At 40.7% G+C, this 138,020-nt stretch overlaps 4 protein-coding genes and 1 pseudogene across 13 annotated transcripts; 3 read left to right on the forward strand and 2 right to left on the reverse strand.

Annotated features, from left to right (window-relative positions):
- The first annotated feature begins 14,021 nt into the window (after positions 1-14,021).
- Positions 14,022-15,960, forward strand: LOC105048503 (transcription factor MYB20). The gene is made up of 3 exons (XM_010927819.4): positions 14,022-14,231; positions 14,836-14,965; positions 15,151-15,960. The coding sequence occupies exons 1-3, from the start codon at positions 14,099-14,101 to the stop codon at positions 15,752-15,754; spliced, it is 867 nt and encodes a 288-aa protein (XP_010926121.1). The 5' UTR covers positions 14,022-14,098; the 3' UTR covers positions 15,755-15,960.
- A 14,441-nt stretch (positions 15,961-30,401) lies between these two features.
- Positions 30,402-75,061, forward strand: LOC105048504 (probable serine/threonine protein kinase IREH1). Of its 9 annotated transcripts, none has more exons than XM_029265563.2 (18): positions 30,402-31,251; positions 41,708-41,778; positions 41,894-42,079; positions 42,255-43,328; positions 43,464-43,640; positions 45,097-45,269; positions 45,481-45,718; positions 46,048-46,140; positions 46,224-46,364; positions 46,445-46,537; positions 49,974-50,184; positions 50,290-50,375; positions 54,200-54,288; positions 56,927-56,978; positions 57,094-57,150; positions 57,244-57,417; positions 57,666-57,740; positions 74,522-75,061. In XM_029265563.2, the coding sequence occupies exons 1-18, from the start codon at positions 30,582-30,584 to the stop codon at positions 74,771-74,773; spliced, it is 3,912 nt and encodes a 1,303-aa protein (XP_029121396.1). In that variant the 5' UTR covers positions 30,402-30,581; the 3' UTR covers positions 74,774-75,061. The 9 variants fall into 9 exon arrangements, 6 of the variants coding, with proteins under 6 accessions (XP_029121396.1, XP_029121395.1, XP_029121394.1 ...); XR_002165129.3 differs by lacking the exon at positions 74,522-75,061 and adding exons at positions 58,753-58,901; positions 59,007-59,256 and having other exon boundaries at positions 30,403-31,251; positions 42,255-43,640; XM_029265562.2 differs by having other exon boundaries at positions 41,960-42,079; positions 42,255-43,640.
- Positions 75,062-78,243: 3,182 nt separating this feature from the next.
- On the reverse strand, positions 78,244-79,248 carry LOC105048505 (HMG-Y-related protein A-like; annotated as a pseudogene).
- A 2,686-nt stretch (positions 79,249-81,934) lies between these two features.
- On the reverse strand, positions 81,935-96,389 carry LOC105048506 (homocysteine S-methyltransferase 1). 2 transcript variants are annotated; one of them, XM_010927821.4, is made up of 7 exons: positions 95,992-96,376; positions 94,357-94,413; positions 93,873-94,078; positions 93,421-93,550; positions 82,912-83,115; positions 82,697-82,768; positions 81,935-82,375 (listed from the first exon to the last, which is right to left on the reverse strand). In XM_010927821.4, exons 1-7 carry the CDS (start codon positions 96,154-96,156, stop codon positions 82,232-82,234), a joined length of 978 nt encoding a protein of 325 aa, XP_010926123.1. In that variant the 5' UTR covers positions 96,157-96,376; the 3' UTR covers positions 81,935-82,231. The 2 variants fall into 2 exon arrangements, with proteins under 2 accessions (XP_010926123.1, XP_010926124.1); XM_010927822.4 differs by lacking the exon at positions 94,357-94,413 and having other exon boundaries at positions 95,992-96,389.
- A 24,181-nt stretch (positions 96,390-120,570) lies between these two features.
- On the forward strand, positions 120,571-122,513 carry LOC105048508 (3-ketoacyl-CoA synthase 6). Its single transcript, XM_010927823.4, has one exon. The coding sequence runs from the start codon at positions 120,762-120,764 to the stop codon at positions 122,253-122,255; it is 1,494 nt and encodes a 497-aa protein (XP_010926125.1). The 5' UTR covers positions 120,571-120,761; the 3' UTR covers positions 122,256-122,513.
- The last annotated feature ends 15,507 nt before the right edge of the window (positions 122,514-138,020 follow it).

The following is a 138,020-nucleotide window of genomic DNA, read 5'->3' on the forward strand; positions in this document are numbered from 1 at the left end:
AAAAAAAATCATAGTACACAAGATAATACAAGGCTACCGAATCATAAGTATAGTGCTGATGGTGTAACTCCTACTTAGCCATTGACAAAAGAAACATAGTCCAAAATCTACCAAAACTAAACCTTAAAGAATAAAATTGATATAAATTAATCGCTCAAAAATCGTCCAGAGTAGAAACAACAGAACGACTCCCGAACAAACCAGTAGGTAGAACGTCCATAGTCCAAGATCCAAACACGCTATAACGTATGCCAAGCTCATAAGAAAGAACGAAAGAAAGAACTAGTTAACATCCGGCCGGGGAACTACTAATCAAATAGTTCCTGTCACTATTTTCTGGCTTGGTTTGGAATGATTTCCATCTCCATTTCAATATTGAAGGAATGAAATGAAATAGTACATATATTTGCCTTTTTTTTTTTTTTTTGAGGAAAAGATGGGAAACCCATCAAATTCATTAAGGATATTGTTTTCTTCCGGTTTGCTGGATGATTTTTTTTTTTTTTCAGATAAATTTGGTGGTCGTTTGACCAGATCACTTTTTTTTTTTTTTTCCTCCGGTTACTACCTCACGTTTTGTTCTATGAAATGAGAGGAACGAACAATTCTTATCATCATAGAAACCCATGGAAAACAAGAATCATAATTCAAACAAGAAGGGTTATAGAAATCACTACATGCTCAAGAATCATAATTCAAACCCAAATTTTAAAAATCACGCCTTCTGAAACACAGGCCCCTAATGGAAGCTAAAAAGACAGACATTCACAGCACAAAATATAACCGATCTCAGCTAACCGAACCAACGAATAAAATAAGAGCGTGGATCCCTATGGTGCCCCATGCACCATAGGATGCGGTGCAGCCATCAAACAACGTGCGATGCATATCATGTGTTTGTTCATGGCCATCCATGCGGCGATGGACGTCATCCATGAGTACACTGCACCCTATGGTAGTGCACCGCAGGAGATTGATGCTCATAACCTAAACGTGGCTGTTGATACCGAGTCACTCAGACCAATACCAGCGAACACACAAATTGAGTTTTAGTTTTTTGAAAGTGAAGTTGAGTTTTAGTTGTTGAATAATTTCCTCCACAAATAAACCTTCTTACTCACATTTGCGTTTCTGGCTTTGTTTTGTTTTTTACCGGGTTAATATTGGTAAGAGTACATATATTTTGAATTTGGCAAAGCCTTTTGAATGTAGTTGGCTGATGTCCCCTCGCAAGACTTCAGCGTCATTAGCTTGTTTGCAGCTCCTCACACCTGCAAAATATTGTATTAGTTTCCCATTGTGTATTAGCGATAATTAATACTATAGTCATGACCCAAAATGAGAAATTTTTTGTGCACCGCGGGTAGTGCAAAAAATCCAATGTGGAGTTCAAAATTTTACGTGATTGGTCCATATAGCCATCACTTTCTAATACGTATTTAATATTTTTTATTTAAAAATTTTGTATGATAAAAATACTTTTATTTTTTGAAAAAATTATGATATCCTGTGGTATATTATGATTTCCTACACGTACAATGTCATGATATGGCTCAGAAAATTATAACATCCTATGGCATATTATGACATCTTACATTAAATTATGACTTCCTCCATGCAGAATGTCATATTATGGTTCAGAATATCATAAGATGACTCGGGATATAATAATATAGAAGGGCCATTTTTGTCCAACCATCTTTCAATACGCATTTAATGCCTGCAGCTTTATTTGTTTCGTTTGAAAATTTTGAATGACGAAAATGCTCCTATTTTTTTAAAAAAATTACGAGCATATTATGATATTCTGTGTTATATTATGACATCTTATGGACAAAAATTATGATTTTTGGATGCAAAATGTCATAATATTGACATAGAATGTCATAATTTTTCAAAAGAAAAGGAGTATTTTCATCATTCAAAATTTTAAACGAAAAAATAAAGTTATAGGCATTAAATACGTATTAAAAAATGATGGCTGCATGGATCAATGGGATAAGATGGTACATTCTATATTGGATTTTTTATACCACCTGTGGTGCACAAAGAATTTTTTAACCTACAATAGCATTCTGAAAATCACTTAGGTAGCTTTCAACTTTCACTTTACCTCATTATATGGCACATCTCACAATGCCAATTCATGAGTAAATTATTGTGTTGCTTATATTTTGCCCAAAAATATTATAAAAAAAAAAAACTACAAGGCAAGACAATGATCTCTCTCGCTTCAAAGGTGGTTTAAAGTTTAAAGCGCCCTTAGTCACGAGGAGACTCCAGTTTTATTGTAAGTGCAAAATAGGAGGCATGACTTGGTAGTGGTACATAAGCTGGTTTTGCAGCCTCTTTCTTTCCTTTTATTGAGGGGGTAAAATTAAAATTTCCTTGGACTCATCTAGAAAAAATAAATCTATCAATCAAAAAATAAAATATTCAAAAAAATAAAAATAAAAAAATTTATAATATAGTTTCTGTATGATTAGCAACGTATACGATCATCCAATCAACAGTTCTATTAGCTTCTGAAAAAATATAAGTGATCTTATATGAAAGAAGAGAAGAAGCCAATCTCCAACAATCATTTACTCGTATATAGGAAGTTATGGAACTTGATAAATCCTTTAACCATCCGATTACTATCGATAAATCTCCTTCAAGAACAATACAAGAAGCTTTCAGAAATTTTACTGTATACAAATCTTCCAATGTAGCTTATAACTCTATCATAGAATCTATTGTTTCATAAAGAATATCTTTTCTGGCTGCCATTAATGCACCAATGAAATTTCTTATAACAAAACTAGCCCCTCCAAGGTCATCTCTATTCGGAATACTTTCATCAAAATTGATCTTGAGAGAGAAAAAAACCACTCGAAAAAAAGATGCAAAATTTGGAGAGTAGGAATCACCAATTCCCCCCTCTATCAAAGGCCTATTTGAAAAGGTTGAAGGTTGAAAGTACAAATTCCTGAGCTAGTGAGGCAACTTTCATCAAAATCAATCTGGGACTGTAACGAACCCTCTAAAAGATGCAATCATTTCTAGCCACCTAGATCTGATTGAATCTATACATTCTAAAGTTTGGAAATTCAAATTTCTTGAGTCTTTGTTACCCTTGAAGTTGATTAAATCAGTACAATCCTAAATCAGGACCTACTAGTAAGTCTTGGGTCAAGAAGAACGCAAAGTCATGATCAAATGTCTACGGATTCTCTCGGAAGAAAATTAATATCCATGGAAACTTCTTTTTTTTTTTTTTTTTGAGTAAAATGTCTATGGAAGCTCAACAAGTCAAAGTAGTTCTTTCCTCCACCCGTGGGAAAGACGGCTGGAGGGTGGTGCGTGAACATTGCTTTGCCATTTTATATATTTTTTAGCAATAAGTATCTTTATTTAATATGAATGTGATTTGTAAAATTTAGAGTAGTTTCAAATATAATATCACGGGGAATTTAGATCCTTCAACCAAAAGATTGCTAAAATTAGTTTTTGAAAAAGGTTATTACTGCCCAACCAAAAAATAATGGATTTAATTATTACTGCCCATGGATTGCCCCAGTTTTATTTTAATCTATGAGAATCACATGTTATTATTTTTTATTATTTTTTTAAATAATGCTTAAATGTCATTTTTGTTATGTTTAAGTGAAAGTGGAGAAAGAAAGAATTAAATGTTGTGAAAGAGATAAAAATAATATGATCATATAAAAATGATGAAAAATATATTTAGGGGATTGTTATCCTCGAGCATTAAATTATCAAAGAAGTAGTCATGTACTTAAGCTATATGTATGATTTATTATATACCACCTTCTAAGGCTATTTACTCAGTAGCCTTGATAGTACCTAGATATAAAATGAACAAAAAATTGTTATCGTGGTTGGAGTAACAAGTGAAACAAGTATGTATGAGAAATTTTCAATATAATTAGGGATAGCAAAATCGATTCGATCCGATAGATATGTATCCTATTCAAATTCGATCAAATCCAAAAAATAGAATTTGATCGGGTTTGGATTCGAATTCGGATAAAATTCGAAAACTGTAGCACGGATATAGATAGGATATAGATAGTATTATTTTTATCCAAATTCGAATCCGAACCTACAGATATGGATAATATCCGAATTCATATCCGAACCTATATCCGAATATATATATTTATAATTTTATTTTAATTGATAATATGCATAAAATTATTTTGGTTGTTTATATATTCTATGTTGAATTGTAATTCTATTTTTATGTTTGATTTCTAAAAATCTGAACTTATAAATTATATTTTATATTAAATTAATAATTCTGTTTTGATTGATAATACTTATAAATTATATTTTATATTGTTATCTTTTTATTTTTGAAGTGATTCTTGTCCTCTCAATTTCAAATATGAGTGGTGCGTGACCAGCAGCAATGCAAACCGGCACTACAAGAAATTTAATTTTTTGCGACGAAATTTTTTCGTCGCTAAAAATCATATTTTCGTCGCTAAAAATATTTGCGATAAAATATATCGTCGCTAAAAATTTGTAGAAAAAGTCTCGTAGCAAAATACCTTAGCGACGAAACGATTTTATTTCGTCATAAAAAATAGTAAACCTAGACGACGAAGTATGCGCTGTATTAGCGACGAAAATATTTTGTCGCAAGAGCTTAAATTTTCATCGTTAAAATTGTAATAAAAAATAATTTCGTCGCTAAATATAGTGATTAAAAAAAATATTCTCTTATTTTTTGCGATGAAATTTTTCTTTCGTCGTAATTTTTTGCGACGAAAACAAAATTCATCGTAAAACTTAGCGACGAAATTCGTCGCAAACAAAATTTGTCGTAAAAATTTTATCGCAATAATTACGATGAAAAAAATATTCGTTGCTATAATTGCGACGAAATAAAAATTTCGTCGCGATAATGGTGACGAAAGAAAAATTTGGTCGCTATAATGGCGACGAAATAAAAAATTCATCGCTATAATTACGACGAAATAAAAATTTCGTCGTAAAAAAATTAAAATATTTAGTGACGAAACTATTTTTTCATCGCAAAAATAGCAACGAAATAAAAAATTTCATCGTGATGTATAATAAAAATTTTACTTTTTTGGGTTCACAAATTTTTTTTGCGACGAAATTAATATTTCGTCGCTAAAATAAATTTTGGATAAAAAATTTAATTTTTATTTTTTTTATCAAAAAAAATCTGCTCAAATACAAATTCTCTGATCAAACATATTTTAAATAAATAATATATTAACACAATAAAAATATTCTAATTCAAAATACCAATTCCAAGTAATAAAAAGTTTCATAACCATCTTTGTCATATACAAAAATATAAGTCCATACACCATTTTAAATTTAAAATAACTACAAACTAGGTATGATCTGACTCATTGGCCTCGTTTTCTTCTCCAAGCATCGATTCCTGATCCGATATGTGTCGCGATGGTGGTGCAGAGGCGGCATCATGTAACTGTAGAGGTGCTAACTCAGAAGCATCAATACCGAGCCATCCCGCCACCGTAGCTACTATCCTCTCAAGCGTCTGACTACGATTCATCCAGTAACTAATCTGATCTTGCATCATGCTCATGGATGTCCTAACTGCCTCTGGCACCGATGCATCATCAGACCGGTCGGATGACGAACTGCATGATTTTTTGGACCGCATGCTATGATCAGATCCTAGCTGCCGCCCGAGGACGGTATCCAAAATCGTATCATCTGTCATTAAACAAACCTGCTGTGATCCAGTATCACCGTCAGATCCAACCTCCCTCGTCGCCTGCTCTCTCAATTCTAACATTTTTTCCTTCACAATAAACCAAATAAAATCATAAATTTTTTTCAAACTCTTTAAAAGTATTCAAAATGTAGAGTAATGATACTTACATGACGCTGCCTCGCCTCCTCGGTCACGAACTCGCCACTTTTGTTTTGATAGAATTTAGCATGGACATCGACTCTGGATAGTCCCTGTTCAAACAAAAAAAAATATCAAAATAATATAAATATTTAATAAAAAGTTACAAAGTATGATTGCAAATGTAGTTACGTACCATCTTCTTCATTGCCTGTACAAAAGAGGTACTTCCTTGCGTGTGAATAGAATCAATCTTACTCCTATTCACCTTATTCACCTTCGATCGTCGCTACAAAATACATACAATTATAACCAATAAAGGATATAACAAAATTAAAATAACTTGAAACACTAGACATACCTGAAATATCTCACTTTCAAAATGCTCACATAACCACCGTCAATCGTCACTAGACCCAGCCTAATTTCTGTATGGCTGGGTCACAGAATCAATCTCCTTCGCCTGCAGCTCATTGTAGTATTTATGAAGCCTACATCGCCGATCTCTGTATCTATTTGCAGCCATTTTGAGAATACATGCCGTCACTTCTTCGTCGGTGCAATCCTCGAAGTCAATATTATCCTACACAGTCATCATACCAAAAAGCAAATACATGAAATTATTCATATAATAAAAAATTTATTTATATAACCAAAAATAATATGGATCATGTAATGATATGCAAGACATCCAAATTTAATTCTTACCTTGATGTGAGAGACTAAAGCATCACGGTATCGAGGAGCTACATGCTTGAAACTTTCAGCAGCCCACGGAAAATGATTCCACATATACAAACTGATCTCATTTGCGATGATACTAGCCTCTGTGCCAACCGGATAATCTCGAAATATCTGTACCTTCGACTTTTCATTGTGTGTATGCACATATTTTTCCAAAACAAGACCCCTACTAGGACCACGCACTGCACGTCGATGCTGTGTTCCTACATGTAAAAATTGGTGAAATGAACATATATCATGTATCACTAAATGCATATAACAAAAAAATATATATGGTTTATAAATTGATAGAGATGTACCTGTAAGAAGATGATGCTGCGGTGCCATGACCTCCGGCTGGGCAAGCTCTGGCTGAGCACTAGTCTGCTCTGTAGACTCGGACAACTAAGTCTCATCTAAATCCTCTGACTCATCATGCAAAATGCTAAAGTGAGGATGTATATCATCAAGCAGAGCCTGCTGCCTACCTCGTGAACGTCTACGTCCAGGACCAGTCATGATGCTGCAATGATTAAAATAATTTAAATCAGCACGTAATCAAAAAAACTCAAGTATTACATGATATAACAAAAAAAATAAATTAAATTACTTATTCATATTAATTATTGTTCTCAGATTCTGAACTCGTGTCCATATAATCATCTTCGATGGGAGTCATAGAAGACTTCGACCCTGAAGTGCTATCATCATCGTCGTTAATGAAGTCATTATTGGATCGTGCTCGTGCCCGTGCCTTTATCAACGATCCAACAATAGAAACATCCTCAGGTTCATAGTCGTCTCTTTGTAATTGTCCTATGTCAATCGTATCATCTGGTACTAATATGTTATCTGATGCTTGCATTTGATATACTTCATTTTCAATAATTACACGGACTTCATTCTCTAGATCTTCATCGTTCGGGCATGTGAAAAGTGCGGAATCAAACAAATGCCTATGCTGAGCCCTTATTGCAACTCGCCAAGGCTCTTTCATTTTGTTATCATCAATATACCACACTAGTCTCGCTTGCTTTGCAAAAATATAAGGATCACTTTCGTACCATACATGACCATTGTGGACACTGACGAGTTGAGGATCTATAATAATTGGCCTGTGTCATCCTAAGTCATACCATCGACACTTGAATAACACAATCCATCGAAGACCACTATATCTCAACTCTATAACCTCATGCAGAACATCAAAAAAATTTATTATTTCACCCTTGTGCTCGCCCTCCACGCTTATTCCACAATTCTGTGTGGTTCGATCGCGATCGTAATTTTTCATTAAGAATCGCACACCATTGACTATGCATGCTGAATATACTGATACACGTCTGTCAGATTTTCGTGCAAGTGCAGCTAAGTCATTACTGATACAGTTAGGATTGTCTATACGTAGCTGAGCTATCTACAATTAAAAGAACAATAAGCAGATTAAATTTGACAAAATAAATACTATATAAACAAACTTTTAATCATGGATGAACATTAACATAACTTATCCGTTCGTCAAACCATGATGCGAATTGATTTCTATGTCGTGCCACTGCTAATGTAGGATTACTTCTTCTGAGCTCACTTTCGTGTTCACTGAAGTGATACAGTAATACCATGTATATTTTAATTTAGAGTCAACGTACATTTATTGATATATCAACAAATAAAAATTAAATGTATATACTCACATCATGTACGCTTCTACCTCCTCACAATTGTTTAGCACATACTAATGCATGTCATCCGTTTCTTGTGGTGTCAACATTCGAAAATCTTTTTTACCATATGGTCAGGCAATATTGGAGAACACGGACAATCCATCGGTCAGAATCTCGTCAACATCGATATTCTGTTGTGGCTTTGTAAATTTGGTCTCCACTCTTCGAAGGTACATAGAGCAGAATGTCAGATATTCATTCATAACATGTGCCTCTGCTATTGAACCTTCAGGGCGTGCTTTGTTAGTGACGACACTCTTGTATTCTCACATCTTTCTATTCAATAAATTATCAATTGATATCACATATAATAAGAATACAATAATGAATAATAAATATTACAATATCATGCAATTACCTTTCAATTGGGTACATCCATCTTATATGTACTGGCCCACTCAATCTAGCCTCATGTGGAAGATGAACAGAAAGATGCACCATGATATCAAAGAAGGCGGGAGGAAATATCATCTCGAGCTTACAGAGAGTAATGATAATCTTCTTCTCCAATATATCGATCTGACTTCGTCTCAATGTCTTCGCATATAAGTCTCGAAAATAAGTTTCCAGATCAAGTAACGCATCACATGCATTATCCGGCAATAATCCGTGCAAACCAACTAGGAGCACATGTTGTAGAAGTACATGACAATCATGACTTTTCATCCCGACGATCTTCCCATCTTTCGACTTGATGCACCGTTTCAAGTTTGAGGCGTATCCATCAGAAAACCTCACTGATCTCAAATATGAAAGAAATTGATTTCTCTCTCTTCGATTCAGTATATAACATGCCAATGGCTTCACCAGCCTATCCCCTCGTCGAATCAAATGTAATTCCTTTCTAATCTGCATATCCTCTAAGTCAAGACAAGCCTTCACAGTATCCTTCGTTCTTCCTTCGATATTGAGAATGGTATAAAATACATTATCAAATATATTCTTTTCAATATGCATGACGTCAAGATTATGTCGAAGAAGAAGCATTTTCCAATATGGAAGATCAAACAACTTGCTCCTTTTTCTCCAATTTTCGATACTTGTTCGCACCCCTACTTGGCTGGCCAGACCCTTACCAAATATGACATCCTGTGGGTTGGGTAACTGATTTAAAATATTGTCCGTAGATCAGAATCTTGGCTGTGCACGTCGTTCATGCTTGCCATTGAACTTAAGACTTCTCCTCCATCTATGATCATCTGGCAAGAAATGTCGATAGTCGGTAAAACAAATCTTTTCACAAATACGGTCCGATGTAATATCATCGTTACAAGTTGGGCATGCTTTATACCCTTTTGTACACCATCTAGAAATATTGTCATATGCAGGAAAATCGTTAACTGTCCAAAGCAGTGCTGCATGCATGCGAAAGATGCCTCCTGCAATATGATCATACGTTTCGCATCCTTCTTCTCACAAATATTGTAACTCTTCGATCAACGGCTCTAAAAATATGTCTATGTCTCTTCCAGGGGCACGGGGACCCGGGATCAATAAGGCCAATAGATTAAAAGGTGATTTCATGCACTTCCATGGCGATAAATTATAAGGAAATACCATAAGAGGCCACATACTATAAGTAGTACTCAGATTACCATATGGATTAAATCTGTCTGTTGCCAATCCTAGCCTGACATTTCGTGAATCAGCTGCAAACCATGGATGTTCACGATCAAAATGTTTCCACGCATCTCCATCTGATGGATGTCTCATGACATCATCGTCGATATTATTTTCCTTCTTATGCCATCGCATGTCACAAGCAGTATGCCTCGACATGAACAATCGACGCAATCGTGGTATAATCAGAAAGTATCGCAAAATCTTGCATGGTATGTTCTTCTTCTTCTTATCCTTACCATGACTTTCTTTCCATCTGCTTGAATAACAAATCGGACATGCTTGTAGATCTTTTTTATCCTTCCAAAACAGGACACAATCATTTGGACATGCATGTATCTTTTCACAGTGTAGGCCCAAGTCATCGACTCCCAAACCGAGTCCTTTCAATAATTTTTTGGCTTCATAATGACTTGACGGAAGTAACTCTCCCTCTGGCAGTAAGTCCTTCAAAAATTTGAGCAACCAATTAAACGAGTTGTTTGACTACTTACCAAGTGTCTTCATGTATAATAACTTTATTACGGCAGACAACAGAGAGTACTTCTTACAACCAGGATAAACATCACTTTTTGCATCTCTTAATAGACGCTCGAATCTATCATTTATAGATATGTTACTGTCCTCTTCAGCTTCTTGTCTCGGAATGGAATGCTGATGTTCTGCTCTCGCTTCTACATTTACTTCAAATAATTCCGGATGAAGATCCTCTAAAATTTCTCTATCTTCTGCACCGAGTGTTTGTCTTTCACGACTGCATGATCCACCGACTGACGACGGATTTATGGGACTCCTGGACAACATGCTCGAGCTAGTCGACAAATCTTCACCATGACAAGTCCATCTCTTGTAAGTCACATCTATACCGTGTTCGTATAAATGATTCTGAATATCCGATAAGGTACACCAAAATAAATTCCTACATCGACGACATGGACAACGAGCTTTTTCATCTTCTCTAGTATGATTGGACGCCACATTCATAAAAATCGTCACACCCGTAATATACTCGGGACAGAACTTATCACGCAATGACATCCAACCATGATCCATACTTATATATTTATGATGCAAACTATACAATCAATTTTATGTAATAATAGTTGACTAACGCCTTATATCTCCTACCTATAGAGTGATGATCCTATCCCATTCAGGAACGTAAGAATTTAATATAGCAATACATGTTTTCTATACCAAAAAATTTTTGACAGCATTTCGACGTAGTTCTCCAGATACACAAGCATTAAAGTTGTGCTATGTATCCAGAGAACATGATCGAAAATACCGATAAAACTCTACGATGTAGAAGCACATGTGTTGTAATATTAAATTCATTCACGTGCCCAAACTATCCACGAGGACAATTTGAGAATAGTGTGTAAAGCATCAATATTTTTTTCATAAAAAAAATATTAGTTTATGCACGCTATCCTCGAACGAAAATTCTAAGGCTTATAAATTTGTTATGCTACAATTAATATATTATTATTATAAATATTTTTATTTTTAAAATATTTTTAAATCATGATTAAAATTAATTATATCAAATAAATAATTATATCTAACATTATATCTAATTACTAAAATAATAAATAATTACTTCTAGTCGCTAAAATTTATTGAGAAAAAAAATTAAAAAATATATAAATTAAAAAAATTGTTCTTACCTTCAACTCTTTCGTGAATAGTGATGGTGACAGTGACGGCAACCGACGATGGCGGCCCGACGGTGGCGGCGGCCCTACAAAACCAGACAAGCCAGGTAAAGGAGGGTGACAGAGAAAGTAAGGGATCGACCTTCAACTCTTTCTTAGGTAAGAGACTGAGAAAGAAAATGAGGGAGGGAGACAGGGGAGGGAGGGGTCGACCAGCGACGGCGACAGCCTTGCAGACTAAGTAGAACGCGCGGCAGGCGGTGGCGGGGGATGGGAGGCCGAAGGGACGGGCGATGCCGCGGAAGGGGGCAGCGTGGGCGAGGCGGAAGAGGGGCAAAAGAGGAGGAAGAAGATGAAGGAGAGGGCTCTAGGGTTAGGGTTTCGAGGGATTGGAGGGAACCGGAGGGAAGGAGGCAGAGAAGAGGAAGGATTCAAGGGACAGGATTTGGGAGGGGAGGAGGAGGAGGAGGTCGGAGTCGGAGAGGAAGCGGAGGGAGAGGGAAACGGTGGAGGCGAGGAGGGAGAGGACAGGCGTGAGGTCCTCTGCGGTGAAGGGCGGACTGGGAGAGGGCCTACTCTTCTTCCCGGAGGTGGAGGCGGCAGAGGAGTGACGCTTTCCACCGCCCATGGGGGAGGGAGGCCTCGACCGACGACGGTGGCGGGAAGGGAGGACTCGACCGATGGTGACACAGTGGAGACCGAGAGGGAGACGGTGCGCGGAGGAGAGGGTGGCGAGGCGGGAGGGAGACGGCGCGCTGGGGGGTGGGCTCGATCAGCGACGGGGGGCGGGCTCGAGCGGCGATGGTGGCGGGGAGGGAGGGCTCGACGGCGGTGGGGAGGGAGAAAGAGAGAGGGTGGTGGCCGGGAGGGAGAGAGAGAGGATGGTGGCGGGGAGGGAGAGAACTTACCGGGAAGGATGACCGGCGATCGGGGAGGGAGGACTGTCGCCGGAGATCGGGGAGGGAGAAAAATTTTTACGACCACGGCGGCGTGGGCAAAGGAGATCAAGAGGTTTATTTTGAATTAGGGCCCTATTTCAAAGTATTTTTTTTTAAATTAAAAAATATGTAGCGACGAAATCAATTCGTTGCTAAAAGTAAATATTTTGTCACAAAAAAATATATTTTTTGCAATAAAAATTTTTTTGTCGCAAATGATTAATTTTTTGCAATGAAAATTTAATTTCATCGTAAATATAAAAAATGATCCTAAAATCAAGTTTTTTGCAACGAAACAAATATTTCGTTGCATAAAATCAATTTTTTTGCGACGTAATTATTTTTATCGTAAAAAAAAAAAATTAGCAACGAAAAATTTTTCCATCATCAAAAAAAATAATTTTTTGCGATGAAAAAAAATTTCGTCGCTAAAGATCAATTTCTAGCAACGAAATTTAAAATTTCATCGCAAAATATTAAAATTTTTTCAACAAAATAAAATTTAGCAACAAAATAGTTTCATCGTTAAATATAAATAAAATTGATCGGAAAAGCCTTTATTTTTTGCAACGAAATATCAATTTCGTCGTAAAAATATAATTTTTTTGCGATAATTTTTTTTTGTTGCAAAAAAATATTTTTTACTACGAAAAAAATATTTCATCGCAAAAAAATTTATTTTTTGCAACGAAAAATAATATTCATCGCTAAAGATCAACTTCTAGCAACAAAAATAAAATTTTCGTTGCAAAAAATATAATTTTTTGCAACGCATTTTTTTTCGTCGCAAATACCTGATTTTTGGGGACGAAATTTAAATTTCGTTGCAAAAACTTAATTATTTGCGACGAAATAAATTTCGTTGCTAAAATTTCATTGTTAAAAATTAAATTTCTTGTACCATGGTATGCATGTACTTTTTCTTCTTCTTCTTCTTTTCTTTCTTTCTTTCTTTCTTTCTTTCTTTCTTTCTTTTTTTTTTTTTTTTTTTGTATGGATGGTATTCATGGACTTGAAAGTCAAGCAAGACGACATAAATTAACTCTAGTTATTCTTCTCTTTAAATTGGTATCTAACACAAGAATGTGCGTCACATATTCCAAGATGCTTCGATTACTCAAACAAATTTAAAGTTCCATAAATATTAAATTCATAAGTTATTGTGTGAGCTCAAGAAAAGGAATTGAAGAACACAGAGAATAAAGGAAATGGTCTCCACAGCTTTCTACCATCAAAAATCTCTCACTTCAGCTTTCAACTCATGTGGACTTTTTTGGGCCGGATCCTAATGTTATTGCAAAGCAAGCAAAGGCAAGCAGGTGAGGTGGCGCCATCAGAGGCCGACTTAATTTACACGTGTGACCCAATCCTCCCACGCCTCCCTCACCTTGTGTGAGTGAGTCTTTGTTTACAAAGCCAAGCAAGGGAGAGGGGATAGTGAGAATTCGGAAGACTTATAAAGGTAGGTGGCGGGTGAACCAGCTAGCAGGCTTAGAACTCCCTCTCTCTTTCTCTCTCTCTCTCTCTCTCTCTCTCTCTCTGGCTGTAGAGAATTGATTGAAGGAGAGAATGGGAAGGCAGCCATGTTGTGATAAGGTGGGGCTGAAGAAGGGGCCATGGACAGCTGAGGAGGACAAGAAGTTGGTCAACTTCATCCTCACCAATGGCCAATGCTGTTGGAGAGCTGTCCCAAAGCTTGCAGGTACCCATCCCCCCACCTCCTCTGATTCCCTTGGCTTCCCTTTTGTTTGATTGGATTTCCAGAAGAGCTGACTTATATTTGCAATGACATGAGGTGGCTATGTTTCTTCTTTTTGATTTCTTTGGTTTTCTTTTCTTTTGAGAGATTTTTTTTTTTTTTTTTTTGAGGTTTTGAACCATTTTTTCCATTCAAAAAAAGGTTGTAGATAATTTTTTTATCAAGCAAATTCCTTCAAATTTGTTTTTGATTTCTTGGTTACATGTCTTGAACCCTTTTTAGATGTTGGTGCTCAGAAAGGTGAATAGGTGATGGTGCTTCAAGTTCCTCTCCCTTTCCTTCCTCTCTGATACACATGAGAGAGAGCAAGTTGCTGATCGAGAAACAAGAACCTTGAATTTTGATAAGACCTGTTTTATGGATTCTCTTTCTAAAGTTTGCTTTAATTTTGCTTTTTACAATGTTGATAGTCTCTTTTGAAGATAAATATGAGTCTTGTTTCAAAAGTATACTAATTAAGTTGCTGGGGAAAAAAGAAACGTTATCCTTGTGCTCTTTCTAATGATTAATCTGAATGGAACTGGATATGTTTGGTTATATTGTGTAGGTTTATTGAGGTGTGGAAAGAGCTGCAGGCTCAGATGGACCAACTACCTGAGGCCTGATTTGAAGAGGGGCCTGCTTTCAGAGTCTGAGGAGAAGTTGGTCATTGAACTCCATTCTCGTCTTGGAAATAGGTCCTCGCTCTCCCCTCTTCCTTTCTGTTGTTCACAATAAAGTCTATTAGATCAAAAAAACTAATCTAATTCTCTTGGGCTTCCCTCAATGATTTTGATTAATAAAAAGAGGGAGTCAAGTTGGTTTTCTCATTACTTCTATCTACTAATAAGAACAAGCTTCTGGTTATCTGTTTCCCTTGCAGATGGTCTAAGATTGCATCTCACCTCCCCGGTAGAACTGACAATGAGATAAAGAATCATTGGAACACCCACATTAAGAAGAAGCTGAGGAAGATGGGAATTGACCCCATCACCCACAAGCCCATCTCTTCTACTGATGAACACCACCAAAAAGAGGAACAACAGCAAGAACAACCAGATGTTGTAGCTGATGAACATGGGAGAAGCGAGAACATGAGCCTCCTCCAATGTCTACAGGGACAAGAAGAAGAGAAGGGCGTCACCGGTTCATCTGATTTCATGGAGACTGACACATTGCTTCAAAAATCCCCTGACTTCTGTACTGATGAAGTGCCCATGATTGAACCCCATGAGATTATATTACCTTGTGCTCCTACTACATCCTTCTCTACTTCCATGCCATCGTCAGGCTATTCGTCCGGTTCATCGGTGAAAGCTGAAGAGATCCAATTTCCATGCATGGAGTGGCCAGAGACCACGTACCTCTGTGGCATGGATGACTTCAGTCAATGGGATTTGATCTCTAGCGATGGAGATGGGACACTTGGCCTTGATCCTTTAAACCAGTATCAAAGAATTGCCTGGGATCGGGAATCATGGAATTAGAACTGTTCTGATTCCGTTCTACATGGTTTTGTGATTAGTAAACGCAAAGAAAATAAAAGGAAGGAAGAAGAACAATCTCTCGTTATTCTTTTTTTTTTTTTTTTTGGTCTATGAAAGGGAGATCAAATCTCTCGTTATTCTTCGGAAGCTACTTTGTTCAATTTGAATGCCAAAATAAATAAATAGGAGGGCTGTTTTTTTTTTTTTTTCCCAATCACTTGTTCCTAGTGGAGTGCATGAACCTTCAAGTAACGGCAAAAGACAGTAGACCATAAATTTTCTATTGGTAAATTAATGTCTTCATACGTTCATCCACTTTTTTACATTGAAAGAGAGGAAATAGAGGTAGATCAAAAATCAGCATGGTGCAGAACTATGTCCAAATTTAATGTTTGGTCTTTTTGCTAGATCAACTGAAAAAAAAATTTTGCGTTCTGTTTGAGATTTGTTAAGGCTGAGTCAATCACTCATTTTCAAATTTCTGAAAGAAAAAGGCTGTTGATACTTCAGCAAACTCTAGCTAGAAAGAAATCAGATATATACCAACATTTTGGAGAAATAGATGGGAAGCTGTTAAAATGTTGTTTTTTTTTTTTTTTTTTGGATGAGAAAGTGAGGCTAAAAGGAGCCACCCAGTTTTTATTAATAAAGATAAAAAATTTTACATCCCGAAAGGTAAGGAGATGAATAATAATCAGATTATAGGAAGAGAATGTTCTGATGGCTGATCGCTTTTTTTAATTGCAAAAAATAGACCTTTTATTTTTTATGAAAACACAAAATAGACATTAAGTTATCAAGATCGGTAATAGAATGATGGAGGATTGTTTGTTTGTTAAGAAAAATATTTTTCTTTTTCCCAACAGCTCAAATCATAATAGATATAATTAAAATTATTTTGAGAAAATTTCCAAATCTACACCATATTGGAAGGACTCTATTCCTGGTTACTGTGCTTCAAGTAGGTTGTCCACATCTTTTGATAGGAATTGAAAAGGCCGTACCCCTTCTAACGATCATTTCTTACTCCTGGAGGTGCATGTTGCTTGCCCGTTTCCATTGCGAGGACTATGCCTTTAGGTAAAGGTCACTCGAATATTTCCAAGTAGTACTTGCATATTGGATCTAGCTAATAGTGCTTTGGAAAAGGAATTGGTGGTCTTCTTGTCAATAACTCCTACCGACTTGCTGATGCATATATTTCTTATATTCTCAATCTTTTAGTGCACAGTATTTCCAACGCAGTTCAGGTCTCAAATCCAAGTTGTAAATTAAGTCAAGCTTAAGCCCGAGGCTGGCCCAACCAATCCTATAAAATCCTTCATTTATCTTTAAAGAATCATACAGAAATTAGTCTAATATGCTTGCATTTTGTTTGTGAGTCCGAAATCACACATGACATTACCCATAGTAGGAATTAATATAAATATATGATAATACGTAAGGTATGGTTCTAACAACTGAAATAGACTTCTTTTCGACCTGGTTTGATGGAGAAGGGATTGAAACCAGAGGTCGGATCATAGTAATATATATTTGTTTCTTTCTGAATAAAATTAACCTGGTATTTAAATAATATCAAATATTATAATTTGGTTCAAGTGATGAATAATTTGAACCCATTTAACCTTTAGATTTTCTACATTTATACTGTTAAAAACATGTGAGTTTTGAATACTAGAATAATTAATTTCAGTTAGATTTTTGACTGTCACTTTTTTTTTTTCAGAGAAAAATGTTTTAAGCTTTTCTTCAATTTTCAATTTTTATTTAAATCTCGATTCTGAATGGTAACTGATATTGCATAATCTTTTCTGTGTGCAATTTTATGCGTCATATTTGGTTTTCCATTATTCCTTAGTAGACATTTCTCTAGATAATATTCAATATAAGTCAATGCTTGTCAAATATAACAAATTAGTATCTAAGCAAAAATATCACATAAAATGCAGTCAAGTCCTTTTGCTTAACTTTATCAAGGTCCCGTCCACATAAATTTTTTTATGCAATAATATGATAACCATTATCGTAAATGATTTTAATTGCATAACATGACGACTAAAATATTAGAATTTTTATGTTAGTTAGCATATGAAGTCATTCTTTATCACGACAATCATTGCATGATTATCTATGCTAACAACATTGATCTAAGTATTCCTCAGACAAAACTCGAAAAAAATCAAATGTTTTGAAAATTTTCATAGATTTTCCACTATCGTTAAACGTTTGACGACAAGATCTACCAATACAGATTTCTCAACTAAGATCTATCAACCCAAATAAGTGTCTCGGGCTCTACTTGACCGCCTAATGCATGACTCCAAGCTAGAAATTTCAAAGCCAGCCATTTTCTCTGACAAACTCTAGATATATGCTAACGTATCATGTCATCCGCCTGATGAAATGGTGCTGACCACTATGACCGAATCGCTTCGTCTTAATTTAAAAGAAGAAAAATGAAAAAAAAAAAAAAAAAAAAAAAGAGCTGATCCCGATCGAAATTTGGATTGTCAGTCAAACACCGGCTCAAGCATGAGAAAATTATTATGTTGATCACTTTGATGCAGTGTATCCTTCCCAAGTTGCACTTATGAGCTCTGGGGCCAGATCTAGCTAGGAGTCATTGGCCAAACCCATCTGCCTCACTAACATCCATAGAAAAAGTCCATTCCTCAATCATACCTCTATTGATCCACTTGGTAACGCATGGGTCAGGACCATGCAACCACGTCGCCTAACTACGTTCATAGTTTTTGGTCTTTAGCAAGAACATAGCACTTGTGACTACTTTTAAGCTGCTATAGTGAAGAGATGCACGAAAACTAGTGGACCGCCGCAGCTGATTTCTGACTCCCTGGTCTCCTCCTTCTGGACCTTTGACAATTGAGTACGCGGCAAAAGCCGCCCTTCTCACTCGGAACTTTGAAACGCGGTTATACCAACAAAATCTCCTGCAAAGGCCGCGACGTTTTCATTGACTTGCAGGCCACTACGCGAGTATTTTGAATGGACATCATCGAGTTTTGATTATTATAACTATACGTTTTATTTACGTTTGGAATCAGCATCGAAATAGATTGAAATAAAAATCAGAATAAATAAATTTCTATTATATTTGATTTATAATCAAAATATTTAAATATTAAAAAAATAAGGATCGAATCTTAGAAGATCAAGACATTCACATTCTTTCTTAAAATTAGAATAAAAACTAGACTTTTTCCATCCGAACGGCTAAATGAGAATTATCCATTCTCATTCTCATTTCAGATTCCAACTCCTCCTAACCAAATATATCTGGATCTATTCAAAAAGGAAGAGCACAACAACTTATTAGGCTAAGCCACTATTGATGTAGCTGACCTTGGGTTCAAATGTTTGCATGACCATGCGCATAACATTGGGCTCATATTAAGTAGGATATTCTATAGACGGTTTGAAAGTATATAGGGTGCATTTAATTTGTGACCGAATTCAAAATCAAAATTGGAATAAAAATCAAAATTTTCATATCCCCTTATTAGAGGTGCAAATGGGTCGAATCGAATCAGATCATAAGTGACCCCAATCCGATCTGTTTCTTTGATTGAGTCTGAATATTAGATTCAAACCCGGCCCAATAGAAGATCGGATCGGATTCATGATTAAATTTTTTGATCCAAATCGATTGAGTCCATATTATAAATAACAAAATCAATAAATAGAAAATCTATAAGCAAACTTATTTGCACTACTACCAAACTTAACCAGCTTCTTTTCTTAATGAATCAGTTCTTCCCTTCATTTACAGGAAATAAGTGGTTGAAAAGCTTGTTGCATTCAATTGCAAATGATATTAGTTTTAAGGAGAAGAATGTATACACAAGTTACAATCAAACATCAGAAATTATAAGAAAGAATAATAAAAAAAAATTATATAAGTAATGGTATGGGGTTTACTCACTCATCCAACCTTCTTTCCAAGAGGCTATGTGTCTTAAACTTTCAGGCAGTACAATGAAGATTGCTTTCTTATAGTTGTGACATAACATCTCAAAAAATCTAGCCTCAGGAAAATTCATCAGATCCTATGATGAGGAATTGGCCACGAATATTTAAGATATACTTATAACGGTGAGAGACCAAGTTTGCATATGTGAAAAAATTCAATAATATCAATAAAATAAATAAATATTGATAAAAATGATTGAACTTGTACATTTTTGATTAAAAATGAGTTATCATAAATAAATAAAATAAAAAGAACATAGGTTTGAACCACAAGATAAAAATATTTAAATTAAGATAAAAAAATCCATTAAACAGCTTAGAAGAAGATATCTATAAGATAAGATATAATAAAATTAATCTAAAGCTAAGTAATATACCAAATTATCTTTATCTTATTATTTTTGTATCCAGATATCAAGAATTTCAGCTTTCCAATACGATTACTTTAATAAAATAACAATAAATGTCATTGGTGCAGAAATTTGCCTTTTGATAAGGAGATTTATCGAGAATGAAAAGAACTCTGGGAGACGGAGAGAAGAGTGACTAAGGATGGAAAAAGAGCACTATTTTATTTTAAAATAGCATCTAAGAGACTGAGAGAGAAACTCGGGATGGGTTCGGATTCAGTTATTCAAGTGAGTGTTCGGATTTCGTATTGGATTCAGATCAGATTGGATTGGATTGGGTCATTTATCTCAAGATCCAAATCAATTCAAAAGTCTCGATGGATCAGATTAAATTGGATTAGATCAAAATTCAGTAAATCCAGATCAAGTCTAAAAAATGAAATGGATCCAATTTTAGAATCCAATCTGGATCTATAGGTCCTTTAAAACGATTCAGATAAGATCTACGTGGATCGGCTTGGGTTGGATCATGGGTCAATCCGATCCATTTGCATCCTTACCCTCGATGCATTTGATTTGTGATCGAAATTGAAATTGAAATCAGAAAACAATCTAAATATTAGGAGAAAGTGTATATTGGATTTTAGGAGATTCCGAAGTTTTTCATTTTTTTTTTTAACTAGGATGGAAATGAGACTGTTTTCAACCAAACGACTAGAATAAAAATCACCCATTTCTATTCTTATTTTAAAATCCAACTCCTTCTAATAAAATATACCCATAGATTCTATATGATATTAATATAGCATTTGATATGTCATCAAATAGTGTTAAAAGCCTTTTATCAATATTTAAAAAATTTGTCAATATTGATCATTGAAAAAAAATTATTGAGAAACAAGCGTAACTTTTCAGTCCTATGAAGTGAAAAATGCTAATAGAGCAGGGTATATATTATTAATCATATAGAATCTACTTTATAGATAATTATGACAGATATTTTTTTTAAATTATTAAATATTTTATTTTTTAATATCTATTAGTATATTTATTTTTTGGTTCTTCTAATTGTATTCATATTAAAAATTGTTAGAATGAACCGTTTTATTAAAAAAAAAATAAAATCGTATTAAAAACTACCTGAAATGAAATAGCCGAGTGGCTAATATATGCAGCGTTGCGCGGTGAATGCGGGTAGCAGACGCGATTGACGCAACCTTTACATATGACATCTTACATCATTATCCTGACATCTAGAAAATTTCAAAAAATCAATATTTTGAAATTACATGGAGATATTTTTTGAACGCCTGGTTCCATGTGCTCAAGGCTTTCGCCGTATAAACCGGTCATTCTTATATTTTTCATAACAGGTTTTCATTTATACAAAGAAGAGGTTTTGGAGCATTGCTTCAACTCTCATCGACATTTTATTTTTTTCATGGGTGACACGATCAATGATTTCCTACATCATGAATAGTATTTTTTTATTAAATATTTGAGAAATCTATGGTATAAAATGGACAGTAAAAATATTACAGAATTGTACTAGAAGATTTCTCTGGAGGGCTACTTTGATGGAAAAAATCATAATCAAAATATAAATTCAAATACAAATATAATATCGATGGTGAGTGTCTATGGTCAACATTCTTAATATTACAATAAATTTGACTGTTATATAATTTATCTACTAATGATACACTTAAAAAATAATAAAAAATTTATTCTTCGATATTGATATCTGTAATATTTTTTAACCATGTAATTATGATCGTCGATTTCAATTTTATCAAAATGATGATTTCTTGTATAGCATAATTTTGAAAAAATCTTAATTAAATTTATTTTTAAAATTATAATTAATTACCAAATTAGAATTTCAATGACATATTATACATGATCTTATTAAAATAATATAAAATCAGTTAGATTTAAATTAATATCAAAAAATTTAAATTTAATTTTAATTAGCATAATAATATCTATAAACAAATAATTACTTCAATTAAATAAAAGATGATTAGAGAACATAAATACAGATGATCTAAAATAACAAAATTATTTTTTGATAAAAATATCAATTTCTACATATGGCTCAACTCCAAATATTTATTAAAATTTTTAATTTTTTTAGAATAAGAAAACCCTTTTTTTCCCTCATATATTGTTTTTATTTTTTAAAAATATAATTTACAGATTTAACAAAGGGTTTTTTGTAAATAAAATCAGGTATTAGGACTCTTTTGAAATAACAAAATATATCGAGGCTTTTTTGCAAAACTATGATTTTTTTTATTTTTTATTTTCTCTTTATTTCCTCATTTCACTCGTCTCTTCTTGTTCTTTCCAGATTCTTCTTATTTTTTCCTTTTGACCTACCTAGCCCTCTTTTCTCCTCTCTCTCCCTCCCTCGATCGTCGAAATTAAGTGACACCGACCTCCCTCACCAATGCCTGCTCCCTCTCATCAGGAACATGATCTTTCTATTTTTTTCTCTTCCTTTCTTCCCTCATTTCTCTCTCTTTTTTTCCTTCATTCCTAATCCTTCTCATCTCCTCATTCTACCTTTACCCTAATCTTCTCCTCTCCCTCCCTCCTACCTTTGCCTTAACCCTCTCTCCTCCCTCCATCCCACCTTCCTCTTCTGATTCTTCTTTCCTCTTCCCCATAAAAAATCTAGCCTACCTTCTCCACCTTTCTTTTTCATCAGAATGGAGATCTTCCAAACTCGACGCCATTGACATCCGAAGCAAGCAGATCGCATTCCACAATTGCTGCAGTCATAGATAAACCGTCCTCTGTTTTTTTTTCTAAATTATCACTTTTCTTTTTTTTCTATTTTTTTTTAGATTCATCTATATCTTTTTATCCTTCTCTTCAATTTCCTCCCATTCATGTTTCACAACTGATAGGTTAAATTTTTCTTCCTTTTCTATCTGCATTCGTTCACCCTCCTCTCCTATTTCTCCTATCATTTTTAACCTTCTCCTCTTCCTTCATTCGTTTCTTTTTTTTTCCTTCCCTCGATTCTATGCTGCTAATGTGCGAGCATAGTTTTTTTTTCCTTGATTTTCTTCGTCCATCCACCCCTCGATGTTCTTCCATTTCTTCGATAATCTCCATATTTTTAATCCCAACCAAAAACCCCAACCCTAGCTCCCACCCCTTCTACCGTTGGCTTGGTAGTTTAGCCCAAAAAATCTATTAATCCAAGCCCACAACATCCTAAGTCAAGCCCAAAACTCCCTAATCCAAACTAAGCCCAAACATTCCTAGATCAACCTTAGTCCAAGCCCATCCCAGTCTAAGCCCAAGCCCAAACTTTTATAAACTAAGTAAAAGCCCAAGCCCAAACTTATGCAGATCGGGCCTTCAACCTGACCCATATCCCGATTTTAACCCATATAGTTGACTGTGAGCTCATATCCAGCCCAAGCCCACATATGTTTGGATTAAGCCCAGGATTAAAAATTTCCAAACCAAGCCAAGATCCAAGCCCACTCCTTAGCCTACCCCATACCAGGCCCTAACCTAACCATGGGCCTTAACCTATGGATTTGACCTCAGGCCCAAAAACCCCAAGCCCAAGTCCAAACTTTTGTAAGCCAAATCAAAGCCCAAGCCCAAACTTATCCAGATCGGGCCTTCAACCTGGCCCATATCCCGGCCCTAACCCATGCAGCTGACCCTGAGCCCATATCCAGCCGAAGCCCACATATGTTTGGATCAAGCCCAGGATAAAAATTTTTCAAACCAAGTCGAGGCCCAAGCCCACTCCTCAGCCTACCCCATAATAAGCCCTGACCTAACAATGGGTCATAACCTATGGATCTGACCCCAGGCCCAAAAAAAGTTTGGACCTGCCTTGCCCCACCTTCATTTTTTTTTATTTTTTCACTCGTCGGATTAACCTTTTTACATCTTTTTGCCGCACACTACTCTCTGTTCCTGATCATCCAATGCGATGATATGTGAGCCCACCTTATCCACCTTCATTCTTTCTTTGTTTCATTCAAATCCTCTTCCATAATTCGGATCTTTTTTTTTGGCATAGGAAAGCTGCTGCACCACAACAGCAACCGTACCTAGATCCTTTCATTTGAGATTTTTTTAGTTTTCATAAACATGATGGATGACCGCTAAATTCTAGTAACAATCTCTATTCGAATTCATGGGCACTGGAAGGCTGCTGCACTGCAGCAGCAACTGTGCTCCATTTTTTTTGCAGCACAATAAAGTTACTGCACCGTAGTAGCAACTATGCCCGGACCTTCTGACCGGCCCTCCATCCAAATAATATTATAAAATAAGAAGCAGAAGGCTGTTGTTACTAAAACAACCCTCCTATATAGTTGATAAGAAACTGAATTAGATTTTTCATATGATGCTAAAAATTACATAATACTGATAGGGAACAAAAAAAATATCTGATCCTACTCTGGCCTAAAACTCCCTCACTCAAATAATCCTTTCTTATTCTGCACCTAACAATAAACTAAAACATACAATGAACAAAAAAATAACAAAAAAAAAAAAAAAAAGAAAGAACCAACTCTAACTAAAAACCCCATCTTGAAACCTCAATCGAAGCAATTGAGCCAGCAACTCCCAGAGAATCTTTCTTAAACCAAATTCCTCCATACCCTCTATCATTCACAAATAAATGCTTCATCTAATCCACCCTCCCCATCATCCCCCCCTGCCATGCACAACCAGCATCCGCAGCCTCTCAGATATTGTTTTTTTTTTCTCTTCCAGCACTTAACAGCATAGTGATATATCACTATACCTCTCTCACCTAACCATTCTTTCTTTTAATTATTTCCTAAACCTACTTTAAAGAGCTAATCAACTATCAGATCAGCAGTCCTACAGCTCTCCTCTCTCCTCTCCTTTTTTTGATTTTTTTTCTTCTTTTTTTTTCATATCAGATTATTTTTTATATCCACCATGCCCTGCTCTCCTCCCCCTATTTTTAATTTTTTTTAGGTGTACGGAAATGTTGCAACTAGACATATCTGCAGCCATGCCATGTGTACATTGTCGGTCCCAATTGGACACGTTAGCTCCAACTGAATACACCAGCGGATGTGCCATGTGGCGCATGAGGAGAGCGCAAAAATACGCTTTAATGTATAGTATAGATGTCACTCCTTTTCATGTTAGCACTTATCCTCTGCTGCCCACTATGGCTTCTACATCATTCTTGCTTTTGTTTACGAGCTGTGGAAGTTTGGCAAAATGAATGATCTTCTGAATATGGTGCTCAAGTGCTCCAATCCCTTTATCTAAAACACCATTAATGTAGTATGTTAAAGTCTTTGGGAGCATTGATGATGTTATATTGTTCATAATCTGTGTAAAACAGCGCAAATATCCACCAAATACGTTAGTTTAGCAGGTCTATCTAGACCACTATATTGCATCATAATGATGCAATTACTGTGTCTCAATCTGACCTCAGATGCTGTACATGTGACCTTCGATCTGATCGTGCTCGTTGATGATTGGCCATCGGTTCACCCATAGTAGTTTTCTTGATGAGCGTTTAGATACATTGGAATACTGTACATAAATATTATAATGCAAGATCTATAAACTCAAACTCCATAGGAGTTGTGTGGTCAATTCCTTCTACGAGTCCAAACTTGAAGTTAAAGGAATGTGAAAGTTACATATCCAATTTGAATTCTGTCTTTTTTCCCCTTCTTCATCACTGAAATGGAAATTTAGAGACAATGGTGGCTCGGAGGGTCCAGTCCACATTAGCCTCTTAGCCTACACTTTTCTTACCTCATCACTCAAAACGGTAAATGGAGCCAAGCAATGATGCCAGAGACTGCCAGGAGAGAAAGACATGCATGGCAGAATTGCTCAATAACTATACATTGCCATCACATAGTCTATTATAGCCTTCATATGATCATGCTGTGTATGGTCTTTCTGGGTTGGGTTTAGTCTGAATAGGGCCTAATGGATTTGTTCATGTCTATTGGGCTGGGTCTTGATGACTTGAAGCTATGTCTGAGTCCTAAACTTCAAAAGCCTGGATGGGCTTGTGCTCTATTTGGGTTGGGTTGTAATGGGATACGGACCTGAGGTGTAGGTGAGTGTGATGAGTTGTAAAGCCGGGATTGGTACGGGTGGTAGAGTAATTCTTTGTGCATCACATGTAATGCAGCAAAATATACTATTCTATCTTGTTATACGCATTTAATGTCTGCAGTTCTGCTTCTTCATTTAAAATTTTGAATGACAAAGATATCCATCCTCTTTCGAAAAATTATGACATCCTGTAGTATATTATGATATTCTAAGGTCAAATTATGACTTGCTGCACAACAGCAAGTTATAACTTGGTCACAAGATATCATAAGAAAGAGAAGGATATTTTTATCATTTAAAAATTATATAAATTTTTAATGATAAAAATGTACTTCTCTATTTATAATTTTTGAAAGAAAATTATGACTTTCTGCTATGCGGGAGATCATAATTTGACTGTAGAATATTATAATATATCTATAGGATGTTATAATTTTTTCAAAAGAGAAGAGACATTTTCGTCATTCAAAATTTCAAACAAAAAAGTAGAACTGAGACATTAAATATGCGTTGGAAAGCAATAGCTACATGGCCCAATTAAATGGATAGTATATTTTTGTTGCGCCATGTGCGATGTATAAAGACTTACTCATGGATGGTATCAGCTTTCGATCTAATCAGTCATTTTTATTACACTCTCCAACTTTCTCCCAGCCAAGAGCCGCGCTTCATTCCAGATAGCCTCTCATACGATAGAAGCACTCTAGTGGCACTTATCATTCTTTCCTCATTTCGTGACATTTTATTTTTTGATTTTGTTGAATGAATTCGTACCAGAGTGGATGACCTTTTTGTCTAATTATAAAAAAAAAATAACAAGATTAAGATCAATGAAGGACAATAAATTCATGCTCCTTTTTTATCCCTCAAAAAAAAAAAAAAATCACATTCCTTTATATGTCAAATTCTGCTGAAGGCGCTTCTTTTTTGGGTAAACCTTCAAGGTACTTCTTTAGTTTTACGTATAGAAACATGTAATATTTATGCACCATAGGCATATAATATAATACTTTGAAACAACAAAGGAGGGGAATAAGGAATTTATATCATTATTCAAAAAAAAAAATCAAATTAATTACAATCAATTCTGATTGATAGAAGCATCATCTATCAATTTCTCACTTTGTATCAATAAAGCAGTAGTTTTGCACATTTGCCACCTAATGACTAGCGAATTGTAGTTAATTGGAAAAGCAGAGCATCCTAGCATTAAGCTTTTCAATGGGTGAGACTGCAATCACCTTAGTTGGAGTGAGGTATTTTAAGATCTTTGTCAATGTATTTTGAAACTGAGATATTATAACTTTAGCTAATACAACATAGAAATAGTTACTTATTTAAACATTGAACTTTGATGTTCTGATTATTATGCTTTATAAAAATAATAAAGATGAGGAATAGAAACTTTAGATGATATATATATATATATAGGCACTGTATCAGCATATATCTTGAAAAAATTTGCTTACATTGACCGACAAAATAAGCCTAAGATATTAGAAGAACTTCTTGCCTTATATCCATAAACTCAAAGAGAGTTTAGGAGAAGAAGATCCTTTGAATACTCCCTGATAGATGATCAAATCACAATCATCTACGAACATTTGAAACATTTAAATGTGAGAAGACATTCCATGGTCTCAATAGATCACCACCAATTATTGACCATTGTCCTCTTATCTTGAATCCATCATATGCATCCAAAGTATCTAAATCTAGATAGTTTTTTTTTTTTTTTAATTTCTATCTTATTTATATCTAATAATATCTTTGTTCACACTTGTACATGTATATCTAAAGTTATTGAAAATGAAAAGTAGAATTGGATTGAACTAGAAACTGGATTATCTTTTTTTATTTTATTTTCCATATTTTCTCTCATTGTACTCTTGAGACTAGCACTGCATTGGCATTATACAAAAAAATATATCAACCCTTTCAAAAACCATTCACCACCCTCACTCCTCTCTATCAATCACTACCCTCTTATCTTGAATCCATCATGTGCATCCAACATTTCTAAATCCAAAATAGTTTATTTTCAATTTTCATCTTATTCTTATCTAATAGTATGTTGTCTGCACATATTCACTATATAAATAATTAAGTTTCCAATCCAACCCAATTCCATGATCTCTTTCCAACCTCTCCCCCTTCTCTCCTTTTTGTTCTTCTCCTCTTCCCTACATTCTCTTTTATATTATCCTTAAGACCATCACCATCCCAGCATTATGAGAAAAAAAATATTTATCCTTTGAAATCATTCACCACCTTTTCTCCCCTCTATTAATCACCACCCTCTAATTTCAAATCCATTACGTAAACTCAAAGTAGTTCACATTCAATTTTCACCCAATTTGTATTTAATAGTATCTTAATTTTATGTGCAAATTCTTAGTATATAAATAATCAAGTTTCCAATCTAATCCAATTCTACCATCCATTTTCAACCTCCTCCCCTCTCCTCCCCTCCTCTCCTTCATATTCTTGCCCTCTTTCCTACATTCTCTCTCACCATATCCTTGGGACCACTTTATGCAAGCAGTCCTTTCTAATACCATTCACCATCCCCACTCCCTTCCATCAATCACTATTTTTTTATCGTGAATTCATCACATATAACATGTCTAGATCTAAAGTAGATTATTTTTAATTTTTATTCTATTTATTTATAATATATTGTTTATATGTGTAAATTCTCATTATACATATAATCAAGTTTTCAATCCAGCACAATTCTACCCTCCCCCCCTCCCTTCTATTCTTGCCTTTTCTATTACATTCTCTTTCCTATATACTTAGAACCATCACAATGTTGATGACCAAAAAAAAAAAAAAAAACTCTTCTAAAACCATTCGCTACCCTCACTCTCATTTATCAATCATCATACTCTCATCTTAAATCCATCATGGCTAAATCCAAAGTAGTTTATTTCCAATTTTCATCCTATTTATATCTAACAATATATTCTTTACATGTGCAAACTCTCTATATATGAATAATCAAGTTTTCAATCCAACCTAATTCCACCATCTCTTTCTAACACCTATCTCTCCTTTATTTTTTATTCTTATTTTATTTCTTATATTCTCATACACTATATCCTTGGGACCACCGCCTATTATTATTAAGAAAAAAATAAGGCCCTATTTGGTATTCATTTTTTCTGTCTTTATTTTTAAAAGTAAACATACAAAATCCAATTCAAGAAAGACATTTGGTTCCTTATTGCTATTTTTATTTTAAAAATATTTTTTATAATTTATAAAAAAATGAAAATGAGATTTAAAAAAAAACTCTTTTAAATTATGAAATTAAATTGAGTCTTAACTCTCGTAGTTTATCTTTCTCTTTGGCCTTGGACGACTACTACCTAATTGCCTCTATCCCTCACTTGCTTTATCAAAATATACCTCTTTCTTTCTTTCCTCCCGCCTCTTTTACCCCATCCACCCCTCTTCTCTCAGTCCCTCTATGGACACCATCTCTTATTTTGATCTTGCATATCCTTCATTGAATGAACATCGATAGCTGAACTAAAAGAGAATAGTAACAACCAAATATTTAGTTTATCAAAAATTTTTAAAAAATAAATATTTTTTTTATTTATTAATAAAAATAATAATAATATTAAATATAATCTAATAAAATATTAATCATTTATAGATCCATTCGCTAATTTCACTCCACTCTATCAATCACCACCTTTTGTACTGGAATCCATTGCATCTATCCCAAATGTTTAAATTTAAAATAATTTATATTTAATTTCAAATATATCTATATCTAATAATATTTTATTTATATATAATATTTTCATTATCAACAATCAAATTTTCAGTCTAACCAATTTCAGTTGTCCCTTTCCCACCCCTCTTCCTCCCTTCCCGTTCTTATTTTTTTATTTTTTTATTTTTTTTTTCTTTTTTCTTTTTTTCCCTCCCTATATTCTGTCAGTATCCTTTGGGCTACCGCTGCGTGAATGTTATTTAAAAAAAATAACAATTCTTTATAAAATCATTTACCATTCTCATCCTCCGCTATCTATCATCAGCCTCTATACATTTTAAATCCAAAGCAGTTTATTTTCAATCTCTATCTTATTTATATGATTTATATTTATTTATAAATTATATCATACCGATAAAAAGTTCTCGGTACCACCATCCCCTTTAAATGCCTTGCGCTCCTTTTCCGTTCTTGCACTTTCTAACATTCTCTCTTGCCGTATCCTCGGGACCACCGCTGCTCCAGTCCTGTCAAAAAAAAGAGGGAAAAAGATGCCTACGCTTTACACAGAGAATCCAAAACCCTCTTTAGAGCAGGCAAGAGGGAGGGATACTGGAACAGGGAAGTCAAGAAGGGTGAGAGGAGAATGGTGTTCAAAGGCCGGTTCTTCTCGTCGAAGAAGTCGAATTCCTCGAGCCCCGACGGATCCAATAGCCCGAAGACGCCGGCACTCGAGTCGCCCTCCCGATCAGAGGAGAAGAAGGTCAAAACGGACCTCGCCGTCGGCCGCTACACCCTCATCAAGGACGCCGTCAAGAACCACCAGCAAAAGAAGGACAAGAAGGGCAAGAAGCGGGAAACGAGGGGCAGGGAAACCGCCCCCGCCGCCGCGTCCTCCAAGGTCTCCCCTCCGGCCGCCGCCCTCTCCGCCCCGGCCAAGCTCCGGAAAGGGGCGGCGGCGTCGTCGCTCTCCCCCATCCTCGCCACCTCTCTCGGGCTGAACCGGATCGAGACGAGATCTGGTCCGCTGCTGCAGGAAGGGCTCCGCGGGGACCACAGGATCTCGGGCCTCGGCGGCAGCAACCTGATCTCCAGGGGCCACGTCGAGGGGGGATGCTCGACGCCGTCGTCGGCCGGGAAGGACGGCGGTGGCAGGGTGAAGAAGGACGGGAGGGCGCTCGACAAGGTTCCGGAGTCGTGCGCCGGATCTTGGGCTGATCATGGGGGGAGCCGAGCAAAGGAGTGGTTAGCGGCGAGCCTGGATGCTCAACTCGGGAGCCAGATTCGCAATGGCGAGCTTTCCAATGTTCGAATTGGTAAAATGGCTGGTTTCATGCTTTTTTTAAAAAAAATATTTTTTATGCTGAAGAAATTGTTTTCCCTTCCGGTTAGCATGTTTAATTGTTTTAGAACTGAGGACAACTGATTAAATATATAGGAAGAGATGGATGGTACTGGGATGCAATCCATTGTAAAGAGTTGCTTAAGATTCGCTTCCAATGGTTTTATTATCTCGAATACGTATTTCATTAATGCCGATGTGGTGCTAATTCTGGTGGAGCAAGGGGGATTAAATGAGTAATCATTTTTATTACATTAATGTCTGGTTTGGCTTTGTAATTCCAGCATTCAATAAGATGGAGTCATTCTCAGGTCCGTCTTAAATTATGAATCCTTGGTATTGTAAGTGAATGGTGAGCTAAATGTGAAATATAATTCATACAGATCCGACATGATAAGACATTGTAGTACGAGTCTTTAGTAGAGATATTGAAATAGTTTAGTTCACACTTTTCCTGGAAATGTTAGAAAAAAAGGAAGATTCAATCCATCGTGAGGGTATCTCTAGTTGTTGAACAATAATTATATGGGGCGGTCACCATAGAATATCGTATGGGGCGGATTTCCTATTTTGCCACATTTCTCCTAATACTAATTTTAAAGAAGAAATCTAAAAGTCAAAAGACTCCTATTAACGGAGTCATTAGTCTCGTAATTAAAAATAAAAAACGTAGTATTCTCTTTCTCATTTTCATAATATACTTTTTATCGATACATACCACATGGTCAAGTGATATACACTAAGCAATTAATCATTAAGCAAGTCTATACATACCTTCAGAAAAATCAATACACATTTTTTGGAATATGGAGTTGATCAATATACAGTACACGGTCAAATGATATACATTTAGCAAATGAGTCATCTAGCAGTTTAATATATATCTCTAAGCAAATTGATACATAATTTTTAGAATAGTATGTGATTGCCGTCATGGACGGTCAAAATTAAAAATCTAACTCAAACTATATAGATAGGATGAGTCGTGATCGTATTCTCAGAGACTTAGGGCTGAGTTGTTATTGTAAAAGGAATAAAAGAGAAGACTTGTTGTTACATAGAAAGAAAAGTAAACAGAAAATAAGCTATTCTAAAAGTTGGATACAATAAAAAAAACAAATATCTTGGAGGTTATGAGTTAATCTTGTGCTAAACATAGTTGTATTTCTTTAATGATATTAGATACTTGTAATTAGGCCTTGAACATAGCTTATCTCCGTTTGAGCACGATCCATATCCTTAAATTACGGCTCGTCCCTTCGGGCATAAATTATTTTAGGACTTTATCTCACAAGTAAAGAAGAAATAATAATAATAGATCAAAGCTAAAAAGGATCTGTCTTTCCTCGACAAGCTCCGTATCCATAGATCACGGTGCGTCTTCGAAAAGTACAAGGTATGCAACTCTTCTTTCCTCGACACGTCCCGTATCCGTAGATCACGGCGCGTCTTTAGAAAGTAAGGATTGTCCTAGTCTTAATCAAGCATGTAAGCATAAAATAAAGCTAATAAAGAACTCATGACATTTTAATAATCAAAGACATAATCTTTATTGCTACATATCATAAAAAAATACAATGATAGTTTAGAACATTAGAACCTGCTTTGCTTTATTGCAAGATCTTTTCTCCCCTTTTGAGACTGATGGATTAGCGGCTCATAGATTGCTCTTTTCTTCCTCTCCCTCCTTGCAAGGCTTTTGAAGGATTATTGGATTTCAAGATGATTCTCAAGATGGAGGTATGGAAGCCTTTTTATAAGTGTTAGGAGGGAGGAGATTTTTATGTTTTTTAGATGTGGGACTAACAAGAGAGGGTAGATACAAAATGTCTTAATCCTTCATGACTTTCTCTTTCTTTCTTTTTATTTTATTATTTTAAAATCTTAAAGCCTCTCTGTTCCCGTTCGTGTCTCAGGCCTTTGTGTTTGTGCGTTCAAACCTGCCCCGGCTCAAATCGATCCCCTACGCACCCATGTACCTCATGTCCGTCCTTCGTCCGCGTGACCACACCCAAAGACTGCACCCAGGCCCTTGGACCCGTCGCTCGAATTCAAATCGTGCTCCAGGTGCTCGTGCCCACGCACCACATGAAGACCTCGTGAACCGCATAACAAAGTGCATGGATCGCACGTTGGGTCCCGTAGACCGTGCTGTGAGCCACGCAGGTATTTTCTGTGAGCCGCGCAGATATTTTCTGTGAGCCATACACCGGGCATGGACCATGCAGATTTTTCTTCGTGCGTCGTGCTGTGAGCCGCACACATTGGTTGTTGTGTGGGCCTTATTCTTTGGGCTTTTGGGCTTGGATTGCAGTCTGTGTTGGGCTCTTTGCATTGGTAGGCATCTTTTCTACAAAAGGTAAAAAGAATCATCAATTTTTAAAGAATAAAGATGAATTAATCTACAAATTGATGCTTCTATTAATATGTTTATGGTACTTATCACACCCTCTAACTTGAATTTTGCTCGTCCTTGAGTAAAGGAAGGATTTAGTGTTAGATACCTTTTAGCTTAGAGTTTCAAGTTTTACCGAGTAATTTTTTTCAAAGAACCATTGATGTTCAGTAGAGCGAGAGTGAGGTATGTCATTAGGATATTAGTACTTAACTAATATAAAAATTAAATGAAGAATATTGAATATTTTTTGAATTTTTTTCTAAATTATCCCTACTTTTATCTCTAAATCATTAACTTTTATCTGGGCAAATGTAGTGTTTCTTCCGTCATTCATTTATTTATTTTTTTAATATTGTACTGCTATTGAGTGTCTTAACCCCTTAAGCTTTTTGTTTGATCCATGTAGCGAGTTTTCTGTCAATGACTCTCGAATCAGATGGCTTTAGGGTATTAGATATAAAATATCCTTTGGGCTTACTGGCTCGAATCAAACAGACTACGAGTTAAGACTAGCTTTACAGTAGAGTTTCTTTGTCCTTCATACTTTTTGACGTAAAACTCAATACTTGCTTAGGCAAAAAGGCCCGATTACTTAGTATGAAATACTTGAAAGTTATTTTATTTTAAAAGTGATTTTTATTTTATGAAGAAAAGTATAGTTATCTTACACAAGCCCATAGAAAGCAAACTCTTCTTGGATGCTAGTAGAAGGAATTAGAAGTGTTCACAGAAAAAATGTTTATATTCTAAACTTTACTTTTTATTGAGTTTTTTTAATATTTGATCCCTCAGTATCTCACAAACTCACTGATTTGTGCATCAATTTATTTTTTAAAAAAATACTTGGTTCAGCTCGATTTTTGAGCATAATTGGATGCCTAAACATTAAATACTAACTTATTCGAAGATTTTTTTAATTTTTTTATTATTTTCTCCTTCCCAATTTAATCGATATTTTCTTCAATGGAGTAAGAAAAATAAAGAATACAAAAAGAGACAGGAAAGAATACACCTGACTCAATGTGTTTTTGATCCAACATGCATCTTGAAACTTTGGTTCTCCTTTCAGTCTATCTGCCTGTCCTAAAAAGAAAGTAAGCAAACTAAAAAGATAAATTAAGTGCAAAAATTGGGTTGTCTTCCAACAAGCGTTAAGTTTAACGTCTTTAGCTAGACTTTTATTAAGACTACTCCTAAGAAATTGGATTGCCTTCTAACAAGCACTAAGTTTAACGTTTTCAACCGGACACTATGAGGGAGTCTCACCTATAACCAACTTGAGTACGTCTCTTAGAATTTTAAAAGGACAGGGCCAATCAAAAGGTCTTATCATCATGGAAGTAAAACATTCATAAAATGCTCTACGAAGATTAGTCCAGATCAAAATAGTGTTTTTGGCAAGCATATTGCACCAAAATCTAGAAATATTAAAGTCAAGAAGGGATGGTATTTGCTGGGCCGAGATTGGGGGTGGTTTAGAAATTACTTCAACAATAGCTTGATCTACCCCAATTTTTGTCTTGGGTATGATATGTTTCGGCATAATCTCTTCCTGATATAAAGTTTGACATTTTTTTCAAATTAATATTAAATTTATCTTCATACATCGTTTTAGTGCTGTAGATAGATTTTGGAGGCAGTCCTTGAAAGTAGTGCCCAATACAGAGAAATCAGTCATAAAAATCTTAAAATCGTTATCCCTTGTATCAGTAATATCTCATCTGACAGCTTCTTTATGTATTTTTAGAACACTTATAAGTTGGACTTCCTGGTTAGGGATCACTGGTAGAATGGTAGTGGATGCGTCAGAAAGTGATTTCAGTTCTAGAATAGTTGGTGATTCTAACAAAGGAGCTATTGGGGGACTAAGTGGTGGCTCATATTTTTGGATCCAAAATGGGGTGGTTTTGGGATAGAGCGTATTTACTTCTGTGATATACTCGTCTATATCAAAATCGTCCATCCCAAAATGAGCCAGATAGAAATTTAACGAATCATGGGGGAAAATTATGGGTGTAGCTTCTTCTATTGTGTTATTCATTTATGGTTCTTAGGAAGTCTCAATTAATTCTATCATTTCATCAATTTGTCCTCCCTTTCCGTTAAAAAGAATGGATGATTTTAGGGCACTTGGGGATGGAACCATAGGTAGATAGGATGATGATGGAATTGGTTTGTCCCACCATTTTCATTTTTTCCTTTATGTTTCTGTCTTAGTCGAATTATATGTGTTGGTCTCTTTGGTTGTGCAGGGTTGTTCAATGATCATTTTATTTTCGAGAGTCATAATCGATTGTTTAGAAAGAGTTATAGGGATATTAAAATTTTTAGTCAGGTATTGTCTCTTAGGATTACTCTCGAGCTGAGTAGACATCTCTCTTTCCTTCTCCCTACTGAATGCGATTGCTGGTTGATCGATTTGAATTTTTAGTTCAGTTAAGGATTACATAAGTGAGTGAAGGATCTGATTGTTGATTTCTATCCTATCTAATGCTTGCCGAACTTTTTTTTTAAAATGATAGACTATAGGTAGTTAGAGAAGGTTAATATTATGGGTAGGGCATATCGCAATAAGATGCATCCATGAATGTAGGTCCTTGTGTTACTAGGGTAATCACTGATTGTGATTTTTACGAAACATTTGGTTGAGCCCCCCAGTCTGGATTGTAGGCATTAAAGTATGGGTTATTTTCTGATCTATAGGCCATTTGGGTTGGATCTTGATGAACTTGCTGATACATAAACTTAAAAAATTGGTGTGTGGCTGGGCATTCTCTCGCAAAATGAGTGAGGCTCGAATATATTGCGCAAACTTGTTGGGCAGGAAGAAAAGATGAAGAGAGAGTGTTCGATAGTCAGTAGGCGATCTAATTTATGGGACAGCTCATCCACTTTACTGTAGAGATTTATATTCTTAGCACGGATCTAATTTATCGAATTGTTCTGATATGCAATCAAGGGGTCTAGATCAGAACAATCCTTTTTTGATTATTTTTTTAATGTGTTTTTGTTGGAGACGATAAGAGAAGATGAAAGAAAGAGAGGAGATTTCTAAAGATGAGAACATAAAGAGTCCTAAATCTATGAGAGAGAGAAGAATTAGTTAATGTTTGGTGTTAATTACAATCAAGTTAAACAAGAATGGACTTTTTATCCTAAGGTTAACGTAGATTTAGGCAGCTCCTAACTCTTCAAAGGTCACCTTTAGGAACTTCAAGTTCAAAATCAAGTAACCAAATTGACCAGATAAGTGTAAGATTGGTGGGAGGCTCTCTGTACTTTCGTAACGGACGTAATTAAGTAACCATCGTTCTTCAAGACTGAGTATCTGAATCACTTTTTTAGACATCAATTGGTCAGTCAAAGTCAAATCCGGTCCAACCTTTTGGTTTTCTTGTCCTATTGAGCTTGAATTCTTTAGGGCTGACGTCTAATTGATTTTAAATTAAAGGCTTAGGTCAATGCAATATGAAGGGTGATGGTTCTTGAGCTAAGAAAGGGTGATCAAATTCTCATCATATCTTGTTTAATTGGGTTAAGTGCCCTTAAATCAATTATGTAAAGATGCAACGCAAACAAACTAGATGTCCAAGAATGTTATTATGTATGTTTTATTTTTGGTTACGCTATATTAGTTAAATGTTTTGAGGTGTGTATTTTTTCTTTTATGTAAGTTTTTTTTAAAGAAGAAAAAAATAGTAAATAAAAAGTTAAGAATCAAAGGCACCTACGTAATTTAAATAAAAGAAAAGGAATCTAATCTACTTAGAAAGCAGAAAATTACTAATTATATAAAGCAGTAAATTATTCTAAGCTATAGAAAGCAGTAAATCCCTAAGAATGTAAAGCAGTGAATTACTTATGCAAAATAAGGTAACCACTTAACTATGCAAGTAAAGTAATCTAGCTAGAAAGCAGTGAAGCAATATAAGATAGAAATAAGCACTAAAATATTTTTTTTTGTTTTATATATTTTGTTGATTTTTTTTCAAAAACAACCATATCAAGATCTCCGGCAGCGGCTCCAAAATTTGATCGCTATCATGGACGGTCAAAATTAAAAACCTAACTCAAACTATATAAATAGGATGAGTCAGAATCGTATCCTTACGGATCTAGGACGGAGTTGTGATTGCAAAAGGAATATAAGAGAAGACTTATTGTTGCACAGAAAGAAAAGTAAATAAAAAATAAGCTATTCTAAAAATTAGATAAAAGAAAAAAAATAAATATCTCGGAGGTTATGAGTTAATCTTGCACTAAACAGAGTTGTATTTCTTTAATGATATTAGATACTTGTAAGTAGACTTTGGACATAGCTTATCTCTGTTTGAGCATAACCCGTATCCTTAAATCATGGCTTGTCGCTTTGGATATAAGCTATTCTAGGGCTTTATCTCATAAGTAAAGAAGAAATAATAATAATAGATCAAAGCTAGAAAGTACCTGTCTTTTCTTGGCACACTTCGTATTCGTAGATCACGGTATGTCTTTGGAAAGTACGAGGTATGCAACTCTTCTTTCCTCGGCATGCCCCGTATCCATAGATCACAGTGCGTCTTCGGAAAGTAAGGGTTGTCCTAGTCTTAATCTAGCATGTAAGTATAAAATAATGCAAATAAAGAACTCATGACACTTTAATAATCAAAGACATAATTTTTATCGCTACATATCATAAAAGAAATACAAAGAAAGTTTAGAACATTAGAACCCGCTCTGCTTCGTTGCAAGATCTCCTCTCCCCTCCTAAGATTGATGGATTAGTTGCTCATAGATTGCTTTTTTCTTCCTCTCCCTCCTTGCAAGGCTTTTGAAGGATTGTTGGATTTCAGGATGATTCTCAAGATGGAGGTATGGAGGCCTTTTTATAGGTGTTAGGAGGGAGGAGATTTTCATATTTTTTAGATGTGGGACTAACAAGAGAGGTTAGGCATGAAATATCCTAATCCTTTAGGATTTTCTCTTTTTTTTTTTATTTTTATTATTTTAAAATCTTAAAGTCTCTCTGTTCCCGTCCATGTCTCTGGCCTTTGCATTCGCGTGTTCAAACCCATCCCAGCTCAAATCGGTCTCCTGTGCGCCTATGTACCTTGTGTCCGTCCTTCGTCCGTGTGACCACACCCAGGCCCTTGGACCTGCTCGCCCGAATTCAAATCGCACTCCAGGCACTCGTGCCCGCGCACCGCGTGAAGACCTCCTCGTGAGCCGTGTAACAACGTGCGTGGACCGTGCGTTAGGTCCCATATACCGCGCAGTGAGCGGCACAGGTATTTTCTGTGAGCCATATACTGCTCATAGACCTTGCAGTTTTTTTCTCCGTGCGCCGAACTGTGAGCCGCGCGCATGGGTTGTTGTGTGAGCCTTATTCTTTGGGCTTGGATCGCAGTCTGCATTGGGCTCTTTGCATTGGTGGCATTTTTCTTACAAAAAGTAAAAAAAAGGATCAATTTTTAAAGAATAAAGATAAATTAATCTACAAATTGATACTTCTATTAATGTGTTTATGGTATTTATCATTATGTTCACCAGCACATACTACATGGTATGGTGATATATACTCATTGACTTTCTGATACATACTACAAGTTTCTTTGATACACATTTAGCAATGATTCAATACACACTTTTAGGTAAATTGATACATAATTTTTAAAATATGGAGTTCACCAATATATATCGCACAGTCAGATGATACATACTTAGCAAATTAGTCATCTAACAACCTAATGCATGTCTTCAAGAAAATTGATATATATTTTTCGAAAACATTATGTTCATTAATATATACTATATAGTATGATGATACATACTTATCAGTTTTCTGATACATACTGTAAGTTTTTTTTATACACATCTAGCGATGATCTAATACATATCTCCAGATAAATTGATACATAGTATATAGGACATTTTTTTACCAGCAGATATGTATTGGATCACTATTGAGTGTGTATCAAAAAAACTTGCAGTATATATCAGGAAGTCAATATGTATTATCATGCCATATAGCGTGTACTAGTGAACATAATATTCTGAAAATTATGTATTAATTTATTTGAAGATGCATATTGGATTGTTAGATGATTAATGTGCTAAGTGTGTATCACTTGGCTGTATACTATGCATTGGTGAATTCTATATTCTAAAATTTGTGCATCGATTTATTTGGAAGTATGTATTGACTTAATGATTGATTTATTTAGTGTGTATCATATTGCCATATAGTATGTATCAATAAAAAGTATGTGCTGAAAATGAAAAAGAAAGAGAATATCATATTTTTGTAATCACGGGATTGATAACTCCATTAGTAGAAAAAGTTTTGACTTTTAGGCTTATGTTTTAAGATTAGTGTTAAAAGAAATGTGGCAAACTGTAAAGCTCGCCTCATTTGATATTCTATGGTGCTTGCCCCATATGATTTTTGTTCCTAGTTGTATTCCTCTCAGCAGTGTTACGTGGACTTGTGTCCTCATATATGTATGTAAATGTGCCTTATTTCTATGTTGACAGAGATACATGTCAAACACTTTAGATACTTGCCACATTATTTAATTGCAAAGTTTAAAGGCTGATCTAAAGTTGACCACCTATGATGAATCTCATCCACTATAATGACATTGGAAGTAGGCTTTTCTTGTTGCAGACTTGGTCTAATAATGGAAGCATTAAAATAAAACAAAGGACTTTGCGACATGCTGCATATCTTATATCCTTGAGTGAAGTTTAGATTTCTTATGAGGAGCAAGTATTTTGATAAGAATGTCGTTACAAGACATAAAAGACTAACTTGTTATTTTTTTATTTCAATATTAAAGATAATATGTATTTACATTTCTAGTATCTTATTTTATCATTCTTGACATCAATACCTTCGTAAAGTAATTGCATGCAACAACTGACAATCTCATTTATCATGAGTGGGGCACAGAAATTGGTGCTTTTCCTACTTTGTTTACCTTAGTGACTGGGGGTCTCAGGGAAAGCATATGTGGGTTACCTTCAACATACACATCAAAATTATCTTTCCCATCACTTTTTGATTCAATAAATTATTATTTTTTGGACCGTGCAGTCACTTTTGAATGGAAATTTATTAAAGAAATCGAATTTTGAACAAAAATGATTATTTTATTTTGAAAAAGGTGCAAGTGAAAATAACAGCTATTATTTATGTTATAAAAGACTGTTCTAACAGTGAGCAATGTATTAAAATGGCCATTATTTTTTGCCCCTGTTATTATATGCATAACATAAAGGGAGGTGGGCAAAACCATTATAATGGCTGTTATAACAGTTATTAAACCATTATTTAAAACCTTGGGTTACAGAGCTTGGTATTGGTTAGGTTAGCTGTTGCTGCCCATCTATCTACTATATCTAGGTTTTTGAAAGCTTCTGAAATTCACTTGGTGGCTCGGGTGTTGTGCTTGATTATCGGAACAAAATTTTTCTCATAAATGATTTTTGGCAATATCGTCCAATAGCCCTACTAGCCCTATTTTTACCTCTTCATTTCAGTGATATAGTATATAGTATTTTGATCTACTGGCCTGTTGTTTTGAAATTTGAAGGTTGTTGATTTTTTTCCCCTTTTTTTAAGTGGGTGGGTGTGGTTGAAACTGGGTGCTACCTTTATGGCTTTGCCTATGACCTTGAAGATTTTGGAACTTCTGAAATGCAAGTGGTTGGCTGGAATGCTGAATTTTGTGGATCTGCTCCACAAATGTGCTGGTTTGCTGGGTTTAGTAAGCAGATGTGGGATATGTAGGTTTCCTTGTGGAGTGATGGTTTGCTGGCTACTTGGTCTTTTGCTGGCTTTGATGTTTGTTGATTTTCTGTGGCTACTTTGTGAATGTGTTTGGTTCCTCAGAACTGCTTGCTCACTTAATTCAATTTGACTTTTATGTGAAACTATTGGCATTTTTTTTTCTTTTTGTTTTACTAGTTCTGTTACATCAATGTGGTGACTTTAATTAGTGTTCGGATCAGTTCAATCTCATATTCTGTTGATACACATTTGTCTTCTCAGGGAAAACTAACTCATCATTGAATCATCCTGAAGATTTAAAATGTTCTGCTGCTTTCACTCCAGAAGTCAAGGTGCTACAACATTTAATTTTGGTGCTTTACATTCAATCAAATTATATTTCTTACTGCATGATACTTTGTTATTGGTATTAATGTGGAGGATTATTTCCATTGGTTGTCTCTACAGACTTCATATGATGCTTGTGAAACTTCAAAGGAGTCTGAGTCTTCCTGCTTTAAATCCATAATGCAGGCTACTAGTGCACCTAGAAAGATGTTCCCTGCTGATATAAAAAGTTTTTCACATGAGCTGAACTCAAAAGGTGTACAACCATTTCCATTTAGGAAGCCACGAAGCATGTACAATTTGAAGGTAATGACCCTGTAGATCCCATTTTTATTCTTTTGGAGATAATCTTGTTTTAGTAAAACTTAGGTTTCTTTACATTTTGAGGAACATTGTTTTGGCTGTTCGAGTCATATGTAAGCATGAAGACTTTTGGTGGAATAGGGTAAATTATTTTCTGCTTTATCTCTGTTCTGTACAGGGGGTGTTAAAAGTCATTCAGGCGAAATTTGAGAAATCAAAGGAAGAGGTGAACTCGGATCTGGCAATTTTTGCAGGAGATTTGGTAGGTGTAATGGAAAAAAGTGCAGAAAGCCATCCTGAATGGAAGGTAACTTTGGAGGATTTGTTGATACTTGCTCGGAGCTGTTGTGTCATGATGCCTGGGGAGTTTTGGCTTCACTGTGAAGGCATAGTTCAGGATTTGGATGATCGCCGTCAAGAGCTTCCTATGGGAGTTCTGAAGAATCTTCATACCCATTTGCTTTTTATCCTTACTCGATGCACAAGATTGCTTCAGTTCCATAAGGAAACTGGTCTTGCTGAGGATGAAATTGCAATGGATCTTCAAGATCCTAAAATCATCCATTCTGCTGATAAAAAGGTTGCATTAGGATCAGGATGGGATGGAAAAAACACGAAGAACTCCATTAAGGCTGCTGCTTCAAGGAAGTCTTGTAGTCAGCAGCAGCATAATTTAAAATTGAAAAGAAGCCAAGAAATAAAGCCTGACAATTTTTCTTCACGATTTGGTGCTGACATTGAAAAGGATATGGATTTGCCTACTAGCAGAGAACGGATAGCTTCAGGGAAACCTCTCCCTTCTCCTGCTGCAAAATTCTGGAAAGAAGCTAGCCTTGTTGGAGATGAAATATCCAACAGAAAAATGTATTCTCCAGAGATATTGAACACAAATCAAAGTTCAGATGTGGACTTGACCACAGTAAATCCTCCCGACTTACCCAGTTATGGTGATTCTTCTGTGCGCTTGTCAGTTCCTTCCAAACATCAACACAAAATTTCTTGGGGGTACTGGATGGATCAGCCTAATATTTCCGAAGAGGGTTCAATTATGTGTCGAATATGCGAGGAGTATGTTCCTATTTTGAATATGGAGGATCACTTAATGATTTGTGCAATCGCAGATTGGTGTGATAAAAAAGGTTTGAGTGTTGACGAACGTCTCAACAGAATTGCTGAGACTCTAGAGAAGATGATAGAGGCATACTCACAGAAGGATCCCCCCAATGTGGTTGGAAGCCCAGATGTGAAAAAGGTTTCTAATTCAAGTGTCACTGAAGAATTTGATCTCCTTTCTCCAAAACTTAGTGATTGGCCTCGGAGAGGATCAGCTGATATGCTCGATTGTTTCCAGGAGGCTGACAATGCTATTTTCTTGGATGACTTGCAGAATTTGCCATCAGTGAAATGTAAGACACGTTTTGGTCCAAAGTCTGATCAAGGAATGGCTGTACCACCAGCAGGCAGCATGGGTCCTAGATCTCCTTTGATGACACCAAGAGCCAGTCACAGAGAGATGCTTTTGGCAGGGAAAAATGCAGTTTTTGAGAGTGAAGATCTTCCACAGGTGGTTATTATCTAATTGAGCACAACTTTTTTTAAACTTCTACATTATTGTCCTTATAATCTTTCTTTTTACTCCTCCCATATGCACAAATTATTTTGGTTGGAAGGAGAATACATGATAAATAAGTCTTGAAATAGATTTGGCAGCTTTATATTTGGTTTCTGGCTTTCATATATCTATATGATTATATCTATGTATATAGGTGTCAACCTATACATTTATCCACAATACATGCATATGTGTGTCTATGCATGTATGTATAATATTATATATGCATTTGGTGCATATACTTTAGTGGAATGTGGTAAAGTTTTGCGGAACTCATGTTGGTAACTTGACTTTCTTCTGAATTTTGCAAGATTGTTGCTTAGTGAACTTTTAATGCAAATAAGCTTTATCTTTGCTTCCATGGATCTGACAAAACATTCCATGATCTAGAAAAGTTTTGAGACTTAAAAAGTTAAACTTGGCTGGTTATTGTGAAACATAGTTGGCCACTGTATTCGTGACATGCTTAATGAATGTCCCTAGGCTTAATATTGTATCTTGTTATATTAGAGCGAATCTGCATGTTGTCTTACTTGGTCTTAGTACATACACTAGTCTGTTACTTTTTGCACTGATCAATCCTTGGATATCTTAATGTTAACCAATAAGCCTTATCCAGTCTATGTGGGCTGGCATGATGGATCAGGTTGTGACCCAGTATGGTTGGAGAATTTGTTAAGACCAGCTTTTGACTTGATATCCACCATTTATGAGTTGCCAGGTTCCTGGCCAAGGCAAACTTTGCATGATAGCAGTCTGCTGTGGAAAGTAAAAATTTAGTTAATTATTAGAGGGATCTGCCATATTGGTTGTAATGCTGAAATTGAAGGCATGAATTGCATTAACAGACTGCTATTATCCATGAAGCTCTGCAGATTGTTTATTTTAATATAAGAAAATGAAAATGCTTTGAGGCCTAACCTTGATACTAAGAAAAAGCTTCAAGAGCACGTGTCATAAAGGTGTTGGTGCTCTATGCCTGGATGCCCCCGTGAAACATGCCAAACCGCTGACCCCATGAATCGTGTCAGTCCCTTCTGTAGGTGCATTAGTTATGAAGGGCTTTTTTTGATGCCAGATTTTGGCCCTGTAGCATTACTCACAAGAAAAATTCATCATGAACCAACCCTGGTTCCAAAAAGGAGGTTCTTTGCTTCGTATAATGTGGGGATCTGAGCTCTATACTGGAACTCCATTATGTATCGCACTGACCTCACGAATCGCACTGGTCATCTCTTGCCATATGACAGAGAGCTATTCTTTGGCGCCATAGATGACTCCCATGGCATATCTAAATATAGACTGCTCTTGGCATTTCTCAATGTAAACTGTTATTGCACAGTTCTAATAGAGAAGTTGCAAATTGAACATTCACTAGGAATGCTCATGGTCTCCTGACATGGCGCAGATAGCTGAACTTGCTGATATTGCTCGATGCATCGCAAATACTCCAATGGATGAAGAGCAATCCTTGTCGTATTTGGTTTTCTGTGTGGAAGATTTGCAAGAAGTCATGAACCGTTGGAAGTTTGAGGCACTTACAGTGCAGACATTTGGCACACACATAGAGAAGCTTCACCGGTAATTATATCTGCTAAGTTGTCTATCACATGCTATTTTCCTCTTTCTTTCCAGAAGCTTTAATTCATGTGAGTTGCTACTAGTCAGGGGAACTGAAGCTTGCATAATTACTTTTGTTTGTTTATGAAAGCACTTAAAGGTTATTATCTTTTCTCTTCATGTTCTCATAGTTCAGATTCTTGTTTGCTATTCATGATTTATGACCCTACAGGGAAAAGTACTTGCAGCTTTGTGATTCACTTGATACTGAAAAGGTTGATGCATCAATTGCTGTGATGGATGAGGAAGAGGATGTGGTTTGTAGCTTGCAAACAAGCCCTGTTCACCCTACCATCAAGGATCGAACATCTTTTGATGACTTTGAAATTATAAAACCTATAAGTCGTGGGGCATTTGGTCGGGTTTTCTTAGCCAAGAAAAGAACAACGGGTGATCTCTTTGCCATAAAGGTATTCTTTTTTCCTTTGAAGATTTTGCATGGTCCCTGTGTATTCTGAAAAACATTTCATTCGAATGCTACCTCAGTAAACTTATTTTTTCCCATGTTGCACTTTTCTTGTTTTCTCATGATATATTCCTGTGCCTTCTGATATACATTTATGATGCTAATGCTTTTCTTTAAAAAAGTGGCTTTCTTGAAATTATGGCTATCAGATGCAAATATCTATCAAAAGTGCATCTAAACACCATCAAATAGGGAAGAGAATTTAGAGGGAGAGAATTTAGAAACCAATCAAGTTAACTGTTCAAACTAATTAAAAAGTCTGCTTTCTCATAGGTCCTAAAAAAGGCAGATATGATTCGCAAAAATGCTGTTGAGAGTATATTGGCTGAACGTGATATTCTAATCACAGTTCAGAATCCTTTTGTGGTAAGCAGTGCAGCTTAATCAAAGTTGGCCTCCCTTTATTCAAACTTCAAGATCTTTCTCTAACTGAAATATGTTTGTGTAAGGTACGATTTTTCTATTCTTTCACATCTCGAGAGAACTTATATCTAGTGATGGAGTACTTGAATGGAGGGGACCTGTATTCATTGGTGAGAAATTTAGGCTGCTTGGATGAGGAAGTTGCCCGCATATACATTGCAGAAGTTGTAAGCTCATCTATATAAAGGTAAATGGTTTTTATTCATTTATAATGTTGATCATTTAAAATTTGGTTGTGACCCCGCAGGTCCTTGCATTGGAATACCTACATTCCCTGCACGTGGTGCATCGGGATTTAAAGCCAGACAATTTGTTGATTGCTCATGATGGTCATATTAAGGTATTGGAAATATTTTTGCATGCATTGGGAGGGATATGTGGTGGTAAATTCTTCCTATTATATAATTCTATTTCAAATTTCAGTATTTAAAACTTATATAATGTAGACAAACATGCTGTATATTCAATTATGGTAACATATTACTGTATATGTCTTTTACACTATTTTGAGTACTATGATCTACGGGACGAGATGAAAATACAGAAATAGAAAATACTAATAATTGGTTAACTCGTACTTTATTTTTTCATGTGAATCCCTCGGAAAAATCCTTGGCCGATATTTTTAATATGCTAATGTACCTAGGTATTCATAATTCTAATTTTTTTTTTGAGACATATATGGGGTTGTGCTTTCACATGGCTGTCTTATGACCCATTTCACGGAGAGGAGGAAAAGCTTCCTATGTTGAACTTTTCCTTTTTTCATCTTCATTGATTCTTCTAAAAATTGTGGAGGGTTCCTACTAATTTATGAGCTTAGTCTGAGTAAACGAGAAGATAAATCTTCTACCATTGTACCTGCTACAAGCCTTTCATGTTGCATGGATTGCCCCCCTCCAATTTAAATTTGCTTTGGGCAGGAGTATGGGACCAATTGTTAGATTGATATCATGCTTAGAACTAGTTGTAAGACTTTATCAAACTTTACCAAATTATGCCTTTATCATTTAAACTGATATCCTTGAGCTTATGGAAGATGATCTTCCTACCATAATACATGAGGAAATTGGTGCTCTTCCTTCTTGGCCTTACGCAATTGTGATGCTTAGTGCCAAGAAAATACAGGCACTGATGATCCTTACAGAACATATACGTCCCAGTCTCTTCAATCTCCTTATTTAGATGATTCTATCAATACAACAAGAATTAGGAAGCTTGAGACCTGTACAAGTTTTATGCTTTGTGCTGGTCATTTGTGAAATAAGTGCTGAGAAATTTGAGTCTCCAATTAAACTAAATGCTTTGATATGTAATAGCCAATTTCCTTTTTATTCTTATCGCAATTAGCAATTTTGTTTTTTTTTTGGAATTTATGCGCTGGATATCAGGAATTGTCTTACTTTTCCTTGACCTCCTAGGTGCACAAGATATATTTTAACACTGTTCCCACCTGAAGGTGGTCTAGAGGCACCCTTCTTACACCCACATATAATCTAACCTCATTGGAACCACTAGCTCTACTTGAACCATCATGTTGCAAGCAAATAAATTGTTGTGAGTACACATCTCTATTGTATTTTTGGCTGAGGAATTTGGGCAGGACCTGTTTAGTCTGAAATATACTGATTCCTTTCCACCCAGGTTCGCCATATTGCCCCAAAGTTTAGGGCACACTGAACTGTATCTAGGGTGAATCGGCACTGTTCTGCTCCTTGGTTTGAAAAACTAGGCGAGAGAGGGGGAGAGGGAGAAGGAGAGAATGGAAAAGAGGGAGAGAGAGAGGGGGAGTGAGTGAGAGGGAGAGGGAGGGGGAGAGAGAGGCTGAGAGAGAGGGAGGGTGACCGACAAGGGCTCCTCTATTTTTAGAGCCCTTTTTTACTTTTGCCAGCTTTGAATTGATTTGTTCTGAAGCCAACAAATTACTAAATGACCCTTGTTGGCCTCCCTCTCTTTTATCCTCCCTCCCTCTCTCTTCCCTCTCTCTCTCCCCCTCTCTTCCTTCTCTTGTCTGTCCCTCCCTTGCTCTTCCTCTATCTCCTTCTCCCTCTGTGGCTCCCCCTTTGTCGGTATGCTCCAGAACGGCACGGCACAATACCATACCACACCACCTGAAAATTTGTAGATTCAGTACAAGTCCCATTACCAGTACAGCCAACCCTTCTTCCTACAAGCGTGAATAATTTTCCACCCAAAAATATGAAGGTTCTTTGCATTCCATTAGTTGATTCAATTTTGAATTAGAAAAAAATAAGCACCTCCCCTTGTCCGTCAAAGAAGACCCAAAAAACAAAATTGAATTCACCATGACTTTCTAGCTTTAAACTGCTGTAAGATGGTGATTTTATGTTGTGATGTTGTTTGACGATCTTATGGGCCTCCAAAATGTCAGAGTGTCTGTTCTCTCCTCAAGAAACGACTTTGAAGAAGGGAAAAATAACATGGAAGTCTTATATAGCATTTCTGGCCGGTGCCAGCTTATGTTGGTTTGTAAACTGGTATAGACTAGTATGGCTGATACAGTAATTTGATAAGTAGTCCCACATTTCGTGGCTGGAACAAAAGGTGTTGGCTGCTGCAGACTGATGTGTACCAACTAGATCTACCTTTTCCCTACCTAAGCTCATACTGATTTTCACTTGAATGCTGATAGAGGATGACTAGATTTGCCTCTGCTCGACTTAAGAGCATCATAACCTTGAAAGAGATATAAGAAGACTGAGTTTTGGGAACATATTAGGAATTGGATACACTTTAGCTGATTTACTTGAACAGTTTCTGGGTTGTGTGATTCCTTGCTTTTCATCTTTTGATATCTTTAATTCTCGCTCTTGCTGACCAGTAGATGGTAGGCATATGTCTCAGCCATAAAATAACTACTATTGAATAGATCAACCAACTAGAAGGAGATTATGCAAAGAAATTGAATAGTTGGTATGTGTGTTTGTTAGATGCAGTATCTATGTCCAACCTGGGGACATCTTTCTCAAAGAGTTTGAGAGGAAAGTTCTTTTGTTATTTCTATTTTTCTTGATTGGTGATGCTCCCGTCATTTCTTTCAAAAAGAAGAAAAATCTACTATTTGTATTTTAACTGTAATCTATCAAAAATTTTGCAGATTATTTGGTCCTTTATAAACAAGCACTTGCTTTACCATTATTGTTCTTTTAACCTAAATATTCACATATAGATTCTAAATGGCACCTTTGTTGATGGCAAGGATAAGCTGTTTTGGTATGGGAATACTGGGGGACTCAACAGTTCATGGCATGATAATCAGACTTGTCGCTTCTGGCATAAATGAATGGAAAATGAAATATCAAACACCATAGGGAAAGTAGGAACTAATGAGTCGGAGAAAAAAAAAGTTGGAAGATATGGAGATTGGGCATCTAGGTTGGCGAAGGGTATCAGGAGAACTTTATTCTCAACTTTATTTCCAGTGTGAATTCTATGAGATGAAATGTTGTTCTTTCAGCCCTTCAAAAGGTTTGTATATCAAACTTGGTAATGAATATCCTTTCTTATCCATGTCAAATTGGTTGTTAGAAGACATTTAATCAGGTTTCAGTCTCCGAGTCCTCCCCCCATGCCCCCAACACTCCCTCCGCCCCACCAACACGTGCACACACAAGCATTCAGATGTCAACTCTTTAATCTGTTTCCTTATATATTCACAGATACTGCATGATTAAAACCTATGGAATATTTTGTATTTTAATTTCATTCTCTTGGGTGCCTTTGTCAAAGATCTGTTCCATTTTCCCCTTTGGCAGTTGACAGATTTTGGACTTTCGAAAGTTGGTCTTATCAACAGTACAGATGATCTGTCTGCCCCTGCTGTCAGTGGGACATCATTATATGGAGAAGATGAACAGCAGGTTTCTCTATCTGAGCACTTGAACCAGCAGGAGCGGTGGAAGAAACACTCTGCTGTCGGTACACCTGATTATTTGGCACCTGAGATCCTCTTAGGAACAGGACATGGTTGGTACAACTTATGCACTATTATCTGGTAGCTATTGAGCTTTTTCTTTTTGACCTAGTGCTGCTACCACTTGAATATACATTATCATGTATTGTTCATTTCAGGTGCAAGCGCAGATTGGTGGTCTGTTGGTGTTATTCTCTTTGAGCTCATTGTTGGAATTCCACCATTTAATGCAGAACATCCACAGGTTTTTAAAGGATTTTTTGCCTGAATGTATACAAAATTTGTATAAACTGCTATAATGATTAGATGACTTGTTAAACTTGAATATAAATGCTTAATTATTTTTAAGACTAGTCCAGTTTTCCATTATTTGGGAAAATAATTGGATACTGAAAGTTAACTGTCAAAAAGTTAATGTAAAAACCATTGTCTTAATATAACTTATATAATGACCATATGAGTAGGTTCTAGAACAAAAAAAATTAGGCTTTTGTTGAAAGAAAAACTAGATACAGGACGTCTATTGTTGGGGGGTGGATGGCTTATATTGCTTATCAGATTTGGCTGTCCAGGAGCAGCCTCGTCTTCGACAGTGAGGTGATTCCTGCTCATCGGATGCTGGAGAGAGCTGTCTATTTAGCTCAGGAGTACTACCATTTTGATACTGTCGCTTCGTCCTTTGAGATCTTCGATCTCTAAAGCTCCCTAGCTGCCCCGACAGCGACCCATAGGATTCTATCCATTTCATGAGAGCCCCCACCCTCGGAGTTTGTCAAGGTGAACTTCGATGGCGGTGTCAGGGATGATCGGAGTGGAGCTAGTTTTGTCATCCGCGATCCGAATGGGAGATTTGGCGGCTGGTGGTTCCCACCTCTTTGAGCTTTCAGTCCCGACTGCAGAGCTTTATGCCGCTTGGGCAGATGTCATCTTTGCCAGGCAGCAGCTTCACGTGGAGAGGATTTTTCAGGTAGGTGACTCTATTACTGTCATTTCATGGTCATCCACTTATCCGAGATGTCAGAGCCTTTCTTCATCAAGCTGTTGCAGTGAGAGTCCGGCATGTCTATAGAAAGGCGAACACTGCAACTGATTGGATGGCGACTTTTGTTGCTGAGCACTCCGGCGACTGGCTGTGGAGACAAGGAGAGGTCTGCCCGCATGCTCTGCGGGATTGTGTATCTTGACCTATTAGGTTGCTCTCGCACAAGACTAGTGTGACCGTCCGTTTGTCCCAAAAAAAAAAGAAGAAAAACTAGATTATAGACAATATGATATAATAGAACTTATTTTGACAACCATTAAGAGACTACATGGTCTAAAAAACTTAAATGATAACTCCATAGGACTAAAATACTTGTACAAGCGAGATTCGCAATATAGGTATTGGGTGTTGTATTGGTGCATTTCCAGTTTGATGTGGTACAGGTTAGTATTGGTATGGTATGCACTTATACTGAAGTAGTTCTCAAACAAATTTTCTCATTTTTTATCTCAGGATACCTTGGTACGTGTCAATATATCTCGTACAGGGATGTATGGGGCCTATACCAATCCGACTATGAGTTTTGTATCAGTTCCGACCTAGTATGGTATAGTACATCCCGAATCGGGCGGTGCGGGATGGTAGGGCACTTGATACTTACAAGATTAATGAACTGTAGTTATACAAGAAAATTCCTTTACTTGGAATTCATGGACTTGTAATTTAGCATTATTAAGCAGTATATATAAATAAAATATAATATAAAAATGGGGATGCATTGCTTTGGTGGAATGTTATGTCTGTTAAAAATTAAGAAATTTTATTGATATATATATATATATGATTTACGATAATTGTAAGGTCTGGCTTGTTAGCAAGTTAATGCTAAAATGTTACTGTTGACAACTTCTTGAGCCACTTAAAAAACTTTAGCACATATCAAATAGGATGACTAGGGCACTTCAGTCAATGCCTTTGTCATATGTTTTGCAAAACACACCACTAAGTTAATAAAACATTAGCAAGAAGCCAAAAGATAATTTTGGAGTCCAAAATAGGTCATGCCGGGGGCATAGTAGCTGTGCCAAAGCATAATGATCTGTATCTTTTATCAATACAGGGTGTAATGTGGTATGTAAGTTGTCATACCCTTCCTTGGTTGATGCAGATTCAGTACTCAATGTTTCGAACCTTGCTATCCTTTTTCACTTCCACCTATAAAGTTGGAGGCAGAGATGGGGCTAAGAGTCAGGAAAGCAGTCCATCTTATGGGCGAGGGTGGCTCCTTCCATTTTCCCCTTTCATTTGCAGTGGTCCCCCTTGGGGTGGCATGTGGGAGGGGGTGAGGACTTTTTTTTTTTCTAATAGAGTGGTCCTCACTTTCTTCTTTAAACTTCCATCTATAAAGGATGGAACCAAGAGGGGGAATGAGGCTTGTCATGGTGGGTAGCCTGTACTTAGAATCAAAAGTAAGAGCTTGATATGAGCTTCGACCCTCGCTTGAGCTCAGCATGCAGCTGTTACAAGCACAACTTGGACCTAGACAAAAATGGATCCATTCCAAATCTGGCCATTTATAGCTTTATTCAACATTTGATCTGTTGAAAATATATCATCGTCTCTGAAACTGTAAGCTGCTTATTCTCTTGAGTATTGTGGGCCATAATAAAATATCACTTTTCCAAACTAAATGCAAGCAACTACTTTTCTCTTTTGCACTTCTAGCACCATATTTGAGACCATACTTGTAGCTATTAGCTAAACTTATCAACACTAGAATATTCCTCAAATTTCAAATGACATTTGTTTATATAAGATTTTTCTTTTGACAATTCGTGGAAGTTATCACAGAGTAAAGATGATAACTTGCTTTATATAAGAATTTCTACTAACAGTACGATGAACCTGACATAAAATACAAATATTATGATCATGGTGAGGGGCAATGGGTTCATGTGTCAACTAACAAAATTGACTGTAAGTAATATCCTTCCACATAATAGTCTACATAGAATTAGCTTACTAGTCCTGCTTTATCTTATTGAAATCTACTGGCAGTTTTCTTGACTGCATATGCATTGGTATTCACTTTTGTTTTGTTTAATCTTCTAGAAGGAAGGGACTTTTGCGTTTCTAGTTTGTTCTTTTTAATTTGTTCTTTTGTAATAGCACTTAATAATACCTTAGTTCATGGGAAACTATCCAGGTAACATTGTAGATTGCTGTTGTCGGTAAGATGCATCAAACTTAAAGCACCAATTTTATTGAAGGCAGATCAACAATTTAACATATTTTTGCTCATGTTGATATATCAAGATATGGATGGACGTCTCAAACTAAGGTTGGGTTGACTATTTGGGCCCGTAAACTGAGTTCATACAAATCTATGGAGAAGGAAATAAAAGTTCAGTCATGTAGTCCATCAACTTTGGTGAGTGCCATCAGTTAAGGTAGCCGATAGCTTAAAAGCAAATTGATTGTTGATACCAAGACTCAAAAAATGTTATTTTGGTTTTCAGCTCTTTTGGCTTGAATTTTTTTAAGTTCTAATTGAAAAATTAAACCAGAAAAGATTTTATGAAAAAATCATGAATAATAATTAAAAATAAATTGAGTATAGATATCATTAAAGACTAGTTGTATTATGTATTTTGCAACTATTAGAAGTCATAAAAAATGAAAGAAAATCTGAAAAATTCAATGGAGTCTAGAAAAAAAGTTACAAGTTAGACAAACATATTATGCCATCATTCTAAAATTACTTTTATGGGTGAGAATAATGTTCGTGAAATACATTTGTCCATATTAAAATGACAGGCTCTCATTTTCAAAATAAAATCTATCTAATTTATGAATTTCTATAATTTTGTTATTCTCATTAAATGTAAGTAAGGTCTACAAGGTTTGGCATTGTTTACACAAATTTGAATCTTGAAAATTGCAAGAGGTTTAAAAAAGGTTTACTGTTCTAAATTTGGTAACAGCAAGTAAATTGAGTTACATTATCATTTATCCTTTTTTCTTGCTCACTAGATATATTGAAATGACAATCAGTGATTTTCTTTTTCCTTTTTTTTGGGGGGTAGATAATCTTTGACAATATTCTCAATCGTAAGATACCTTGGCCCCGAGTACCTGAAGAGATGAGTTTCGAAGCCCAAGATATAATTGACAAGTAAGAAATGTCTCTTATGATTTTGGGATGCAGTTGCTGTTGTTTATTCTTCATACATCCTTTTTTTCCTCCAAACTACAACTTTGTTTTAACTTGTGATCGAACTTCTTCATCTTTGGAGATTGATGGAGACCTTTAAAGTTGTTAACAAATTCTGAATGAGGTTACAATTTTTTTTAGCCTTGTTTTGGTAAGCTGACACATACTTGCTGTATAGGCCTATCACTCTTCTTGCTGAAAGTTTCTCTATGCATGTCTATGATATGCTGTTATGATATTTGTGTTCCATCTGTGCTTTAGGGAAAGTTTATTTTTGTGATCATTGCACAATATTTGTTTTAATGTATGTGGATGATTCCATCATATAGCTGGAAAGAACCTGAAGTTTAGTACTTCAACATCTTGGGGTTCAATCTCCCATAAACATTGTGAAACTATTATTCTCATTACTGTTTACTCAATGAATTTAGTGGGACTAAATTCAGAGTAGTTTGGAAAATTATTTATAAGTCACTTCCCCTTGGCAGTATGGTAGGGCATCTGAAAGAAATAAGTGGTATGTCTGAAACTTTGGACAGAATCATTAAGAAATTTGAATGAAATCTTGTGGCAATCTTGTCAAAAACACACATAGGCGCATGATGCAGGCAAAGCCCAGCCCAAGCATGTCCCCATGCCTCAAGTGAAGTCTATTTGCTCAGGTGCTAAAATTGCATGCCATTTTTTTGCCTTGAGAAAAGCCCAGGAATTGAGGAAAGTGTGCCTAATCATTTTTTTTTGATCTAACCCAGATTCATGCTCTTTTTTTTGACATTCAAGGTTGAAATCTAACCCAGATTCAGATCTGTTAATTTACAACAAAACCTGGGACTTGGTTTGCTTTTCATCACTTTTCCTAGAGGGCCCTATCAAACTCCATTTCTGTTCTCCACCTTATTTCTAAATATCCAAAAGTTTTTCTTTACCCAAAATACATCTTCCTTGTTTAAGTAAATTAAAATTTCAGCTGATAATCTTTGTTTTCAGTTTTATTTATCCTAAAACACCATTGAGTCCCCAAAGTCTTTTTCACTCGTCTTTCATCAACTCGTTAAGTTGGCAAAAATCCATAAGTTGTGTCAATTTGTATCATACTAGATTGAATTCTCCACAGCCATGTGAAGCAGTGGTTACTTTATGGAATTCTTACTGATATACAGTGGATAAACTTTTCCTTCTAAATTATAGAAGGGCTGATTAAATTGAATGAGGACAAGAAAAAAGTAGAGCCAATAGGGGATAAAAACTGACCAAAATCTATGGTTTAAGCTAGGGTTGTACATTTGATGTTTTTGAGTCTTCATATCGTTCTTACTCAAGTTTGAAGTAGGCAGGTATATAATTTGATTGCCTGCAGTAGCAATGATTGTGTCTCAAGAGTTATGAAGCGTGTAGATGAATATGATATATGAATACAACAAAATATAGATTGTTGATAGGACAAATATATAGAAATAGGACACAATACAGTTGGGCTATAGGAATAAACAAATGAAATTCTAGATTACTGGGTTATCAAAATAGATTAATGATGGGTTACACAATAAAATGATCCGTACTCCATACAATAGAATCAGCATTACAGCTCTAAAATTAACTGTTGATAATGCCCATCACTAAAGGGTGATCATTTATCATTAAAAGAAGAAGAAGAAGAAGAGAGAGAGAGACGAAGAAAGTTTCCTTCTCATCTTTAGAGGTATTCTGGAAGCATATTGGACATATCTGAGAAGTATCCAGAGCGTTTCTTTTTTTACTATTGAAAAATATGATAAAATCCAATATGTGTCAGATACAAGCACGGCATGGAATTTGGAAGGATATAGGGTTCCTAGTTTCTTATGAACTTTGAGGACACTAATCTTTACTCCAATTCATACTTGTGACAGCATGTTTGACAAAAAGAACCTTCTCGGGCAGTTCGTACCTCTATCTTGAGGTGACCAATAGATGGATTATCTCTCCCATGGGGAAAATGTGGGATGGCCTTCTGCATGTCAGTGTGCTGTCTGTGAAATTTCTCTTTATCTCTATTGCTTATGTAATTATCATGACTATAACAATAACCATCAAGCTTTGCCCCTGACTCTTCAAGTTCTTCATCACAAGTTTCATTAATTTTATCCTTTGTCTTCCCTCATATTTGCTGTTTTAATATTTGACAATTTGTTATGCTTTTCGGTATTATTATTCCTTTCATGCATTTTTTTTGTAAATCTACACTATTTAAGATATTGAAAGAGGGAAAAAATCTTAATTTGAGTTCAGAACATATTTGGCCAAGTTGTTCCATCAATGATGAAACAATTGATTCCGAGAGTATGGTATCCATTTTTAAGTTGTTCCACCAATAATGAAACAATTGATTCTGAGAGTATGGTATCCATATTTCTAAATGAAGGTGGATAAGATTCGCAGCCATTAGTTTAACAGGCATACTGATTTTCATATTATCACTAACAACTTGTTATCTGGAACGTTGCATGCCTCCCTGCAAAAAGTCTGTCATATTCAGCCTGTCCATTTCTGATCTTACAGAAGTATATGTTTTACCAAAAGATTTACATTGTGTTAATTTTGAAGTACTGCCAACTTCCAGATTGTTGACTGAAGATCCTCATGAAAGGTTTGGACACAAAGGAGCATCAGAGGTGAGTTTCTTTAATGAAACTAGTATTGATTGAAACAACACTTTTTTCTCCTACAGTGTTTTAAAATTTTGTGAGTCACATATTTAATTTTCCCAAAAAAAAAAAAACCTTTCAGGTGAAGCAACACATATTTTTTAAAAATATTAACTGGGACACGCTTGCGAGGCAGAAGGTGATTCTGTTAATCATGACTTGTTACCTCATAAATAATCCTGTTTCCTTTACGTCTGGTTGAATAAGTTCGCCAATGCTCCCCCTTCTGCAGGCTGCCTTTGTTCCCTCATCAGATAATGCACTTGATACTAGCTATTTCAGCAGCCGTTACTCTTGGAATCCATCAGATGAAAACATATATGAAGCCAGTGAGTTTGAGGATTCCAGTGACAACAGAAGCTTAGATGGAAGCAGTAGTTGTGTAAGCAATCATCATGATGAACAGGTATGAACTGCGAACTGATCGTGCTTACAGTTCTACTTTTTTCTTCCTGTGATTGATAAGTTTATTCAGGCATGCCTAGAGGGTTTCAAATGTGAACTTGTATACAATTGATGTGATGGTTATATTAACTTAAAAATCAATTTTCTCACAATGCATATAAATATGCATCTTCAAGCTCAATATTCTTTTGGTACATAATTTTGTTGAAAAGAATGTTAAATTTATTTCATGGCAACCATGACAAACAGGGGGGTGACTGTGGAGGTCTTGCTGAGTTCGAATCTGGTTCATCCATCTATTTATTCAGTAACTTCTCTTTCAAGGTAAGAGAACAACTAAACTACATTAATCCCTGTTTCTTTTAGAAATCTTTTTTGGTTGATTTTCTGAAATTCTAGCACCAATACTAATGTCAACCAGCGGGCATGACTGGTTGACTCCTAGGATTTCGACATAAAGAAAAGAAACCAGGAGAGACATCCTCTCTGGAAAGTGGAAATAAAGTCCAACATTGAACAATTTTTTAGATGACCTGCTGATACATTTTTTTGATAATCCTCTCTGCCTTTCATGCCCATTGTATTAAGTAGGTCAAAATGATGTCTTTCCATTGTCATAGCCCATTAAAAACGGCAAAATCTTCAGTATTTAGGCTGGTTCCGGATTATGCGCTATATGTGTGGCATTAAGATCTTTTGCCTTGGGTCCCTGCAATGGATACTTGAATATTTGGTGCTGGAGCTATCTCACTACAATCCTAAACAATTATTACTTCTGTGCAAGTAGAATAGATGGAACTGCTTGCTGTTGAAGCTATTACTGAACCACATGTTCTGATTACAAAATTTTAAAAAAGGACCAATTAATGCAGATGGTTGGTTGAATAGAACCCAGGTTCTTCAAAAACAAGCAACTGACCAATAATTTGATGGGCGAATTGAGTGACCTGCTGCAATGGATCTTTTTCTTTCTTATTAACTTGAATGCTGTGGTGTTAGAAAGGCCGACACCAGCAAATCTAGTGTTTCATTTGTTGATTTGGACTTCCAAAAGTCTGTGACTTATACAACATGATGGAATAAGGGTATCTGTTTGCTGCCTTAAAATTGAGCATTTAATTTAGTGCTTTGGAATTCCTGCTTGCATGCTTAATCTATGTTATCGTTCAGGAAAAAAGCCTGAGTTTGGTGGGATAAAAGAAATCCCGCATAGGACACACAAGTTTCCAAAGCAAAAAAAAAAAAATATTGTTAGGTGCCCTGTGATATACTTCTCATTTATGAATGGCTGGATCCTTTACTCTGTTGCTTAAATTTTCTTGTATATTGTGCCTAGAATCTGTCGCAGCTTGCATCAATTAACCATGATTTGCTCGGCAAGGGTTGGAAGGAAGATCAAGCAATAAAATCTAATTCCTGAGTTCCCTCCTGTTGTGAAGTTTTGGGCCGACGCTCATGGATATTGGTGGTCTCATTGTACAGCGTGTAAATGGAAGCAGTCGCAGCTAACGCCAATTTACTTCCTCCTTTCTCTTTTTTTTTGCTACTTTACTGTGCTAAAGCATGTTGATTCTTGATTTGCCTTTTCAGAGTTGGAAGCTTGTGGCTGGAACTCCAGGGATATGCCTTTTCCCTATAGAGGTTACCGCCCCAGTGTCTGGAGTGCCTACTATTTTAGTAGAGCCAGTTGATTTTCCTTTGTTTCCTATCGTAAATTTATCGTCAGGTGCTTTTGGCCATTGCTCCTTGGCTTTCCGATGGAGCATACATGTTTCCAGGGGATGTGGATAAGATTTCTTTTTATTCATCACTGCCCTTTGAAACTGGTTGATTTTATTTCCCCTTGTGACTCGTTAACTGTTATTTGTTTTGAATGAGAGCGACCCAGCAAAATGGCCAACGAACGCTGACCACTGGTCCTTGGCATTCAAATGAAACGTATATCGTATATTGAACAGCGTCTTCATCGGTTGATTTGTAGCTGCAAATTCAGGACAAGAATTGGTAAGAAGAATCTGGGACTTTCAAACACCGACCTCCTTATGTGTTGGGTATAAGATAACTCCAGTCGAAGTTCGTAAAAAGGTCTTCTTTTCAGAGCTCTTTCGATTTTCGATCATGTGTGGTGTCTTTCTGAACTCTTCCGACCGTTCGAGCTTCCATAATATCATCTGGACTCCTCCAATAATGAACTCCTCTATTCATTTATTGGACTGTTCCAAATGCTTTTTGAACTTCACTATCAGTAATTTTCTACAGTGATCGACTATTTTCCGAATCTCTTTCAGACTTCTTTCGGTCACGAACGACTTTACTTCGAATTTCTTTCGGACTTTATCAATGTCCAAGCTTCTCCAACAGCAGGATTTTTGCAGTAATCAGGTTCCATCCAAGTTTCTACGGTGGTCGATCGTCTTTCGGATTTCATCCGAGCTAATTTCACTCGAACTCCTATAAGAGTCGGATTTCAGTCGAATTTTTACGGTGGATGGATTTCAGATGAATTTTTACAACGGACGGGCTCCATCGATTGGATCTCTATTTTGGACTTCTATCGCAAGCGGACTTCATTCGAGCTTCTACAAAAATCAGATTTCGTCCGAACTTTTACAGTAGATGGATCACAGATGAACTTTTACGACGGATAGGCTCCACTAGATTTCTACTCCGAACTTCTTCTGGACTTCGTCAATGATCGAGCTTCTCCAGCAGCGGGACTTTTACAATAAGAAGTCTCCATTCGAGCTTCCACGATAATTGATCTTCGATCGAGCTTCTACAATAAGCAACCTCCTTTCGGACTCCTATGAGAGTTGGACTCCGTCCGAACTTCTACAGCAGAACCGTATCTCGTACTCCTCCAACGTTTGACCTTCCACAGTGTCCTCAAGACTTCTCCAGCGATCGAACCTCCACAACGCCATCCAAACTCCACTGTCGGTCGATCTTCTATCGGATTCCTCATGAAATCGGACTTCTCCAACAGAAAGTCCTCGTTCGAGCTTCTACAGCAAATGACTTCCGTCTGTAGCATCAGCGCCTAAGGCATCCGACAACAGTGGACTCGTCAGCAACTTCGGAAACATCCGAGCCTCTTAGATTGCAGGGACAGAGAGCCATTCCGCTCCATCAGACGTCCCAGTCGAGCTTCAGTCGTCAGGCCCGAACTCTCTGGCAAGTCACGACAATGGTCACTACCCCACTCCACTTTCTGTAACAGATTTCACGTAGCCCCACCACTCTCTGACAAGTCGCGACAACGGACACCACTCCACTCTCCATAACAAACTCCACGTGGCTCTGAACAGCCAACTGACGTCACTACTCTCTGTAACAAACTCCGCGTGACCACGAACGGCCCACTATCAGGCGGTTACAGACATCGCTGTCAATCAGTTACGCTCTCCGTCTATAAAAAGGAATCTCCAGATACGTTCTTTTCTAAGCTCTAAACTTTATTTTGAAACTTTGCTAAAATTTCATTTGAGTGTTCTATTTCTGTTGAGGCAGAGTACTGACTTGAGCATCGGAGGATTTTACCGGAGCACCCCCAACTCCGGTTTAGACTTCTCTTGTAGGTCCCGGTGGCGGACGCGATCCCCTCGACTCCAGCTTCTTCGACGTCGGTGGAATTCTGCACCAACAGAATTGGCGCTAGAGGAAGGATCTGTGTCTTCGCAGTACCCTTGTTCTTAAAGGAGTACTCAACGGGATTGTCTTCGGTCATCTTCTTTGACATTTTCTCCTTCTTCTCCTGCCAGATCTCCACCTGATGCCTCCCCAAAAGGCATCCATCAGGTGTTCCACGGCCTTCGCGGTCAGATCTCAGCGAGACCCGCAAGCTCCGGCTTCGTCTTCAGTTTTTCAGGCTCCTCCTCCGGCAACGGCAATCGGTATGGAGCAGTTCGACTTGCTGGTTCAGCAGGTCAGAGGCCTCACCGAAGCAGTGTAGGCCATGTAGCAGTAGCCGCAATAGCCGTAGGCATCAGCGCTGTTGGAAAGAGCATCGTTGGAGTTCCAGAATCCGACGATCGAGCGGGCCACTTGGACCAGTCGCCCTATCTTTCTCGGAAAGGAGAAACAGAAGGCGGAGAGCCCTCCGTCCGATCACGATTCTACCCCCGAAGGGTCCCTACCTCCGTTCCACCAGAAGACCCTCGAGACTCGCAGTCGAGAGGATCTCCTGGATCAAAGATTCCAGAAGGTGAACCGACGGATCGAAGAGCTCTGTCATGCTTCCACTGCTTACGGTGAGGACATCTGTACTGACCCTCCTTTCTCTCAAATGATTATGCAGGAATCAATCCCGCCAAACTTCAAGCTCCCCCAATTCGAGAGCTACGACAGGACCTCGGATCCGGTTGACCATCTGGAGGCCTTCCGGACAATGATGCTGCTCCATGGCACGTCAGACGCCATCCTGTACCGAGTTTTTCCATCCACTTTGAAGGGAGCTGCAAGAAATTGATACTCGATACTGAAGTCGGGTACTATCTTCTCTTTTGATCAGATGAGCCATCAGTTTGTTGCTCATTTCGTCAGCAGCCGATGTTCCCAGAGAGATTCGGAGTCCCTCGTTAACATCAAGCAAAAAGAGGGAGAATCCATCCAAACTTACGTTAACCGTTTTAATACCACCGCATTGGAGGTCCGAAACTTGGACTAGGCAGATGCAATGGCCGTCCTGAAGAGCGGTCTTCAAAAGAACGATCTTCTGTTCTCCTTGGAAAAGAAATATCCCAGGGACTTCGCTGATCTACTGGCTCAAACCGAAGGATATGCCCGAGTAAAGGAAGCCTTCAAGCTGAAGGACGAGGAAACCACGAAGAAGCGGCAGGCGGGTGACTCCAGCAAGCTCGTAGTTGAAAAAGGGTCGAGTGAAGCTCGGTCACGTTCTCGAACTCTCCCCGGACACAAGCGTGTCCGAACTCCCCCCTGAGCTCGTAGGCAGAGGAGCCCGGATCGCAGGGCTCGGCGGAGCTCTCCCCCAGGAAGATTCCACAGCTATGCCCCCCTCAATGTTCTAAAAGCTCAAGTACTGATGGAGGTCAGGGAGCAGCTGCCAAGGCCGGAAAGGATACGCACACATCCCGGGAAGCGCAACCCTAACAAATTCTGCCTCTATCATCATGATCACGACCACGACACGGAGGAGTGTATTCAGCTCTGAGACGAGATCGAGGAGCTCATCAGACGAGGTCGGCTCGATAGATTCATTCGACGTCCGTCTGAAGGTAGGGAAGATCGATCGATGGTCCTGCCACAATCAGAGCCGCCAAGGAGAGAGGAACAACCTGAAGATCGGCCTCCAATTGAGATCATCAACACCATCTCTGGAGGACCCCGACGGGGAGCAGACCTTCCGCGACTATGGGATTCAAAAAATCTACGAATGGAGTAGCTCCTTCAGACAATCGAAACTAAGCGTGTCAGGAACAAGAGGAGGATCTCGTCCCGATACAAACGAAGGCCCGATTATTTAGAGACCGGATGGGAGGAGGGGTCCTTGCAACGGTCCTTATACGCCCCCACAGCCATGTTAGGAACAGGAGGAGAACCTCGTCCTAACATAAGCAAAGTCGAAGGTCCGATTATTTAGAGACCGGATGGGGGAAGAGGCCCTTGCAATGGTCCTTACGTGCCCCCACAGTCATGTTAAAAACAGGAGGAGAACCTCGTCCTAACATGAACAAAGTCGAAGGTTCGATTATTTAGAGATCAGATGGGGGGAGAGGCCCTTGCAATGGCCCTTATGCGCCCCCACAGCCATGTTAGGAACAGGAGGAGAATCTCGTCCTAACATGAGCAAAGTCGAAGGTCCGATTATTTAGAGACCAGATGGGGGGAGAGGCCCTTGCAACAGTCCTTATGCGCCCCACAGTCATGTTAGGAATATGAGGAGAATCTCGTCCTAACATGAGCAAAGTCGAAGGTCCGATTATTTTTAGACCGGATGGAGGGAGAGGCTCTTGCAACGGCCCTTATGCGCCTCCACAGCCATGTTAGGAATAGGAGGAGAACCTCGTCCTAACATGAATAAAGTCGAAGGTCCGGTTATTTAGAGATCGGATGGAGGGAGAGGCCCTTGCAACGGTCCTTATGCACCCCCACAGTCATATTAGGAACAGGAGGAGAACCTCGTCCTAACATGAGCAAGGTCGAAGGTCCGATTATTTAGAGATCGGATGGGGGGAGAGGCGGCCCTTACGTGCCTCCACAGTCCTGTTAGGAACAAGAGAAAAACCTCGTCCTAACATGAGCTGAAATTGACTGTGTCAGGAACAGGAGGAGAATCTTGTCCTGACATAAACGAAGATCTGATCGTTCAAGATCGGATGAGGGAGAAAGCCTCCTCAACGGCTCCTCTACACCTCTACAACCCTGTTAAAAGCAGAGGAAAAACCTCACTCGAACACAAAAAAAGGGAGAAGAGAAAAAGGGGAAGCGAAGAGCTACGCCAGTGATAAAGGAAAAACAAACTACGTCAAAGATACAAGGAATCTCGTCTCAACGAGGAAGGAGACTCTTGTCAAAAATCCTCAGTCTCTAAAAGGGAACCCAACACTGACAGGAGAAAATAGACTTCCTCAAGGTAACGAGAAGTTCGGGCCCCCAAACTCGAGCATCGGGAGGAAGCGTCAAACTCGAGTGGCTTCGAAAAGATCTTTGGTCATGAATAAAAAGGGTAAATCAACATGACGACGATTAGGAATCTTCAAACGACGTCGACATCGAACAAGACAAAAGACGAAAGAAGCTCGGTAAACAACAACTCAAAGCAAAAATAGACAAGGTAATGAGAAAATTTTTTTTCATTTCATTAGTAAAGTGTGCATTACAAAGCCTTTGAAGGCCAAAAAAGAAAAACGACAAGAAAAGAAAAGAATACATGGAAGAACAAAAGGTAAAAGAAGCTCTAAGGAAGCTTGGCTTCTTCCGACTTCGAGCAATCGGTTCCAGTCACTGTCAGGGATTGCTTTAAGTTTTCGACTTTTTCTTCCAGTTCCTTCTTTCTTAAAAGCATCTCCCGGTACATCTGGTGGAATCGTCGGCTTTCGCCCTCCGACTCTCGACGCCTCTTCCTCAGAACCTCGGACTCCGCCTCGGCATCCCTGACCGTCTGCTGCTCGTAGGCCAGCTGAATCTTCAGCCGTTGCAGTTCAGCCTTCTCCTGCCCAAGGGCCACGGACAGTTCTTCCATGGTCCTCCTCAAGGAGCAGAGCTCGTCGGAGTCTTGTGCAGAGATGGCTTGGACTCTCTCAGACAACTGCCTCTGAAGGCGGGTAACTTCGTCGGTCGCCGTCTTGAGCTTCCTTCGGTAGTTGTCTATTTGTCCGCATCAGCCGACTCGGTAGGCATTGTAGTTCACCTCGATGTCCTGCAGCTGCTTCTGAAGGTCGGAGAATTTCTTCGACCAGTCTCGATCATGGTCGGCCTGAGTTGCGAGCCAGGACGAGCTTCCTTTCAACTGGCCGATCTTCTCCCGTGCAGTCGCCAGCTCGACTTCAAGGGAGCTGATCTTGGAAGCCTGAGTCCAAGATCGATCGCTGGCATGTTTTCGGAGTTCTTCAAGCTCCATCACGAAGTCAGCCTTCCTCCGGGTGTAGTCCATGAAATCCTTTTTGTGGAGGTCCCGAAGGCGAGGCCTCCGCAGTGACTTCCGAATGGCTCTTCCTCAGCCGGTGAAGTTCGTCATCCAGCTTCTTTGATTTCTTTGTCAAGTGACGAACTTCCCTTCTGAGGTTCCGGATCATCGATTTCAGAGGAATCTCCTGTGGTAGGGGAAGAGCTTGGGCAGGGTACTGTCGTTGGAAGACAAGAGCGCCACAACACAAATTAGTGTCAGAAAATAAAAAAGAAGAAAAAGAAGGCAGAGTAAGATAAAGGAGCTCTCTGTAAAGGAGAATTCGATTTTATTGATTAAATAATTCTTAAGTACAAGAGAATGAGAAAAAATTGCAAAAAAAAAGAAGAAAAGAATACAAAATTAGAGGTTTCGGACCTCTGGGGCAGAAGTGAGGGAGCTCGGTGCCCCCGGAAGGTCGGCCGCGGCAGCCGAGGAAGTCTCGACTGGAGGAAGACCGGCAGCAGCTTCAGAAGGCCCGGCTTCGTCATCGGACGTCTCATCCAGGAAGCCGAGGTCCAGCTCGAAAAACTTCCCGACCACCTTCTCTTGGCAAAGTTCGAAGCCCTTGATGAAGGCGGCCTGGCCGAACTCGACCTTCAGATCCCTCATCTCGGAGGAGGTTTTGAACTCCTCCACTGCTCGGACCATTGCCTCCGAGACCAGGGTCGAGATATATGCCTTCAACTCGGAGACCTCGGCCTCTGCTTTCTTTCTCTCCTCCTCCAAGATGGCCCTCAAGTCTGCCGAGGTCTGCCCCTCCTTCTGCAGCACCTCTTGGAGACTCGCAACTTTGGCAATCTTCTCCTTGAGGCGGGCGACCTCGGTCAGGCGACCTTCCTTCGCCTGGGCGGCCTCCTTCCTAGCATCGTTCATCACCTCGATGTTGGCGATGAGCTGGTGTCCAATCTGCAAGAGCGGCCAGGGAGTCAATATAAAAGTCGAGGAATAAGCAAAGTAAAGAGGCAGAAAGGAGGAGTAAAGTGACCTACCTCGAGAAAGGACCCCAGAGAGTCCCAGACCCACTGCTTAGGATCGGCGTGAACGATCCTGTGGACGACCTCGGGCAGGATGCACCCATCGACCAATCTCTTTATTAGATCCCTATTGTTGAAGGGATTCTCCCCCGGATCTTTTTCGGACCCATCGGCCCCCTCGATGGCAGCCCTGCTGCTGCGGCTCTTGCGGGCCAATGTCTTCTTTCTCCTTCTCCATTCGGCCCCTGGTGCCTCCTCGGACCGGGCCTTTGGAGCGGGAACCTCGGCCGGGGGGCTCTTTGAAGAGGCCCGGGGGACTGCGGGCTCGATATCGGAAGAAGCGTCGACGGCAATGGCCGCCTGGGCAAGCACGATCGGGCTGGTCTCTTCTGCCCTTGCCCTCTTCGCCGCCCCCGAAGATGCTGCGCCTTTTTTTTTTATGGGTTTTGAGACCTTGGGCTAGCATTCGAGCTGCGTCAGCGTCCATATCTGCAGTGAATGAGGATCGACACAGCTTAACAAAAGAACAAGAAGAAAGGAGAAGCCGCGAATGAATATATATATATATATATATATATATATATATATATATATATATATATATAACAATACCAGCAGGGTTGAGAGGGCTTAGGCCGACGTTAAACAAGAGTTGTTCCTTCAGAAGGTTGGAGAGAAGAGGAGCTGGATAAGCCTCGAGTTTATTGGAGGCTTCAAGGTCATCCTGTCCCAGGCTAGAAGCCCGACGGACGGAATCTCTCAGGGAGCCCCAGGGAGGCAACCCCAACTCCAAGGTCAGGCATCGGACGTAGAAGTACATCTCCTTCCAGTTGTGGATAGAAGAGGAGGCACCTTTCAGCAATCCCTTTCTACCGAACTGAGGGGAGAAGTACCACCAGTCTTTTGTCGAGGGATGACGCTTGAAGGTATAAAAATTTTTAAACAAAGAAAAGGTTGGCCGAACTTCAGCTAAACTACAGAGGGAAAGAAATTATATCAGAAATCTAAAGGAGTTCGGCGCTACAGAAACTAAAGAAAGTTTAAGCAGCGAAAAAGAGCAATAACAAAAGGTGGAAGCGGAAGTCGAAGCTCGGTGTGGAAAGTTTCTTGGTATAAACAGAAGCAGCTGGGAGGAGGAGCGTTAGCCCGGTCAGTCGGCCCGGGAAGCTCCAGCTCGTACTTCGAAGGAACTCCATACTGAATCCTAATCAGAGAGAGTTCCTCCAGAGTCAGAGAGCTGGGGATGGTGTTTGGTACAAAGACCGGACGAGGTTCATCTATAGAACTAAGATTTTGGGGGGCTGGAACGGACGGACTCCTAGAACTGCTGGAGGAGGAAGTGTTGGAAGATATTTTGAATCAAGTGAAAACCCTAAAAATCCCGAAAAAATTGAAAAAAATAAGAAACGGGATGCTCGTGGAAAATCGAACAGGCGGAATGTAAAGGAGGAAAAATGGAAGAAAAACAGCAAGAAAAAATATATATATATATAGGGAGGAGTTCTGGAACTAACCTAGGCTAGTCCGAAGGATGCAGAGATGGGGACGACTCGAAGAACGCCTAAGGCCGAGAAGGATGCTGGGGAAGAACGGAACTCTCAGAAAGAAGGAGGGACCGAAGAAACTTCCAGGCAAAGTGAGACCCCTGAAGGAGGGAGGCGGGTTTAAATAAGCGACGAGGTCCGACGCAGTAATGATTGCGAATCTCCTTTGGCGATCTACAACCGTCACGTGTCTCACTCACTATGGCAGGCGGCTGAAAGTGGTTGACAGCTGACAGAACTATTATTGTGCCGTACCTAGAGCAACACTCCAGCAAAAATTTCGAAAAAATCTTTTCGGATTGCCTCGATTTGAAAAGGCTCTAGCACCAATGCGTCAAACGCCAAAATATCTGGAAATAATCGAGTACGAAAATCTAGGAAGACAACTTCGGCTGTGAAAATTTTTCTGTACTTCCTTCATTCGAAACCCAAACTCGAAAGTAGGGGGACTGGTGTTGGATATAAGATAACCCCAGCCGAAGTTCGTAAAAGGCCGATCCTTCCAAGGTTCTTCCGGCTTCCGACCTTGTGTGGCATCTTTCTGAACTCCCCCGATCGTCCGAGCTTCCATAATACCATCCGGACTCCTCCAATAATGAGCTCTTCCATTCATCTACCGGACTGCCCCAAATGCTCTCTGAGCTTCACTATAAGTCGATTTTCTACAGTGATCGACTATTCTCCGAATCTCTTCCAGACTTCTTCCGACTACGAACGATTTTACTCCGAACTTCTTTCGAACTTCGTCAATGTCCGAGCTTCTCCAACAGCAGAACTTCTGCAGTAACCAGACTCCATCCAAGTTTTTACGACAGTCGACCGCCTTCCGAATTTCATCCGAGCTAATTTCATCCGAACTCCTATAAGAATCGGATCTCAGCCGAACTTCTACAGCGGATGGATTTCAGACGAATTTCTACAACGGACGGACTCCACCGGTCGGATCTCTACTCTGGACTTCTATCGCAAGCGGACTTCATCCAAGCTCCTACAAGAATCGGACTCCGTCCGAACTTCTACAGTGGATGGATCACAGACGAATTTCTACGACGGATAGGCTCCACCGGATCTCTACTCCGAACTTCTTTCGGACCTCGTCAATGACCGAGCTTCTCCAGCAGTGGGACTTCTACAATAAAGAAGTCTCCATCCGAGCTTCCACGACAACTGATCTTCGATCGAGCTTCTACAATAAGCGACCTCCTTTCGGACTCCTATGAGAGCTGGACTCTATCCGAACTTCTACAGCAGAACCGTATCTCGGACTCCTCCAACGTTCGACCTTCTACAGTGTCCTCAAGACTCCTCCAGTGATCGAACCTCCACAACGCCATCCAAACTCCACTGTCGGTCGATCCTCTGTCGGATTCCTCATGAAATCGGACTTCTCCAACAGAAAGTCTCCGTCCGAGCTTCGACAGCAGATGACTTCCGCCTGCAGCATCAGCGTCCAAGGCATCCGACAACAGTGGACTCGTCAGCAACCTCGAAAACATCCGAGCCTCTCTTAGATTGCAGAGACAGAGAGCCATTTCACTCCATCAGACGTCCCAGCCGAGCTTCAGCCGTCAGGCCCGAACTCTCTGGCAAGTCACGACAATGGCCACTACCCCACTCCACTTTCTGTAACAGATTCCACGTGGCCCCACCACTCTCTGGCAAGTCGCGACAACGGACACCATTCCACTCTCCATAACAAACTCCACGTGGCTCTGAATGGCCCACTGACGCCACTACTCTCCGTAACAAACTCTGCGTGGCCACGAACGGCCCACTACCAGGCGGTTACAGACATCGCTGTCAATTAGTTACGCTCTCCGTCTATAAAAAGGGATCTCCATATACGTTCTTCTCTAAGCTCTAAACTTTATCTCGAAATTTTGCTAAAATTTCATTTGAGTGTTCCATTTCTGTTGAGGCAGAGTACCGACTTGAGTGTCGGAGGGTCTTGTCGGAGCACCCCCAACTCTAGTTTGGATTTTTCTTGTAGATTTCAGCGGCGGACACGATCCCCTCGACTCCAACTTCTCTGATGTCGGTGGAATTCTGCACCAACATTGTAATATGTATACACAGCCATATGGATTAGCAAATCTCACAATCTGTTACTTTTAATTGATCGAGGATGTGAACGGCTAGGGAGGAATGAATCTATGGTGAAGAATCAAGTTAATAAAAAGGGGAGGGGAGGGGGTGTGGTTGGTGGTGCCTGTCGCTAGATAGTATGAGCATTACCATATGCTATGTTGTGGAGAGATCACTGCAAAGAAAGAATTTTAACCGCAGATCGATGAAGATATGTAAGGTAGGATTTACTGTGGGAGGATGGCATCTTTGGTTTCACATCGGTTGTGAATTAAGAAAAATTTTGATTTATATAGAATTGAATTTTTTTTTAATGAGATATTTTTTTAAGGATAAAATTGTGAGGTCTCGTGTCATGAATTGATCAAAGGGGAGAATACTTCATAGGGGTGAGCATAGAGAATCGATTTATTTCATCCATTTGAGCCACAAGCTCTTATCCGCAATATTGGCATCCATTGTGGGGTACGCTTTCTATTCACACACATAGTCCTTCTTGGTTGGGAGGGGGGTTTTTTCATGCCATGGACCAATCGAAGTGGATGATACCTTAGGCGGACGAGCATAGATAATCGATTAGATAATCGGTTCATCTCATTCATTCGGATCATAAGTCTTTAACCGTAATAAGACCAATGCTAGTGAGGAAGAATAATTAACTATAGTTAGGTCTGTTGCTTAGGTGCCCATGTTCCCCATACCCAGGACCAATGCTAACGAGGAAGAATTATTAACTGTAGCTAGGCCTGTTGCTTAGATGCCAATGTTCTCCGTACCCAAACCCCAGAACCACTTGAGAAGTTACATGTAAGCTTTCTTCTTCTTCTTCTTGCAATATCAATGTTCATGAATACTGTAAAATATTCTTCAATCACTATTGGATTGGATACATTAACGCTACTCGGGATAGGCTTGGAGATCAGTAGTTATGGCAGATTGCATAACTTTGATGTGATCAATTGCTACAGTAAAAAATGGCAACGGATCGGATATAGATCGCATCGATCGATATTCATATCCACCCCACTAGCAAAAAATTCATACTCATATCCGACTCGTATCCATCTCGAATCGGGTCGGATTGGGCTCCAAAAATAGATCGAATTGGATCGGATCAGATATATCTAAAATCTCTGTACAGTAAAAAAAATTGTGCAATGGAATAAAGTTTCATAAATTAAAAATTTTGTAGCCAAAGAAGAATCTTTTCGGTCAAAAATCCCCAACCCTACAAAATATCATGGTTTTATCAAGATTAAGCTCTCAAAACCTAACCAACTCACACTGCCACAATTCGGATAGAATCCCATATACTTGAGAAAAAAAATTCAATTGGAACCTCGAAAACTTCTCTAATCTCTCTCAAGTGCTCTCCTTTTCCACATATTTCTGAAAAATATAATTAAAAAAAAAGAAAAAGAAGCAAAAAGAAAAAAAAAATGACAAACTATATGGGAAAAGTACTTACCTCTCAAATTTTTCCATTTTTCCTTTGTTTTTCTTGATTTTTCCTTTGTTTTCTCTCAGTTTTTTCTTTATTTTTTCCATCCTTAAGTCTCAATTGGGTGGGAGGCTTGGAGTAGCCGAACAGGGAAAACATCCCACCAGGACTTAAGAAACCCCTTCGATTGCTCACAAGTGCTCTCCTTTTTTTTAGATCTCTGAAAAAGGAGAAAGAAATAAAAAGAAACAAAAAAAAGAAACAAAAAGAAAAAAAATGACAATCTAGTTGAGAGAAAGTTTTACCTCCCAAATTTTTCTGCTTTTTCTCTATTTTCTTTAATGTTTCCTTCATTTTCTCTTAGATTTTCCAATGTTTTTCATCCTTAAAAGTCCCAATCAAGTGGGAGGCTTGGAGTGGCCAAATTGAGAAGCTTAGGGTGAGTTTTTTCCTCAGATTTTTCTTTATTTTTTTCATCTTCAGGTATTCTAATTTGGTGAGAGGCTTGGAGTGGCCGAATATGAAAGCTTAGGGAAGGCGGAGCAGCCGAATACAGAAAGCCTAGATGGTTAGGATTTTGTGTTGGATATTTGGGTGCGTGTGTGTGTATGTGTGTGTACATATATATATATATCGGGTCGAGTTCAGGATGAGGCATACTATTATCTGTATCTGACCTATATCCGCTTCGGATCTTTTTTCTAAAACCCATACCCGCTTCGAATTTTAATCGAATCGAATAAAACTCGCCCCATTCGGATCGAATATCTGATGGGTTGGACCAAATTGCCACTCCTATGCTGCAACAATGCCTGCATGTATTTTAGCACACATCTGAGTCCCTACTTATTAATATGTTAGAGGCTGAGCTACATTCCATCCTGTGTGGGTCGGTAAACCTCGTATACCCAAGACCAATATGATGGCATGGGACCAGGTATATTTGTTATGGGAAAATTTTTGTGCACCATGGGTAGTGTAAAAAATCCGATGTGGGGTACACCATCTTGTCCAATTGGTCCATATAGCCATCGCTTTCCAACACACATTTAATGTCGGCAGTTTCACTTTTTCTTTTAAAATTTTGAATGACAAAAATATCTCTCTTTTTTAGACAAAATTATGACATTCTGCAATAAGTTATAACTTCCTGCACATAGGATATCATAATATGAGAGGGGCATTTTTATCCAACCACTTTCCAACACATTTAATGCCTGCAGTTTGATTTTTTCATTTGAAATTTTGAATGACAAAAATACCCTTCTTCTTTGAAAAAAATTATGACATCTTGTGATATATATATTATGACATCTTACGTCAAATTATGATTTTCTACATAAAATGTCATAATATGGGATGGATATTTTTGTCCAACCACTTTCCAACACGCATTTAATGACTGCAGTTCGATTTTTTCGTTTGAAATTTTGAATAACGAATATACCCCTCCTCTTTGAAAAAAATTATAACATCTTGTAGTATTTATATTATGATATTCTGCATAAAATTATGACTTCATGTACGTAGGATGTCATAATATGAGAGGAGCATTTTTGTCCAACCACTTTTCAATGCATGTAGTTCTACTTTTTCATTTGAAAAGTTTGAATGACGAAAATGCTCCTGCTTTTTGGAATAAATTATAACATTTTGTGGCATATTATGACATCATGTGTCAAATTATGACTTTCTATATACACGCAGGATGTCATAATATGGATATAAGATGTCATAAATTTTTTTTAAAGTGTAGGAGCATTTTCGTCATTCAAAATTTTAAAAAATAAAAAATAAAACTGTAGATATTAAATATACGTTAAAAAATGATGACTACATGGATCAATCAAATAAAATGATGCACGTTATGTTGAATTTTTTACACCATCCATGGTGCACAAAAAAACTCGTTTGCTGCGTAGGTGGTCTTTATTTCGTGCGAGATTTCCATGGCAAAGTTGGCATCTGAGGTGTTCCTTCGGCGGGTAATCTATAGTGTGTAATGTCGCTGGTGACTGGCCTTTTCACTTGAGCCAGGGCTGCAATGCATCCAAGCACAGCAAAAGCATTTTATCTTCTCTCTCGCGGAGACTGGGCGATGGACATCATGTTTCGTTTCTCCACCCGAGGCACGAGCTCTATCTCTGTTCCATTCAGTAGGCTACCATCCTTTTCACATGACCAGCTGTTCGAATGAGAGCAAAGGGTTCGCGACTTATGGACTGCCGAATCCCACGCGTGATTGGCCAAGGCTCTCATGACGACGGGCGAGCTTGTTTTGGCGGAATTGGAGTCGCACAAGAGAGTGAGTTTATCTGCGGGAAGTCGCTTGGGGTTGTCTTCCTATCAGATCTGTGCCGAGAGACAGAGATGTAGATCTCCCACCAAGCTGCTGGGGTTATGATACAGAGTTCAAGAAGATGGAGTATGTCCCGTTTTTGTAATCAAGAGTGGAACAGATCAGACGGTTTTCAGGCTACCTCTCGATTACTATTTAGGCAGTCCCTGATATAGTCCTTCCTAAAGAGGGTACAGTAGAATGCTAGATCTGAGGCTTCCAGATTACCCGGTGTCCAAGCCATCAACATTGCCTACCATAGTTGATTAGGAATATAGTCTTATTTTTGAGTCAAGAGAATACTTCACCAAGTTTGTCTCGGAGAAAGCTAGCTTATTCAAATAGCTGAGATTATTCACATGTCATCCACTGATTTGGTCTCAAAGACCTCAAACTTTTTGAGACTCTCCTTCCACTCATACCACAATCCGTTGAGTGTTTATCACTTGAAAACCTCCATCTTCGAGTTATTTCAAAGTTAACTTCGCTGATAGTGTGATTAGCAGCAAAAAAGCAAAATTTATCTTTCATAAAATAGACTCGAGATTGGTAGACACAGGTGGGAGCCATCGGATTGAGACTATTGTATCATGTGTGGAGCTGCAGACTATTTGGATAGATATTGGTTACACAAGAATGACCCTAGAAATTAACAATAGCGTCGTCGAAGGCAACTCAACTATATAATAAGAATTTTTTATATTTCTGTGTACATAAAAAGAAAAAAAAATTTTAACATGTATATCTTTCTAAATATTTTAATTTATATAAAAATTATTTCAAAATTGATATATATATACACACACATACATTTTCATAAAATATTTTTTTTTGACACATATATCCACATCATCTAATATCGTTAAAAATTAACGATTTAAAATTAAAATATATAAAATATTTTTATAGATAGATGTGCAAAAAAAATTATATATATATATATATATATATAATAATAATTTTATGAAGATATTTACAAAAATTTAAATATTTAATATATATATATATATATATATATATATATATATATGCAAAAATAGTCAAAGAAAGAAAGAATAGCAGCAGTGCTAACACGGCGTGGCACGTGGTTTCTCAGGGTTGTCTTCGGTGCGTTTGCATGGAAGAGACCATGGGACACCAACCGGGATGCTCTCACCGACCTCCCCCAGCAATTGGCGCGATCAACCGGTGCAGCTGGTCCGAGGCTGTCCCAGAGTCAGGATCAACAGCGGCCGTGGCCTACATGGGACGGAACACGCGGAGGGCAGGGAATGATGTTCTCTCTGCAACAAGCGGTATTCTGTTAAAGCATTCACAAGGTAAAGCTGGGGCTGGATACATCGTGTGATCGCCGTGGTCAGGTGTCAGCAGTACCAAAATGGTTGCTCTTGTACGGATGAAACTGTTCTGCCATGAAGATTTCATGAGAAAAATAACTCAGCATTCTCCCTGGCATGCCACATGAGGCATGAACCAAATACTTGGCCGCATTTGTGGTGTCATTGGGAGATGAATGAATCGCTGCACAAGCTTACATTGTAGATGCGGTATATCCAGCTTGTATCAAGTACACTCATGCTATCAATCCCAAGGATGAAATTACCATTGTTCTAACACTTGGGAAGGTTGTAAATTAGATGGAATTATAATTTGAAAGATATTACCATCATAAAGCATTCCCTGTGTCACATAAATTATGAAAAAATCATGCACAAATCTGACAAAACAGGTGATTACAGAAGATGGATAAATAGGTACAAGATAAAAAGATTCTGAATTGCAATACATATCTAACTCCATTATCTACGTTTCTACTAATTATAGATTCAAGATGTAGAACTTACTTTTGCACATAAGATGGGGATTGCAAACATATTGCTTGTAAAAAGAAGGAATAACAATGGAATGTGACAATAATTATACATTATGTCTAAATTATATATACTTACCAGCATCACAACAATCCAAACATCATTAAAGATGTCGATTATAACAAGTCTTGCACATACAATAGGAGTCAAATAATTTAAAGCTATGTCAAATAAAACTTATTGCAGCTTCACAAACTAAGCAATATAAATGTTGAAAAGATTAATGTTTGTAGGTGTTGTAATGAGTGTCTGAGCCTTTCTGCTTGTATATCAATTGTTGACGGTGTCGAGGCACGTGCCACTATTAAAATCACTTATAACCTACCAAAATTCCTAAAGTCGGACTTAAAGACAATCATTGAGAAAGAAATTGCCAAGATAACAGAGGTTACAAAAGAAAGGGAAGTAATTTGGCTCATTAAATTTCAAAAAATCTAGATTGTCAATATACAATGAACATACTAAAGACATTCCACTGAAAATTCTTTACCAAGTTAAATTTCATTACAAATTTTTTACTTCTATGCTTTACAAACACGTTATGTAAGGGATGAATCTGGCAACAAACCACTCCAAGGAGTAATTCTTAGGACTGGAATAAGTTCAGTAATATTCAAGTTCCCTTGCCTTCTCTGTATCAAATTTCCTTTCAACTCTTCTATTCCTTTTAATTTTTTCTGTTGCTTAAATCCCAGCCATAACCATCTTTATCTAAAGCCCCAAAACCTGCTCTAAGCAACCTTTATATCAACTAGCAACCAAAAGAGTTTCTTATTGCATAAATAATAGATTTGACTTTGCATATTTGATGGATTCGTGAATTATATCCATGACATCCTGCACTATCCCTAAAATATCCACCACAAATCATAAACGAAAATAACAAGTTCTTACACTAAAATAAGTGGTTTTCAATTAGCTTTAAGTTCTATAGACAGTATCGTATTATCCATCAAAAAAAGAATGGGCACCCTAGTTTTGTATGCTCCATGCAACCAGCCATCAAGCAACCAATAAGTACACATGAAAGCAAGAAAACATTTGAAGTCGATTTTTATGTTCTTTTCCAAGTCACAAACATTGAAGGTATAATGCACAATAAGGCACATAAAACATATTGCATGGATTGGGATCCACAATCCACACAAGACATCAACTTGCCAGGACTTTCTCTTTAAATTTTTCCCATTTCTCTTACTATACATTCATACTATTTTGATGTATGAGAGACCTGAGAAAGAAATCTATATATGGACTTAATAAAGAAGTTTGCTGTGCATCAATTAAACAATGCAAATAATGAAAAATAAACAAGCTAATACACTGCAATGACAATACAAAACAAGCACACCCAACTAAAATGTACCTAAAAGCAAGGAACAGAGCTATGATGCAAGGGCAACAGCTCAATGTGATGGAAGAATTCAACAATGAGCTGAAATTAGAAGTACTTGGCAACTAGACCCTGTTTGGATTCAGGTCTATAGAAGGACAGGTCAAACGTTCAAGTTACCAGGTCTGACAGAGGATTCAGGGAGCTAGTGCAAGTTTGCTGTTTTTTTCAGTCTTAACATTTTCAATGGTATAAAGATGGTCAGATGGGTAAAAAGAAGGGCTGATAAGGGCTGTTCTAGCAGCAAGTTTAGCGCTTTGAGTTGAACAGAAGGAAAAAGGGATCTATATGGTGGCAGGTTGAACCCATTGCGTAGGTCAAGTTGGCTGATCTATGCACCGATCATGTCTGCAGCTTGTTAGCTTTTCATACCAGTAAGGTAGCAAGATGGCGCTGGCAAGTGTTGTTTATGGCAACTTCAAACCTGCTGCAGTGGTTTAATGGTGGACCAATTTGGGAGGCTGTTCCGGCTAGGTATATAGCACTATAGCAGAAAATCAAGTAACAAAGCACCAAATTTCAATATAATTATAGAATCCTATTACTTGCAGCTAAAATTCTAATGACAGTCTAATAAATCCAAATGGTGGGTGATAAAGAAATAGCGATTACATTACTGACCACACATAGGTCTTCACATGAAAATTAGACATCATTCAAAATTGGGTAACACACAAAACCGCAAATCGTAGAATAAAAATTTTTTCCTAACTTTATGTGGTTAGCAAAGAATGCACATTTGAGATGTTGGGTTTCTACTTAAGCTAAAACAATGCTATAATTGCTAAAATAAAAGTATGTTAATCACATAACAATTTTTAAAGATGATGCCTCCAATAAGTTTCTTGGGAACATAAATATATAGAACACAACAAGGAATGAGTGCAAAATCTACTAAGATGACATTTAACATTCATATAAGGAATCTACCAGACATGACAGGAGCCATTTATCTTCTAGCAAAGAAAAACAAAAAGGCCACAACAATATCTAGTGGGACGAGATAATCATAACTAGTAAAAGCATGAAAGCTCCTAGACACAATAAATTAAGTGTTCAATGGGAGAATTAATTTTCTCCAAAAAAAGCAATGATCATAAGTAGATTGAACACCATTAACAGTATGTCCACACCAACTATTTTAGCATAATCTATCTGCATTATGTGCTTACCATAAGCAAGATCACTTAGCTATCTCCAACATTACGCCCTTAGAAGCATGATGAAAAGTCAAATACCACATACCTTTCCCTCTATAAAGTACGACAAGCATATCATTTTCAACAGATCCCAACTAATCCACTCATCTGATATTCGAGTAGCATATGCAGGCTGCTTCCATCTCTCACCATCTTGGCTCCAACTTCACACAAATTCAACAAATAGAGTTTCTAAGCAACTAAACCAATTTCAGCCAACATCCATGGCTTAGAAAAGTAAATATAGCATATAAAATGCAGGCATTCTTCTAAGTAACATCATGCCTCACAGTCATCACTTAAAATTAGCATCCTAACTACAACACAACACAATTCATCAGCATGGTGGCTACAATTGGAGCAAGTACTTTTCTTTAATTATGGAAAAAAAAAAGAAAATAAAAATAAAGATAGAAAACAGACTCCCTACAAGGAACGTAAAGATCAGAAAACCAATCACCGATTTTCAATCAAAACATCATCTTTGCTTAACATACATGCAAATGACAAACACAATCATCCCTTTGACGATCCTTCAAGCACAAACACTCCCACGTGTGCCGCCAATTTCCCATTTTTCTCCCAAAGGAAAACACCAAAAGCTCCCAACTTGGTACCATTTCCCCCTCGACCACCCTCTCAAGAGGCCTCATACAAACCCCACTTCGGCAAACTGGGACCTTACCTTGGGCGGCCGGCCGCGGGGCCTCTTGGGACCGTCCGCGGCGGCAGCTGCAGCGGCTCCGGGCTTCTTGGAGGGCCGACCGCGGGGGCGGGCCACCTTGACGGGAGCGCTAGGGTCTCGGGGCTTTGGAGGGCGGCCGCGGGGGCGGCGAGGGCCATCGGGGGAGAGGGAGAGCTTGGGCTTGGGGGGCGGCCGCGACCGCGCTTTGGGGGCGGCGGAGCGTCGGTGCCGGTGCGGAGGTAGCAGTTGTCGACGAAGACGAGCTCGCCGGCCTCCGTCATGCGGGTGAGGTGCGCCGCCAGCAGTGACTCGTGCGATGGCGGCAGATGCTCCCCGTGCGCCGCCTCGATGTGGTCCGATATCGCCGACTTGCTCGACCCGCTCTTCTCGTCCAGCTCCGAGATCGCCGCCAGAATCATCTGAAGCAGAGAAAAAAAGCGACAAACACATGGATGAAACATATAAACAAAGAAGGAGGTGAATTAGGGTCTGGCATTTTGATGAGGTTTTGGGCTGACCTCGGGGTAGTGGGGGAGAAGGTGGGGCTTGGGGTCTTCGTCAGAGGCCATGAGAGAGGGAGGGAGGGAGGGAGGGAGTGTGTTTAGGTGGGGAGCAAGGGAGGCGGTGGGATGGGTTTGGTTAGCGATGCGTTGAAGCGAGCAAGGGTTAATTAAGTCGAGAAGTTTAGGTGGGCTTTTAGGAAAGGATTCGGTTCGCCTCGCCGGTTCCTGCGGTCGCCGACAGATCTACTGGCGTCCCATGAGTCAACGCTTGGTCGGATTGGAAATGGACGGACGGCAGTGCAAGATAGACCTGATCGGGATCAAAGTCCGGGTCCAAGATTTTGGACTGCCAAAATTTATTTTGGATGGATCTAAGGTCAGGTCAAGTTGGGATCTAATTTGAGGTCACATGTATCATGTCCTGTTCGCATCCATGATCCATCCAGCAACAAACACTTGTCTGGAGACGAAAGATCCAAATCAATCCCATTTGATAGCTGTGATAGCTGCTGTGATATGGATCCGGACCCATTCGTGTACTGCAGGTGCACAGATCTACTTCAGACTCACGACCAGGTGGCGACTAACGCGAGCGCATGGTAGAATCCGTCGCATAGAATCAGGAATAGTAGAGTTTTTTTTTTTTTATTAAAACAAATTGGGAGTTGGAGAGGGCTGATCCGGCGCATCTATCTTCTTTGAACGTGATCATGAGGTCATAATCTCCATTGGAATGGTAGAGTTTAAGAACAATCCATTTCCACCGTTCTTCCGGATCCAAAGCCGAAACGTATCCCAATTGATTACCGTTGTCTTGACTGGAATGAGAGAAAGGGATGAAATTCCTAGAGACATCTGAAATCTGCTTTGGTGAGTGTTTAGATGATGATTGGATAAAAGTCTTATTCTCTGGAACCATAATAACGAGTATACGCAGCAGAAGTAGCGTGTTGTTCGAGAACAGTGAAATTTAAGGCCGCTAAAGTGTTTAGTGGAGGTTTACCAAAAAAAAAAAAAAAAAAAAAACGTTTTAGTGGAGGGGACCACCACTCTACCGTGGCATTTTGTGCCATCTGTCTGCGAAGACCATGGCGCCCTTTTGCGTTTGCCAGCGAGCCATCATCCGAAAACATTATGATATTGGCATCCGCCCATATGTAAACATTATAATGAAAACTAATCACAACCATTGCCTCCAAGATTTCTCCCAACTCCTACAAATCTAGAAAAGTATTCATATATATATATATATACCTTCTCTTTTATACTCACTTCTCTCGTAATAAACAAAACCGTATATATTCACTTGAATATATAAAATTTATAAAGGAGTATATTCGTCAAATATGCTCCAAGAAGTCCTGATTCATGCCATATCTTCGCAAGCGCTTCGAAACTCTCGTCTCCAAAACGCTCAGATGGCTGCCGTGAGAGAGCCGCGATATAATATTCGAATGAGTGAACAAAGAAAAATGAAAAATGAATGAAGTGGACATATTATAGATTATATCATAATCTTAGTCTTATTCTGATGGTATTGTGTAGTTCGTTGTGTTGATATCGGTCCGAGTTCCTGATGTTTTAGTACCTCTTTATTTCAGTCAAGCATGCGTTATTGCTACTTTTATTTGACAATATATGGTACTTTGTTCTCACATATTATGCATGCATTAGCAAATTAGAGTTGAAGACTGATGTTGTTTGTTGTTTTGTAAACTTATCTTGTTGATCTTCAAAAATGCTGATCATGATATTTGAGAACCACCTTAGTGAGCCTCATAGACATAAGAGCATTAATAAGTGATGGGACCAAGATTTTAAATTTTGTGATACGGAGGAGTCCTAGCTTTTTTATGGAATGAGACGCCCCTGCTATCTCATCACCCTCCAATAGTGGTCCTGATTATATGTGATATCTTCGTCTTTTTCCTTTTCTTCTTTTCGTTCTTTCTTTTCTCTTTTTCTTTCATTTTCTTTCAATATTTTTTTCTTTTCTTTTCTTTCTTTTTTTATCTATTCATCCTCTATTTTTCTTTTTTTTTTGCCTTTATTGTTCTTTCTCTTTTCTTTCTTCATTCTTTTCTTTTTATATTTTTCTTCTTCTTTCCTCTCTTTCTTTCATTTTTCTTCTTCAAACCTCCTTATGTAGATGAATTTTGAAATCCAATTCCATCTCAATCCTATTTTCTCAATGGGATGGCCGGGATCCAACCCCCCTCCTATTGGGATGTAAAACCAATGGCTGGGACTTCTCATGGCATAGAAATCCAGTAGTCATAATATGCTTGGTATCTTTGTATATCTCAAAGATGAAATGGGTAGACAAATGGACTTCTGAAGAGTATATACCAAAAACTACCTGTGCTTCACCATCAAATTTCTGAAGTTCTATTCTGCCTTATCATTAGCAGACTTGTCTCACAAAGTTGGAAACATCCTGTGCAACACATGCAAACACAAGGAGATCGAACATGTAGACCATAAAACAGGATCCATATCACCAGAAAATCGGATCCAAGAAATTTTTCAGTTAGCCAAGTTCACTAATTACGGTGGCCAATTCATCTCTCTGCAAAAGCGGCTCGACACCCAACAAAACTGGAAGTAATTCAGGCAAGCTAAAGCCCAGACCAACATCCAAATGCTGTGAAAGATTTGCCCACAATAACCGCCCTCAAATCCAAATGAAACATAAAAGCAAAAAGTCTACATGGGTCACCAAAGCAGGAAATGACAGGAAGAAGAATAAAATCATTCTTTTCAGGGACACCCAATACAAATTGGGGCAATATTCAATACAACATACCAAGTGAAATGGTATCTCTTCTTGGTAGAAACCAAGTAAAAAATGATTACGGTAGCCCATCATGATCATTTTTCTTTTTTTTTTTTTCAGGACAACGAAAAGACTGAAATAATATCTATAAAGAATACGGAATAGTGTAGAACAAATCCATTTTAGAATAATTCTCTTCCATCAATGGCACGCTAGCGTAAAAGGGACATCATGAACTACCAAACACATACAGAAAACAATGATATATGAATTGACACAATATTATCCATTGCTTAGTGAGTTAACATTCCTAGTTTTCCGGTAATGGTTACCATTCTTTGTTAGTAAGCAGTGATTAACAACAAGATCTGGAATCAAGTCAGGACTTGTTTTTCAGGACCCTCGAAATTGCTTGGATGGTGGAAGGTGTTGTCCGACAACATCCTCCTATAAGACTAGCACCTGAGTCCCGCCATCTCTTTGCAAGCACTTCAAAACTGCGATCTCCAAAACATTCAGATGGCTGTCCATAAAGACCATAAGACAAGATAAGGATTTAATGATCAAATATTAAGAAAAAAAAAACAAGAACTTTTGCTATTACAGTTGTATATGCCCTGTTCTGTACTTCTCTCTTGTGCTGCTGATCACAGTTTGACTATATTTCCCCATGATTTAATCAATTTTCTCCCCTTTTTCCCCAAAAAATGGGAGTTTAACACATTTTAACACAAGAAGATCAAACATAAACCACCAAAGCCCTCTCCACATTATTCCTAGAGATTGCTTACCACACCGTTAAGGTAAAGAGACAAAAAGACCAACAAAAGAAACTTCTACTCACCAGCCATTTCTTGGCTCTACCATCCCATACTTCACCACTATTTGGGTAAACAGCTACTGCTTTCTTTGTTAGCTGTAACACATATAATTGAAAAAAATACAAATTAAATATTATAATTAAATACATGAGTAGGAAATAAGAAAAAAATTGCAAGAAAAAGTGATAACCTCTTGGCTTAAACTATTTCTCAATTAAAAGCTTCAACGAGTTCTTACCTTCCTAAACTCAAGGATGAGGTTCTCTATGATCTGAGGTGATGCACAATTTATTCCAACAACACTGATTCTATCACTCCTATTCAATATATCAAGGCATTCTTTAAAGCTCTCTCCTGAAGAGGCATGCTCACCATCTACAGAGCTGAAGCAAATCCAAGAGGGAATTTGTATGTTTTCTTCATCAAGCAGCTCAGCTAAAGCCTGAAAATAGGTTCAATTTATGTCGGCAATCTGTCAAAGAACTGCTCAAAATATGAAAGCATTCTTTTTTGATACTTAATGTCAGAGCATCGCTGGCATGTGATATAAAGTAACCTGATTGTGCTGGTATAACACTGCAACAAGGATTTAGACAATTGAACTTTAAAATGAAGTTGCAAAAATTCAGTGGACATCTTCTAAAAGGCAATAATGTGTTAGATGTGTGTCCTAGAAGCCAATTGTTGAGTAACACATTGTTCATTCTATGATACAAATTTGTACTTTAAACTATTGATTTAATCAATAAAGGGCAAATTTTTTTTTCCATTCAAGAGTTATGTGTCCTTGAATCGTCTTTGGAATTGATGTTACGATACATATTCTCAAATATTGAGAATTAGATCTATGTATGATCGATTCCTAAATTGCTCCCAGTCATAAGATAATCATAAGGATGGTGATCGATTTAGATAGACCGACATACGGTTCGCTTCTTGCAGGATAGATAAGTCTCTAATCTACGGTGTGGAGACACTGAACGGCAAGTGCAGATAGTTATTAGATAACAACTAGTACTGAGCGTAACCATACGAAAAATCACATGAATTTCTATCTAATCGTTAGTAATCATCTCGATGCTGTAGTTGTGTGACTAGTCCTTTGATCTGCAGTGTCACAGTTGCTCATAATAAGACTGCTGTAGTTTGACTACACATAAGCATTGATTCAATTATGAGTTTTTATAGTGAATGTTGACTTCAGTTGATTGAGCTGTGGAAACAACGTGTGCATCTAGATGGGATCTATCGATCTTGATAGAGAAGAGTAGTCCTATGAGATTTGAAAAACTAAATCCACAAATTTATGGCCATAGCAGTGTGATTGATGAAAAAGAATTTTCATTTGCAATCACTAATGGATTTGAGCTAATCGGATCTAACATATGACTGATGATGAGGTTTGACGATTTATCCATTATCTACCATCTAGTTGGAACTCACGATAGAGAGACTGTATCATACATTAACTACACCTAGAAGTTCTATTTCTATTCTTCTGGATTGTCACTACATATTGCTAAATATCACTGGTGGATTATAAGAGCTCAATAGGATCATTTCGGATCAATGATTCTTATCGAGTTAGTGTGGAATTGTTCCAACCCATTGAAAAGGATTTCAGTGAAACCTATGATAGAGATCATGATATGTCTCACTATTAGATAGAATTGAACTTATGGAGTCACACATAAAGGGAGAAGATCTGGACTAGTTATAATTGAATTTATGAAGCACCAATTAATATGAATTTAGAGAAACCCTATTGGGTTCATATTAACCTTGCTAGCACTTTGGTGAATCCAATTTTTCTTGTAGTTAGTTTGCTTATATGATAAGCATTAGCCACTTTCTACACTTGATTTGAACCTAATTGAATTTGATTCAATAGCCTCCAATGATTAGATGCTTAATTTATGGCTTGGATTAAATCAAAAAATTTTTTTTTGATTTGATCAAGAATCTCTTAAGTGAATTTATGAAACTATGTGGGTTGATTTGTGAGCATTTAATTGGATCCCATATGGTGGGACTTCTAGCACTGGGTGTGGGCATGGGTGAATTACGAGTGGCGCTCTATTTATTTGATCCAAGTATATTATGACTAGGACTTCTACTATGATTAGAAGAAGTGATTCTAATTTGATTAAAATACCCATTAGATGTCTATTTAAAGGATCCTAGCCTTACCTCTCTCATTATCTCATGATCTCCCATCCTTACCGCCACCTATTACTGTGCCCACGCCTTCTCTCCTCTTTCTCTCTCTAGCCCACGCCCTCTCTCTAGGCATCTCCTTTTTGGATCTTAGAGAGAAGTGGGCGGCATCCTTTCTTTGGTGTCAAGGGTTGGCGCCAAGATTGATTAATTTCTTCCTCTTCCTCTTAAGTTTGTTGAGAGTTAGTTACAACCACTTCTTGTTTGTTGTTCTTCTTGATTAGTTGAGGAATCAAGAAAGGTTCTTGACTTCTTTAAGAATTAAAAAAAAAGGATCAAAAAGATTCATAAGTTGATCCCTATCCAGACTTGGTTCAAGCCTATTCAGGCTTTCGGTTCAAGCAAGCATGAGTCAAGAGGATCTATTCTAGGTCGGCCCTGTGGATACCCATAGAGGCAGGACACTTGTGCTGCTGATTCAGAGCCTGATCAACCCCAGATTCAGGGATTGAATCTAATTCAATCCCAATTGCAAGTTTGAGGCAAAAGAAAAAACGATTCAGGTATATGAATTGCTTTCTTCATTCATCCTAAAATCAGTTTATGTTAATTTCAACATATGAACTAGATCCATAGGTGCTTTCATATGATGAATGCATGCTTAGATTAAAAATATTTTAATCTAATTTTTTTGCTACGTTTTGGATTGAAAAAAATTTTGAAATCTACATGCACTAGTACCTGTAGAAAATTCAACAGTGGTATCAGAGCCACATATTCATATGTATGAAAGTAGCATAAAAGTTTTAAAAACTATTTTCACAATTTTGATTTTAGTTCATACATGCGATGTATGTGTTTATGTTCAGATCTGAAAAGTATTTTAGTTCTAATTTTTATTTATATATGCGATATATGAAAGTATGCGTAGGTCAAAAATTAAATTTCTGCGATCTGAATTTTTCGTGTATACGATATATGATGGTACGTTTAGATCTGAAATTAATTTCTGAAAAAATTAAAATTTTTCATATATATGATATATGATTGCATGCATGTTCTGAAAGTGTTTCGAAAACCAAAAAGTTACTTTTTGTGCAATAAATTTAGATCTAAAAATTATTTTTATGATCTAAAATTAGTGTGTGCATGAATCGTTGGGCATGGATAGTTTTACATTAGGTCATATAATTGGATTGCATCTTAGATTATGATTAAATCATATCAGATCAAAATTGATGTAGCTATTGAGTAAACTAAGTCATGTGTTGATTTGGATTAGATCAATTAAGCTTATGATTCTACAAGTGTTGTAGATTGAGTTGATTGAATCCCATATATAGAATCAAGTGAACCTAAGGACCTAATTTGGCTTCATGGTTCGAACCCGATTCACCTAAGTTGACTAATTGAAACCAATAAACTATTTGGTGTCTAAGACAAATCTCGATCGGTGGTTTTTAATTGAGAGACTACTCACCTAGATAATTAAGCCTACGGTAAGTTAATGGCATACCCTTCCGTCGATCTTACTTATCTGACCAATTGGATGATTAGGTTCATTACTTGCTAAGGCATTTTGGTTTAGCCCATGCCAGTTAGATCGATCATGTGATGACTGATTAGATGAGAACTGATCTAAATTTCCCTAATCAATATTAAGCCTTATGGTTTTCCATCGTTGTAGAAGTGCAGGCATAGTACTAGCGTTGACTGTTCTCGACTGGTTATAGTGGTTCAATTGCATTGAAAACATGCAACCACTCTACTAGCAAAGAGTTGCATCAGGGTGAAGATGGGGTTGGGCCCAATATGTGTTATCTGAGAGACTCAATGACGACTTCACATCTGCTCGTGAACGGTGGGTCTAGCTTAACTAAGAAGTGGGACAATATGTGTTATCTAAGCTCTCATGACTTAGAGACCAAATCACTACAATATGCTTAGAGAAGTATCTAGACAAAGAGTTACCTACACATCGGTGTACGTATCATCAATAACTGTAATGTGAGATACACAATATCAGTGGGACTGCAGCACCCACTAGAAATCTTGCATTGGTCGCGTCAGATTTTTGCTTTCCATCCGGAGAGTATCGAAATCTAAAAAAAATAATAGGAGTTTATTTGCATCTAAAAGTCCCTAGAGCAAATATAAATTTAAGTACAAATGTCTAATTAGAATCTCTACTCTCACAGATAAATAATGTTGATCTCTAACCCACTAGCCCGCATCCTTGAAACCAACCATCTGACTGATACAAATTTTAAGGACTGGCTTAGAAACCTCAGGATAGTTCTGACATTCGAGAAGATTGGGTATGTAGTCGACCAGGATGCCCCAGCTTTACCAGTCCGTCCTACGGTAGAGCAAAGAACTGCTTTGGACAAGTGGACGGATGAAGTACTATGTGCTGGTTTTCATGTCAAACAAGTTACAGGGTCAGTATGAGCACATGTCCACTGCCCATGCCATGATCACTTGCCTGTAAGACGGTGAGCAAAGCCAGACCGCACACTTCGAGTTGTCCAAACGGTTGTTCAATATGAAGATGCGCGACGGACAGTCAATCCATGATCATTGTATAACAATGATCAAAGACCTTGAGGAGCTTGAGAAACTCGAACTTACTATGCAGAGAGAGTTAAAGGTGGATTTGATCCTCCAATCCCTGACTAGTTCGTTTGGACAGTTTATTGTAAACTACCATATGAACAAATTGAACTGTAACTTATCCAAATTGATCAATATGCTGGTCACTGTTGAGGGTACATTGAAAAGTTCAAGGAGCTCTGTTCTTGCTGTTAAGCGAATACCTTCCAAAAAAAATCTCAAGGGAAGAAAAAGAATAAACCTATAAAGAAGCAAAAGAAGGAAAGCAAACCTAAGAAGGACACTTAGAAGAAAGCTGTGGAGAAGGGAAAGTGTTTCCACTACAACTCCGATGGCTATTAGAGGAGAAATTGTCCGTCTTACCTAAAGAGCCTGAAGATGAAAAATGATGAACAACCTTCTGAAGGTATGCTCATAATAGAATCTAATCTAACAGTTTCTTTTACTTTTAGCTGGGTATTGGACTCTGACTCTAGTGCTCATATATGTACTTCAATGTAGAGTCTAATAGGAAGTAAGAGGTTGAGGCAAAATGATATGATCCTTCGGGTCAACAATGGAGCAAAAGTTACTGTAAAAATCGTTGAAATTTATCCTCTTCGATTACCGTCAGGCTTTAGATTAGATTTAAAATATTGTTATTTTATTTCTATATCTAGTCAAAATTTGATTTCGATTTCTGTACTAGCACAGGATAGATTTATTTTTTAATTTAATAAAGACTATTATTCTATTTATTTACGAAATAAATTGATTGCATTTGATCTTTTGATTGACAGTCTTTATCACTTGCATGTTGATGCTAATGTGAATTTGAATGAGCAAGTAGTGAGTGCCGTAGGTCTAAAGAGCTCCAGAGATGAGTTTAACCATAAGTACTTCTGGCACCATAGGCTTAACCATACTGGAGAGGACAAGATAAATAGATTGGAAAAGGATGAGATCCTAGACTTAGTTAAATCTGAATCAATTTTGGCCTGTGAATCATGCCTTCGAGAAAAAATAACTTGGTTACCCTTTGTGGGACAAGGAGAAAGGGCCACTGAGTTACTAATCCTAGTACACACCGATGTGTGTAGCCCATTTGATATGCAAGTCAAGAGTGGTTATAGTTACCTCATTACCTTTACTGATGATCTGTCACAGTACAGGTATGTGTTTCTCATGAAACATAAGTCTGAAGCCTTTGAAATATTTAGAGAATTCAAGCATGAGGTAGAGAAGCAAACAGATAAATCCATCAAAGTCCTAAAATCTGATCGAGAAAGGGAATACCTAGATACTGAATTTCTAAAATATCTTAAGAAGAACAGCATAGTCTCTCAATGGACTCCTTCCGACACACTTCAACTCAACGGAATATCCGAAAGGAGAAATAGAACCCTATTGATATGGTCCGATCTATGATGAGCTTCACTGATTTATCCGTATTTCTTTGGGGACACGCCTTACTTACCGTGATGCATATTTTAAATAGAATTTCTTCTAAATCCGTTCTTACCACACCATATGAGATATGGCACGATAAAAAGCCAAGTCTGAATTACTTTAAGACTTAGAGATGTCCAACCTATGTCAAGAGACATAAAGCTGACAAGTTGGAGGATAGATCTGTTGTAGCTCGATTTATAAAATATCCTAAAAAATCTATGAGGTACTATTTTTACTTTTCACATGATCATAATGTGATTATGAGTCACAATATCACGTTTCTAGAAAAAAAATTATCCAGAACGATGGTAGTGGGAGGTTAGTTGAGCTCGACGAGAATGTCTCTGAAAAACAACAAACTATAGATCCTCAAGAACCCATCCATAATGAGCCAGTAATTAATGTTCCACCTTTACCTCGTAGATCGGATAGAATCTCCCATCCTTCTGAAAGATACATGGATATGCTGAAAGAAGATGTAGAGGAAGCATTCCTTGTGGAACATGAGGGTCATGGTGATGATCCTAGTAGTTTTGACAAGATGATGTCTAACATCGATTTTGAAAAATGGTTAGATGCAATGAAGTCAAAAATTGACTCAATGCACTCGAATCAGGTATAGACCTTAGTGCACCTGAGAGAATTGTTTCCATTGGATGTAAATGGATCTACAAAAGAAAAATAAATGTTGATATTAAGGTAGAGACCTATAAGGCAAGGCTGGTGGCAAAGGGTTATATTCAGCACGAAGATATTGACTATCATAACATCTTTTCACCTATAGCCATGCTGAAATCCATTCGCACATTGCTTTCTATTGCAGCTTACTATGATTATGAAATCTGATAGATGGATGTAAAAACTGCTTTCCTGAATGGATATCATAAGGAAGATATCTATATGGAGCAGCCTCTGGATTTCACATCCGATGATAGTGATCACCGTGTCTGCAAGTTGCAAAGTTTCATCTATGGACTAAAGCAGACTTCTTGGAGTTGAAATCTTCGTTTCGATAATGCGATCAAATCGTTTGATTTTATAAAAAATGAAGAGAAATCTTATGTTTATAAAAGGGTCAGTGGGAGCGTGCTTGTCTTTCTCGTACTGTATGTGGATGATATCCTCCTCATTGGGAATGATATTTCCATGTTGACCTCGATCAAAGCTTGGTTGTCTAAAGAATTCTGCATGAAAGATTTACGGGAAGCATCCTATATCCTTGGGATAAAAGTCTATAGAGATAGATCTAGAAGGATGCTTGACCTGTCACAAAAGCTGTACGTAGAGAAATTGTTGAAGCGGTTCCACATGAAAAACTCCAAAAAGAGTTTGCTACCCTCTAGGTATGGTATTCAACTCTCCAAGACAATGTGTCCGATTACTTTTGAGGAGATCGAGCGCATGAGTAGAATCTCTTATGCTTCGATGATAGGGAGCCTCATGTACACCATACCATGTACTCGATCTGATATTGTTCTTGCTGTGAGTGTCACATGCAGGTATCAGTCGAATCCAGATGAAGAGCACTAGATAGCTGTGAAGAACATCCTTAAGTACTTACGAAGGACTAAGGATTTGTTCTTGATCTTTGAAGGAGCGCCTGAATCATGGGTTCGATATGTTGGAAGGATTTTAAAATAATCGATCAATGGAGGCTAAGTACGCTGTAGATATATAGGATGCATTCTGGTTCTTTTTTTTTTTGTTAGTTGCAGAATTGGATGTCGTGTCATCAGATGCCATGACACTATACTATAAAGATAATGGCCCCACAGTCCTTTCTAAGGAGCCAAGATCTCACTAGAAATTCAAATACATGAATCAGTGATATACGCGACTACCTCGAATAGAAATACATAGAGATGCGAAAAGTAGATTCCGTGGATAATGTGACAGCCTTGCTGACAAAGCAGTTGAGCTAGCCTAAAATGGAAGCCCACCTTGAGAAGATGGGGCTTAGATTAATGGCCAATTGACTTTGATCCAAATGGAAGATTGTTAGATATATGTTCTAGAAGCTAATTATTAGCTGATACATTGTTCATTCAATGACACAAATTTGTACTTTAAACTATTGATTTAATCAATAAAGAACAATTTTTTTTTTATTCAAGAGTTATGTATCTTTGAATTGTCCATAGAATTGATGTTACGATATATATTCTCAAGTGTTGAGAATTAGAACTATGTATGATCAATTCTTAAATTACTTCCGATCATAAGATAGTCATAAGAACGATGATCGATTCAGATAGATCGGTGCATGGTTCGCTTCTTTCGAGATAAATGTGCCTCTAATCTACAGTGTAGAGACACTGAGGGACAAGTGCGGGTAGTTGTTAGTGAATAACTAGTACTGAGTATGACCATATGAGAGATCATATGGATTTCTATCCAATCGTCAGTGATCATCTCGATGCTGTAGTTGTGTGACTGATCTTTTGACCTACAATGTCACAGTTGCTCACAGTAAGACTGCTGTGATTTGACTACACATAAGCATTGACTCAATTATGAGTTTTGTAGTGGATGTTGGCTTCAATTGGTTGAGCTGTAGGAGCAACATGTGTATATAGATGGGATCTATCGATCTTGATAGAGGAGAGTAGTCCTATGAGATTTGAGAAGTTGAGTCTACAAGTCTATGGTCATAGCAGTGTGATTGATGAAAAAGAGTTTTCATTTGGAATCACTAATAAACTTGAACTGATCGGATCTATCATATGACTGATGATGAGGTTTGACGATTTATTCATGATCTGCCATCTAGTCGGGACTTACGATAGAGGGATTGTATCATACATTAATTACATCTAGAGGTTCTATTTTTGTTCTGCTGAGTTGTTACTACATATTGCTAGTGTCACTGGTAGATTGTGAGAGCTCAATAGAATCATTTTGAATCAATGATCCTTATCGAGTTAGAGTGGAATTATTCCGACTCACTGAAAGAAATTTCAGTGATACCTATGATAGAGATCATGATATATCTCACTATCAGACAGAATTGAACCTATAAGGTCACACATAAAGGAAGAAGACCTGAACTAGTTATAATTGAACTTATAAAGCACCAATTAATATAGATTTAGAGAAATCCTATTGGGTTCATGTTAACCTTGCTAGCACCTGAGTGAACCCAATTTCTCTTGTAGTTGGTTTGCTTATATGATAAGCATTAGCCACTTCATACACTTGATGTGAACCTAATTGAATTTGATTCAATGGTCTCCAATAGTTGAATACTTAATTTATAACTTGGATTAAATCAAGAAAGAGTTTCTTGATTTTATTCATTTTGATTTAATCAAAATTCTTGAAGTTAGTTTATGAAATCATGTGGACTGATTTGTAAGCGTTTAATTGGATCCTATATGATGGGACTTCTAGCACTGGGTGTGGGCATAGGTGAATTATGGGTGGCGTCCTATTTATTTGATTCAAGCATATTATGGCTAGGACTTCAAATATGATTAGGAGGAGGGATCCTAATTTGATTAGGATATCCATTAGATATCTATTTAAAGGATCCTAGCCTTACCTCTCTCATTATCTCATGATCTCTCATCCTTACCGCCAGTTATTACTGTGCCCATGCCTTCTCTCCTCTTTCTCTCTCTAGCCCACACCCTCTCTCTCCAGATGTCCCCTTTTTGGATCTTAGAGAGAAGTGGGCGGCATCCTTTCTTTGGTGTCAAGGGTTGGCACCAAGATTGATTGGTTTCTTCTTCTTCTTCTCAAGTTTGTTAAGAGTTGGTTACAATCACTTCTTGTTTGTTATTCTTCTTGATTAGTTGAGGAATCAAGAAAGATTCTTGACTTCTTCAAGAGTCAAGAAAGAAAGATCAAAAGGGTTCACAAGTTAATCCCTATCCAGGCTTGGTTCAAATCTATTCAGGCTTTCGGTTCAAGTAAACAGGAGTCAAGAGGATCTATTCTAGGTTGGCCCTGTGGATACCCGTAAAGGCGGGATACTTGTGCTGCTGATTCAGAGCCTGATCAACCTTAGATCTAAGGATTGAATTGGATTCAACCCCAGTTGCAGGTTTGAGGCAAAAGGAAAAGCGATTCAGATATGTGAATTGATTATAGGCTTTCTTCTTTCATCCTAAAATCAGTTTATGTTAATTTCAGCATATGAACTAGATCCATACGTGCTTTCATATGATAAATGAATGCTTAGATTAAAAGTATTTTAATCTGATTTTCTCGTTGCATTTTGAATTTAGAAAAATTTTGAAATCTACATATACTAGCACCTATAGAAAATCCAACACAATGAAGCTGAAATAACTAGAAAACTCAACAGCATTTCGTAAATCATTCACAATTTTTGAAATTCTTTTGGGATTAAAAACATTGCAACTTATATGCCTCCTAACTGAAAGCTGTAAGAAATAAAAATTTGAGGCTTCACATCTTAAATATTAATAAGGAAATCTACTCAATCTCAACCGAGATCAAACAAAAGACAACTTACTCAAATTATATCACATACTCCCTTCAATACTATGGAAGTGAAATAAAAAGAGGAAACATAGCAGACCTGTGCTTCAAGTTTATTGGGAATGGTCTCAAATGCGAGCAAATCAGGGCCAGCATCTACCAAAACCTGCAACCGCCTCCTATGAAAATCTTTCAGTTTCTCCAAGTTCACATCCGTTCCATAATGTCCACTGGTTGGATGGCCCACATACCAATTACACAAGCAAATTCTTTTTCAGACCCAGTTCATTCACTAAATGGAACAGAAGAAAACTTAACAAGGTAGATCAAAAGTAACATTTCCTTGACTATACTAAATCCCTGAACTTAGTGTCTGAAGTCCGGAATTTTTATCTAGGATGTCACACCTGCTCCTACAAGAGCATACTTCATCTCAAGACTCAAATAAGTATTGCTTATATTAATAAATTGCAGTGAGGAAATCACTTTTTATCATACAGTATAAATTCACGTGGGGCTCATAGTAAAAAGACTATATTCATAAAAAGGCACCTGTATTCTGAACCATCTGCAAGATAAGCTCCATAGCTCCCAACAGAAGCTGCCACCAAAGCACGGTTGTAGTTATGTTTAGAAGTCTTCTGCAGATGCTTCCAGAAATCATCTCTGGCTTCAACAGCCAGTTTGACACTTTTTCTGAGTAAAAATTCTCCTTCTTCAATGGACAGCCCTTTGGACAAAAATCCAGGAATAGTTGCCTATATAATCAAAAAAATATTAGTAAACGTGGAGCACCTAGCATAATATACAAAAACAAAGATTTACTATATTCGCTCCCTTTTCAAGTTGATAATTCATTTCATAAAACGGGTTAAATGAAACATCCAAGCAAGTTCTAAATAATTTTAGAAATAATTAATAAACCTAACCTTAGCAGCTCAAAGAAATTTATTCTCAAAGAGATTTATTCTGAGCATGTACGCTTCATACAAGTTATGGGATGAGAAGAATGAAAGTTAATTTCAGAATCATGGACCTGATAAGATGAAGTTACTAATATATCTGCACCTGCTTCTAGGTACCTCAAATGAACCTGCATCCAAATGACATTAGAAGCAGTAAACTGCAGGATAGGAAGAGAAATTAATAATGGAAGAACATAAACAAAAAAAGAATCAGCTATAACGATTTTATATAGAATAGAAACCATTAAGAAGCTTAGAGACACTTAGCAAAATATCATTTGCCTCCAGCATATAAATATCAATTTCACTTTCCATGACAGTGTGCCATTCAGAAGTTACATGTATCAGTAGCATGTGAATAAAATAATTTAGATACTGGGGGATGCACTTTGCCAATCTATATAGTACTCATGACAAAGCTTCTGCTGACATGTCATCATTAATTACACTTTTAATAGTCAACATGTGAGAAGACAACCTATAAACAGTGTCTTTAACTGTTTATATCTGGACATTTGCTGGCTTTTCCCCCAGTTTAGCTTATCATTATCTTTGCCACTTTCTTGACCCATCTCATGTTTTACATGTTTTTATTTTCTTTTTCATATGCTCAGTAAGGACTTACTTTTTTCTGGAGTTTAGCACTTTACCCAATCTGTCCGCTGCTTTAAATTATCAATGTAAGTCAATACAAATACAATTCGGATTTACTCAAAAATATATTAAAAAATTGGTTGATGCTATGGAGTTCAATCCTTCACAATCTGTAGTTGGGCTACTGATGATATAACAAGACATATATCTAGTTTATTTGGAGCAATCTGACCTCAAAGGTTATACTTGAATCCAATAACACTGTGTTTTCATCTACTAGAGGTTGGGCCTGTATGCAAAAGAAGCACTAATTTAATTTGGCAGCAAAGCAGATTTGCATTTATGAACAACCATACAGCATGAGTGGGCTAATGGTTTGCACACGTCAAACCTGAAGCCCCCCGCGCCCCCCCCCCCCCACCCCCCCTTGACCAGCATTTCACTGATAAGAGAGCCACCTGGGTTTCAGTCCATGTATCAGGCAAGATGATACTCTACAACCATAACAAAGAGTACAGTGAAGGTGGAAGGTTTTTTAATTTAACTAATATAATTGCCATTTTGCAATTACCAGTAGCCAACCGACCTGCAAAGTAGTAAGACCTCTCTCTGTCCTTGCACCTCATCCCACCTCCCTACTTTACCTCTCTGCTCTTCTTCATTCTCTCTCTTGTCTTAGAAAATTACCCCGATTGTGATCATTATGAAACCAATATTGTGATCAAGATCTTGTCACACGCCATCCAATAGTCGTTGAACAAGATCTCTCTCCCGTTCTGTTCCTCAGGATTTTACCTTTAACCACGCAATCCATCACGACTCTTTATTACTTTTCGTCACCTTCATTAACTTCTAATTTCACATACCCAGATTTTTTTAAAATTTGTATAACTCTTTGCTATCCAACAACACAGGTTTAATTTCCAACACTCTTTGTTCCGAGCTACATTAAAACTCCAAGCTAATGTGGCATTTGCATGCAAGTGTTAGAGAATAGCCCTTCCACACTTTGATCAATTCTACATGCTACCATGAAGACTCCTCAAATCAAATGAGAAGGAGAGGGGAAAAAAGATCATATCAATATAGGGCGAGGGGAGGAGCAGAAAGACCTGTTTGATGAGATCGGGGTTAGAGATGAGGCAAAAAGCACTCCAGAGGGGGTCATTGACGTCAGCTCCCAGGGCCTCCAGCTCGGTGGCGAGGCCGCCGTCGATAATGGCGCAGCCCCCCGCCCTCTCGATCAGCTTTTCCAGCGGCCCCGCTCTCACCCCCATGGTTTCCCTTCCAAAACCTCCAACTTTCCAACGGGTTTTAGAGAATATAAAGAGGATCGGAAGACTTTCCGGAATGGATGCTTGGACAATGGGGGAAGTGGGGAGGGTGGGTGGGAGGAGGAATGTGGACCGATTCGCGGTCGCGCGTGTACCAGGGTATGAAACGGGGGTAGGTTCTGAATGCCGGCAGTTCGGTGTGGGACTGTTGATTTAGAACAAAAATCATAATAGGACGGGCGTAAAGAAGGCCATAGGGCAGACTTTCTATTTTACCACAGCATTTTTTCTGATGCTTAACTTTAAAAAAAAAAATTAAAAAATCAGAAATTCCTGCTATTAATGCGGTGATCAATAATGTGATTAAAAAATTTAAAAAATATATATGACACTTTCTTTTTCTTTTATTTCTAAATATTTATTTTATTAATATATATTATATAATTACATAATAAATACCTATTACAGAGGTTATCCGAGTTCAGTGACAACAACACCAAATAAATAGTTATATAGTAAGTTAATAACATATATCTAGATAATTGATACATAATTTTTAAAATATAATATTTACTAAATGATATATATTTAAAATATTAATTATTTAATAATTAATATAAATATTTAATAATATATGTATAGTTTTAAAAATATCATATTTATAAATATACACTATGTTGGGTATAAAATACCCCCAGCCGAAGTTCATGATGGGAGTGACCCTCCGGGGATCCAACTGACTTTCGACCTCCGGCAATATCTCTTCAAACCTCCCGGGCGGCCGAGCCTCCGCCATAATCCCAAGTTTTGCCGACGGGCAGGACCCCGCCAACATCGACCGGATTCTTCGCGACGTCCGGACTCCTACGGGAGCCAGACCTCGCCCACGACTTCACCTGCAGACTCCGCACAGGCTCTTAAGGGAGCCGGACTCCGCCCATGACTCCCGCTGCAGGTAAACTTCGTCCGGACTCCTACGGGAGCCGGACTTCGTCCCTGACTCTAATTGCAGGTAAACTCTGTCCGGACTCCTACGGGAGCCGGATCCCACCCACGACTCTAGCTACAGGTAAACTTTGTCCGGACTCCTACGGGAGCCGGACCTAGCCCACGACTTCACCTGCAGACTCCGTCCGGACTCCTACAGGAGCCGGACCTCGTCCACGACTTCAGCTGCAGGTAAACTCCGATCGGACTCCTACGGGAGCCGGACTTTGTCCCTAACTCTAATTATAGGTAAACTTTGTCCGAACTCCTACGGGAGCCGGACCTCGCCCACGACTTCACCTGCAGACTTCGTCCGGACTCCTACGGGAGCCGGACTCCGCCCACGACTCCAGCTGTAGGTAAACTTTGTCCGGACTCCTACAGGAGCCGGACCTCGTCCATGACTTCATCTGCGGGCTCCGCTCGGGCACCTACGGGAGCCGGACTCCGCCCACGATCCCAGCTGCAAGTAAACTTCGTCCGGACTCCTACGGGAGCTGGACTTCATCCCCAACTCCAATTGCAGGTAGACTTCGCCCGAACTCCTGTGGGAGCCAGACTTCGCTCGTCTCCAGCCCCAGCTGCGGAAAAACTCCATCCGAGCTCCTGTGGGAGCCGGACTTCGTCCCCGACTTCAACTGAAAGAAGACTCCGTCCGGGCTCCTGCGAGAGCCAGACTCCAAGCTCCTCTCAGATAGGTAGCTAGCCGCCTCTCTCCGCCAGACACCCCAGCCGAACTCCGGCCGATGGACCTGGACCCCCTGGCAGGCCGCAGCAACGGCCACGATCCTGTTCCACCTCCTGCGACGGATTCCATGCGGCTCCATCACTCCCTGGCAGGCCCTAATAATGGCCACGATCCTGCTCCACTTTCTGCGACGGATACCGCGCGATTCTTCCATTCTCTGGCAAGTCGCGACAACGGACGCCGCTCCGCTCCCCGTGGCAGACTCCACGTGGCTCGTCCCGGTGATAGCCACGGGTCCACTCCACTACTCTCCGCAACAAACTCCTCCTGACTCTGGGCGGCCCACTGTTAGACGGTTACAGACATCGCCATCAGTTTGTTGCCCCCTTCGCCTATAAAAGGGGAACCCCAGATACGTTATTCTCTAAGCTCTCATTTTTTACCTAGAAACTCTGCTAAAATTTTCGTTCGAGCACTCCATTTTTGTTGAGGCAGAGAACTGACTTGAGCGTCGGAGGGTCTTGCCGGAGCAACCCCACCTCCGGTTTAGACTTATTTTGCAGGTCCCGGTGGTGACCACAACTCCAGCTTCTCCGGCGCAAGCGAATTTTTGTACCAACAGGATTGGCGCTAGAGGAAGGGTCCCCTGAACCTTCGCAGTACCCTTGTTCTTAAAGGAGCGCTCAACGGGATTACCCCCGGGCATCTTTTCCGACGCCCTCCCCTCCTTCCTCCACTTGGTCTTTGCCCGATGCCTCCCCGTAAGGCGTCCACACTGCGATCCACGACCTCCGCGGCCAGATCTCAGGCTCCGACCTCACCTCCAGTTTCCCAGCCTCCTCCTCCTCCGGCAACGGCGGTCGGCGCGGAGCAATTTGATCTGCTGGCACAGCAGGTCAGAGGCCTCACCGAAGCTGTGCAGGCCACGTAGCAGCAGCAGCAGCCGCAGACATCAGTGCACCTAGAAAGAGTGTCACCGGAACACCAGAATCCGACGGTGGGGCGGGCCACTTGGGCCAGCCACCCCATTTTTCCTGGGAAGACGAACACGAGGGTGGAGAGCCCTCAATCGGATCACGACTCCACCCCTGAAAGATCCCTGCCCCCATTCTGTCAGAGGACCCTCGAGACCCGAAGTCGAGAGGATTTCCTAGACTGGAGACTCCAGGAGATGAACCGACAGATCGAAGAACTCCGCCACGCTCCCCCCATTTATGGTGAGGATATTTGCACTGACCCTCCCTTTTCTCAAATAATCATGCAGGAACCGATCTCGCCAAACTTCAAACTCCCCCAGTTCGAAAGCTACGACGGGACTTCGAACCCGGTTGATCATCTGGAGGCCTTCCGGATGATGATGCTGCTTCATGGCGCACCCGACGCCATTCTATGCCGAGCCTTTCCATCCACCTTGAAGGGAGCAGCGAGAAACTGGTACTCGTCGCTGAAGCCGGATACCATTTTTTCCTTCGATCAGATGAGCCACCAATTTGTGGCCCATTTTGTTAGCAGCCGGCGCCTCCGGAAGGGTTCGAAGTCCCTCATTAATATCAAGCAGAGGGAGGGGGAGTCCATTCGGGCCTACATCAACCGTTTCAATGTCGCAGCGTTGGAGGTCCAAAATTTGGACCAATCGGTAGCAATGACCGCTCTGAAGGGCGGCCTCCAGAAGAATGATCTTTTGTTCTTCCTGGAGAAAAAGTACCCCAGAAATTTTGCCGATTTGTTGGCTCGGGCTGAAGGGTACTCTCGAGCGGAGGAAGCCTTCAAAATTAAGGATGAGGAGACTGCGAGAGAGCGGCAGGCGAGAGACTCGAGTAAGCCCGCAGTCGAAAAAAGACCGAGAGAAGCTCGACCGCATTCTCGATCCCCTCCTGAGCACAAGTGTGTCCACACTCCTCCCCGGGTACGTAGGCAGAGAAGTCCGGATCGCGGGGTTCGGCGGAGTTCTCCATCGAGAAGATTCCGCAACTACGCCCCCCTCAATGCCTCGAAGACCCAGGTACTGATGGAGGTCAGGGAGCAGCTCCCTAGGCCAGAGAGGATGCGCACACACCCCGGGAAGCGCAACCCTAATAAGTTCTGTCTCTACCACCGCGACCACGGCCACGACACGGAGGAATGCATCCAGCTCCGAGATGAGATCGAGGAGTTCATCCGGCGAGGTCGACTCGACAGGTTCATTCGACGCCGGCCTGAGTGTAGAGAAGATCGGCCAAGGGTCCTGCCGCAACCTGAACCGCCAAGGAGGGAGGAGCAGCCCGGAGATCGGCCTCTAATCGGGACCATCGACTCCATCACCGGAGGGCCTCAAGGAGGAGCAGACCTTTCACGACCATGGAACTCGAAAAATCTGTAAATGTACTACTCACGACTTTGCTTTGAATCAAAATTTCTTTCAACTTTGCATGTCTTTCTCTTTCGGCATGGACTTGTTACGATTGGGGGCGACCCCTTCAAACAATTAAAACAAGGTCATGTTAGGAATAGGAGGAGAACCTCGTCCTAACATGAGCAAAATGAAAGTCCGATTATTTTAAGGTCGGACCGGGGGAGAGGCCCATATAACGGCCCTTGAGTGCCCCCACAGTCATGTTAGGGACAGGAGGAGAACCTCGCCCTAACATGAGCAAAGTCAAAGGCCTGGTTTTCTTAGACCGGATGGGGGGAGAGGCCCTTCAACACCCTTACGTGCCCCCACAGCCATGTTAGGGACAGGAGGAGAACCTCGCCCTAACATGAGCAAAGTCAAAGGCCCGGTTCTTTTAGATCGGATGGGGGGAGAGGCCCTACAACGCCCTTATGCGCCCCCACGGCCACGTCAGGGACAAGAGGAGAATCTCGCCCTAACGTGAGCAAAGTCGAAGGCCCGATTCCTCTTAGACCGGATGGGGGGAGAGGCCAAACAGCACCCACATGTGCCCCCACAGTCTTGTTAGGGACAGGAGGAGAACCTCACCCTAACATGAGCAAAGTCGAAGGTCCGATTCTTTTAGACCGGATGAAGGGAGAGGCCCTCGCGATGACCCTTATGTGCCCCCACAGCCCCGTTGGGAACAGGATGGAAACCTCGTCCTGACCTGAGCTAAGATCGACTACGTCAAGAACAGAAGGAAAATCTCATCCCGACGATGACAAAAACTCAGTCGTCCAACCAAATTGGATAAAGAAAAAAGTCCCCTCAATGGCACCTCTACACTTCTGCGCGACCCCCCAAAAAGCAAGGGGGGACCCTCACTCGAAAAGAGGAGGAAAATTAAAAAGGAAAGCAACGAATTACGCCGGCAACAGCTAAAAAACAAACTACACCAAAGACCTAAGGAACCTCGTCTCAACAAAGACGGAAAGTTCCTACCAAACATCCCCGACCTCTAAGAAGGCTCTCGACACAGGTCAAGAAAACAGTGACACCTTCGAGGTAATGCGGAGTTCGGGCCACCAAGCTCGAGCCTACGGCCATGGACGATGAGAAAAGCAAATCAGCATGGCGACAACTGGGCACCTCCAAACGACGTCAACGTCGGACAAGTCAAAAGACAAAAGAAGTTCGGTGGACGATAATTTAATACAATACGTGGACGAGGTAACACAAAATCCTCTTTTCATTCTATTTGCGAAATATACACCATGAAGCCCAGAAGGCCAAAGGAAGAAAAGCAAAACGACAAAAGCAAGACAAAACAACAAAAGAGAAAATGTATGCATGGAAAGACGGAAGGCCAAAAAGAGCCCTAGGGAAGCTCTGCTCCTTCCGACCTCGAATTATCTGCTTCACCCCTTATCCAGGACTGCCTCAGATTTTTAACTTCTTCTTCTAGCTCTCTCTTTTTCAGCAGCGCATCCTGGAGCGCCCGACGGAGTCGCTGGCTTTCGTTCTCCGTCTCTCGATGCCTCTTTCTCAAGACCTCGGATTCTGCCTCCGCGTCCTTGACGGCCTGCTGCTCGCATACCAGCTGGATCTTCAATTGCTGCAGCTCAACCGTCCTCTCTCCAAGGGCGACAGAAAGCCCTTCGGTAGTTCTTCTTAGGGACTGGAGTTCATTGGAATCTCGAGAAGAAGCGAGCTGAGCCCTGTCAGCCAGCTGCCCTTGAAGACGGACGACTTCATCGGTCGCCACCCTGAGTCTCCCTTTATATTCATCCACCTGCCTGCGCCAGCCGGTCCGATGCACGTCATAGCTCACCTCGACATCCTGAAGCTGTTGCTGAAGGTCGGAGACCTTCTTCGGCCACTCCCAGTCGCCGTTGGCCCCAGCCAAGAGCCCGGACGAACTTCCCTCCAGCTGGCCGATCCTCTCCTGCGCAGCTGACAGTTCCACCCTGAGAGAACTGATCTTGGTAGCTTGAGCCCAAATTCGATCGCTGGCGCTCTTCTTGTGTTCCTCAAGCTCCTTCGCGAGTTCCGCCTTCCTCCGACTGTACTCCATGATCCCCTTCACATGGAGATTTCGAAAGCGGGTGGCCTCCGAGGTGGCTTCAGAGTAACCCTCCCTTAACCTGCGAAGCTCGCCTTCCATCTTCTTCGACCCTTTTGTCAAATGAAGAACTTCCTTCTTCAGTCGTTGGATCGTGGACTTCAGTGGAATCCTCTGAGGCAGGGGAAGTGCTACGGCAGGACACTATCATCGAGAGACAAAAGCGTCAAGGCGCGTCTCATTGCAGAAAGAAAAATAAAAAAGGAGGAAGGAAGAAAGGAGAAGCCATCCACGACGAGAAATTCGACTTTATTGAGTGAATGTTTCTTAAAGACAAAAAGAAAAGAAAAAATAGCAGTAAAAAAAAATATATACAAGGTCGGAGGTCTCAGACCTCTGCGGTAGGAGTTGGGGAGCTCGGTGTCTCTGGAAGGAGAGCTGCGGTAGCAGTAGCGGCAGGAGAGAGACCAGCCTCATCTTCAGACTCCTCGCCCAAGAAGCTAAGGTCGAGCTCGAGAAATTTTTTGGCCACCTTCTCCTGGCAGAGCTCGAACCCCTTGATAAATGCTTCCTGGCCGAATCGAACGTTTAGGTCTCTCATCTCTGTGGAGGCCTTGAACTCCTCTATCGCAAGAACCTTGGCCTCTGAGATCAGGACTGGAATCTGCTCCGCCAAATTGGCGACCTCGGCCTTCGCCTTTCTCACCACCTCCTCTGAGGTCTGCTTCTCTTCCTCCCGGGCCTACTTTTCTTTCTCCAGGGCCTCTTGGAGGGTAACTACTTTGACAGCCTTTTCTTTGAGACGAACGACTTCGGCCCGATGACGCTCCTCCGCCTGGATAACGTCCCTCCTCGCCCGGTTCGTCGCCTCGATGTTGGCAAGGAGCTGGTGCCCAATCTACAAGGGCGGCTAGGGGGTCAGAACAAGGGTCGAAAAGCCAATTAAATGAAGATTTGCTTACCTCGAGAAAGGACCCCAGGGAGTCCCAAACCCGCTGCTCAGGATCGGTGCGGTCGATCCTCTCGACGACTTCGGGCAGAATGCAGCAGTCGATCAGCCGCTTGATCAAGTACCTGTCATTAAAGGGATTCTCCGGCTCTTCTTCGAAACCAAGGGACTCTTCAACGGTGGCTCGACGGCTACTCTCCCTGCGGGCCACCGACTTCCTCCTCATCCCCCTCTCGACTCCGGGCGCCTCCGTGGAACGGACCCCCGAAACGGGAGCCCCAGTCAGCGGACTCCTTGAAGAGGCCCGGGGGGCTGTTGGTTCGACGTCCGAAGGAATGTCGATCGCGAGAGCCGCCTGGACAGGTGCGACCGAGCTCGTCTCCTCCACCCTGACCTTCTTTGCTGATCCGGAGGCCGCGGCACCTTTTCTTTTGTGGGCCTTGAGGCCCCTGGCGAGCATCCATGCTGCTTCGGCGCCCATTTCTAAAAAAAAAAAAAATCGAAAATCAGTAATGGGGTAAAAAAGGAAGAAGTGACATGCAAAAAAAAAAAGAGAGAAGAAAAGAAGAGAGAAGAGAAAGAAATAAAAAGAAGGATGGAAGAAAAGAAGAGAAAAGAAAAGATGGAGTACTCGCAGGATCCTGGGGGCTCAAGCCGATGTTGAACAAAAATTGCTCCCTCAGAAGGTTGGGAAGGGAAGGAGCGAAATAGTCAAGAAGCTTCCGGGCGGCCTGGAGGTTGTCCTCCCCCAGGCTGGGAGCCCAACGGACAGAATCCCTCAGAGAGCCCCAAAGGGGCAGGCCAGTCTCAAGGTCGAGCTGTGGATGAAGAGGTATTTCTCCTTCCAGTTGTGGATTGAAGAGGGGGCATATTTCAGCAACCCCTTCTTACCAAACTGAGGGGAGAAATACCACTAGTCCTTCGTCGAAGGGTGACGTTTGAAGGTATAAAAATGCCTAAACAAAGAGAGGGACGGCTGGACCTCGACTACGTGGCAAAGGAAAAGAAACCCTATTAGAAACCTAAAGGAATTCGGAGCAACTGAAGCCAAAGAGATATCTAACAAGCGGAAGAGGGCGACAACAAAGGGCGGAAGCGGAAGTCGGAGTCCGGCACGGAACGCCTCCTGATACAGGCAAAAATGATCGGATGGGGGAGTGCTAGCCCGGTCGGAGGGGCCAGGAAGCTCCAGGTCGTACTCCGGAGGAACTCCATACTGAACCCTTATCAGTAGGAGTTCATCCGGACTCAGGAAACAGGGAATGGCACCCGGTGCAAAAATCGGACGAAGCCCGGTCCCAGGAGTGGGTTCGTCTACAGGATGGGGCTCCTGGGGGGCTGAGGCGGAAGAACTCCCGGAACCGCCAGAGGCGGAGGTGCCGGAAGACATTTCGAATGACTTCAAACGAAGACCCTAAAGATCCTGGAGAAATCAGGCGGGACAAAGGACGAGAGGTCGCGGGAGACCAAATTAGAGGAATGCAACAGAAGAAAATGGAGGAGAAAAGGCCCCTAAATGGCAAGAAGAAAAACGAAAGTTCTGGGACTAACCTAGACCGCTCTGAAGGATGCAGAGGGGCGAGGACAGGGATGACTCGAAAGATGCCTAGGGCCAAAGAAGACACCAAGGAGGGTCAAGACTCTCGGAGAAAAGGCGGATGTCGATAGAACTTTCAGGCAGAAAGGCGGGTTTAAATAGACCCTGAGATCCGGCGCCATAATGATCGCGAATCCCTCAGGCCGACCCGCGCTCGACACGTGTCCCACTCGTCACGACGGGCGGCTAAAAGCGGCTGACAGCTGACGGAGCCATTACTGCACCGTACCTGGGCCAGCATACCAGCGGAAATTCTGAAGGGTCCCTTCGAATCGTTCCGATTCGAAAAGACTCCAGCACGCGCGCATTTAATGACAAAATATCTGGGGGCGATCGTGTACAGGATTCAAGGGGAGAACTTCGGCTGCGAAAATTTCTCTGTACTTTCTTCATTCGAAATTCGAACTCGAAAGTAGGGAGACTGGTGTTGGATATAAAATACCTCCCAGCCGAAGTTCGTGATGGGAGTGACCCTCCGGGGATCCAACTGACTTTCGACCTCTGGCAACATCTCTTCAAACCTCCCGGGCGATCGAGCCTCCGCCACACTACCAAGTTTTGCCGACGGGCAGGACCCCGCCAGCATCGACCGAATTCTTCGCGACGTCCAGACTCCTACGGGAGCCGGACCTCGCCCACGACTTCACCTGCAGACTCCGCACAGGCTCTTACGGGAGTCGGACTCCGCCCACGACTCCTGCTGCAGGTAAACTTCGTCCGGACTCCTACGGGAGCCGGACTTCGTCCCTGACTCTAATTGCAGGTAAACTTTGTCCGGGCTCCTACGGGAGCCGGACCTCGCCCACGACTTCACCTGCAGGCTCCGCCCGGACTCCTACGGGAGCCGGACCTCGCCCACGACTTCACCTGCAGGCTCCGCCCGGACTCCTATGGGAGCCTGACTCCACCGACGACTCCTGCTGCAGGTAAACTTCGTCCGGACTTCGTCCCTGACTCTAACTGCAGGTAAACTCTGTCCGGACTCCTACGGGGGCCGGATCCCGCCCACGACTCCAGTGCAGGTCAACTTCGTCCAGACTCCTACGGGAGCCGGACTTCGTCCCTGACTCTAATTGCAGGTAAACTTCGTCCGGACTCCTACGGGAGCCGGACCTCGCTGACGACTTCACCTGCAGACTCCGTCCGGACTCCTACGGGAGCCGGACCTCATCCATGGCTTCAACTGCAGGTAAACTGCGTCCGAACTCCTACGGGAGCCGGACCTCGCTCACGACTTCACCTGCAGACTCCGTCCGGACTCCTACGGGAGCCGGACCTCGTCCATGGCTTCAGTTGCAGGTAAACTCCGTCCGGACTCCTACGGGAGCCGGACCTCGTCCACGGCTTCAGCTGTAGGTAAACTTCGTCCGGACTTCTACGGGAGGTGGACTTCGTCCCTGACTCTAATTGCAGGTAAACTTCGTCCGGACTCCTACGGGAGCCGGACCTCGCCCATGACTTCACCTGCAGACTCCGTCCGGACTCCTACGAGAGCCGGACCTCGTCCACGGCTTCAGCTGCAGGTAAACTCCGACCGGACTCCTACAGGAGCCGGACCTCGTCCACGGCTTCAGCTGTAGGTAAACTCCGACCGGACTCCTACGGGAGCCGGACTTCGTCCCTGACTCTAATTGCAGGTAAACTTCGTCCGGACTCCTACGGGAGCCGGACCTCGCCCACGACTTCATCTGCAGGCTCCGCCCGGGCTCCTACGGGAGCCGGACTCCGCCCATGGCTCCAGCTGCAGGTAAACTTCGTCCGGACTCCTACGGGAGCCGGACTTCGTCCCCAACTCCAATTGCAGGTAGACTTCGCCCGAACTCCTGTGGGAGCCAGACTTCGCTCGTCTCCAGCCCCAACTGCGGGAAAACTCCATCCGAGCTCCTGTGAGAGCCGGACTTCGTCCCCGACTTCAACTGAAAGAAGACTCCGTCCGGGCTTCTGCGAGAGCCGGACTCCAAGCTCCTCTCAGACGGGTAGCTAGCCGCCTCTCTCCGCCAGACACCCCAGCCGAACTCCGGCCGATGGACCTGGACCCCCTGGCAGGCCGCCGCAACGGCCACGATCCTGTTCCACCTCCTGCGACGGATTCCACGCGGCTCCATCACTCCCTGGCAGGCCCTAATAATGGCCACGATCCTGCTCCACTTCCTGCGACGGATACCGCGCGATTCTCCCATTCTCTGACAAATCGCGACAACGGACGCCGCTCCGCTCCCCGTGGCAGACTCCACGTGGCTCGCCCCGGTGATAGCTACGGGTCCACTCCACTACTCTCCGCAACAAACTCCTCCTAACTCTGGGCGGCCCACTGCCAGACGGTTACAAACATCGCCATCAGTTTGTTGCCCCCTCCATCTATAAAAGGGGGACCCCAGATACGTTATTCTCTAAGCTCTCGTTTTTACCTAGAAACTCTGTTAAAATTTTCGTTCGAGCACTCCATTCTTGTTGAGGCAGAGAACTGACTTTAGCGTCGGAAGGTCTTGCCGGAGCAACCCCACCTCCGATTTAGACTTCTTTTGCAGGTCTCGGTGGCGACCGTGACTCCAGCTTCTCCGGCGCAAGCGAATTTTTGCACCAACACATATTATTTGGATCCTATTATTTTAGTCATGTAGTGTGGCAAATATCGGTGTAGATCTGATTTAGTTAATGGACTCTATGATGGGTAGATCCATTAGCATTACTGACTAAACTAGGTCTCCACTTCACTCTTATATATATGCGTCTATAAAGAAACTTTAGGGTATTAAGATCTTGCATTCCTAGAACGAAACTCATCCTATCGAAGAGATAGACATAAAGTGGAGACAGAAAGGAAGATCTACACATAATTATTAATTTCTTTTGCAGGATACTGATACGAGATCATTAATGGCCACTCAACGATCTCAAAGCATGATTGATTGATTATTGTTATTTTTTTTTGAATTTATTGTTGAATAATTTATTTTTTTATATTTTAATCTTCTGCATCAGATCCATCGGTAAATTTTATTCAATAAATTTTCAACAATGGATATCAATGTCTGAATTTTATAGAAAATTAGATTCGAAATCAATGATTTGATAGGAGATTAGAATTAAAATAAAGAATTAATTTAATTGAATAAAAATATTAAGGAGAAGAGGGATCTCTTTAAAGCCGCCCCTCTTCGGTTGTGGGTGGACTGGTTGCTAGCGTGGAAGGAGTTCCGATGGGCGGCCGTTCGGCATGGCGCCGCCTACGGCGACCGGCGTCGATTCCTTCCCGCTATTCCCCTTCCTCCCATCACCGATCAAATAATAATAATAATAATAATAAAAAGGAACAAAGGCCAGCGATTCCCTTCTCCTGTTTCCACGGCCTGACTGCAGGCGATCGTCCAGCAGGCGGTGCCGTCCGGGCAATCAGGCGGCGATCGGGACGAGGCCGCGGTGAGAGGCCGGCAATCCCCATCTAGATCTAAAAATCCAAACACAAATAAAAAAAAGAAAAAAAAAAAAGAAGGATGGAGGGACGGTGGTTCCCGCCGTCGTGCCCTCTTCCCTCCCATCATACGGTGGCTGGACTGGTCACCGGCGGCCATTTGGAAGAGGCCGACAATGTTCCCGATGAGCGAAGGCGCCGCAGGGGAACGGGTTTCGAAATTATAAAAAAATAAAAATAAAAATAATGGAGGAAGGCATCCAGTCGGTGTACTCAACGCCGGCATCCAACGGCGCCGACACCGAGGTAGAACGGCTGACCGCAAGTGGGTGAAGGCTCCGGCGACCATACAATGGCTCGGTTTAACAAAAACCAAAAAAATGAGAAGGAACCACCCGATATCGGTTTGCCGGCGATTCTCCTCTCTTGATCGCCAGCGAACTGATGGCATCTGGCCGGGGGTAGGCGTCGGGCCGCCGACTGAAGGCCCCGACGACCGCCGGTGAGGTATTTGGGTGGAAGGGGCGCCAGTGTTGGCCCCCATTCTTCGCCGCCCAATCCTGAGGAAGAAAGAATCCTAACGGGTTCCGGGTTCGATTTTTGGGTTTGATCCGAAATCCGAACCAATTTGCTAATTCAAGTTCCGTAGAATTTTCAATTTATTCTCAGGAGAATATAATATTGGATTTTAGTTCTCAAAAATTTATATTCTAGTCCCTATAATGTAATTTATTATATAGAGATCCCTATTTACAATTTAGCCCCTAACAAACTTTATTATTTGATAATAATGCTTCAGAACTTTTTTTTGGTCCTTGAAAAGTTTGTTACTAATAATAGTCCTTAGAAAATTAACTTGTAGCCCCTAAAATGAGAATTTCTCATATATTGAAATGTTTCTGTCACAGTTTAGGATTTGTTTGGTTGACGGAAAGTGGAGGGAGGAAGAGATACTTTCTGAAAAGTGAAGAAAGTGGCTCTTATTTGGTTGGAGTTTTAAGAGAAGAAAAAGTGGAAAAAGTACTTTCCATATTTCATGTGAAGTGAAAACCTATGGAGAAGGTGGGTTTCGACACTTTCCGTGATATGAAAAGTGGTAGTATTTTTTTCTTTCCTAAAATACCCTTTTTAAGATCCATAATTAAAATTTAGTAAAATATCAATAAATGGTTAGGATGAAATATTAGATAGTAATATAATCTTATATTAATATTATCTTAATATTCATATAAATATAATATTAATATTTATCATATTTTAATATTATTTTAATATTTATATTAATATAATATTTTTATTAATATTAATATAATATTTATACTAGTATAATATCATATTTATATCTATATTAATAAATTTATTATATTAAAATATTCAGATTATGTTAATATAATATTAATATATTAGTATTATATTAATATAATAAATTATTATGTTCTAATATTATATTTATATTAATATAAATATAATATTTATATTTATATAAAATTTATGAGTAAAAATATATTATTTTATATCTACTAAGGGTATAATAGGTATTTTATATAGTTTTTCTAGAAAAATAGATGTTCATCCAAACATAAGCTACTTTATAATAAGTCATCTTCCCATGATCAACCAAATATACCAAAATCCTATTTTCAAGAAGTAACTTCTCAGAAAATTACTTTTTGGGAAGAAAAGTTCTTTCCGCGAACCAAACGAGTCCTTAGTTCATATTCTTAAGTTTATTGTATAATATTGAACTGAGGACTATGTTATAATCCTTGCAATATAGTTTAATTGCATGAAGACCCTTAAATATATCATTACAAATTTTGTGCTTTTACATTTAGTTTGGATAATGATGTATTTTTGTGTTGATCTCTGATTTAGAGGGTTATAGATTTTAATGTGTGGTGACCACCAAAGTAGCCCATTCATTGAGATTTACATGATCCCTCTATTTTGATATGTAAAGAGATTAGACATATTAAATTTAACAGATTGCTTGATATTGATATATCAAAATGAATGAATGCATTTATGGACAAGTTGGTTAATTCATGATCTAGAGGATTATAGATTTCAATAGATGATGACCATCAAAATAGCTCATTTATTGAGATTTGCAGGATCCAAATACCTGATATTTTATGAGATTAGATATGTTAATTTTTGATTGATTGCTTGTTATTGGAGCATTAAGTTGGATAAATGAATTTATAGATATGACTGGTTGATCTTTAATTGAAGATTTATAGATTTCATTAGATGGTGACCACCAAAATGGCCTATTCACTGGAATTTATAAGATTCTTCTGTATGATATCTTGAAGGGATTGAAAAGTATTGCAAAATTATTGCATACAATCATCTTTCCAAAAGGTGCTTATTGTGTGTTATAATTTAAAAGTAAAATATTTTGTAACTGGTGAGTGTGCATGGTCTAGAAATTCATTCTACCAACATAGATGGATCTTCGAAAGCTGATAATACCTTGCTAAGTTGATTCCACTAGATGCTAGAGTGATACCTTATGTGGGTTACTTTCTTCCGAAAGAAAGTTTGTGATATTGCACCAAGGGCTCTCATTAAAATAATACTTGTAAAGATTTTCAAGTATATATATTATCCATATTTGTCCATTGATTAACTGTATAAAGGTTGTGTAGCAGTTAGCGTCTTTGCATTGAATAACATTACATATTAGAGAGAGACACCTTATGTGAGTCACTTTCTTTCCAAAGAAAGTTTGTAGCATTGCACTAAGGACTCTCATTGATATGATGCTTATAAAATTTTTTAAGCATATAAATTACTTATATTTGTCTATTGATTAACTGCATAAAGATTGTTTAGTAATTAGCACTCTACATTGAGTAACATTATCACTCCCATTAAGACTCCGACTACAATAAACTATAAAATATGGAAACATGAAATTATACTAGTACTGTATTTGATGGAATTTGGATGTTGCGTTGAGTAATGATCCTCTATCTTAAGTTATTAGTGAGAGTACTATAGAATATAAACTACCTACAAAAAGTGATAAAGAGTGAATCGTCTTAACCTGGGGATCATAAAGAAGTTCATTTTTGATACCATTTTGGATATTATATGTAAAAATGGTGATTAATAAGTAATACTTTAATCTCATTAGTAAGAGATATGTAGAATCTAATAAGACAAAGGCTGGATAACTAATGGATAAATTAATTAATATAAAGTATGATGGCATGATGGTGTTAGGGCTTACACTATGAAACTAGAGAATATTGCACTCATGAAATATGATTCGAAGCATAATGAATGGGTGCAATTTACAATATTATCTTTAAAGTGAGGTCCTAAAGGCTACCATCCATACCTTGAATAAAGTTCTTAGTTGATAGTTTTTTAAGACACCTTTTGTGTTATCGGTTGGTAGGAAGCTCAATACTAGTCATTTTCATATTTGGGCCTACCCTAAAAAGATTAAGATTTGTAATCCATCGATAAAAATTTAGATTTGAATTATAAGTTGTTATTTAATTGGCTATCCAAATAATTTTAAAGATAATAGATTCTACTGCCCTAACAGAGGTATAAAATTTGTTGAGTTTAATTATGTTAGATTTCTAGAGTCTGATATGGATGATAAAGATGCTCCTATACTGAGAAATGACATTAAAGAAAAGTAAGTCATTATTCTTATTTTAGTTATCCAAGAAAAGATCATATTCATCTTAGAAGGATAGTGGGAGAGCATCAGATATATAAACCAATTATAGTACCTCCGTAGCCAATTAATGAAGTACTAGTAAAGAAATTACATAAAAGAAAAGGAAAACTTGTCATTCCTAATGACTATTTGGTTTATGTAAATGAGAATGACTATGGCATAAGCCATGTGATTAATTTAGTCTCATATGATCAAGCTATTATATGTTCTTAGTCAGCTAAATAGCTTGAAGCTATGTGTAATGTGATACAATCTATGGTTAAAAATGATAGTATGGGATCTGATGGAATTACTTGAAGGATCTAAGCCTGTAAGGTACAAATGAATATTTAAAATTAAGAAAGACTAAAGATAATATTAAATACTTCAATGCTAGATTGATTGCATAAGGATGCATAGAAAGGGACATGAATTACAATGAGACTTCTTCTTTAGTTTCTTATAAGGATTCTTTAAGTATAATCATAATATTGATAACTCATTTTGATCTAGAACTTTATCAGAAGAATTTTATATAAATTAATTGTAAGATTTTGTTGAGAGTGAAAAAGAATATATGGAATATAAACCTAAGAGATATATCTCTGATCTTCAGCAGTCATCAAGAAAATAATATCTTAAGTTTGACGACATTAAGCATTCTCTGAGATTTGAAGATAATAAGATATATCTATATATATATATATATATCTTAAGATAAGTGGGAGTAAATTTTTTTTCTTTGTCTTATATATGAATATTATTTTCTATTGTAACGTGAGACCAAACTTAGCTATCTAAGGTCTTTAAGATAAAGGATCTAATGAAGTTTTATTTATACTCATTATTGAGATTCACAAGAATAGTCTGTGATATATCAAGGTTATCTTAAAGAGCTCTTATTGATAATACACTGAATAAATTTGGTATGCATACTTACAAATATGGAGATATATATATCTGATCAATAGAAATAAATTCAGTAGAAACTAGTGTCCTAAGAATAATGTAGAAAAGAATCCATAAATAATGTGCTTTATTTAACTACTATATAGTTTGATGTATGCTGACTTTTGGAAGTCTGATCATCTTGAGGTAATTGGATATTGTGATTATGAATTTTATTGGTTGCATGGATAATATAAAATCTAATTTTATTATATTTTAATGATGACTAAAGGAGCTATTTTTTAAAAGATTCAAAACAGACTCTTGTGGCATCTTGTGCTATGCTGGCAGAGTTTGTGGTACATTAGGAGCTACAACTCATACTTTTGGTTGAGGGACTTCATCTCAGGTCTTATGATCATTGATTCGATTTTCAAATTATTTTTAGATTTATTATGGTAATAGTGCAGCTATATATATATATTTTAAAGAACAATAAAAGATTTTATTACCTCTATCTATATAGAGATAAAATATTTGACAATCAGAGATTTAATTAAAAGAGAGTCATTATAATTGAACACATAAAGATTGATGCAATGCTTACAGACCCATTGACCAAAGGATTTAGATTCACTATATTTATTAAATATGTAAAAAATATAGATTTATTAGAATCTTTTGATATGCTTGGTTAGTGGGAGCATTGTTTTTTATTGAACATCGTATGAATGTTATAAAGCTTTTATTTTTTATAATGAAATATTACATTTACATTTGTGCACATATGATTGATTGTAAATACTGTTTAAATGAAAGTCTTAAGCATGAAGGTATCGCTTAAGCATAAAGGTATTGTTTGAATTTAAGTCTTAAGTATAAAAGTGTCACTTAAGCATGAAAATATTGCTTATGTTGTAATTGATATCGTTGATATCATGATTCACCTTGAGACATAAAAGATTTATCTTGAGACAGATGATGAAATTATGACATAAGCTTAAAATTATTATAGCTTTCATTGGGAAAGCATAAAGATATTTCATTTGAAACTATAAAGCAGACCGATGATGAGCTTTGTATGTTTTGATCACATGGGTATAAAGTTTATACTACACATATGTACTACATCATTGAAATCCATATCGATAAGATTACTAATATTTGTAACTTTAGAGAGGTCTAATATCAATAGATAGTATGAAGGCTGCTATGATTCAATCTTAGTAGTTTTAGCAGGTTGAATTTTGACTAAAGATGTTATTCATTTAGGACATTGGCATATGTAACCACATTAGGTGCGCTTAGCTTGAGAGTCATTTTCAAACTATGTATACAATAAATATATTTTTTTAATAAAAAAGGGGTCTTAATCAATATCGCCCAAGTAGAAGAATGTTGGAAATTCTCATAAGATGGACTTTCATTGATTATAGACTGATTTTTTTTTGATTTATTATGAAAAATATGGACTAAGTTGTTGTTTGAATGAATGATTAAGGAGTCCATAATTATCTATGATCATATTATTTAGATCCTATTATCTTAGTCATGTGATGTGGTAGATATCGGTGTAGGTCTGATTTAGTTAATGGGCTCTATGATGGGTGGATTCATTAGTATTACTGACTGGATTAGTTCCCCACTCCACCCCGATATATATTCGCCTTTAGAGAAACACTAGGGTATCAAGATCTTGCATTTCTAGGGCGGAACTCGTCCCATTGAGGAGACAAGTATAAGGTGGAGACGAAGAGAAAGATCTACGCATCATTGTCGATTTTTTTTTGCTAAATGCTGATATGAGATCGTTAATGGCCACTCAAAGATCTCAAGATATGATTGATTAATTATTGTTATTCTTCTTTTGGGATCTATTGTTGAATAATTTATTTTTTTGTATTATAATCTTCTGCATGAGATCCATGGGATAAATTTTATTCAATAAATTTTCAATATGGAAAAAATAGGTTGACGAGGAAGAAAATAGATGGAGAGGCTTAACAAATAACAAAAAGGATGCAAACTGCCTCTCATCATAGATGATATCTTGCGGCACATAAATTTTTTTCTTTTCTATTATTTTTAAGTTATAGAACTAACCTACTCTATTCGTAAGGGGAGTCCTGCTCCTGTTTGGATTTTTGGATTTCCACATTAGGATAGGTGCTAAAGGAAACATGGCAAAGTATGGGTCTCATCCTATATTATATTCTATAGTGCCCACCCCACATGATTTTTGTTCATTGATTTAATTCCAGCATTGAATCAGTCCAGCGTCAACTGCCAAATTGATTAAAGCATTTTATATTATTTGAAAATAAACAAGAAAAAAATTGTTTAAAAAATCTTTTTAATTATTGATGTTGCAAAAAACAGTTATCCCATCGATGCAGTGTCTAAACTTGTTTATAGACAAAGCAGTTTTGCCCAAAGTGTAAATACAAGAGAGGTTATATATATTTACTGGTAATTTATGTACCCATTTTGAATATCTAATATATAATTTTATAACTCACACATGGATAAAAATATTTAGGAATTTTAAATATGCATTGCTTTACAAAAAAAAAAATCTTGAGCTTTTCTCTGCAAAATAAATAAGATAGTTTTTTATGCAAAATCTAGTAAAGAAAATATATTTGACAAGAAGGATACACACGGAGCACACCAATTTAACTAAAAATAATAATATGAAATTTATAAAAAAACCAATAAATTCATCAAAAGTCCTTACTGAGTTTGAAAGACTAAAAAATAGAAAAAAATAAAATTGATAAAATATGAATATTTTAAATTATTTGTAAACATATTAATTAAGAGGTATAAGAAATATAAATGATAGTAGAAATATCATATCTATTGCTACCGATCTCCACGCTGAGGTTGAGGTTGGTCTAGCCGAAGTGGACTAAAAGTGGCGAGTCTGGACAACTCTAGAGGATGGGAGTTAGTGCGGCAAAAAGAAGTATCTTTTTAAAAATATTTTTAATAGGAATTCTTCGACTCTCAAGTTAGTCTGAACAATAAAAGAAAGTACAGAGATGAGATTAAGAAGGGTTTTAAGTAGCTTCGAGATTTTTTTGAGATCTCTTGCTCTCTCTATTTATAGAGAAAAATGTAAGACTGTTTCTGCAATAAATGACGTTTGTCATCGCGGGAATTGTGTAGATCCCATGATTGATGGTTGCACCCTATGCTTTACATGTGGTAGAGGCGAGCCGTCGTATGAGTTGCTATTTGGAGATTTCAGTTGCCATATCTATTCCATGACGATCAGATCGGAGTAATTGCCTTCCATAACTATGGTCCAATAAAATCTTATCTTCATCATCCTATCTTTGGCCGAGGTGATCATGTCGGTGGCCTACTGGGCTCATCTACCTCATCAATTATTGAGGTCACACGGGATGTCTACCCTCATCAATATCTTATAATTATTTTATAGCATTCAAATTTAAATTATTTGTGAATAAGTCATCAATAAATTACAAATTAGAATATATTTTGAGGGCACTTGAAATGTCCTGGACTTTTTATTTTTGAAGAATTAATAATTTGGAGAAGTATTTAGACCAGAGAAAAATTAAGAAGAATTCACAAATTTTTTAATAATTTGAAAAATATTGTAGCTATGCTTTGAGACATCATTGCGTGGCCATATACACTGGTTTGGAAATTTCATAATCAGCCCACCAAACCACTGCCTTATGCGAAAAAAAAAAAAAAATGTTCAGATGCACGTAAGGAGAGCCCTACAGCGTTGGTTAAGTTTTATCGCCGCCAAGCTCCAAGAAATTTGTCACTACGGTGACAGCTGTCGATAAGCTAAAGAAAATAAGCTAAAGGATTTTCTTTGTTAAACTTCTTTTATTTAAGATATACCGTCGCCGATACATGGAATGAGTGTCCAACGTATTTGTTCTGCTCCATAATCTTCTTGTGCCACGTGGTACATGATCCACGAAGACAAGTTTGGGTATTAGACTTGGGCCCCATAGGGTTACTCAGACCCAAATAGTAAAAGTTTTACTTGATTGGGGTTGGAGGAGGCTTCGACGAATTCCATCATTGGCCTGGCAGTAATGAGTCGACCGCTATTATTATTCTTTTAAGTAGTTATTGACCATTATTTAATTAAGCAAAACCCGGCCCCAGGAGAAACGTATTAATTTTATTAATAACAAGAACATTAATTCTATATTTGGTTGAGATATGAGAGTAAGAATGAATGTCCATATGAGAGTAAGAACGAATGTCCTTCTCCTACTATTTGGTTCAAAAATTTTTTAATATGATGAATGAAAAAAAAAAATTATCTATTCATCCAGGTTCATCATTTTCCATCCTTTAGGATCGGAAGAATACAAAAAAAAGATAAATGGGGCATAGAGACATAAATTTTTATATTAACAAAATTATCTCATATTAACTTTTTGCAAAATCTTAATACTTCTTTATTTATTTTATTTATATATTTATTTATTTTATCTATACTATTTATCTTGTACTATTAAGTTTTATTAATAATTATTTTAATTTTAACATATAAGTTTTCAAATTATAAGAAAATAAATGCAAGATCCATATATCTTCTCCATTTATATATCTATCATCTTTTTCATCCATCCCGTGCTTTCTTTCAATAAATTCAGTTTGTTTGATTGTCGCTTGGACATTAATTAGAACTTGCAACAGAAGTCATTAAGACGGTCATAGGGTTGCTTTCATGGCAGATCCTAATCCATATCAAGTCGGCATACGGATCCAACTAAATCATTTTAAATTGATGTCTATCTAACGTATTTCTTCAAGCAATTTCATTATTTTTGATGTATCATTTACAATGTTTTTCGATAAATTTACTAAAACACGTGATAGGATTTTATCCATCTCAAATAGAAGGGCGATCCTCCCCTTGTCTTGAGCATCTGTTTAGACGATTGGATTCAAAATTCCATAGAAATCATTAGTTTAGACCAATACAACTATCTAAACAAGATCTAAATCCATGATTTTTATGAGATTTTGGCTCAATCGTCCAAATAAATCCTAAATTGAATTGAGTGAAGGCCTTATCCACCGAAGGAAAGTTCAATTTTTCTAGCGACGTAAACGAACCAAGCCGGAAATCAAGGTAATTCTGCACTCTCATGCCATATAAGATAAACCTTGCGACGTCGACATCCCCACCCACGGATCACCCAAGAGAGAGACAAACCAACTCCCCTATATTGCATCCATCTCACCCCAAATGTATCCTTTAAAGCCAAACTGCTAGCTCTATAAACTACCGTGATAATCTAACTGAAAGTGTCCCATCCGTTTTTGAGGTAGACATCACCACGTCATCGCTGCCCAACCCCACTCCAGAGATCAAATGATCGCCACATCACTGTTACCAGCACCATTCCCTGAACATTGACGCCACTGCGAACCAGTTCCTCATCCCCGAGCGCATGCAAATTGAGGTAGCAGAAAAATTTGTAAAAGCGTCGAAAATTAAGCTCTTGATGCGAAAAAACAGCAATGAAGGAACATCAGTTATGCATTTTCGATGCTTGCCGTACGTCTGTGCTGATCATCTTGTGCAATTGAAGCATCGAAAATTTCTAGTTTACACCCATCGATGCCTATAAAAAGCATCCTGATGTTTTGGTGCACTCGATAATTTTTTTCGATGCTTTCCGTCAGCCAGCAAAATGAGGCTTTGTTCTATCTTTTTTCTTTTCTTTTTTTTCCTGCTCCACCAGTAGTGAGAGTGGAGGGCTGCTCCCTTCTAGAAAAGGTTGGCGTCGACTAAGATGCCTCCAAGACTCGCCGCCGCCAGCTGCATCACCAGGTCCCCCTCGCGATGGCCTCCCCTAGCGTAGCGCTCCGGCAAGGAGCGAGGGAAGAGGCCTCATCGATGCTTGAATCAATAGGTAACCCATGATCTTGCTGCGCCGAACGAGTAATAACTACGGTAGCTACAGGGAGTGAATCCAAAACTTTCGAGTCCGATCTGAAAAGCGTGTACCACTGAAGGTTATACCATAATAATTAAATACCCATGTATGGGCAGTGCATGTGGTTCTCTGAACTTGACATTTCTAATCACATATTCTCACGCGACGCCACCTTTGGTTGGCCAACAAGACTAACAATATTGCATCGACATTTTAAGAGAAGCTTTTGGAGGTCTTCCTCCTTGACTGATATTTGAGTATTTAAGAATCAAGACTCGGTATGTATATAGTGTTTTTTCTCTGATGGATAGATATGAATAGCCTCTCTTTTAGCTAACGAGAAGAGCGCGGATCCTTCCACCGCATGATATACCGTGCATACCATCCATCGTATGATTGGTAATCATGAATAGATGCAGTCTATGTGATGCACGTTGCATCCTGCCGTACGCAGCTGTCCATCATATGATGATGCATTATGCACCATACGATGCAGTACATCATGGATGCCGCACTTAATGTTCTAATAAGAATTAAAATAAGATAAACACGCTATCAAATCAGTTGAATGTTAGCTTCCCTTGACGTAATTCCTTCAAATATTTATCAATAACCAAAGGATTCCACCGAGTAGTTCGGACATAGATTTTACGGTATCGCAGTATTTTAGGGGAGAGGGAAAACGGTAGTTGGGGCGGTTGTGCTAAATTTGTTAATCCAATGCATCTAATCAACTTGGACCAGATCAAATAACTTGAAAACCATATTAACTAGCTAAATAATAGCATGCTTTGCCAACATAGCAAGTCATCCAAAGCTTCTTATGAATCCCATCCGTCACCGTTGAGACAATAACTAGTTTCTCCTCAGAACTTTACAGGCGTGCCATGCACTTGCCCATCAAGCTATAAAAAATTAACACTACCACCAACATTAGAGATATTATTTTTATAAAAAAAATCTTTCTATTTTATTTATTCATCTATATGTGGATATGAAAAAATACACTATAAGATCATGTATACCATCAATCACAGCCGCGCGTTCTTATAGTGGCGCAGGGACGTTAGTGCTTAAAATTGTCCTACATAATAGCCCAAGGGCTAAATAAATCAAACTAAGTTCAGACTCAAGGTATTCACCACCCAAACTAATAAGCTAACTTGCAAACTAGTAAATAATCATTTAAAAATTAAGCTAAATAATAGGGCAGCCTATATTTTTCTTCAAGAAAGTTTTATATTTTACACTGTTAAATTACAAACATAAGCTTGCTAAAGAAAAATAAACCATTTGATATGAACAATTTTAGTGAATTGATCTCGATAGATCACCTCTATCCGAAATCTGGCAAAGTTCATGGGTTGATACATTGGGTGTTTAAGATGAAGTATAGATTCGAGAGTCGGCAACATAAAAATAATCCAATCAATGTCTTGAGCGAGCTGAAGATTCGAACTCAAGCCAGAGAAAAGAAACAGTGGAGATGTCGAGATCTCGTCCCTGGAATAAAAAACTGATCTGCTCACCACCTTCAACCGTCCCAACTCCCCCCAACCAAGCCCAATCCTCAGAATTCAATCCAAACGGTTGGCCAAACCCCTGGAGTACCGCAATAAAACACATAAAGCAGTACCACGAGGAACACAAGCATGCGGGACGCAATCCAATGCATCATGTTCACAATACTTGGGACAGAGAGAAGCCCGGAGGACAGCTAGCCAAGAAAGCGTCAGCACCGGCCGGTGGTCCCAGTTGGTGTTGGTAGGGTCCCCATCTAAACTACCCATCTGCCCTCATTCATTACCCGCTCACAAGCCTTTAAATTCCCCTCTCCTCTCCTACCACCACCCCAACTCAACCCATTACATAACTCCTCTTCTCCACCACCTCAAGCAAGCTTCTAGCTCCTCCCCAACAATTAAGTCAGCAGAAGCCGACAGAAAGGAGGCACTCTTTATATGTAAAAAGGAGGCCAAATTAATCCAAGGAGGAAAAGGAAAAGAAGTAACAAATTAATTAAGAACCAGCTTCACAAGATGCCGGCGGCGCCACTGCCTGAGTTCTCGAGATCGGTCAAGCTCAAGTATGTCAAGCTGGGATACCAGTATCTTGTGAACAACTTCTTGACTTTCCTCCTGGTGCCGGCCATGGCCACGGTGGCGCTCGAGCTAGTCCGTCTCGGCCCCGACGAGATCCTCGCCAAGTGGCGGTCCCTCAACCTCGACCTCGTCGAGATACTCGCCTCGGCGCTCTTGATAGTGTTCGCCGCCACGGTCTACTTCATGTCGCGGCCCCGGCCGGTGTTCCTGGTCGACTACGCCTGCTTCAAGCCCCCCTGTTACTGCCGCGTCCCCTCCGCCAGCTTCATGGAACACATCCGTCTCCTCAACTTAGACGACCCCAAGAGCGTCCAGTTCCAGACCCGCATCCTCGAGCGCTCCGGCCTCGGCGAGGAGACCTACCTCCCCCCGGCCAACCACTTCATCCCCCCCAACCCCACCATGGAGGCCTCCCGCGCCGAGGCCCAGCTCGTCATCTTCTCCGCCATCGACGACCTCATCAGGAAAACCGGCCTCAAGCCCAAAGACATCGACATCCTCGTCGTCAACTGCAGCCTCTTCTCCCCCACGCCGTCCCTCTCTGCTATGATCGTCAATAAGTACAAGCTCCGCAGCAACATCCGTAGCTTCAACCTCTCCGGCATGGGCTGCAGCGCCGGGCTTATCTCCATCGACCTCGCCCGCGATCTTCTTCAGGTGCACCCCAACTCCAACGCCCTTGTCATCTCCACGGAGATCATCACACCCAACTTCTACCCCGGCAAGCAGCGTTCGATGCTCCTCCCCAACTGCCTCTTCCGCATGGGCGCCGCCGCGATCCTACTCTCGAACCGCCGCCGCGAGGCCCGCCGCGCCAAGTACCGGCTGGTCCACGTGGTGCGCACCCACAAGGGCGCCGACGACCGGGCCTACCTGTGCGTCTACGAGGAGGAGGACCCCCAGGGCCACTCCGGGATCTCGCTGTCCAAGGACCTCATGGCGATCGCCGGCGAGGCCCTCAAGTCTAACATCACCACCATCGGCCCGCTGGTGCTGCCGGTGTCGGAGCAGCTGCTCTTCTTCTTCACCCTCGTCGGCCGGAAGCTCATCAACCCGAAATGGAAGCCCTACATCCCCGACTTCAAGCTGGCCTTCGAGCACTTCTGCATCCACGCCGGCGGCCGGGCGGTGATCGACGAGCTGCAGAAGAACCTGCAGCTGTCGCCGGAGCACGTCGAGGCGTCGCGCATGACGCTGCACCGCTTCGGCAACACCTCCAGCAGCTCCCTCTGGTACGAGCTCAACTACATCGAGTCCAAAGGCCGGATGCGGCGCGGCGACCGGGTGTGGCAGATCGGCTTCGGCAGCGGCTTCAAGTGCAACAGCGCCGTCTGGAAGTGCAACCGCACCATCAAAACCCCCGTCGATGGTCCCTGGGCCGACTGCATCCACCGCTACCCGGTCGACATCCCGGAGGTCGTCAAGTTCTAACGAACCAACTTCATTACCACATACCATCACAGTTTACAAACCATCAGCAAATGCTTAGATTTCATCCTTCTTTCCTTTTTTTTTTTTTTTTTTTTTGTTGGTTTTTTTACCTATATTGCAAGCTGTTCAGTGTGTGCTGTGTGGTTGGATTTGGTTAAGTGGTATAGTTGATAGTTGTAACACCAATTGGGGTTTAAATTTTAAGCATCATAAATATGGAGTTGGAGTGTTGACCGGTGGCGTCCGGCTGTAATGTAATTGAAGGCACTTAACGCGTGCATGGTTGGTCCTTTTTTTTTAGAGGCTGTCATTGGTTTTTAATGAGGGCTTGATTAGAGTTGGAAGTGATAATACGGTCAACTAGGACCAATAATTACGCCATGGGTGTTACAGATAAGCGGCTTAAATGCGGTGGCTAGCCGGGGTTAGTTGTCGGTTGAACGGTGCCATCAACACTACTACTGTGAACATCTTCATTAAACACTGCGAACACCTTCATTAAACACTGCCACAGGGAAATCTCTCCGTACCTGAATGCCGCAGCGGCGAATGCAAGCCATGTTGATGATCTCCCATAACTTTGGAAGTAATTCACAAGAACGAGGGGTGAAACCGAATTGAAGCCTATTCTCCATCTCTCACTCTTTATTTTAATCTTGCGCTGTCGAAATGTTGCAACGAAAGTTCTTTATTGTCTTCTTACCAAAAAAAGAAAAAAGAAAAACAAAAGTTCTTTATTGTCGGTAGTCTCAACTTTAACAAGATTCATAAAGGTAAAAATTGACAAGAACTTAAGCAGATATTTGTTTCTATAGTTTTTTGCTACGGATTCCAAAGAAATCATTCAAAACGACTAGATCAACTGTATACAAATATTAAAAGAGCATGGGGACAAACCAGAACCAAAATTATCAGCTTTTGATTACAGGCTTGACGATAAAAGAAAAAACATAAAGCTGCAACAAAAAGCTTCAAGTCACCGCCCTGTTTGAGAATCTAGAAACCAAGGCAGACATCATGGGCTTCCTCTGCTATAAACAAAGGTGACCAAATCGCTACCACTGTGCATCACCTTCCTCACTTTATGCTTGTTATGATAAATACAGTCTGTGACATCAAAAAATGTTTGGCTCATGATTGAAATCGGAATAGTTAGAATTGTTGCGGCCAATCGCCTCGTCGTCCGATCACCGGGGAGCGTGCACCTGCAAAAGGAAGTCCGCACTGACCGGAGGCGGCTCCGGCGGGGACCCTCCGACGGTCAAGTCAGAGAGGTGACTGGGCAACAGTAAAATGCAGACAGAGAGCTCTGAGAGGGAGAAAGAGAGAGGAGCGAGCCTGCGTATGTGGGAGAGACGGGCGGATCGACCCTTTGCACTGTTGCCTTCCCCGGTATATATAGTGGAGCACGGTATGGCGCCGTCATTAATGGCGCGGACAAGTGAGGAACTGTCAACTCACTGTAGGCTGTCAGAGCCGCCGTGAAAACATCATGTCGCCGTGTAGCCGTCTAATCACCAGGGTTGACCCGGCTCTCGGCGGGACAATACCCCTAGGTAACTGTGCCGCGTGTCCGTGTCAGAGCTGACAACGTCTGGCGGCCGTACGGCGGTTGGTGGAGTCGGCCGACCCAAGGTCGGTGGCCAACAGAGTGGCGTCGGGCTCCTCCGTCGGTCGGCGAGCTTCAAGTGGGTCGGCGACCGGACCTCTGGGTTCAGTCGGTCGGGAATAGACCGTGGAATGGCCGTGGTTAGCCGCTGATGGCGTCCGTTGGCCTGCCGCCCGACTTACGATCGGCCAGTCAGAGTCGTTCGTCGGGCCGTCAGTTAGTCGGTCGGGCCGCTAGCCGGTCGGGCCCTCCGATAGTCGGTCGGTCGGTCGGTGGGTATCCCCCAACAGTTGCCCCCCTCCACTCCTAAGTCGGGTGGAGAGCTGGCCGGTGCCTTCATTCGGGTAGCAAGACCGGACGACTGGGAGTGGATTTGTCGCATGTGCAGATCCGACCGTACCGCCGGCTGATCCGTTGTCTGACACCTCACGAACCCCGAGAGATCCGAACGTCTAGTCGATGCCAGAAGTCGCGCCGGCGTCCGGTGCCGGACGCCGCGTCTTGTCGTCGCCAGCCGTCACGTCGGTGTCAGAAGATCGGGTGCCGGACGATACGACGTCAGTCGATCGGATTATTCGGCGCCGATCGTGGGTGAGGCGTCCCATCGGGAACGCGGACCGGCGCGGGCGGCCGACTGCGGAGCCAACCCCCGCGCGCCGCGTGTCAAGGTGGTTGGCCGGCGCCCGCTCCGGCATTTAATGCGGGCGGTGCGGGCGTCCCGGGGCGAAGCGCGCCGAATCTTTAGCCAATCGGCGGGCGCCACGCGTCGCACATCTGGAGGACTTTGGTCGGCGCGGGAGCATCTCGGCCGTCGGTCGGCCCTATATATATAGGACCTCCCGGACCCTGACCCACATTTGCCATTTGCTGGGGAAACTCTGTCCGGGCGATTTCTCGGTCGTCGCGGGCAGAGCTCTTCTCTACCTCCGGAGGGTCCATCGGGTTCGTGGTCCTCCTTCCCCTTCTTGCTTTCTTCTCTTCTTTCTCTTCTTTCGGTTCTTGCACAATGACCAGGAAACCGACTCAGGGAGCTCGGTCGGGGAACCCGACCGACGACACCCGATCGGCTCCGAAAGATGAGGCCTCCTCGCTTTCGGGGCCGAACGTTGATCAGCTTCGGGAGCACTATCGCATCCCGGAGCAGTTTCGGCTCTATGCTCCAGGGGCCGGCGGTCGGGTCAACAATCCTCCGCCCGGCGACCTGGCGCTGTATGTTGAGGACCTTCGTGCGGGTCTTCGACTTCCGATTCCGGAGTTCGTCCGGAATCTGCTTGATTACTACGGACTCTGTCCGGCGCAACTGGCGCCGAACTCTATCCGGCTAATCATTTCTTTCGCGCTGTTGTGTCAGCTCTTGCCGACCAACCCTCGCGTTTCCCTCTTCCGGGCCTTCTTTGTGCTCCGACCCCACCCTAAAGCCCGAGGGTGGTGGCTCTTCAATCCCCGGAAGGGTCTTGCTTTCATAACCGGTCTTCCATCGTCCATTCATGGATGGAAGAACCAGTTTTTCTTTGTTTCCTCTTCCTCCTCTTGGGGCTTTCCTTCTCGCTGGGGTGTACCCCGAACTGAGGCCAACGACAACAGTCGGGTCGACGTGGACGACCGGGAGGACTTCCACCGACTCAAAGATATGTCGGTCCCGAAGCAGAGGGAGCTTGTCACCGAGCAAGCTCTCTATGATGCTGGCCTGAGTCTGATCCCCCGAATAGGTATCGTCCGATTCCCCAGCTTTTTCTTTTTATTCGGCTTTAGGGTAGTTCTGGTCCGGCCTCTGACATTGGTAGGTTTTGCAGGGACACCGCCGAGGATGAGGCCGACCGACGCCGAAATTCATCATTTTGCCGCCGCGAGGAAGAGGCCAGCGTCGGGGGCTGGCCCTTCGCGTCCTTCCAAGAGACCAGCTCCAGTCCAGCCGACCGTGGAAGCGTCGGCGACCGAGGGGTCGGAGCCAATCATAGCCCTTGCGGCTCCGACCGTCCGAGTCGAGGAGAGGCCGACCGAGGAAGTGGCCGAAGGGGTGTCGGCGGTTTCGCCGCCGCGGGTGGAGCCGGATGTCGTTCGGGAAGCCGAACATCGTCCGGAGGCGTCCGCTGGCGCAACGGGGGGCGCCGGGTCGAACTCCAGCGTCCCATCGCTGCCAGCCCCGTTGGTCGGGGCAGCCGATCGGGGGAAAGCCCCGATGGAGCCCTCGGAGGAGGAGAGATCAATGCCCCCCAGTGCATACTACCCTGAGGGTGCGTCGGCCTTGGCCGACCACAACCTTGCGAGGAGGTTGTGCCAGGGGATCCTCCTCCCTACCGACGTTCAGTCGTTGCGGTCTCGGCAAGTGACCGAAATGTTATCGCGGTTCTACCCGTCGATGGTGGAGGTAAGCTTCGCATCACCTTTAGAAGAATTTTCGTTTGCCACATAATTCTGACAAGGCTTCTTTCTGTCGGCAGTTGATCTTCACCATGTCCGAGCTGGAGGCCGGATACCGAAGGTTCGGCGACGTTCGGGCAGCCTTCAAGGAAAGGTCGGCAGCGGCCGAGGCCGAGAGAGGGAGACTGGTCGACCAACTGCAGGAGTCGGTCGATCGGGAGGCCAAGTTGACGGACGAGGTCTCCCGGCTCATGGCCGAACTAAAGTCGGCCAAGAAGGAGGCCAAGCACAAAGGTCGGGTCGTGCGTCGTCTTCGGCGCGAACGGGACGGTGCCACCTCCGAACTCCAAGGGGAGCGCGAGCAACTTCGGGCCAGCCTGGGGAAGCTCGCGGAAACCGAAGAGGACTTGTCCATCGCCCAAATCGACGCCGAAATTGCCAGGGCCGAGGCGGAGTTGGCGAGGGAGGAGCTGGCCCATACTGAGGACGAAGTACGGTCGGCGAGGGAGTCGGCCGATCGTGCGGTTGAAGACTTCCGGGCCTCCGACCGGTACAAGGAGGAGATGCTCGAGTCGGGCTTCGCCTCCTACCGGGTCGGGTTTGAGGACGGTCGGGATGCCGTCCATGCCTTGTACCCGGAGGTGGACGTCAGCCGAGTCGCGCCGCTACTCGCCGAAGAGGAGGGAACCGAAGAGGAGGCCGACCATCTGTCGGGAGGCGTCATCCCATTGGAGGAAGCCGTCCCAGAGCCGGAGCCGACCGGAGGTCCTTCGCCGACTGAAGGACATCCTTCTGCCGTCGACCCAGCGCCGCCCATGGTCGAGACGCCGATCCTTCCCGATCCTCCGTCGGCCGAAGAGACTATCCAGGACGAATGATCGGTCCAGCCGATTGTCCTCCTTTTATTTCTTCTTGAAAATACATGTAATCGGCTTCGGCCCGACTTTGTAACTTCTTTTAATCAATGAATGAAATTGTCTTCTCTTTTCCTTCTTGTTTGTAATGTTTCTTATCGCTGTAATGTCGAACCCTAGTCACCAACTTAGAGAAGTCGTCAACTCGGGTAAGTCGGTAAGACCTAAACGGCTTGCACAGTTCCGAAGTAGCTTGTATCCCGACTTTAGGTCGGTTTCCAATAATTGTAGTCGCCACTCGGGCGCGTCTGTTAAGCCGGGAGCCGACCGAACCTGGCAAAGGTTCGGCGGCCGGACCTCCGTAGACGCACTTAGTCGGCCATCATCCGGCGTAGTGTCGGGGGCAGGATAGTAAGTCGGGTCCCCATGCTCTTGCGTCGGGTTTCGTGTCTTTCGATAGACGGTGGCAAGCCGAGTGTCGTTCAGCCGGCCGTAGGTCGGTCGGCGAGTAGTGGGTGCGACTGAGGTCGCATCATGTGATAGACGGTGGTAAGCCGAATATCCCTCGACCGGCCGTAGCCTGGTCGGAAGTCGCGGCAATAGCCGCGTGGGCTTTTAGCCTTTCTTCGGTCGGGGCCCGATCGGCCAGGCGGCCGATGGATTCTGCCCGAAAATTCGGCCGTAGAAGGAGTATAAACTCCCGTCATCGCGGATGCATCGGTCCGTGTAAGCGGCCGATGTGTCGTCGGTGCCAGATCCGCGTCGATGCGTCGGGGCTGAGCGTTGATCGGTAGTCAAAGAGTTAGAACTCCGATTTTTCGAACTGAACTTGTATTCCAACGATTGAATTACAGAATTCACTGGTAATACAGCTTCAAGTTGTCGGCGTTCCAAGTCCGGGGAATGGGCTTCCCCTCAAGGGTCTCCAGCCGGTAAGCCCTCGGCCCGAAGGTGTCAGCAACCTTGTAGGGCCCTTCCCAGTTGGGAGCCAACTTCCCTTGGTCCAAGGGCTTCGACACCTCCGCTTTCCTCAAGACTAGGTCGCCAGGTTTAAAGATCTTTGGTCTGACCTTGGCGTTGTAGTACCGGGCAACCCTCTGTCGGTAGGAGGCCATTCGAATTTGAGCCTTATCTCGCAGTTCGGGGAGAAGATCTAGGTCGGCTCTCCGGCTTTCGGAGTTGTCCGGCTCGCGGGTACTGCTCGACCCTCGAAGATGGCAGGCCAATCTCGAGCGGGATCATGGCTTCTGTCCCGTAGGCCATACTGAACGGCGACTCTCCGGTTGGGACGCGGGGGGTCGTTCGGTAAGCCCACAGGACGGAGCCCAGCTCGTCGACCCAAAGGCCTTTGGCTTCGTTCAGTCGGGTCTTGAGTCCATGGAGCAGGGTTCGGTTCGTCACCTCAACCTCGCCGTTGGATTGTGGGTGCCCGACTGAAGTTAGTCGATGACGGATGTGGAACCTGGCGCAGAAGTCCTTGAAGTCTTGGTTGTCGAATTGCCGTCCGTTGTCGGTGATGATGGTGTGCGGCAATCCGAACCTGAAGATGATGGACTTTTGGACAAAGTCCTCCATCTTCCGCTCGGTGATCTGCGCCAAGGGCTCGGCCTCGACCCACTTCGTGAAGTAGTCGATGGCGACAACGATGAACTTCCTTTGGCCCGACGCCGGTGGGAAGGGGCCGAGAATATCGACTCCCCACTGAGCGAAGGGCCATGGAGCGACAATGGGAGCGATTTGGCTGGCCGGTTGGCGTTGAATATTGGCATACTTCTGGCATGGCTCACACCTTCGGACCAACTCTGCCGCATCCTTCCTCATGGTCGGCCAGTAGTAGCCCTGTCGCAAGACCTTGAAGGCTAAGGACTTGCCCCCCAAGTGATTCCCACAAATTCCTTCGTGAACCTCTCGGAGGGCGTAGTCAGCGTCGGTCGGTCCCAAGCACCTGAGCAGAGGGAGGGAGAACGACCTCTTGTAGAGTCGGCCGTCCATGATCACATATTGCGACGCCGACCATCGGAGTCGCTTGGCCTCCGCGGGATCTTCGGGACTGGTCCCGTCGGACAGGTACCGGACGATCGGGTCCATCCAACTTGGTTCGGACGTTAGCTGCTGCATTTCTTCGACCCGATCAATGCTCGGCTGTTGGAGATTTTCGACGAACGTCCGACCCAAAGAATCATAGGCCGACGTTGCCAATCTGGAGAGAGCATCGGCACGGGCGTTCTCCATCCTGGGGATGTGGGAGATCTCGAAATACTCGAGGCGGGCCACGAGATCCTTTACCTTCTGAAGATACTTGATCATGGTCGGATCTCGCGCCTCGAAGTCGCCCTTGACCTGCCCCACGATCAGCTGAGAGTCGGAGAATGCCCGAAGGCTGTCGACGCCCAATTCCTTCGCCATCCTCAAGCCCGCGAGGAGTGCCTCGTATTCGGCTTGATTGTTGGAGGCCTTGAAGTCGAACCGGAGGGCGTATTCGGTGACTACCCCATCCGAATTCGTTGAGCAGGAGCCCGGGCCCCGCTTCCCTGAGCGTTGGAGGCTCCGTCGATGTGAATACCCAGGTGGAGATCGGGTCCGGCTTAGAGACCGAATCTCGTCCCGGGCCTTCAGCTCCCGACCTCTGGTCGGTCGTCGGGCATTCGGCGATGAAGTCGGCCAAGACCTGAGCCTTCAAGGCAGGCCTCGGTCGGTACTGAATGTCGAACTCGCTAAGCTTCATTGCCCACTTAGCGAGCCGTCCGGATGTGTCGGGTCGGCGCAGTACGGCCCTCAGGGCTGGTTGGTGAGTACCACGATGGCGTGGGCCTGGAAGTATGGTCGGAGCCGTTGCGCGGATACGGTCAGGGCGAAGACCATCCTTTCCGTCTCCGAGTATCTGGCTTCGGCGTCGTGGAGCACTTTGCTGATGTAGTAGATGGGCTGATGGGTTCGGCACTCGTTTTTCCGAACGAGCACCGAACTGATCGCCTCAGAAGATGTAGCCAAGTAGAGATACAAGGTCTCCCCGATCTGCGGCTTTACGAGCAGCGGCGGGGAAGCCAAGTACCTCTTCAGGTCTTCAAAGGCCTGTTCGCATTCATCCGACCAAGAGAAACCGTTCGCCTGGCGCAGGGTTTTGAAGAACGGGAGCACCTTTCAGCTGATCGGGAAATGAATCGGCTAAGAGCGACGATTCTCCCGTTCAGTTGTTGGACCTCCTTCTTGGTGTTCGGATGACGCATGTCGAGGATCGCCTTTATCTTCTCAGGGTTTGCCTCGATCCCTCTCTGAGAAATGAGGAATCCGAGGAACTTCCCCGAGGTCACCCCGAAGGCGCATTTGGTCGGGTTGAGCTTCATTCGGTGTCGCCGAAGGGTGCGGAAGGTCTCCTCGAGATCCTGAACATGGCCCGGGATCCGCGTGCTCTTTACCAGCATGTCGTCCACGTATACCTCCATGTTACGCCCGATCTGGTCTTTGAAGACCTTGTTGACGAGTCGCTGGTAGGTGGCGCCGGCATTCTTCAATCCAAAGGGCATCACCCGATAGCAGTAGAGGCCTTGGGGGTCACGAACGCGGTGTGCTCCTCGTCTTCAGGCGCCATCCGGATCTGATTGTACCCGGCGAAGGCGTCCATGAAGTTGAGCAGTCAAAATCCGGACGTCGCATCCACCAGCTGGTCGATCTTCGGGAGTGGAAAGCTATCCTTCGGGCATGCTCGGTTGAGGTCGGTATATATCGATGCAGATCCTCCATTTCCCGTGGCTTTCTTGACCATGACGACATTGGCGAGCCAATCGGGATACGTGGATTCCCGAATGAAGCCCACCTCGAGCAGTTTGTCCACTTCTTCGTCAATGGCCTTCTGCCTCTCTGGGGCGAAGGACCTTTTCTTCTGCCTCACCGGCTTCATTGTCGGGTCGATGTTGAGTCGGTGAGTCATTGTTTCCGGAGGGATGCCCGACATATCTGCTGCCGACCATGCGAATACGTCGGCGTTGGCCGTCAGCAGCTCCGCCAGTCCGGTGGCGTTCGGCGTCGGGCAATTGAGACCGATCCAAACTTTTCTGTCGGGATTTTCTCCCACCGGGATCGCCTCGAGCCGCTCGGCCGGCGAACCCCGCTCTTCCTCCTCCCGTTGATCCAATTTGTCAATTGTCAGGGGACCCTTTGTCTCGTCGCTTTGGCGGAGATTTGAAAGCATCGTTCGGGCGAGCTGTTGATCTCCGCGCATCTCCCCGACTCCGTTTTTTAGTCGGGAATCGAACAAGGAGATGGTACGTCGAGACGATCGCCCCGAAGGCGTTCAGTCCGGGTCGCCCGAGTATGGCGTTGTATAGGCCGAAGGAACTTGGACGACCGCGAAAATGAGGGGAGGCCGTTCTTTTGCCGTGGTTCCGGTACCGACCGTCACAGGCAGGGTGATTTCTCCTTCTGTCGTGACGGTGTCTCCGGCAAAGCCGATCAAGGGCGTGGAAACCCTACTGAGTCGATCAGTCGGTAGTCGCATTCGGGAGAAAGGTCGAGTAAAACAAAACATTTGTCGAACTTCCATTATCAACAAAAATTCGTTTTACATCATAATTGGCTTATTGTCGCCGACACAAACAACAGCGTCGTCGTGGGGAGTCCGGATGCCCTGAACGTCGTCTTCCGAAAAGGTAATCACGTTCGTCCGGGCGCGGCTTTTTCGTCGGCTCTCCTCCTGCAGACGTCCCCGGGCCAGCCGCTTGGAGATCATGTTGATGACTCCAGCCGTCGGCTGGTTAGTCGGTGCCTCTTCAGTCGGCTGGGGCGTCGATCCGGCAGTCGGTCGGGTCGGCGGACCCTTTCGAACTGCCGAGATACCCTCGGCGGATGAGATTTTCGATCTCATCCTTCAACTGGATGCATCGCTCGGGTGTCGTGACCGTGGCTCCGATGGAACCGGCAGTACTTCCGATGGTCGAGGCCCTTTGCCTTCAGAGGCGGAGGCCGTCGCAGGTATTCTTTCCCTTCGATCTCCATCAAGATCTGCGCACGGGGAGCGGAGAGAGGAGTGTAGGAGTCATACCTGGGACGCACGACCTCGGAGTCTGTCGGCGGGGTGATTTTTGGATCTGTCGGGGTGGAGAAAGCCGACTATGGCCGGGGGCCTGCTTGGTTCGGCGGGCTCCCGACCTTTTCTTCGCTTCTCCTTCGGACCCCTGGGCTCGACCAAGCGTCGGTCGGACGCTCCTTCGTCCGCGCGCATATACTTGTATGCGCGCTCCAGTAGCTCGGCGTATGTTCGGGGGAGGGTCTTGTCCAGAGAATAAGTAAATCGGGACGACCTCAGGCCCCGCTTCATGGCTGAAACCGCCATGTCTTCGTTGAGGTCCCGGACCTCGAGCGTGGCCGCGTTGAATCGCGCCACGAAGTGTCGGAGCGTCTCGTTTTCCCCCTGCTTGAGGGAGAAAAGGCTATCCGACGTTCGCGGCGGCTTTCGGCTGGTGCTGAAATGGGCCACGAACGAGTGCTCGAGCTGCGCGAAGGAATGGATACTGCCCGATCGAAGACCGGAGTACCAAGCCCTGGCAGCCTTGCGAAGTGTGGCGGGGAAGCCGATGCAAAAAAGAGCGTCGGTTGCCCCTTGAATCGTCATGAGAGCTTTATAGCTCTCGAGGTGGTCGACTGGGTCGGTGGAGCCGTCGTATGGCTCCACGTTCGGCATTTTGAACCGACTGGGAATCGGCTCATCGAGGACCAGTCGAGAGAGAGGCTGGGCGGTCTGGAAGTCGACGTCGTTCGAAGACTTCTGGCCGTCCATCTGCAGTTGGGCGAGTCGGCGGTCGATCTCCTCGAACCGTCGCTCGTAGTCGTCCGCTCGTCGATGCTGGGAGACCCCAGGAGTGGAGCCTCCGGAGGATTCTGAAGAGAGGCCGACGGTGTGCGCGGCCGCTTTTCCTTCCTCGCCCGTTCCAACGGGGAAGGAGAGGGCCGCTGGGACCGTCGGTCGTCGCGCCGTGGTCGCCCTCCTCCTCTCCGTGGGAGCGCTGTTGGAGCGCTCGCTGGAGGCGACAGGGGTCGCGGCCGTCGGCGGCTGCTCCTGGAAGGCATAGGTCGGGCCGCCGGTTGTTGCTGGAGGCTTTTGACTGCGTCGGTCAGTACGGTCATCTGCCGTACGATGGCCGCAATCTGGGCCTCCGTGGTCACTGCAGGGCGCGGAGAGCTAGGCTCCGCCGCCGGTGGTGGGGGAGGCCTCTTCCCGGCGGGAAGAGCGCCTTGCCGACCCAGTGACTCTCGATCGTTGAGCTCTTGTCTTTGTCATGCTGTCCCCTACCTGGCGCGCCAATCTGTTGCGGCCAATCGCCTCGTCGCCCGATCGCCGGGAAGCGTGCACCTGCAAAAGGAAGTCCGCACTGACCGGAGGCGGCTCCGGCGGGGACCCTCCGACGGTCAAGTCAGAGAGGTGACTGGGCAACAGTGAAATGCAGACAGAGAGCTCTGAGAGGAGAGAGAGAGAGAGAGGAGCGAGCCTGCGTATGTGGGAGAGACGGGCGGATCGATCCCTTGCACTGTTGCCTTCCCCGGTATATATAGTGGAGCACGGTATGGCGCCATCATTAATGGCGCGGACAAGTGAGGAACTGTCAACTCACTGTAGGCTGTCAGAGCCGCCGTGAAAACGTCATGTCGCCGTGTAGCCGTCTAATCACCAGGGTTGACCCGGCTCTCGGCGGGACAATGCCCCTAGGTAACTGTGCCGCATGTCCGTGTCAGAGCTGACAACGTCTGGCGGCCGTACGGCGGTTGGTGGAGTCGGCCGACCCAAGGTCGGTGGCCAGCAGAGTGGCGTCGGACTCCTCCGTCGGTCGGCGAGCTTCATGTGGGTCGGCTACCGGACCTCTGGGTTTAGTCGGTCGGGAATGGACCGTGGAATGGCCGCAGTTAGCCGCTGATGGCGTCCGTCGGCCTGTCGCCCGACTTACGATCGGCCAGTCAGAGTCGTCCGTCGGGCCGTTGGTTAGTCGGTCGGGCGCCAGCCGGTCGGCCCTCCGATAGTCGGTCGGTCGGTGGGTATCCCCCAACAATAACCATCTGCTGAAAATATGATGGGACATCTGGATCCATTTGCCAGGAAATATAGAAGCTGAATAACGTGCAGATTTACATACTCTGATGGATATATGGATGTCCATGAGTAGGACAGCGGGAGAGAAGTGAGCATACTCTTGCATGCCCATCATGTGCTGGATACTTTTTCAGTCGGATGGCGTCAAATGCCATCGGAAATGGGTGACTTAGAGACAATTGCAAACTGCCTTACCATATAAAAGGAAAATTGCACCTTTTGGGGATTCTAGAATTCTTGTTTAGCAACTCAGACAGCATGCAGGTGCAGTCATAGAAAGGATTGGTAGACAGCTACTGAACTCTTAAGAGCTGAGATCCTGCTTAGAAAGTGGAAATGAATGCCTATCAGTCCATTAGATCCTCATAATAGGTAAAAATTTATGAATTTCAAGCTTATGGGCATGTATCCAATGCGTCAAAATACATGACCACCTATGAGATCACTACTCGTGAAAAAGCACAATACAATTTTTGCAGAATTAAAATTTGATAACCTCAATTTCTTTTAATAAACTTCCACAACCACCTTCCATAAATAGTACAAATTCAATGTCTTTCAAAACCAAACTAATGGTCTAAAGAAAAGAAAAGAACTTCGTGATCTGTGAAAAATGCTACTGCAGATTCGCTTCACGGAGAAGGGTGATCAGAAAACTGCAACCGTTGAGATTTGAGAATAGCATGGAATCAGCAAAAGTTGCAGCAGTTTCCAGGAGGTAGGATTTTACAAAACTAGATAAAAAATGCGACATCAATGTCACCTCAATTCAGCATTCATCTAGTGCAAACCGCATCTCCCAGCCTGCAGCAAAGAACATGAGAACTGATTTATATGAGTTTCTTTCATATAAAAGTCCCATCATTTTCTTATGTTGGATCAGATCAGCAAATGCCAGAGAACACAATATAAGTGCATGTAAACATTGAAAAGGGTACACTCCCGCACAGCAATCTACTAAAACCAGAATTCTATGTGGGGTGAATAAGACAATTGGAATGGAAACATGTGAATATTGAGATCCATGTTAGAATCCCGTCATAGATTTCCAAATTCAAACAACTAACGCCCATTTAGAACAAGCAACACACTGAGCCACAAGCAACACAAATGTCCCTACGTTGCTTGTAAAGTGGAATACAAATCGTGAGACAAATAATCTCAATGGATGCAGATACAAGTTTCACATCAGGAATATTTGTTCCTGGTAAAGTGGAATGCAGATAGTCTGCACCTTTTAGTAGAGATATATTGCCTCCCCATCTGTAGCTACGAGCATCTTAAACCATAAATAATTGAGGTATGCACAGTGTCAAAATGCATAGCATGTCATTCAAATTGAAATTCACAATGTCCGGTAAAATTTTGATACAAACAAGCACAATATGTTACAACATCATAGTTTATTAGCCGCAACCTGACACAATATAAGCTTTTCCTTCAGGGGAGAGGTAGTAAAAGCTAATGCTTTTATTACTTGTGACCTGAGATGGTACAAGCTTTTTTTTTTTTTTTTTCTTTCTGGGGAGGGGGGGGGGGGGGTGGAGGGAAGAGAGAGAGAGAAGAGACTAAATGCTATTGCAATAAAAGGCCAGACTAGTGCATGAGGAAGCTGCCAGTGCATGGTCTAAAGAGGGTCAGATGTACACAGCCCTACCCTCATGTGCAGAGGGGCTATTTCCCATGTTTAGACCCGTGACTTCCAAGTCACAAAAGAGGAAACTTATCGTTGCGCCTAAGCTCACCCTCAATAAAAGCTATTGGTATGCATACAATTATCTTGCAACTAGCATCAACATCATTATGAACAAAGTCTCAAGCTTCAGATATTAACATCATACACCAAATAAAAGAGAGCAACATTAACTCACCATGAGAACACCCCAACCTTGTGAATGTTCTGAAAAGGAGGAATTAAAGAATGCAGCATTACTCCACCATGCCAGTAATTATAGATACTTTGATAACCAAGGAACTTCTGAGCAATCCTTCAATGCAAAAGCTACATCATCATGACATATAGAATTGCAAACAATTAGAATCTGTTTGCGACAATGACACAAGTGCATTTAAAAACATCACTATTTTCAATTTGCAGATAAAAAATTTCCATCTTGAATAATATTAACTAGGCAGCTACAGATATGTTTGTTGATACAAGCACCAATATCATTTCACAAGAGGAAGAACAAGGAGGATGTGAGCGCTGTTCTCTGTCAGTTTCTAGTTGCATCACTTATATAGCATTTAAGTGTCTGGCCAGTTTAAGCTCTCCTTGTTTATTATATAAAGTTCCATATACCATGCTAACTTTTTATTTTTATCATGTGACCAGCAATTGTTCAATTTCCTGAGTTCAAGGCTCACCAATGTCAATTTATTAGTCCTTTAAGTGACAGCAACTATTGCTAATTTTCCATAATGTGAGGCCACTAGTGTCAAGTTGGTAGTCCTTTCATTCTAAACTATCCAAAAGGAAAACAAGAAGAAAGAAGGTTAAGGTTTTAGGCAACCCACAAAACATTAAAGACTATTTTCATGTAACTATCTATAAGTACAGGAACATTTGTAAAATAGCTTTCATTTTTCAAGTGTATAGAAGCTGAACCATCCTCAGAACCACTCAGGCAGGGCTGGAAATGACCTGAGCCAGCCCAAAGCCATCAAACTGTCGACTTTGTGTTGGTCTTTGGACCTGGTCCAAGGGAGTTTTGGGTCAGGCTTGGGTCTCATGTTTAGAGCATGAAGAATTTCAGGTCAGATTTGGCCAAAACATGGCCCAGCATGAACCCCAAACCAATAACTAACAAATGGCATAGTGTTTCTCAAATCCTCCCAATGCCATTTCACTCAACTCCATCTAGCAGAACAGCTGCACCACCTCTAAAAAGAAAAAAGAAAATAAAAATTGCCTCCCTCACCTCCTTCCTTAGCAAGTGCCTGCCTCCCACATCCCATCCTCCATCACGACCTGCATCATTGGTTCCTACTCCCTTCAAAACAAACAAAGTATTGCTTCTGTCCCTTTTTAAGCTAGATTGGATTGGTTTGGTTCAGGCCTGTATGGGGCTTCGAGCAAGGCTTGGTTTCAAAGCTCAAGACAGATGTTGTATCCGCCTTTTGGGTTTTAGGCCCAATCAGGAACCAAAAAAATTTTCGGACCAAGCTGGAGAAAGCAGGTGGCTGGACACAACCCAACCCAACCCGTTTCCAGCCCTCCATTTAGGCACAAGGGTCAATTGCAGTGATATCAGTTAGTTAATTTCCTTATACATAATAAACATGCATATAAATTTTTTAAGATAGATGTGTCAACCTTCTTATAGATCTAAAACGATTTATAGGTTACAGTCAAAGAGCAAGGTGAAATTTGAAATTGCTTCTGACCGAGTATCTTCTACTTGCATTTATTCACACAATCATTTTAAGAAAAAAACCTTTACAGACTAATATTCTTCATGTAAAACAGAAAGTTCCACTTGCACCAATTTTGCTGAATATTTAATATGAAAAGTTCAGAAAAAGATTATTTGAAGTAACAGTGCAGCCAATGATTATATTCGTCAGATACATAAAAAAGGCCATTATGCAATGGTCATAATAACCACTATAGGGATAAGGATATGACATGACACAAAGATCAAAACCATAAATTTCTGAAAAATAGAATAAGATATGGCTGGGATTCTATGATAAAAGAATAAAATATAATTTTAAATATATGTGAAAAAATCATTTGCAAAAGCTAACAGCTTATTGCAGTAACATAGCCCACCTTATTGTAGTAACATAGCCCACATTTCACACACCAACATTAAACAAACCCTATTTAATCATCATTCAAATCCATAAACCACAATCCA

Source organism: Elaeis guineensis, chromosome 7, assembly GCF_000442705.2.
Source record: "Elaeis guineensis isolate ETL-2024a chromosome 7, EG11, whole genome shotgun sequence".
Taxonomy (NCBI): domain Eukaryota; kingdom Viridiplantae; phylum Streptophyta; class Magnoliopsida; order Arecales; family Arecaceae; genus Elaeis; species Elaeis guineensis.

Excerpts from the sequence above, each read along its gene's own strand:
- LOC105048508 (XM_010927823.4), top strand. The coding sequence starts at position 120,762 with ATGCCGGCGGCGCCACTGCCTGAGTTCTCGAGATCGGTCAAGCTCAAG.
- LOC105048503 (XM_010927819.4), top strand. The coding sequence starts at position 14,099 with ATGGGAAGGCAGCCATGTTGTGATAAGGTGGGGCTGAAGAAGGGGCCA. Across the intron at positions 14,232-14,835 it reads AGCTGTCCCAAAGCTTGCAG|GTTTATTGAGGTGTGGAAAG; the intron begins GTACCCATCCCC and ends TATATTGTGTAG. Across the intron at positions 14,966-15,150 it reads CATTCTCGTCTTGGAAATAG|ATGGTCTAAGATTGCATCTC; the intron begins GTCCTCGCTCTC and ends TTTCCCTTGCAG.
- LOC105048504 (XM_029265561.2), top strand. The coding sequence starts at position 30,582 with ATGGTGTTCAAAGGCCGGTTCTTCTCGTCGAAGAAGTCGAATTCCTCG. Across the intron at positions 45,270-45,480 it reads CACATAGAGAAGCTTCACCG|GGAAAAGTACTTGCAGCTTT; the intron begins GTAATTATATCT and ends ATGACCCTACAG. Across the intron at positions 54,289-56,926 it reads GCCCAAGATATAATTGACAA|ATTGTTGACTGAAGATCCTC; the intron begins GTAAGAAATGTC and ends GCCAACTTCCAG.
- LOC105048506 (XM_010927821.4), bottom strand. The coding sequence starts at position 96,156 with ATGGGGGTGAGAGCGGGGCCGCTGGAAAAGCTGATCGAGAGGGCGGGG. Across the intron at positions 94,079-94,356 it reads TAGTAACTTCATCTTATCAG|GCAACTATTCCTGGATTTTT; the intron begins GTCCATGATTCT and ends TTGATTATATAG. Across the intron at positions 82,376-82,696 it reads GTAGAGCCAAGAAATGGCTG|CCATCTGAATGTTTTGGAGA; the intron begins GTGAGTAGAAGT and ends CTTTATGGACAG.